General features: G+C 27.7%; 5 protein-coding genes across 8 annotated transcripts in view; 2 read left to right on the forward strand and 3 right to left on the reverse strand.

Annotated features, from left to right (window-relative positions):
• Positions 1-2,362, reverse strand: part of LOC132916972 (another transcription unit protein) — a 2,972-nt gene extending 610 nt beyond the window's left edge. The window contains exons 1-5 of the mRNA XM_060977452.1: positions 2,114-2,362; positions 1,315-2,001; positions 851-1,247; positions 346-508; positions 38-253 (exon numbers count right to left, since the gene is read on the reverse strand). Coding sequence (XP_060833435.1) covers positions 38-253; positions 346-508; positions 851-1,247; positions 1,315-2,001; positions 2,114-2,141 — 1,491 coding nt within the window. The 5' untranslated portion in view covers positions 2,142-2,362. The remainder of the gene's footprint in view (positions 1-37; positions 254-345; positions 509-850; positions 1,248-1,314; positions 2,002-2,113) is intronic.
• A 3,115-nt stretch (positions 2,363-5,477) lies between these two features.
• On the forward strand, positions 5,478-38,936 carry LOC132918147 (uncharacterized). Its single transcript, XM_060979263.1, has 9 exons — positions 5,478-5,952; positions 9,782-9,878; positions 9,969-10,034; positions 16,187-16,313; positions 17,502-17,635; positions 29,075-29,224; positions 31,302-31,513; positions 32,299-32,407; positions 35,837-38,936. The coding sequence occupies exons 1-9, from the start codon at positions 5,884-5,886 to the stop codon at positions 36,736-36,738; spliced, it is 1,866 nt and encodes a 621-aa protein (XP_060835246.1). The 5' UTR covers positions 5,478-5,883; the 3' UTR covers positions 36,739-38,936.
• Positions 38,937-43,954: 5,018 nt separating this feature from the next.
• Positions 43,955-84,529, reverse strand: LOC132924557 (tight junction protein ZO-2). Of its 4 annotated transcripts, none has more exons than XM_060988954.1 (18): positions 84,022-84,529; positions 75,810-75,927; positions 51,770-51,942; positions 51,459-51,643; positions 50,774-51,031; positions 50,389-50,589; positions 49,823-49,933; positions 49,061-49,124; positions 48,693-48,995; positions 48,328-48,622; positions 48,097-48,268; positions 47,788-48,004; positions 47,545-47,719; positions 46,628-46,885; positions 46,215-46,469; positions 45,905-46,140; positions 45,353-45,620; positions 43,955-45,264 (listed from the first exon to the last, which is right to left on the reverse strand). In XM_060988954.1, the coding sequence occupies exons 1-18, from the start codon at positions 84,102-84,104 to the stop codon at positions 44,893-44,895; spliced, it is 3,744 nt and encodes a 1,247-aa protein (XP_060844937.1). In that variant the 5' UTR covers positions 84,105-84,529; the 3' UTR covers positions 43,955-44,892. The 4 variants fall into 4 exon arrangements, with proteins under 4 accessions (XP_060844937.1, XP_060844921.1, XP_060844945.1 ...); XM_060988938.1 differs by lacking the exon at positions 84,022-84,529 and adding an exon at positions 78,864-79,629; XM_060988962.1 differs by lacking the exons at positions 75,810-75,927; positions 84,022-84,529 and adding an exon at positions 75,320-75,567.
• A 5,629-nt stretch (positions 84,530-90,158) lies between these two features.
• LOC132924595 (transcription initiation factor TFIID subunit 8-like) lies at positions 90,159-92,802 on the reverse strand. The gene is made up of 4 exons (XM_060989003.1): positions 92,394-92,802; positions 91,144-91,436; positions 90,923-91,073; positions 90,159-90,609 (listed from the first exon to the last, which is right to left on the reverse strand). The coding sequence occupies exons 1-4, from the start codon at positions 92,512-92,514 to the stop codon at positions 90,326-90,328; spliced, it is 849 nt and encodes a 282-aa protein (XP_060844986.1). The 5' UTR covers positions 92,515-92,802; the 3' UTR covers positions 90,159-90,325.
• A 104-nt stretch (positions 92,803-92,906) lies between these two features.
• LOC132924579 (general vesicular transport factor p115) lies at positions 92,907-113,286 on the forward strand. Its single transcript, XM_060988975.1, has 14 exons — positions 92,907-93,204; positions 93,412-93,640; positions 95,170-95,338; positions 96,582-96,678; positions 97,298-97,499; positions 97,562-97,886; positions 97,966-98,120; positions 98,225-98,427; positions 98,497-98,619; positions 101,595-101,705; positions 101,788-101,968; positions 102,940-103,139; positions 103,263-103,367; positions 112,809-113,286. The coding sequence occupies exons 1-14, from the start codon at positions 93,127-93,129 to the stop codon at positions 112,980-112,982; spliced, it is 2,352 nt and encodes a 783-aa protein (XP_060844958.1). The 5' UTR covers positions 92,907-93,126; the 3' UTR covers positions 112,983-113,286.
• Positions 113,287-142,017: the final 28,731 nt, after the last annotated feature.

Below are 142,017 nucleotides of genomic sequence, written 5' to 3' on the forward strand. Positions count from 1 at the left end.
CATATTTATTTATAAATTTAAATTAAATGATGCTAACTTTAATTTTTTCATATCTATTAGCATCAGGATCAGCTCCAACTTGAGACAATACTTTAATACCAGAAGATTTTTGTGACCTGTCAGCCAAAGATAATGTGATTTTACGATGGGTGAATGATTCTGTTGAGTGAGGTCTGAAAGACAATTTTGTACGAAATACTGCTTGACCTTGTAAACCAGTTCCTTGACGAATGAATAAATGATTATGGTCACCCTATAAATATTATTTCATTATTAATCAATAATAAAACATCATATTCAAGGAGTAACATATTTTAGATTACATAATAAAATTAAAAAAATTACCACTAGAGGCTGTTTGTAAACGTCAAAAATTTCTGAACCCAAATGCAATGACATACTACCATCGGACCATTTAATTACTCTAGTATTGCTTTCTTTTACTACGTTTCCATCATTGTCAAAAACTTCACGCCATCTTATAGTATTCTCTACTTTTAATTTTACTCTAAAAAAAAATGTGTTAAAATATATTTTACAAACAAATTATATTATATTAAAATATTTGATGGTTTCACTATTACACATTGTATCTGAAATTATTGGTGTTTTATATTGTTTAAAAATTGCTGGAATAGTTTTATTACAATAATAATTTATACGCTAAATACTTTTTACTTAGGCATAACCAGTTTATAAATAATTAGTTTTTTTTATGAATTTTTAAAAGAATTCAAATCACAATGTAACTACCATGAATTTAATAAAGCACTAATGTAATAAATAATGCATTAAATTATATTATACAAATAAACAAATAATAGAAGCAAAGATGTTTTTATCTACATACCTAGCTCGACCTTCTTCATCCAAAGTTTCTTCTTCATCAATTTCATCTTCATAGGTTTCTCTATCATATGGTCTAGTTTCAACAGACAAAAAGTTGGGTAATTTTACAAAATGTAAATCACTTCCAAGATCTACAGATATTTTTGGTATCTCAACAGCTATCCGTCTTTCTGGAATTGGTTCTTCCACTTCTTTTTCTTTTTCTTCTGTCTTCTCATTATCATTATTAGCATCATCATCATCATCCCTACCACCACCACTTTTATTGTCATCATTATCACTTTTATCACTTTTATCTTGATCCATGTCATCGTCACTCATTGGTCTAGGTGTTTTGGGTTGATCCTCATCAGAACTAATATCATCAGCTTCGCCAAATAGGTCATTTTTTTTAGGGGCTATATTGGATTACATAAAATACAATAAGTTTAATTTTATTTATTAAATTTATTAATTTAAACTTACATTTTTCAGAAGCTTCTGAGCCACTTTTTTTTGTTGTTTCTTCTTTATCAGATGATTCATTGCCAGATACACTAGAACTATTTCTTATTGGTTGTCGTTTCTTCCTACCAATCACAGAACCATCGCTTTCATCAGAATCACCTTGTTGATTTTTTGTTACTTCTGGAGATGATGAGCGCGATTTTTTAGATGTAACACTCTTTGGACTCGCAGAACTGGATTTTGATTTGTTACTTTTAGATGAAGCTCTACTACGATTGGTAGAACGGCTTGCACGGGATGAATCACTTTTGCCACTTGCCACTGACTGATTAGATGTTACTGAGCCAGCAGGAGTAGCTGAACGGGCCGATACTGCAGATGCAGCTGATGCTGCACTAGAAGCTCTACTACCTGGTGACGGGGAACGAGATCCGGCTGGGGATTTTGAAGGGCTTTTGGATGGAGATGCTGATCGCCCTGAACCAGATGCACTCCTAGAACGAGACCTTGATGCAGGGGAAGCAGGTGATGCCGGAGACACTGGAGAAACTGGCGAAATGGGAGATACAGGAGAAGCTGGTGAACCTGGTGAACCTGGTTCCGATCCCGACGGCGAATTAGCCCGAACTGGAGAAGCAGATCTGGATGATTGGTTACTGCTGTTTGCTGACGACGAACTGGATACAGACTCCGAGTCGCTGGCATCTGGATAATCATAAACAATTAATACACACAAGCGTTTTGATATGGTCCGCAATGAGTTTAATCAATGATTATAAAATATACTAATAATATTATAATTAAAAGTTTGCCTCACCATTGTTACTCTCGTTGAAGTTAACCATTTTGTCCGGTTTCAGGAACTCGAAAAACTAGTTTGTACAAAGTAAAGAGGACCGGCAGCTTCAAACACTCAACTGATCAACGGTTTCTGTTCTGGAACGATAGTCACGTAAAATTAAAACATTTTTTAAAAAAGTTTGAAAGCGAAGTGGTTGACATGAAACACAAGTCCTTAGTACCTAGTCACAACACTCACAACTCACAACACATTATTATCATTATATTAATATTTTGTTTGATGTTTTTGCTTGACGCTTATCGTTATCTGTATCAGGTTATCATTATCACGCGTAACGCTGAACCGATAAAACGCGCATTGTTGTCCGGTGACTGTATTTCTCGAACGGGAGGATATCACAAATGAGTCGGTCGTTTCTTTATACTTATTGTTTTAACTTTTATTATATTGTATTATTGTGTTATGTCTTATGTGCAGCAAAAGCCACAAATGTATAATAAATCAATTATTATTTTTTATTTTATTATCAAGTAGTATGTGCCTCTAGTAAAATACTTTTAAAAAAAGTATAACAAATAATAACACTTAGAATGAAATAGATAATGAATAATTGAAGAGGTACCTACTTATGGAAAATAGTAGGTACCTATTTTGAAATTAAATAAAATGAAAACAAATAGTGAACTAGTTTAAGTATCATAATTCTTGAGTAGGTAGATGTATTATCTTAAATCCAGGGATGGAAAACGTTTTTAATTTTTCCGTTTTAGTTAATGTTTATTGATTTAAAAAAAAATAGTTTTTTATTAACGTATTCAAATCTTTATTTTTCTATATTATTTCCAAATAACGTTTTTTATAATTTCGTTTTTGTTTTTAGTCTAAGATGAATTATATTATCACCTATATTTATATTATAATATATAATATATCGTTATTTTACGCGATTTCATAAAAAATTAATTTTCATACGTTTACAAAATTTTTTCTATATTGACGCTAAAATTTTTTTTTACAGTTATTTGAAAAAAAAGTTATCTCACCTTGTGTAGGGTTTTTTAACCTTAATAAAAATGTTATGAATTTTCAACTTCAAAATTCTCTGTAAATTTTGGCGATTTTGACATATTTCGTTAACACATTTGAACTTTAAATGCTTATATAAACAAAAATTGTGACTACCTAACGATTATTGATTTTTTTTACTATGATAAGTACAACTTATAATAAACCTTGTACCTATTAAATTTAAAAAAATGTTTTGAAAACTACTAAATTTTTACTTTTGACTCTCCAAAGTACAAACTAGATTCAATTTCCTTTTCAAAGAGTGGCCGAAGTTGAATCAATGCACTATTGCTATTCCAAAACGTGATGACAGACAAAAAAAACATATCTTTGTAAAATCAATACATTCAGAATCTAAAATTATGTAAGCTTTATTTTTTTGTTTAGACTTTAGACCTTTGAAGTTTAAACATGAATCTAGTGTTAACTGTTAATATTTACAATAAGTTGGCGTTGACTCGAAATTTAATATAACAGTGTTAGTATAATTATATGAAGTATAATAAGTATAGTTATACAGAAAACAGAATATCCTGTGAGGATTTACCCACTGCGATATCTCCTGAAATAATGGAGATATCATAATAAATTCTGGTTTTTTAATAAGATTCACAAAGCCAAGAACTAAATATTTTACGTTTTATTCGTTTTAATCTAAAATAAAATAGCTATTTTAATGTTTTGGTAAAAAAAAGTTAAAAATATATTTTTTTATTTAATTATTTTCAATAAAATTGAAGATAACCATTTGTAGAGATAATTTTTCTGAAAATATTGGCGTTTAACATTTAAAAAACTGTGAATTTATTATTTAATACGATAGTGGTATTATTTTATCAAACATGTGACCCGTATGCTTGTACGGCCGGCGAACTAATCGGCCGGTTTCTCGAAACTAGAAAAAATATTAAAAATTAGGAGATAAATGAAATTAAGATATTGAAACATCAATATTTTCACCAAAATTAACTATATAAAATGGCTATTTTCAATTGTTTTGAAAATAATTAAATAAAAAATATATTTTTTAACTTTTTTATACCAAAACATTAAAATAGATTAAAACGTAAAATATTTGTAGTTTTTGTCTCTGTGAATCTTTTAAAAAAACCAGAATTATGATATATTCGTTATTTTAGGAGATATCGCAATGGGCAAATCCTCACGGGACACGCTGTATAGTATAACAATCTACCTACGCAATAGTCGCAATATCAGCATTCTGCACGTAGCTCGCAGGACCATTCATATGAAAATAATTTCTGTAGATACCTAGGTATTTATATAATTTGTCAAACAACTATTTATATATTTTATTATATTTTATTTTCTAATATATATAGACTATGACTATAGCTATAAGGTTTTACAATTTGACATATATTGTTGAGATTGCAGTGTTCTTTTTATTTACTATTACTATTGATTAGTCTTTTACTACACACACAATAAAATCCTCACAATAAAAAATACCAGAATATTATTTTCAAGTTTTTAACAAAATATATTTATGCAAACTTTGTTCGTTGTTGTGTCGAGGTGCAGGTGCAGCTGCAGCATACGTCATTTCGTGCACGCTGGTTGATCGAATACATTTTAAGGAGTAAGTATGCAACCTTTTTTACTTTATAATTTTTTTCTTTTCGTTTTAACCATTAACCACATGTATACATATACGTAATAAACTAATAATAATTCATCAATATTTTGACGTCGAAGGTTTGACTGTTTGAAAGACAATATTATATTGAATTATTATATAATAAATGCTTAAATTGTCATATAATAAATTCAAATATCGACAACTGAAGTATTGTATGTTTGTATTATTATGTTAATAATGTTGCATATTGTTACTATCATATTATTTTATTACCTATTTAAAACATTAAAACTTATAAAGGTTAATTTTATTAAAAACTTAATATCAGGTAAATTTGAATCTTACCCCTGAAGTAAAAAAGAGTTGCATAAACGGGCGTAAAACAATAACAAAGACAAAGATTCGTTGTAAATTATTATGATATGATGTGTATCTGGTAATGCATATACATTTGCGATCCGCGGGTTGTTGAGTGTTCGCAGGTGATGATAGAAAAAATGAACCTACTCTCACTCTCCTAATATTTCACAGAAACTTTGATCTTAGAGTGAAATGAGTAAATAGAACGCTATGCTAGCTATATAATATATATATAGTCGGCGCTCGCCGTTCGATTGGTCGAAGGCTGGACGCCTCTCCTGGGATCCGGTCCCGCCCCTCGCCAGGATCAGCGTTTCGCCGAGGACTTGCGTGATTAGGTCGCTTAAAAACGCTGCTCGCCAACGCACGTCAGTATCGCTTACCAGACCACGCGCGTTTTTCGCTGCCGCTGCCGCTGTCGAATTTCGATCCATTTTGTCGTCATAGTTGCAATGTCCCAATAAATGCACATCGTCTATATTATAGCATACTTATTAAATGTGTGACAATAAAAATAATAATCGTATCGAGCAGAATTACGATTAGATTTCTTAACTCTTATCGCCTAGAATCGATATTATTTTGCTCGGAAAATATACCGTAAAACCACGGCACATATGGGAGACTAAGAGCAACTGCTTTCATTTCGATCGTTAATTTATTTGTTATACACTTATATCTACACTAAAGTTATAAACTAAAACATAAATATTTTCGTTTTTGTTTTTACTTTTATTGTGTATTCGAATAAATTATGATCAACAGTCCGCGAGAACAACAGGTGCAGGACGAACCGGTAGATCATCCGAAGATACTATCGTCTGTAAGTACTCAGCACACTACATAATTCAATCGGATAACGTAATGATAATGTTATAATATTGTTGAACCAAGGTTAATGTTTTACAAAAATTATAGAAATATAATGACACGTTTCATATGTGATATGTATAATAAATAGTATCTAATTGATACTATCTGATAATATCTGATTGTTTTTGCACCACATACAAGGATGAGGACTCTATGTTTTTTTTGCAATTTTATGTACCTACTTAATCAAATACAATATTATTAAATACTCGTGATTCACACATTGCGACTATATATAATAATCTGTATGACTATTAAATTATAAAATTATACAAGGGGATACGTTTAAATGTCTATACACTCATTATTTAAGAACATTTTAGCTTTTTTGATATATTAAGTTTTACGTATTTTTATGTAATTTCAAAACAGCGTTGTTGAAAAAAAAAGTTATACTTTTTACAAATCGTTATGGTTATAATTTTTAAGTTTCTAACTTTTTTGAATAACGAAATTCATTTTTATGTATCAAAGTACTCAGAAAAATTGTCTACTTAATCAGTATTATTTATATAGTTTTAATGAATATGGAGATAAGTTAAAAGAAATGTAATTTTTCAAATTGATATATTTGGTATATAATTAAAGTTTAACTTAATTACTTAATAAGCTTTTTTACTCATAATAAATAAAAAAATAATTGTATAAAAATAATAAAACATTATAATGATTAAAATTCACAAAATCGTTAAACAAATTTAGCATTCATGTAATTACATATGTGTATATGCATATTTTTGCAATATATCTATATTTGTATCGTTGCAATTATCATGTTTTTCATTTTTAAAACAAATAATAAAATATATATTATATAATAATATAAAATTATTATATATTTATTATATACATATTGAGTATAATAATGTTAAATTTCAAAATAATAAGTATATATTTCATTATTCATTGTATTTATATAACATTTGTAAACACTTGTAAGCAGTAGCATGAGGAATTTATATCAGATATTATTTAGATATCGTAGGTTAGGTTAATCTTAACGATACCTAATAACCTACATCATATGGCTAAATAATATACTACAATATACATAGTATACTCTAGTATATGGATACCTATAGTACACCTACATTATTATTATTTGCAATTCGTATATGAAATTTAAATCATTATTTGATATAATCTATTTAGAACATTAAATCCTTCAAAAAAAATATGCATTTATTTATATATAGTACACGATTCGATGAAATAAACCATCAAGCAGCTTCATTTCAACAGCATGTACATTTGTGATTTTTTTTTGAATTTTGTTACATACATTATTTTGCGGATAATGTGCGTGATTTTGCGGACAACCAGTTTTTTAGAAAATCAAAAAAAAATTTGCAAAAATTTAAAAAACTACTTACTTAAATGTATATACTTAAAATATTATAATAATATATCCATTAAGTTGTATGTAAATAAGTACCAAAAGTCAGAAAAATTGATACAATTTATAAATTACTTCAAATTGCCAAAATAATAATAATTATAGATAAGTAGGTAATTACGTAAAAAATCAACTGCAGAAATAATTTTGTTGTTTTTTTCAGTCGCGCTTATATAGGTATAAGGGAGCACGAAACATTTAGTTGTGTCACTGCAAGTGGGGTCTTCACTCATCATATATACATTTTTTCCGGGGGAATCTGATGATATATTATGCGTGTATTATACTCAACATTTAATGTGCAACGATCGTATATACTGTATACAGTAATTCGTATAACTATATAAGTCATTTTCATTATCGACGCCTATCTCAGCACCCCTTATATATATTTCGTTATCGTGGTTTATTCTAAACTCGTAAATTGTGTTCGTTATGAAAAAAAAAAACAATATATTGTACTATGTTTATGTAGTTCCTTACTACATTGTCACTTTCCAAAGAGGGCGCAACAGTAAAATCAGTAGCCTCTTGTCTGTGTGACACATAAAGTGATAGACTCCAACTTCCAAGTCCGTTATGGTTGAACGCACGGTAAAAATTAAAGTATCCTATAACCTACTCAAAATTATTAAGAACAATAAGAATAGTTAAATCGTGATTTTTCAAATAATCGATGATACAACAAACAATAATTTTCTAAAATTTATACATTTTTAAACAAATTTTGTATAAATAAGTCATTGATTTAATTTGTCTATGCAAGCATCCATTTTATTGTTTTCAGCCATGTTTTCACTTAATTATCTTAATATTGTACGAGATATATAAAAACTGATTTTCATTATAATATATTATATTATTTTACTTTACACTATAATGTAAGTACCTATTATATAGGTATAGGTATATCGACATATCGTATTCGTATATAATATATATGTTATATTATATTTATATAAGACAAAAACTAAAAACCGATTTTACTATTGCACTCTTCTTAAACGCAAATTTGAACGAGAGTGGTAACGACTGACACATATTATGTATATACTATATACCACAGGGGAGCAAAAATCATCATGGTACAGGATATCTAATTTGACAAAAATGAAAAAAAAATCGATCGAGACGATAAAAACAAAAATAAGAATTTTTAAATAATATTTCAAATGTAATGCAAATCTGAGGGTAGCGGAAATGCACTGTGGAAAGTTTCCCGCCTAACCACCGAATCCGTGTTCCGCGACGTCTGAGTTATTATTAGTCACTATATTATTATTATAAGACGCGCTTTGCGAGACCAAGTAAACCGACGGCGACGCAAAGATGAAGAGGAAGGACAGTTGGGAAAAATAAATGACTTTTCAAAAGCCAAATCGTATAGTGCAAACTGAATTAGAAGATGTTGCCATCACCGTAGTTGGAAGATTTAACTCCAAATACATACAGCAACCATTCGACTACACACACCACATATACAAATACACTCACCGCTAATGCGATTTTGCCACAGCGCGGTTTTCCAGTCATTTACGTTCATTTCCGGACGTCGCGCTGTAGTGTTTCCGGCAGTTACGGGCTGCGTTGCGCGTTTTCAAATCAAATTTAATCATAATTTTTGCAATAAAATGTAAATCTTCAACGTTATATATTGCTTTACCGTAGAAGTTAAAAGTTACAATAACCTATAATAGTTGGCCAAAATAACACCGTTGACACAGAATTCTCAGTATTCTCGTTTGAATTTAGCCAAAGTAAAACAAACCGTTTCATATTTTTTGTGCCGACATTTTTTTCTTAAAATATTTACTTTCCATAATGTATTTACTATCTAGTATTCTAGTATATAATCAAACAAACTACAATAATAGAAACTTGATATTTTGTACAAATATTTTTAAGCTTTTAATTATCCTAACAGAGTTAGATTTTGTTAAATTATATATTATAATGTATTAATATATATAAATTATATACCTATTGGCTATTATGCATGTCATATATTGTGTTTGTTTTATTAATATTATATCATTTTATGAAAATGAACTAATTTAATAATGTGTAACCGTGTAGCTGGGCAGAGCTCATATCATATTATGCTCCCGCACCACTTTAAAGTTTAAATTATATTAATTAATAAATCTTCATAGGACATACGTTTTATACTTTATGTATAGAATATGTCTTGTATCTAAGTAATTAGCAAACATAATATTATATATAAATATATAATTAAGTAGGTTATAATAAGGTAAAAATAAGCTAGAGAAACGGGGAAATATAGACAGATCGCGTTTTATAAATGTGGATTTAATGTGGGCATAATGCTTATTTGTAATTGATACGAATGAAATCATAACATAGACAATTATTTTTTCAGTTTAATAACCGAAATCCGTCGTTCACAGGAGCAATTGAAAACGGTGAAATAGAAATTGACAAGAGAAACGGAGTATATGACGTGCCCCAACAAACTGGTAAGCGAGTGATAATACTATATTATAAGATTTATTATATTATATTTTCGATTAACATGTTTCAAATATGTATAAATGTATATTACACAGAAAACGTATACGTGCATTTGTCGAGTAAACCTATTAGCCAAATGCTAGAAAACTGGAATCAAGAAGGTAAGAATATGGATATCATAAATATTTTACACATATACTTATAACTTATCAGTAGTATGATAAACACACATAACATAATAAAATTAATGACGACTGTAGCAGTGTCTTAATTAGTCCTATATCTCTTAAAACATAATACATAATTAATATGTAAAATTATAATTTGCAAGTACTAAATGACTATAGAAATATACTAGGTATATATATATATTATTCTTTCACGTTTCAATTAGCCATAAAAGCGTAGTGTTCCCTCAATATCATGTATCATTGGTAGCATATATACCTATCGGCTATTATAGTATTATTGTGTTGACACTATATTACTTCGGAAAAGTACATTAACGCATATTATTTACGTGGACAATAAGTATTGATCAAGCGGTATAGATAAACTTTGACACGTGCTTGATAGAATTTGTTTACCTAACACATGGGTAAGAGTTAAGACTGCGACTCTTTTGTAATACACAGTGATAAACACAATATTATATAATAATTATTATAAGATCGTCTTACAGCTAAACGTAAATCGGAAAATATCGTTTGTGTAAAATTTAATTTGACTGTGGACTATAAGTTGTAACCTAAACGGTGGATAGGCTATTTTATTATAATTTGAAATTTATTTTACGTAAACAATAAAAATAAAAACATTTTAGCCAAATTAAAAATATCGATATAATAATGAAGTGTAAATTGTATTAAATCTATTCCTGTTGTACTACTATACTATTGCAGTTCACAACTATTAAAAATATGTGGGTTTAAACTATCTCATTTAGCGAAAGTGACAATACACATCGTACAATACTAAATATAATGAATAAGGCACGGAACTTAATGACCTAAAAATCTTTAAAAAATGCATACAAACATTTTTTTTAAATGACCACAAAAATACTAAAAATGACTGTATAATGATTTAACATTTTTAAAAATTTACATTTTACAAAATGTACGTTTTATACAATTCATCTATCATAAATCGTAATTATTATTAATAATATTAATTACATTTTAACACACGTGTGCACTGGGCTTAAAATATTACTGCTTACAGTTTATTAAATAATCGTACATCGCGACAACAAGCGATAAAGATAATGAACGTCAATAATCCGTGTTTCAATAATATGTAACTTTCAACAAGAAAAATGCAATGTAACAAAAAGTACAAAAATTAATACAATTCTCCAAAAATACTAAAAAGGACCGTAAAGCATAAAATTCACTAAAAATGCTAAGTAACAATTGTACCATTAAATTCTATATACAAATCAAATTTCTGTAAAGACAAGCCTCGAATGTGAGCATTAGAAAAAAAAATGCAAATGCATCAAGTCCCGAGCTCTAATAATGAGTGAAATGTACCTATGTGTATGCTTACTTTGTTTGCGTAGAAGAATTCTGATTTTTTTGAGTCGACTAATATATAGGTCTATACGAGTATAATACATTACATGACACATTGTTACGACGGTTTATTTATATATTATACTCACTATATGTCTATGTATAAGTATAATACACAGTTATACGAAGTCGTTTGTCGACAACCGCGGCGCAGATTGTCTTTGAAATATGTAAGGGACGACTTCGACGACGACACTGTGGTGTCTCGCTGAGAATCTACTAAGTGGAACGGTCTAGCGGGGGGTAAAACGTTTTAAATTTTATTTTGTATTTTTTTTATTATTGTACTTTGAATTTCGATTAAAGGGCACTTTGATCACATCACATGCAAGCATGACGTGTATGTCGATACATAATAATATCTTATGAGAAAACGGAAATAATATAATGCATCTCAAATATATATATATATATATACATATTAAATATAAGGTATATGTATAAAACCTACACAGTACACATATGAAAGTATAAAAGTATATTACGGTTATCTACTAGTAAACAACTATGTCCATTGTCCACTCTCCGTGTTGTACACGAAACAGAAATAATCATATTTTTGAGTTTTGGATAGTCTTTGGTACCTATTAATTATTTGATTGAAGTCAATTCCGACCAATAACCCTTTTTTCAATAGATATGATCATAAAAATGTTTAAAAGTTCTTTTGAAAAAGTACTCTTTAAATATAATAAATATTTGGTTTGACCGGATTTATATTTATACTTGCGTTTATTAATCATTATTGGTAGAGTACTTGTAGCTCTAAAGAGTCACCAATTATGTATTTCAACACTCAAAATATGTATTTTTAAATTAAAAACAAGATTTTTTTGCATTATTATAATGAATTTATTTTATTTAGTTACAACTTACTTTATAACTGCTGAGTATCAACTATCGATCATATTTTTTGCAGTAATCTATCTATAAAGAAAATTAATAAACGAGAATTTAACTAAATTGACAATCGGTTCTAAAAAATCTTATGAAAAAATGTAAAAAATAACATTTAGTAAATAACTATATTATGGTAAAAATTAAATTTAAAACAAACAATTTTGGTTGTATATATTGAAAGAAGTGCTCGAGTGCTACTCGAGAAGCCTACCCAATTCGCCGTATGGGTCAACCCCCCCCCCTTCTGGCTACGCCACTGTTAAAAATAGTACTAAATAAAAAAACAATTAATTAATAAATAATATAAAGCGATATGATACACTGGTACTTGTTAGACTAAGCGTACACAATGAAATAAGTTATTTATTGCAAAAAGATACGATAATAGTCAATGGATAACAATAATCATATTATATGCATTAAAATTAATATAAATAAACAACTATTTCTGACAAACTTTCGTTTCGTATCGGGATAAGTCCGTGCAGTGTTCGAGGTCGATCGGATGTTTGAATGTTTCGATCTTCTAACAAAAACCATTTATAAAATTATTTCATTATAAAAAAATATTTATATAATAGATATTTTAAAGATCCACAAGAAAATTTGACTCGTCATGGCATTATCTTATTGTTAAAAATAACAATAATAATAATTTATAATTTTAGATATATCTATTTGGCAAATTTATTTTTTTGTACAAAAAATATTAATTAAATGTGTAGATTTACGAGGAGCCCATCGGCATAAGCACAGGTGAGGGCCCACAGGGCATTAGTAATATTCTTTTTTCTCTATGAGCTCATCCGCCTCTGTAAGAGTATTTCAGTTATTTCAGTATTTCAGTAGTCCAGTTAATAATTTAGAACCCGAAATAATTATTTAAATAATTTTTTATATTTGTATAACACTTGTTGTTTTTTAATGAGAATTTGAATTTTAAAATATCTGTGTATAACAAAATTATATTTATAATATGGAAATTGATACGAAACTAAAATATATAACCATTTATTATAATATGGATTAATTAATTTAGTATGGTTTTCAGTATTGTCGACAAGAAAAAACTATACAATTTGATAAACATATATAATACATTATATTATTGTATTATGGTCTGCTGAAGTGAATCTTAACCCACGCAAAAGCGTATCAAAAGATCATCTCTTGTGCGAATAATTCTGATATGATAAAATGTATACAGTATACCTATATATAAAATATAATATATATACATTTATAGATATGGACACAGTTGCTTCGTGTATAGTATAGAACTATACACTATAGTCAGTAAATGGTACTTAGTAGTATTAGTATATAGTTGTAGTTGTTGTAATATTAGTTGGGGTTAACGAAGGGGTATATATGACGGCTATTATATATAGACGATCGTCCCTATTGAAAAATCAACCGAATTATACATAGTCACACACCCTCTGTAAATCACGAGGTCAAATTTATGGGTCGGAAAACTTATATACATTAAACATTATGTATACATAATGATATGTGGGCAGCTGTTTAACGAAGAGGGCTTTCAAGCATTGAAATCTCGGTGTAAAAACATACAAAGTTATAAGTTCAATTATTTTTATAGTAAACATTCATTATCTCAAAATATACCTATTAATGTTGTTGATAATAGTTTTTCAACATGATTTGGATTAGTTACAACGCAACATTAAAAAAAACATTATAATATACACATATTAATATACATATTAATATACACTTATAATATACATATAAGTTTTTACTTTTTTTAATGAAAACATTCATAATCTTATATTCCTAATCAAAATATTTTTTCTGAGAACTGCGGTATATATAAATTAAATGTCAAATTTTTAGCTAATTCTTTTATAAGTATCTGAAGTTTAGATATAAGCACTGGAATATATATAATATATGTAATTGTACAAACATTTTGGAGGTAACCCTAAATCTGTAGGGGCGCTCACGAATTTTCTCCCATCTGACCCTCGAATTGCCTCCCGTGATTTTTTTTAAAAAGGTTACTCGAATTGCCTCCCGAAAAAAAAGTAGTCGAAAAAGTAGTGACCCTCTTGTACTGGAATCGCCTACGATGGGTATAATTAATCGATTTAGGTATAACCTTACATATTAAATAAACTGAGAAAATAATACATAAAATAAATATTTTAGTAAATAGACTGTCAGGTGTAATAATAATAAATATAGTCAATACATAAAATAATTTAGACGATGTTAAAAATTGCAGAGTAAAAATTTAAAAAAAAAAGTTATAAATATTTTAGTAAATAGACTGTTTTGTCTTTTTCACTAATAACACTAATAACGTTCATTTTTATAACACTGCGTGTAATTGTTATTTGCGAAACTGACTGTGTTGAACGGTGATGACGGACTAATCTTTAACTGATAATCAGTGATCGACAAGATTGTTGCATTTGACAAATTAATCTGCCTGGGAAATACTGTATGTCTTAAAATATTAATTTTTGAACATTATGGAAATCGATATCATCGATATCATCAAAAGTAAAAGTATACTATGGGAGGCAATTCGAATAGACTGTTTGGGTATACTTGAACTGCCTCTGAAAACACTCGGAGGCAATTCGAGTGAAAAAAGGTTACCTACCTAAATTTGGGAGGCTATTCGAGTGTCGCCATCTGTAATACTTCATTCTTTACAAATAAACTTAAAATATTATCATAACTTATTATTTATACCTACTTATTTAAAATTCGTTTTATTGTACCAAACAATAAACAATAATAATTGTAAAATTAATACTTATAAACATGTAATTGCAATTAGTAAATAACGCGGCATTTCAAGCAGCTATTGGATAAACATTAAATAAACTTTCCAAATTTGTAGCGTAAATCTTAAAGTCCATCACATATAAGTGTAATTAGAATAAAAGTTCAAAACTTCTGATAATCCAACGAATAGGACTTGCTCGCTATAGGTTGATAGAAGAAGAATCACTAATAATCAAAAAATATAGATATTCACATGTTTACATAGATATTAATACGTACGTAGGTAATAAAAAAAAATCCAATGTATTAAATCAAAACGTATCGTAACTTAAATCAGTATTATAATGTCGACCTTGGTCATATAGGTATTAGCAAATACCTATAACCTACTATTGGATAATAAATTGCTATAGTTGCATTTACAAGTAGAAAAAAAATAATTGTCACAACATATAGGGTCAGGGTGTCCCCCCCAAAAATCGCTTTTTTAAGTTAGCTACAAAAACATTTTATTTTTCAAACACATTTTAAAACCAAATTGTATTATAAATTGTATTTATTAAATAATTTATACCTACGAATGTAAACAGTCAATCAATATAGTATTAAAGTATTAAACATATATTATATAATATACATGATATAAAGTGTACATAATTGCTTTATAGTTAATAGTTTATACTATAATAAATGTAGGTCATAATATTTTAATTTTATCTTACCATCAATAAAGAAATCAAAATATTTCCAATCAATACAGTAGTTTAACATTCGATTTATAAGGCTGTTTAAAACAAAAATTGTCACTTATGCTTCTGGGTAGTACGAAAATTACGAGTGATTATTTGCGGTACATTAAATTAGGTCATTTGCAATATATTTGGATTGCCAATAACGTCATTCAAAAGTTCATGTATAAAATATAATATTTCTATACAATTACGTCTAGATTTCAATTAAATCATTTTAAACTTCTGTCGCTTTACTTCTGAAATAGGCTAATTGTCAGATTTAATTTATGTCTTATTATAAAAACTATTTTATGTTTATGTTATATATTAAAACATTTTTTTTAGACCGCGCAGCAGTAGTGTACCAACAAAATTCTATGAAAACTGAATTGAGATCACCCGCAGATTGTTGCGGTAGGTCTACGAGGTATTTCACTGATCATTACTACCCGCACTCGCCAACCAATTTCAGGTAATTCGTGAAAATGTAATATATGAATTTTTTGTAGTTGATTAAAAAGGTAAAGAAAGTATAAATAAATATTATTTACTTACAAAAATGTATTATAATTATACATTTTGATGTTCTCAATTGATATATAAAGTTTAATACGGTCGAAATTGAACTAAAAAGACGATTAAAAGAGAAAAGATTTGCGATTGGTAACTATAATATATATTTATATTATATATACATTTTATATTATAAGTTTTAATATTATATAATGTGCATAACGTAAAACTACGAAGAAATAAATTATATTCGCGGAACGTTTCTTAATAATCGTCGGTCGAGGAATAACTAATTTTTATGTCATCAATATAAACAATATTATACATCTTCATGGTGTAGTATATACATTGTTCGAAATAATTAAGCCCATAAATAGGGTGCCCCTCCCACCACCGTGCGTGTATTTCAATTTTTAATACAAAGGGTTAAACGGTCTCTCGTCGTAAGCTACTTGCAGGACCCTTTCCATTCCCTTAAATTATTAACCTGATAATTATTTACGGGCTTCTCGTCTGTTGGCTTTTCATTCAAAAGATTATTTAAAACCTACACCGTCCCGCGAACCTCTCGGAAGAGTGCAGTAATCCTCTTTCTGCAGTTTCTACTACGGTGTATATTGTATAATATACACCGCACACACTGAGGGCCTGGTGGACCGCACGGACGGTGTGTATATATAGACACTACAGAATAAACACGCCACCGCATTATTACATTATGTGCAACAATAACATTTATGCGTTTTATTAAAATGTATCGTTAAGTATATAAACGTCTCAAATATGAAAATTGTACTGCATAGGTTAGGTTGTTGTTCATAAGACATGTTAATAATTTTAATATTTATATTTTATATATATCAACATTTTCATAAAAATATTTTGCAAAAATTTATATAATAAAATATATAGATTGCTGCTTAAAATTCAAAAATAAATTATTTATATTTAACCAAAAACATAATGCAAGAAAAATAAGGATGAAATAAATAATATTAGAATTGCATATACCTATAATACGTTTCTTAAATTTTCAAGGAGAACAGTTTCAAAAAATTGACTAATTTTTGAAATAATGAGTGTATTTTCTATTTAAAGTATAATATAAAATATAAGTATATTAAAGTTTGATTTGGATGTTTTTTAGAAGTCTGGCCACTAGAAATCTGTACTATGATTATTACGATCCACCTGCAGTAATGACGCACAAGAAAGACCCAGACGCCAAGTCATATTACGGGCAGGACGCCAATGATAACGCGACAAGATACCCAACGCAAGGCAAGTAAACGGCAAAGACCAATATTGAGCATTACTTTGTATTTACAGTATTGACTTATTTAAATAATATTTAGAGACGTTAAGTCTGATACACCGTATGTCCATGTATATTTTATATATAAATCTGTTTGACGAGAATAATAAGCAAAACTGATATGAAAGTTAAAATATATAGGCAATAGAAATTTAATACAAACAAAAAAAATGGAAATAACAAAAAGAAGAAGCTTCCCATATAATCTATTCTTCTGTAATTATTAATTATCAAATATGTAAATCATAATTATTATTAAGTATTTACTTATTTTACCACGTAAAAAATTCGTAAAATAAATCCGTTGACTGCTATTAAACTTTAAAGTATACATAAGTATTGAATAAAAACAAGATATTTATTAAAAATGAATATTATCAACAATATTTATGAGATCATACCTAGTCACTTTGATGATTTTCCATTAAAAATATTTAAAAAGACAATACGTTTCGTTTTCTAGTTATGATTTTCTTTTACATTTTTATTTACTGTGATAACAATATATATAATAAAATAATCTATATATGAATATATATATATATATAATGTATGTATATATTATAAATGCGCGTGCATACTTAATGTATTAGAAACGTGAAAAGGCTAATAAAAATGCTCGTCACGGATTGTCACGTCGATATGCGCGTTATTATAACAATGATGAAAATCTAAAAACTAATTGAATATAAATAAGACACCCGAGGGTGGTACTGGCATAGTGAGGGTAAGAATATGATACATAGACGGTGGCTTCGGTGGTCGTGTCATCAGATGTAAATCTTGAAGAAAAAAAACATTCCGGACACGTATTGCGAGCACGCCGCTATAATATAATATATAATATATACATATATTATTATATACTCTGCCGACTTGCCACCGATATTCAACGAAAACAAGCGTTTCAATTTTCACCTATAATAATTTTTTTCCCCTGCACTCTCACGCTTCTCCGAGAAAAAACAAAATTAAATTTAAAAAAATATTGCGTTGTCAATCTAAAATGTTTAAGCCCTATGTATATATATATATACTGTATAGATCAACGAGCGTTGTCTATAACATAGGGCTACTAATAACAATGCCTTTATTATTTTATCTGTAACTATATTATGCTCGGGAATAATTATAATTTATAGTTGTCACGCATTTGACGAAATGAAAATAAATAAAACAAAAAAAATATTAATATATTAGTATAGAATATAGATATTATAATTATTATAATACGTATATTGTATTTGTACACTATCTTAAATCATAACAGTTAAATTATTATAGGAATTTAGGCGAGTGATATATCATATATTAGGTATATAAATTTGCTTGTACTTAATATATAGTAAGCAGTAAGCATTGATGACTAAAAAGAAAGAGGACTTAGTCCGAATAAAATGTGTTGACTCAATGTACTATGTCCATCACTAGCACTGATTAAGACGTAGACCTTCTTACAACTTTATATTGTCGGGCTGATCGAATTTACAATCGTCCATCACTTCTATGATAAATCTTCTCATATACCTGTTGGATTTCAACAGTCAATTTGACAGCCAAATACTCAAATGTAAATAGTTTAGTAACATTTTATCGTATCGAATTTTAGTGCCTACTTTATATAGAAGCCAGAAGGTACCAAAAGTTATGATAATCTTGTATAGGTAAACCATTAACACACAATTTAAGATTATTTATTCTTATACACATTATTATATGACATACGTAGTTACTTATAAATTTAAAATTTTGAAAGCTCATTACTGAAAATCAACCGTTCATACTTCATTAATAAACGGCACGTAATAACAATACCATTGTAAACATCGTGGGAAGTGTTATATAGAAAAGCATTATACAAGTTAAATTTTTTCCTAAGTTTTGATTTTTAAATGCATATTTATAATTATATTTTAGAGGACGTTGTACCCACATGTGTTGTCTCTATCTTACAAACGTACTCCATAGCAAATTTGCGTTCAGCAGAACACATCTATGTTGTTAGCTTTTACCTATTATTAAACCTAAAGATAAGAAACAAGAATATTATCTAGGACATGTCATATGCTTTTAATGATATTATCATTTTAAAATTAATTATGAATAATTTAAAGTTGTAATATTTTACATAGCTATGCGACTCACTTTAAAATGATAATATCAATGCAAGCATAATATAACAATATAACATGTATGCTATAAATAAATTGACTTTAATATTAAAGCTAACAACATAAAATGTGTTCTGCTGAACATAAATTTGCTATAATATTCGTTAGTAAGACAGAGACAAAACATGTGAGTATGACAACTATAACGTCCTCTTAAAATCTCAGGAATCAAATTTCCGAAAAATTAATTTGATTAAAAAGTTAAAACTTAAAAAACCTAAGTAATACATAATTTTATAAGAGACAAATTTAATTTTTATTCTCATGCTGTAAAATTCAGGAAAAAGTGACTGTATAATACTATATTATCTAATATGATAATATATAGTGCCAGACTTTAATATAACGCCCACAAAATATAATAAATAGATATTATAGTCGCGAGTAAACGTTGTACATTTTATTACTTTATATATGTATAAGAGGACATTTCTCGTCAGACGCCAGGATATTTGGAATATTCGATTCGACTCGAAACATACAATCACACACGACTCATGGTAAGCAAAATGCGGTCAATTGCATAATAATATAATATAATAATAAATAAATGGCGATGACGGCGGCGTTAATAAACGATCCAGTCAAGACAAGTGTACAATGTTCATCGAAGTGATTTATGCGTGTAGACACATTTTGGGGGCTTCGAGGCTAGCAAGGAGCGCGTCTAATGGCTATATATATAAGTATATCGCGTTATATACAAACATACAATATACTGCAGCACTAGCGCATCTAATCGTTTTTCGCGTGCACAAAACTCTCAACAGTCGATTCACATAATGTATATAATATATATATATAATATATATTGCAGGACATCTCGACAATCATGGACCGTGTATAAAATTAGTACATATATTCTTTATTATAAGTTATATATATGTATATATTGTTATATATGTGCTTAGATGTATACTATACAATATACGGGTAAGTACTATATACCTACATAGTTTATAGTATTATTGTAAAATTAATATGTATTTAAAATCAATCAAATGAATAAATATAAAATATGCCGTTAATATGTGTTTCTCGATTGTTGTATACTTCAGTTCATGGGCAAATTGTCATTGAAGTACTTCGATTTGTGAAGTTAATTCGACCGAGAGGGTCAATCCATCTGTGGCGGATATGACATGGATATATCATATTTAAAGATATTGTGAAAAACTTAATAAATAAAAAAATAATAATAATTTATATTTTATCATATAAATATTATAAGGAATACGTCGATGTATTATCAGTTATCACACTGGCCATCGGCATATTATATTTCTACAATAAAAACATGACATTAAAAACATTTTGATTACAGTTGAAAAATTTGATTTACGAGTACTTCTATTATTAAAGGAAATATTTTATCAGGACCATCTTTGACAATAAACGCCCCACAACTAGTCCCTAGTTTCCTACAATTACGTTTGCGTCGTTTGCGATGCACCTATATCCCTTCTTTGACATTAGTTGTTTTGTTAACAGACATCCATATATTTTACCCTGCTATTTGTCTATTTCAAATATCCATTACTTGTAGGAATCATCAATGTATAATATGATTTCCTCAAAGTAACAAAGTATACTTATTAACTATAAAAATCACGTGTTCAGAATGAGTATATAATTTTCAAGAAATTTTCGGAACTTATGATAAGAAATATTTTCACATGTTCACAAGTCAATGTTTTCAAAAAATATAAAAAAAAATTATATAAGTAGTTTCACGATAAAAAAAACGATAATATAAAACAAATTAATATGCATACACACAATAAATAAAAATTAAGAAATATGACCTTTTTCTAAAATTTACTAAATATACTCCTAGAATGGATTTAGCTTAGTCTAAATTTTTAATAAAATGTTCTTTATTTTTAATAAATGTTTTAGACGAATTTATTTATTTAGTTTTATATTATAATATCAAAGAAAACTTTGGTAGATAGAATAATATAATAATTAAAAAGTAAATTATGTGAATTTTTTTATAATAATATGTGTATACCTACTTATATGACTAGACTATGTAAAGTAAATGGATATGTACAGTTCATATCATTGTTATATAATAATACTATACAGCCCTTTCGACTGACGATAGATATACAATATACATGCATATATGTGTGTGAATATGGTCTATTCTCAAGATCTATGTTTTTATTTTTGTTTTTTGTTGTTTTACTTTTAAAATCTATTAAATTGGCAGGTATTATACATCCATTTATATAGGTACCTATGTAATGTGCGTACTGCGTATGTATCACGTACGCACACACTCCCATTCGGATTAACGTTCGGGTTTTAAATAATGTAACGGCAACCTTTTAGCGGACCGCTGAGCGTGCGCCTTTTGAATATACCGAAGGAGGGAGAAAAAAGCCAGTGACGATGCCCGTCGGGAGTTGTAAAAAATATTACAAATCCCATTGTTACTTGTATTGTTGCTAATAGCTGGCAAATGAAATCCGCGTTTAGCCAACCCGGTGCTTACATCCAGTATATAATATATTAAATAATAATGTACCGTCTCTGCTATGAGACGGTATATATGTTGTACAAGACGATTCTTTTAACAGTTAACACTTATTAACGTGAACAATATTTTATTTGAAAAATGTAAAGATACAGCTCAGCTATAAAGCAATTCTAATTTTTAACACATTTATAATAAATATAATTAATCTATAAATTACATATTTGTATGACTGTATAACCTAATAATAAATATATAATATAATTTATTTTAATAATAAAAACCCGTATTTATAGTTTATATACGAATATACGAGTATAAAAGGAATGGTGCACCACACATTATGAGTGAAATTATATATCTCCTTTTGCCACATGCGTCATCCCCGCGTAGGTACTTCTTTTATTATTGAAAACTTTACATATTTAACTAATAAAAAAAATAAATATTCATACTCATAGTAAAAATATCCTCTACGGACTGTATAAATATAGGTACGCGTTCAATTTAAAAATGAAAATTTAACAGCAGAAATCACTAATAAACATTAATATTATATGGGTTAGGTATAGATCTAACCTTATAACTTAAAATCCCTAAAAAGCTTAAATATATTTAATAATATTAAATATCATTTAGATGTAGCATATAAATCAAAAATCTAGTTTTAATATTTGTATTTATTTTAGTTAATGAGTCATCAGTACAAAACAATTAGATATTAGATGTCTAATATATTATAATATGATATGTATGTCGATGGACAAGCGAGGACGTATTGCGTTAATTGTATATTTATGAATTTTTCAGAGCCCACTCGTTTGTAATACATTCTTAGTATTTAAAACAATTTTATTCCAAAATATTTTTAATAATATACTAACATCTTTTAAATGAATATAGATATTATAAAACATTAATACTAAAATACTTTATATTGTTGTAAGTTATAAATGTTATAATATTATCGCTTTTATGAAATTCTATATTACTGAAATTCCAAACTTTAAATATATCATATAGCTATAATGCTATATGCCTATATTGTCCCAAAACTAAGTAATTGTATTATATTTTTGATCCTAGTAATGATAGAGAACAATTCAAAAGAGTTTAAAGTTGAATTTTTTAACTCAATTAAGTTTATATTACTCTACCAAAAATATTAATTTACTAATACATATTGTATTGTATATAAATAGCAAAAATTTAAAATAAATACCTTGTATATAATCAAAAATTAGTTATTTTTATTGAAACATTTTGGCTAATGAAGAAAAGTAAAATTAAGAATTACATTTTAAATTCACTATTTTGTATAATTAATAATCATTTTATTTTATTGTTTATAAATTAATGTATTTTAGATTTGATTGAAAGTAACTCATTATTTATGGAGTTAAAAGTCAAGTAAATAATAATTAAATTCAAAACATTTTGGTTAAAACATATTATGATTTATAAATATTTGCAACTGCCTATAATGGCTAATAAACTAATAATTAATAAATATATTAGTTCATGATATAGAATTCTCGAGTATTATCAAGGTATTTATTATAAAACGATCAGAATCAACTAAGACAAAAATAATTCAGGCGAATCAAAAACGATTAATGGTCTAACTATATAACTATACCTTGAACGAGTACAACAGAGATCTCAGATGCTATTTTAAATCTAATATATAACGGACCATGTAAAACAATACATTTTTAATTAATGGAAGAACAATATAAAAGACGGTATATGTGCGCGTACACAAAAATGAGATTAATGAAAGTTTAAATTTAATATTCATTGAATAATTAAAATAAATGGATGCGTTTATAATTTATTATATTTAAATATGTGCACCACGTAAAATATTTAGAGGATATTTTTTTTTCGTGTTTACCAATTTAGATATTTTTAACTTGTTGCTTCCTGAATAAAAACGGTTAAACGTTTTCATAATATTATCAGTTGCAATATGACATAATACATTTTAATAAGGGCAACGTCGACATGGCCCGTAATAAAATACAGGTAAATCTTAAGTACGATTCACCATAATAAATCCATACCCCACAGTTTTAATTTTTCGTAATTTACTTCATTTGTTGTCTAATTATCTTTATTATCTATGGCTCAATTAATAACGTTAATGTTGCGGGCTTCATATAAATATATATTTTTTAAAAACAAAAATCATTTTTATCGTCTGTTGTAGTTGTGCGTTAGTGTGCTGTTCTTCAACGTCAAATAGCATTAATACAACACAAAAAATAATTAAATAGTGAATATGCGGAGAATTATTCGATGACATTTTTATAATACCATGTTACAGTTTGTCTTATCTGCTGTTTATATTTTATATCAAAATGAGTTGTTATGATTTGCTACTTAAGCTTAATACAAAAGTCTAGTTAAATTAGTACAATTTATATTTTCCGTGTTTTTATTTTTTGTATTTATTCAATTTTTGAATTATAATAAATTATTTTCTTTCTAAACGTAGATACAGATTTTAAATTTAAGATGTACAAAATTAAATGAGCTAATAAAAATGTTTAACTATTTTATATAATAATTAGAAAAAAAATATTTATGACAGATGTGTCTAATTACTTAAATATAATTCTAAAATTGTATAACTTGTAAGTAACCTTATGTATTAAAAAGTATTTTTCAGTGATTAAGTAATATAATTTTATTATTTTTAAATTTTGTGATCTAATAATTTATAAGTTGTCAGTTGGTATAAAGCTTTATAACTTGTCAAGTTCTGTTTCTGTTGTCACAAATTTATAGTTAGCTATAGTATAGGTCATCTAATTTTTAGTGGCACAATGCTCATATAATTCGAATAGTGATTTTAATTGCCAATCACTTCAAAGTTAAAAACCATGAAATAAAAGAATAATCAACTACCAACTAACAGAATACTATAATAGTAAGTTTATAATATTTTATTATTATACATTTCGTATTTTAAATTTGTATCTCAGTTTAAAATTTTTGGTGAAACCCGTTCATATTTTCCATATTTTAATTTTAATTTTATACATATATTTAGGAATACGTAATTTACAATATACATATATACGTACGCAGAGATACAATTATTGTGCTTAAATAATAGGTAAACATATTTTTATACATTTGTAATTCTTGACCGATAAGAGTGACGTTCGATAACGGAAATGTTAATAAAAACACGTAAATGATGTATATGTTTATGTATATATTTAGTCGTACTAGTTTTGGTAATGAATTACTTTACTGATTCTAAATACTAATAGTTACTAAATCGGACTATGTATGAAAAGCTAAATACTCCTTATTATTTTATGAGTAGACAGTAGTGTAGCGTATTTAGTAATTTTCCTAACACTGTGCTGTGGTCAAAGCCAACATGGTGCCCCCCCCCCACACCACTCAACGACGGACTATGATAGGAATTCTATTTATTACAATTTCAAGGAGAACAGGAGAAATGTTGAGGTATCGAATTTTATAATATTTATATAATGTAATGGTAATTGCAAAGGTGAATACAATTTAATTCGATATAACGAACAATTTAATATATTTACTGTGCTTATTATTGTATATTGTCGTTAATTAAGCGATGAAATGATAATTAATTTAAGTGGCGTACGAAATACAAAAAAACAGCCGTAGCCGGTCTGCGCGAATGAATACGGATGAGGAGGAATGAGCGTCGTTCGTGGCCCACTACTGTAACAGTGTGGGAGGTACGCCGACGACGACTGTTCTTGGGGACGACACATCATCGTTTGAAATTGACGTTCAGTGCACTGAGTCGCAGGTATTGTACGCCGTTCGGTTTATGTTTATAGAATATGTATACGACGTTACTAGGTCGGGTGGTAAATAACGAACGAGCCTAAGTTTTGTGTATACCTATCTATAATATTTTATTTCATATGACATTTTTACAGTCGTGAACTTGTAGTAGGTAGTTATCGGATAGAAAAGACAGTAAATAACACAAATAAATTCGTATACAAATTAATTTGTATCAAACATTCAGGCTAGAACCAATAGAACCATATAAAATACGTATAGAGTATAGATAATTATGGGGCATGAATTTTTATGTAACAAAAGAATCAAAATGTGTAACTATTTATGTTATTATTTTTGCATGCAAAAATATTTACCTATACTTTTTGGGTATTAAAAAACATGAAATATTAAATACATTTTTTTATTTGACATTATAGCATTTAAAATAAGTAAAGTAAAGTAAGTACTAAACAGAAAAAAATTAATTAACGACCAAAAATAATAATTTCTATTATAACCACTATAATATACCACTATATTCCAATTATATCAGATTCAAGATTGTATGTAATTTATAAAGCGACATTAAAAATCGTTACTTATGTTTTACCCTATTTATTACGATGGCATTTTTTATTAACACTTATAACAAATTAAACATAAGTATTCGATATTTCTCACAGAGTAGATTGTTGTTCATACGTCTGTCGTTTAAGAATAGGTAAAAATAGGTAAATATAAAAATAAAAAATATTTTACGAAATTTTATTATTATTAGTATATTTTAGTATATATTATTAATTTTATATTAATTAAAAAATCTATTTCTAAAACTCAATAATTAAATTATATTTTTTTTTAAATGTCTATGTAAATAAAATTTAAGACCTTGAAACATAGATTTAACCTATCCTACTGTATAGATGCAACTGAATATAAATAGTTTCATAGTAATATTATTATATACGTATAATTTATAACAATTATAATAAATATATATATACTTGTACCTGTAATAACTATAAATTATACTTAACAGGTATATTCTATGAAGATAAAAACTTTTGTTTCAAATAAAAACCCTCTCTTCTACTATTTTTCTAAAAAAATTATTTAGTAGATAATTTTTCGAAATTAGGCCTTAAATAATAAAAAATTTCAAAAACATATAATATGTTCTTTAATATTTAAAAATTTTAAAAATTAGAATTTGAATAAAATCATTATTAAATGAAAAAATGGGGATGATCATGTTTGGTGAATTACTCTGTATACACATATATTAACTATATAATACATTAATGCCACTAATGAACCAAGCTTCCTTTCCACCCTAATGAATCTTTTGAATTTTGCCCGAGAGATAAACTACTCCTTAGTCCTTATGGAAGAAAAAATTATCATTTTTCTTTTATCTTTTTCTATTTTTAATAAGTTGAGGTGAAAAATTATATTTTACATACATAATAACAGTAATTTATTATCATAACACGACCCAAAGCGGGTGTTATAGACCAAAAGACCTCATGGCCCCTTGTATACGTTATTGTAATTATTTTATATTTTATATGCAAACAATAAATGGTTTGATTCAATTTTAATAATAGTCCTGTCACGAAATGTGTTCGACATAATATTATTATAATATTATACATAAAGGTACAATCATATATATAAATTCACATTTTTTAAATAAGTATAATATAAAGAGTAACAAAAATACTGAAAAATAAAGACGGAAGGATGTATACATTAATCGGATCAAACATTTTGGTCAACTGCTAACTGGTTAATACATATCATATTATAATATGAGAAAAATAGCGGAAAATAAAGCTTTAAAAAAGTAATTGCTTTATACACACGAAATATTTACCAATACTTGTTTGTATAATTAAATAACAAATTATAAAATATAACAACACATATTATGTATAGCTAATGTAAATTATTTTACAGTCTGTAGTTTAGTTGTACGTATTCTGTAGGTGCAGGGATGGCCAACCAGTCGATCGACAACCTTTCACATTTTCTTGAATTTTTGATTAAAATATATTTTTTTGTAAATTTGTATATCTTTGTATATCCCACACGAATATAAAAATTATATTTAGAAAAAAGCAATAAATAAATATGAAAAACGAGATACACAGATATTAAATAAAAGAAGTGTAACATATGCACATGTACATAAAGTATATGTAGTAGTGTATAGTACATATAATATATATTTTGTTTATTGACAACCTTTTTTTTTTTTTGGTCGATCGTGACAACCTAGAATGGATGTCAATCGCAAGTCTATTAAAGTTGACCATCCCTGCTATAGGGTTCACTTAGAATCTATTTAAATTTAGAAATTTGAGCTTTGTCTAAAGACTAAGAGACTAAGTATTAAAACTAAGTCACTATCTCAGACCTCAGTCCCTCTTATTACTTATTAGTTATTTCCATTTAAATTTTGTTAGAAGATTATAGTGTCTGCACACCAACCAATATTCGCATTTTTTCCATAGTATATTATACATATAGATAACAGGTATGTACCACAGTGCGTCATCGTTAGTATAATAAATAATAAATACATTTTCATATTAATTTGTTAATTTTTTTTTTACGGATTATGCTTATAAAAATGGAAAATCTTTACCATATCGTAATCTGCTGCTTTATGAATATAAATATATGCGTAAAGCAAACTCACGAAACATTAAGATTAATCGTGTTTTCATGAATATAATTAAACGAAAAACAACAATTGTTAAGATCATTAATATTAATTAATCGACAAAAATCCAATGATGCGAAAAATAATAATAAAATAAATACGTGCACCATAATATACTCACTACTAATTATCTTATTTTAGTATTATAATAATTATTTGCATACCTTTATTAATAATGATGATGTCATGAAATCGATCATAATTTTCACCGTCTGATGTTCAGCAGGTGGTTCGCCGTTGTTTTTGAGCACGTCTGACGTATTCAACTACCATCACTCGACGCATATGCACATACAACCAGCTCCTCCGCCCCCGCTCTCGCCGCCACCTCCGCCACTACCACCGACGATAACAATTAGCAAAGATCATCAAGACGGTAAGAACTAACAATGTTTACTGATCAGTTGAATATTAAGTCAAATTGTATAAGATAAAAACTAGACCTAACCTAACCTAACAATTATCAAACAAGCAAATGTTTTAACAATCTAACATTTTTTATTTAGATACTACAGTAATTTAAAATACAAGATGTAAAAATTGCTCAATTATTTACTTTTATCAAAACGTTGAAATATTTTATAATTTAAAAGTTCCATTAATGAAATTTTTTAAGTATCACTTTTTGGTATCGATTGTTTCGTCTATGCTAACACATTTTTTTTATTTTCACAATGTAGTCTTTAATTTTTTTTATTAAATGACTTAAATAAGTAAAGTTAAAAATCAATTTAAAATAATTTCCAATAAATTTCGAAATATTGGTGTATTTTTCAAATTGATCTGCAAGTAGGGGGACTTGTAGGAAACTTATAAAATTTTCCAAAAAAAAATTTGATTTAAAAATTCTAAAAACTAATTTACAAATATTTACGATTTTGAAACCAATTTATTAATATTTGAAAAATAATTTCAAAACAAGTAGGTACATAATTTTTAAATAAATTATTTAGGGGCCAACTTTATGCACATCAAATTTATGCCAATACTCGTATATAAACATTGCCACAGGAAAAGTTTGAAAATCGCATTTTTTTACTTTAGCGATGCTAGGGAAATACACAAAAAAGGAAAACGAATTTACAGGGTGGAGTGTGACGAACGAATCTCAGATGTGCCATACAAATTCGTGCTAATAACGTGCTAAATATTGGCATAGGAATAAATTCTGAAATAAACCTATATATTTATGTGTGGTGGAATTAGAGAAACGTTTTTCCTCCTCTCATTCTCCCACACGATATTTTTTGTTTTTCCAAAAATATGTAAATTCATGCTAATTGTATGCTAATTATCCATATAAAAATATTTCTATATTTTGAAAGTAAGGGGCAGGGAAACCGGGAAACGTACATGTAACAATGTTCAACATAGTTCATATGTCATAAAAATTACTCATCTCAGATGAGTCATCTGTAGTATTAACTTTAATGTTATTTTTGGTGTTTAAAATATTTGACATGAGAGTACCTTTACGCAGTAAATCTAAAACAAAAATCCTCTGATGATAATACAATTATTTTTTAAAATGTAAACATTTTCTTTGGAATCAAAAATTTTAGAAACGATACCTGCTATAATTTCTAAAAATGTTTACATATAATATGAAAATAATTTCGTTAAAAAGCAAATAAAAGCATTTATATAACTACTAAAATGCCTAAAATACAAAATTATATTTATATGTTTTTATTAATTAACGATGAGGTATGCAATAAGTTTTTAGGTAAGAGAGCCTTGTATAGTTGTATAGGATTGAAGGGAAAAATATGCATATCATCAACATCCTACCTCTATTTATGACTATTAACTTCTATAATAGTAAATTAAATGAATAACATAAAGCAACAAGTATATAAAAATAACTGTAAGTTATAGTTATCAAGTTTTTTACCAACGAGAATCCATATCACAGACGTAGAGAATTAAAAATTAAAAATTTATATTTAAATGTTTTTTTTGCTATTGCTGAAGATGTGTAATAATTACATACTACAGTGTGGAAAAATTGGTGGGGTTTATGTTTATTTAAAGTTCTTAAATCATTTTCATTAATATTTTGTTACATTTAGCTAATTTTATTATTTTAAGTCCCTGTATATAACGTTTTATATTGATTGCCGGTATCATTCAAATTAGTACAAAAATAAGTTGGTTGATACTTAAATAATTTAATAGTAAAATGAATGTGAATGTATAAATAATTTTAAAATATATTTTTAACCATTTTATATACTTCATTTCAATATTTTAATTAAAAAATAACTTTAAAATGATTAATTTATCGACTAACTGTCAATTTATCTATTGAATTCACTGCGTTCCATACCTAACCCATACATTATACAATATACAAAGCTGAAAGCACTTTAGGGTAGCATAATTAAATAATTGTATTTTAATATTAAAATTATCATTTAATACTGTCGTTATTTGTGCGCTCGTGTATGCAGGCGAAGTTTCAGAATCAAAGACGGTAGCATCTTTGGGCCACGAAGGTAATGGAGCAGGGTACACCGGAATTACCGTTCCGCCACAACCTCAGCGCAGAGGCGCATTGCAACTGTGGCAGTTCCTGGTCACTTTGCTAGACGATCCAAATAATGCATCGTGTATCGTATGGACCGGAAGGGGCATGGAATTTAAACTCGTTGAACCAGAAGAGGTATGTACTATAAAATAATATTATGTATAATTAATACTAAAATTAACAATATTAAACGATTTACACGGTGTATAAGTAAATAATATTATCGATACATATATTGTACCTTCAACACGGCAGAGAGCAAATATTAAAATATCTTGTACTCTCGATTATCCGCGAGTGGACAATTCGCGTTGCGGATTATCCGTTGTCTTCCGCGGAATCATCTACATACTCATATGCATACAAAAAAAATATGTATCTTTACATTGTACATAATTATTGGTTTAATTGGGTTGGAATAGTCAATTACTTGATAACGACATAAAATACAATACGCTTGTTTAATACATATTAATAATTTTTGGTAATTGTTGATACATTTAATTCGTAATTTTAATTTTTTCGGATTATCCGCGAATTCGCTTATTCGTGGATGCCCTGCCACCCTGTTCCGCGGATAATCAAGAGTACACTGTAAATCATTACATTTTTATTGAGTGTAACAATTTAAATATGACAACATCGTAATTGTATAAAAATTGGACATTTTAAAGATACGTTGTAATATTTTGAATACCTAATTTATGCGGACAAAAACAGCATTATTCGTTCGTTTTTAGAAAAAAAATATTCCAGTATATTAGATGTTTGTTTACCTTTGATTGAATCTTAAGTATAGAATCGTTGAAATTCGAAAAATATATTATATTATAAATACGATATTTATACAAACGAATAAAGTCGTATTTTATTCATTTGTATTTTGTTTACATGACTTATTGATTTTTGCACGATCATAGGTAGCCAGACGATGGGGATTACAGAAGAACAGACCTGCAATGAACTACGACAAATTGAGCAGGTCGCTCAGGTATTATTACGAAAAGGGAATCATGCAGAAAGTGGCGGGTGAGCAAATACAAATATAAACATGTTGGCGTGATTTAATTTAAATTAGGAAAACAAAACAATGATATAGACATATAGTATAGCCGTAAAGGCCATATGGTATTGTATTCAATATGTATAATGTTTATACCTATATATTTACGTAGGTATATATATGTACTAAGTACTTACAATTTACGAAGAAATAGTGTCATAGTGATAGAAGTAAAACGCAGTTTCCCTGAATTTTTTTTTACAGTATAGACGTATAGCTGTTATAGCCTTACGAGCAATGTGGAAATTCAGGTATTCTATGCATTTCCCGACCATAATGTAAAAAGCTTAATAGTTTTAGGCAATAGAAATAATAATTTTTCATATTGACTGACATTCTATTGAATAAATTATTATTATCGAGTAATAAAAATAAAGTTTAAAAAATAATAAATATTACAACTAAAATTTATATTTGATTTCTTACTGTAGTATATTACTTATTACTTATTATAATTATGCATAACGATAGGTGATAATGACCTATTGTATTTAAATCACTATCATTTATCAAAGTAAAGAAGATTGTGAATGCACTTTATAATAATTCTCATATTATATCTCTATTCAGACATTCAGTATTTTATGATATTGACATTTCAAAATTTCCAAATTACTCGTATTATGCTAAAAGAAACAATATCATTATTGGCATAAAATTAACTGATAACATACAATAGAAAAATATAATGATAAAACTCGCAAATTTTTACTCTAAATCAGGGAATGAGGATCTGGAACTGGAATCCAATTCTTGAAATCATTCGACTATTTGGCGTATGCGATAAATACGTTTGTCACACGAATTTAAAAAAAAGTTATTCTCGAGAAATGAAAAAAATTGATCGTAAAAGAATCTATAGACACTGTCGACTGGGTTTTGAAGGGTGTTGACAATTTTTGTCGCATAATAATATTATTTTATCAAGGATTATTTTCAGTGGACTTTGCGCTGAGGCCAAAATTTTGATAACGAAATATTTAGAATCTACATTCTACACTACCAATAGGTAATAGTGTAATACTGTATAATTATAATAGATAGGTACACCAGCGTTTCTCAAAGTGTGGGTCGCGGCCCACTGGTGGGTCGTCAGTCAATTTTTAGTGGGTCGTAAACAATTTTTTGAATTATGATGTCAATGCTGTTATTAACCATAACAGAAAACAAGCACATATTTCGCATACACCTCATTATTAAAAGTACATTTATAAAAATAAATTGGTTATAAACCTATAAAATACTAAATATATATTACATATATATACATATTTATATAATACAAATTTTGTTTTTTATAACTACTTTTTGAAAAGTCAAACCATGTGGGTCGCGAAAGATTTTTCAGGGTAAATTTGGGCCGCGGTACTAAAAAGATTGAGAACCACTGAGGTATACCGTACACGAATTTAGTAGTATAAAAATATCTTAGTATAATATAATAACGTCATATTGTGTGTAATGGATTTCGATTTGATAACATATTTCATTAATATAAATGAACAAATAAATTAAATCGATGTTCAATTGGAAATCAATGAAATTGAATAAAGACATATAATAATATGTTCAATGGAATTCATAATTTGTTACTTCGAAATTTCTCCTCGTGTGTTGTCGTACATCGTTGACGGTGATTTCTGTGAACTCAAAGTTGTTACAATCTACATCATCAATAATAATATATTTCATTATATAATCGTCATCTTCTAACTTCCTCAATCACCAAACACTCAGTGATATAAATAATACCTCTATAGATATTTATTTAGCGACAAATAGATAATATATAAGCACTAATGTATATACAATTGTGTATATATATATATGGCTTTTAACCGAGGAGTTTGGTTTCGAAAAGAAATCACTGTCGGAAATTAAAACAACAAATCGATTTATTACAAATAATTATATTTTGCGTAATCTTGATGAAACTTGCAGTGCCTGCGACGATTTTATTACTTTTTATTCCGATTGGGTTTTTGTAAAATAAATAAAATAATTACAACCAAACGTATTACTCAGACACGATCGCAATAATATAAAGTATGAATTATACTACTATAAATCTATTTGAAAAATTAAATGGCATTTAAATGTCCTAATGTTATCACGTATTAGCTCAGACAGCTCAGTAATTACTTATCCAGTCGTCAAATGGGGTTTTTAAAACTTATACTATGCTCGCGAAAAAGGTTGGTTTCAAATGTTTCAATTCAGAGATTCGTGTCACAGGAAAATATTGCACGATGAATTAGAAATACCTATACTGTGCCATCTGTAGGTTACTAAAATAAAAATAATATAAATATTGCAAAACACGGGCGCAAAGCCTAGGAAATCAAATAATATTGTTACATGGTGACCATCTACTCTATCTAGCTATTAGTTATATAACTAATATAACTATGCAACTATAATTATACTGAGTACAATTTTATGAATTACGTACAATAATATAGCGGTTATGTTCTATTACATAAACTGTTATGCCTATAATGGCTATAATATAATATAATTTTAGGGGGAAGTTTAACATTTTTTTTAAACTAAAAACATTAATTTTGATTTCATCATCCAAAACATAATAGCTTTATAAAAAATACTTCGAAATTCGAATACATTGAATGCTCGTTCCACCAATAGTTATTTTTTTCTTAATAAATAATACGGAGCATATAAAACATCGAAGATCTAAACTAAATCTTTATGAAAATGTAATTTCTGTTAAAAATATTTTGAAAGAAGAGTAGGTAGTTATAGACTGGTACCTACTTCAATCTATAGTTAGGGTGCAACCAAGCAGCTTTTCACAGCTGGAGGTATAATATGTAAAACCGTCATGTATTCGTATTCACGGTGCAGTGTCAGACATCGCGGTGTTTAAATGTTTAATCTGCACTAATATAGAATCTCATCGTTTCGTTTTCTCTACAGAAAACAAACGGTTTTCCGATAAATATAACAATTGATGTAGGTACACACTATACACACGTACACGTTCGTAATAATAATAATAATAATAATAAAAATAATATTTTTATACGTGTAAGCGCGCGATCATCGGTCGCCCGCGGCGTGTGTGTACAGTGTACACTGTTCGTCTGTTCGTTTGGACAAACACAATAATACAACATAATAATTATATCTATATATATATATATAGATAAAGATATACATAATATTATATTACCTATATTATGTTACGCGCGGGTCGGCGACGGGAGTGTACGTATAATATGTAATATTATATATTGCAGAGAGGCGGCAAAAAGGCAGCGCGCACGCATTATATATTATTATGTATACGTTCCAGCGTTTGTGCACACACCCGCACGCGGTGTTTGTGTTTGCTCGTGTATAGTGACGGTTGCCTCTCTTTAATTGTTTGCCAGGCGAACGGTACGTTTACAAATTTGTTTGCGACCCCGAGGCGCTCTTCAACATGGCGGCCACGTACGATTATGCTGCAGTATCCGATACGTCTGGTGGGCACGGTGCCGTCGCGGTCTCAACCGCGGGCCATCACCATCATCTGCACCACCACCATCACCACCATCACCACCAGCAGCTGGCCACCAGGTATGCGGCGGCGGCGGCTGCGGCTGCTGCTGCTGCTGCGGCCGCTGCCACCGCGGCGGCCAACATGCACACCTCGGCCGGTGCAACTCCGTCATCGGTGTACGGTGGTCCATCGCCGGCGGTCGGGTCCGACGTCGACGGAAGCCGCTGCTCTTACGGTTGCACTTACGGCGGCGGCGGCGGCAACGACGGCGGTGGTAAGTCCGTCACGGCCGTCACCGCCACGACTGCAACGCCGGCAAACGCGACGACCACTTCGCCAACATCATCGCCGTCGCTGTCGTCGTCCACATCGTCCTCGTCGTCCTCATCGTCCACGTCATCGTTGACCGACGGCGGCGGTGTCAAGTCCGAATCCGGCAGAGACTGTAAGTCGACTGCAGTGGTAGCGGCCAGTAGACGCCATCACCATCACCAACACCAGAGGCCAGAGATGACAATCAACCGTCACCCACACCAACACCACCTTCAACACCATCACCATCACCACCAACTCCACCACCAGCAGCATCAGCAACAGCAACAGCAACAACAGCAACAACAGCAGCAGCAGCAGCAGCAGCAACAACAATTACATCAGCAACAGCATCGACATCACGGAGAAGAATTGACCGTCGACCATCAACATCACCCGGCATTGGTGGTTGACACGGTCACCACCGCCACGGCCAGCGATGGAGTCGGTTACTGGGCGGCTGGCGTTTTCGTCCGATAATACCAACACAAAATTAACTTAATCATCTGTAAGTTTAGTAGACGTGATATTATTTTTTTTAATTTTTTTTTTTGATCTCTAGTGTCTCGGAACTTATTTCACATAATTCAATACGGTGTAATGTTGTGAATCAATTAAGATCGACCAAATATAATATATACGAGTTTTGAGGACAAAGCTCATATTAGGGAAGCAAGAATTAAGGTCTCAGGGCCTATTGATTTTAAGGCTTCATCTCTTTCTACACGTTAAAAATAAATTACACAAAATGAAATAAAATATATTCACATCAAGAAAAATTACTAAAAGATAAATTCATATAAGTTGATATTCGATAATAATATATTACGATAAATTTGTAAACTATATAGTTAAAGTAAGAATTAAATGGGGACCCTGATTATTCAAAATGCCATAATACTTTCCTAATCACTGTTTTTTGATTTTTGTGATTAAGCTATGATTAATATTATATGTAAAATAATCCTTAGCAAAGAAAGAGTTTCTATCTTAATTATAGGTATACCTAAAATAATTTTGCGTCAAAATGTCATAATTTACTTAAATTCCAAAATATTTTAATAATCAAGATAAAATATATTATACTATAATACTACTCATAAATGAAATACTTCAAATTCTAGCTAAAAAAAAAATCAGCTTTAATATAACTTAAAGTAGAGATAATTATTTAAATAATAACTTTTATTTTAAGCTTTTTATAGGTATACTTTCCAATTTCTATTTAATACATGAGTTGAATTTATTATTTACTATAAAAATTAAATAGCAATATCATTTATCACCTATATTGCAGGTCGACTAATATAATTTAAAGGTACAATTGCTTATATAATAATAAACTATATAAGCCTTGACTGAAAAATCTTAACATTTCATACTAAACTTAAATTAAACAACAACATTTAAATTACAATATTTATAAAAATATTAATATTAAAATATAAAATTTTTTAATTAAAACCGTATAGAGTTATAATATAGAGATTAGTATTATACATTTTATATGTTGAAAATTATTGATGTTGATAGAAAAAATAAATGGAAAATATAATATTATAGAAAATGGCATTTTATTCGGAACTTTAGAGTTGTCTAAATAGCTAATAATAGCTGACTGTTCAACACCCGTTTAGGTATATACTCATAGTCAAAATAAATAATAAATAATAGTAATTGTGTTCCCCGTACATTTATAACTTATTATAATTTATTATGTTTGATCTCTTGCTTATCTATATTTCATAAGCAAACGAATAATATTTGTATACTTTTTAATCAGATTTAGTGTATGTTTAAAAATAAAATATAATATACCTAATATATACATATTGGTATTACCTACCTAAACCCTAAACTACACTTTTATATTATATAAATACATAATTATTATATATTATTTGATTTAAATAAACAAATAATTATTATTTTATATTGATAGAATTTGATCATATTTTTATTTCACAATATCTGTGACCTGTGTATTGGTGAATAGTGCATTGAAATATAACATCATGCCATCATATATTAGATACCTAAACCTAATGTCCAATACTAATGTCATTTAACATAAAGTATATAATATATATACTATAAATGTTACAGCAATACAGCCTTACAGGTATAAGTTGAAATCAAACAAACTTTCAGAAATAACCGGACATAACGCGAATTAACCACGATATTTGGGCAAACCTGTAGTAAAATCTATCGTAAGATTTTATTACGATTATAAATGATTACACATGTAGTCAATTTATCGTTGTTGTCATATTTTATCTATTCCTTGTAAGTTGTATTATATGTATATAGATCACCTTAACTAATTGGTATAATACTGCAGGGAGGAGGATAATAACTATATTATTATATTATAATTAATCATATAGATATGTAAGCCCCCAAAAATATATTTTTAAAGTATTTTTATAATTAAATATATTAACTTTTTTAATTCTTAAAATGCATATACACACCTAGTAATATTATATTTTTATTATAATTTATTATTTCCCGATAATATCTGAGATTTGCCCTATTTCAACTTTTGTCCGTAACACATACATTATAGAGTTATATAAAATCTTTTTTATGTGAGTGTGTAACAAATTTGTTAATTATTATAAAATAACTCAACTTAATCTACATTTTAACATTTTTGCTGCACACAATTTGAAAATCCCTAGGTGTTGTATACTTGTATATACTATATAATATTACCTACACATCATTATCAAATGAGTATATTTTATATATATAGGAAATATTATAAGACTTTAAGTAGGTATGAACATGTATGTTTTTTAAGTGCAATAAACTATATATATATATATTATATACATAATAATAATAATACAAATAATGAGCGCGCAAGATTTTAATACATTATACTATATTGTTATTATTGTATAATGCTGTACAATGTCTACTTCCAATTATCTATCATTTTATCTTAAATTTTAATCCTGTAACCCTGTTAAAAAAATATAATAATAATATAATTTTTTTAAGTATGCCTACAGAAAACCTTTTTAAAATGTTTTTATTTATTTGAATTCTCCCGTTTATGCTGTGCATTATTATCAGCGGCGTATGCAGGGTAGGGTTCTAAGGTTTTAACCCTCTCCCAAATTTCTTCCTCCTCCCAACATTTTTTTATGTTAAATAATATGTCTATTGTCTATAGACTATGGTAATTTGAACAAAAAAATATAGCTGAACTATAAACTTATTAAGATAGTGAGCATGGCTAAACTAATGGTAGTTTATGCCTATACTACCGGGGCTTACAAGATAGACGATAGACCTATTAACAATTTTATTTTCGTAGATTGCTATCACAGCAACACCACGCCATATTCATATCATAATACAAATTATTATTCAAATATTTGATTAGATATAACATTTTTATTGATAACAAATTATAGTAACTTTGAATGAACTTAATTTTTATCAATGTCGACTTAACACTTACAAATTACAACTCATGACTTTAAAGTTTAAACTACCAAGTTATAGACTATAGTTATAGTTTGTCATTCAGCTACAATTTACAAATAATATGAGTGTTCTCAATAAGTATTAAGTTTTTTTTTTTTCAAAAAAATGAATATTGTTTAGTTATTTTATTATTTTGCTTATAGTACACATATATTATATATGTCACGGCTAAAATCCGAATTAAGCTAATGTGCACATTATCCGGATAATATGCATATTATCCAATTTTGGATTTTAGCCGTGCATAAAAACTATTAGGAAATAGATTATGTATACATTACCCGGCTTAAGTAACTTTAGCCATCGTGTTATGGCTAATGTAAAATATTATTAATAAATTCATAATATATAATATTTTATTTCAATAAAATTAATTAATCTAAGTTAACAATTAAATATTAAACTACATTTGATGCAATATGAACTTTATTTCTATTTATTAGATAACATTATTTTTATTATTTATTTAAACATGGTAAACTTTAATGACATTTAGAATTGCATAAAATCAGTGAGTGGCGTAATTTCAATTTTTTTTTTAATATTACGCATGGCATATACATAGCAGGCCATTTAAGTGCAAGCCACTATCAACTATACAGGCCAATTAATTTATAATCATGGGCCAAATTACTACAATATTGGATTTTAAATACGCATATGTACCTATACCCTGCATGTGCGGTCCAAACAACGCCACTGCATAAAATGCCAGATGCTTTGCATTTGCATTTATTTGTTTTGCAACTTGATTTATATGCACAACGTTGATAACCCTGATCACCTAACAATAATGATATATTTTTTGCGATTTCTCTTAACAATTTTTTTGTATTTGACACCTCGTCTACTGTAATGAATGGCTAAGGAGTAAGGACAAACATCAAATTGAGACCTAGTGCTGTAATGTTTTTCTATCGTTCCTTCGTTATTACCTAGTTTATAGTATTTATTTGTATTTATTTTTAGTACTACATTTAGTGCCGTTGAAAATATAATTATATAATAATATATTTTTTTGTACATTTTTTTCTATCCAGTTACTTCATTCATCAATCAATGGCTAATGTACAAAATATCCGATTAATATACGAAACTATGATTATAAATGTTAATAGTGTTTACTTTATCCATCTAATATGGATTATGTGCGCATTATCCGGATAATGTTCACTTTAGCCATGTTTCGGACTTTAGCCATAACATATATAATATATATATTATTATAAAATATTTTATATTTTAAGATAATAAGAGAAGATAATACAAAAATAAGAATTTTAAAGAATTATCTATTTATCTTGTGTTATAAAATGTTGGTGATTTTTACTTAGTTTACTATAAGTAGATAACCCTCACGAGTCTCTGAACAATCAATAGTGAAAACCGTAACTGAACTAAAATCCTGCGTACGCTACTGATTATTATTGCATGTAAAATCATGAGATGATCTGATAACTTAATAACTTTTTTTACGATCTCCTTTCTCTGAATCTAGAACTGTTTAGTTTAAAAGGGAATAAAATACTTATCACTACATACCTAACGTATACCTATAACGTATTTTATGTATATAACGGACGAATAACAATATCAATATCCGGTAGACCACGTAGACAGTGTATAAAGTGAGCATCCGTTATATTATTAAATATTAATTAATATGTTCATTTATAACCATGATAGAATAAATACCTAATAATACATAGAGTTCCGTAGGAGGATACAGTTGGATCTAGAATACAGGAGCTCGTTGAAATTAATTTGTAATTTTTAAAATGTTGATAAGTATACTTATTTTATATTAAATAATATTTTTTAAAACTAAAGTATTTGACATTTATGGATACCCAAGCTGTTTCCAATAAAATAATATCTAGACTTGGAAGTTTCAAAATTCCACTTTTAGATTGTAGGGGCAATGCTGCAATAGTGGTGCCAATATGTCCAGAAAAATAAAAAGAATATAATCGCATTTACGCAAAAAAAATGACTTGGCTTTACTGGGCCACTCATTCATTCAATCTTATTAGAATTAATGATTTTTATTTTAAAGTTCTAGTAAACTAGGTGTAGTATTTTAATAGATGAATTAGAGACTTTGCTACATTCACAGTAATAATGAGCAGTAATGATAGATATAAGATCATAAAACATTAAATTTATTTAAAAACATATTTATATTTTTACTTAATAATGACATATTTCTACTTACCAACTCATCAAACAACGCAATCGATATACGATATACCTATAATTAATACTTGAAAAATGTTAATGGGTAGCTACGTAGGTCGTAGAGTGACTTTAGTCATAAATGTTTCTTAAAATTGATCATTTTCTGGTATTTTTAGATTAAGCAGATGGGCCCACTATAGTTTTTTTAATTTATTTTGATTTGATTTTTACGTGCATATAAGCATATTTCTCATGTAGTGCAAAAATAACGCACACGCCTTCAATATTTTCATATTAAAAAAAAAAAATTAAATGAAATAAAACGAAAAATAAATTACAACGTGAATTATTATTCTATAATATGTGGTCATGTACGATGTACAGTAATAATAACTAATACGTTTATATCACAAAATACAAAGTACTGGAGTGCTTTTTATTTTTCGCGCTCTATTTTATTTTCGAGAAACGCGCATAAAACGCGTCTGGTGTGTAAGCGAAACGCGTTTTCGTTTTAAGATCGTTGTACTCAAAACACGCGTTCGAATCATCTAGTGTGCTATCCTTGAGTTATGTAAAATATTAAAACTTTAAAATTGATATATCAATAAAAGCCTATTTAGCCTTTAAAAATAAATAGGTGCTAAATTAATTCTAATATTAAAGCAAACGGCATAAAAATTAAAAATATAAAATTGATTCCGCTGAACGCAAATTGCTATGTTGTACGTACCGTAAATAAACTGGTATAATTATAAAATTTGTCAGGGTAGAAAAGTTCCGCTCTATCGATACCAAATTACACAGCATTATTTGCAAAAATATTATATAAACCATAATATCTTATTAGCTTGTATAGAGGATTAATAATGTTAATAAAGCGTGTTTTTACGGAGGAACCAAGAGAAAATAGTTTACTAAAAATCGATTTCAGTTTTGGCTATAATTGTATATTGAAAATGTTTAATATTTACTGCTATAACTAACAGACTTCTTTTAACGGTTTAGTATTTCAGGCACCTCGGATAATAAATTTTTAATACAAATCTTTTTTTGCGTCATTTTGTCATATCAGTAAATTATCGGCAAAACAATTGTTTTCATCGTTACTTCCGTGAAAATACGCTTATATATTATAAATAATAGAAGTGACTAGGTACTCACTTTACGACTAATGTCTATACTATACCATAGACCGAACCACCAACGGAAAATATTATAGTTAACTCCTCTACTGCTCACTAATTCAGTGGGTTTATTGTAATTTGTAGTTGCAATACGTACATTTCTCTGGGAAAATGTGAAAAACGTTTTATCAATTTATAGAGCAAGGTAATGCCGTACGAATTTGGAATCGGGTTATGTAGATTCATGTTAATTAGGTAGGTAAGTACTAAATATTGGAATAGGAAAGAATTCTGATAAAGGTAAATATAATTATGTTTAGAGGAGAAATGTTTCTCCTCCATGGTAATATCTCGAATTTAAGTAAAATCTAAAACCATACAAAGTACGAAAATGGCCGTTTAAACGCATAAAAATTAATTGTATAAAAAAAATTGTAATATTTTCAATGTTTTTGGGCCAAAGAAATGTATTCAATTATAATAAAGTAAGAATGGCTCTTACTTTTATGATGTATCATAATCAGTTGTGAACCTGGAAGTATTATCCAGCATTATACAATGTTAACAATGTTTAACTAATAGTATCTATTAACTTGTAAGTTATACTGTAAAGTGAGTAATATTACATTTTCAAAGGTCCATACTGACAAACTGATCAACTCAATATCTCAGTATACTACAGTCAGTGTAACTTTAATAATGATAATACTTTAAATTTTAAGTATAAATTAAATAGTTTACTTAAAAAAGGAAAATAACAATACATTTTTGTAAAAAAACTATTGTTTTTATGGAAATAATGAGAAAAAAGGTAAAGGTAAAACATTAATTAATTTGTTTCTATTGCCACATTTTTTTTTAAATACCAATAAAAATTACTGAAAAAATATTAATCAGAAAAAATATTTAATTATTCTAATAACATAATTACATAAGTATATATATATATTTATTAATAGTTGAAGCATAGTTTAACATAGTAATAATAAAAAAAATCTTATATAGATAAATACTTAAGTTAAATAGAAACTATTAAAAGTATTCATACATCAAATAATAATATTTTAATAACATTGTTTAAAGCGTACTTGTAATTTAAAACTTAAAGAATAAAAAATATAAGATAAAACCATAATGGTATAAAATCACAAAAATATTAAATATATTTTTAATCTCCCATTTTTTTGGAGAAATAAAATAGTGTATAAGTATTTTATGTACCTAACTATTTTATACATTAGAAAGGCAAGAAATACAAATAAGGCACAAACATTTGAACATTTTTATAACTTTTAACAAAAAATAAATGTATAGAAATATATTTTTAAAATTTAATCTTATGGTTGAATATTATTAACTTAGCCATGTAAATTGGCAGACAATTTTTAATTTGTTCAACCGAATGGCACTGTTTGTACATTCAGTGCATGCTTAAATTTTCAGACTTTTTTTAATATTAAATTCACATTTTATGTGTAAAATATGTAAATTACTTCAATTTTTGTTCATTTAATTACTCTTAATGGACAACACAAATTATGATTTATAATTGTAATAATAATAACAAACAACTTAATTTACTTATCAGTAAAATATGATTAAATAAAAAATAATGTACATAAGACTTAACAAAATAAAATAAAATAAAAATAAATTACTGTCAATCAGTCCATCAATTGAAAAAACAAATTTATGAACATCTTATAAATATAAAATATTTATATAATAAAATAAAATTTTCGATGAGATAAAATGTAGGTAAGCGTTTATGCTCAATTTGAACCCGGTCAATTTACCTTTAAAACCTGACCGGATACTGTCGTTGTCACCGAAGCGCATCTACATTGTAGTGTCCACCACCATTTGGCATTCTGTGATCACCGCCATTGGACATTCTATGATCACCATTTGACATTCTGTAGTCGCCTCCATTTGACATTCTATGATCACCAGCTACTGATGGTTTCTTATATAACTCAAATGCGCTACCTCGTTGGTCACGATGTTGTGTTAAATCTAATGTATTTGGATCTCTATGGTGTTTGTAGTATATATGGCTACGATCCATCTGTTGAGAAGGCTGTTGTCCATTACCACCTCGTCGATCATAACCCCTATCCAAGCTACTACCATGACCTGAATCAGCAGTATTTACGTCAGTTGATTCCGATGAATACTTGCTAGGTGATGATGGCATCTAAATATATTGTTTTAAATTTAAAGTATTAAAAATTGTCAAAATAAAATGATTCATTAAAGACAAAACTATTATCAAAAATACTCACCCCATTAGACATATGTGATGAATATGTACTATCTGCCATGCTAAATGATTTTGAGTGCTGGAAACCAGCAGGAGGGGGTTGATAATATTGCTGTTGATGTTGCTGTTGCTGTTGTTGTTGTTGTTGTTGCTGTACTGGTGGTCTGTAGTTCTTAGGTTTTGGAGGTGGTACAGGTTTATAGGATTGTTGTTGTGGAGGTGATTTTGGCAATGGCAGAGGTTTACTAGTAGCATACTCAATCATACCTCCAGAAGTACCACCTGGAGGTCTACAAACAAACAAAGTGCTAAGTAAGTAAACAACACTACTTATGATAAAAATAACTAAAAATTAATATTTAAAAAGCCACAATAAACTACTAGGAAAAATGTATTATATCAAAGCTACACAATATATCTTTCACAAGAAAAAGATATATCATTTATTGGATCAATAATATTCAAGCTTCTATAAAACTGTAGCGTTTTTAATTTTGAAATTTCCCTATAAAATCAGAAATAAAATTTGAAGATATTTTCTAAAAATTAAAAAAAAAATATTGAATTTACTAACCTGTATTTTGGATAATCTGATATTTTCGTGTCAACTGGTTGTTGAGTTGATCTAGTAAATCTATAAGGATCATGATGTCTACCTAACGTGTTATTACTGCCTGATTTAAGATCATCCTGTGAGTTTGAACACAAAGTTGTTGTAAGGTTAGCACTACCATTGCTGCCCCCATTCATGCGTACACCATAACTATCATATGACGATACACTGTCATAGCTATTGTGCATATCATACAACTGAAAAATAAATATAAATTTTTTTTATAATAAATCAATTTATAATATCTTTATAGGATTTTATTATAACATACTTGTTTACTAGTGCTCGTGTGAGTCCTCTGATGATGAGGAGTTGCATTTATATAATTGGGTATATCTTCTATACCATTTGGACTAAATAATCTGTCTGTGGCTGACCTTTGACCATTAGTACGATTTCCATGCATTGGTTTTGTGTTTCTATCAACACGAGGCGGTAGATCTGGAGGACCATTACCGTTTACCATTAATGTTGTGTGAGTAGGTGGACCAGCCATACGTAATGTTTGAGGAGGCTCATAACTTGCCTATTAAAATGAATTCACTTATATTAGGTTAATATAATAAATATTTTATTTTTTTACTAAATGTAGAGAATAATAATCTGGTTATCTTCAAATAAAAAGGAAATTAGTTTTCTATTTTAGTACATTTTTTTTATTATAACTTAATTAATAGTTCATACTTGTTTAAACACTGATGGTGAATATGGCGGAGGTGGATTATAGTTAGGAATGGCTGAATCATCCTGAGTTGTAATGCTTGGATCACTTGAACTTTTCACTAGCCTTGAACCAATTGCAGACGGACTAGCTGCTGCAGTAGAAGTTGGGGATGCTAATGTTGTGTTACTAGTCTCCATATCACTTTCGGGAGATGATGCATATGACAAACGTAAGGAGGTCATCGGGAATAACAAATCATCAGACAGATTTTCTTCAGGCTGAACACATAATACATGCGACATACACAAAACAACATGTTAGTAACTCACAATACATAAATTAGGTTATTTACAAACACAAATTAAATAACGTTAATAAAGGACACATTACTATGACATAAAGTTATCTAATTAAATGATCAAATATCTAAAACTGGATATGAATTTAAATAGAAAATAAGAATAGAAACATTTTTGTAATAATGGATCAAAAGTAACAAAAATTCTTTTCGTAATTATATTAGACATTAGTTATTAACAACTAAATATAAAGTAAATAATATATTATAAAATAAAAGTTAATGATTACCTAGTATGATAATATCTATTAAAAAATAGTTTTTGTTATGTAAGATCAAATAATAGATAATTAAATTACAAATAAACTGTTAATCATGCAATATATTATATTTTAAACAGCAAAAGTACATACAAGTAGTTAATTAGAATTTCATATGTAACCAAAAAAATCATTTGGTTTTCTAGCATAATCAGTATCACTAGATATAACATAAGGATCACAAAATGGATATGACATAGGAAGCAAATAAAGATCCGATAGGAAGTCTACAGTCTATAAATAATAATATATTTATAGTTTTAGAATACTATTTTTTTTTTAAATATTTGTATCATTTAATATTTTATAATAATAATACCTTAGTCTCGCTGACCCAAGTAGGAGAACTCTGGTGCTTATCGATTAGTTCTCGAAGTTTGCGATACCAAGCATCTCCACCATTTAGAGTAAGTGATGAAGTAAATACATGCGACCACACTTTTTCTAATTTTTGACATTGTTCTAATAACTTTTTACTGCTCTTGTGTGCAGTTCTATAAAATATAACTAATTATTAGTATAAATGTACATACAAAATAAATAAATATTAAATACTCATTACTTTGGTAATCCAGCACGTAGTTCCTTGATCACTTGTTTGTTATCAGCTCGCAACATTATGACTATAGGATAAAATTGAGCATAGTTTAAACGGTCTACAGCATTTGGAGTGACATCTAACAAGGCATGTTTCCCCCGGTCCATGATATCACGAATAGCACTTAACCGTATTATACCACTGATTTTCTTGCTACCGTCAGTAGTGTTGTTTTCAAGTTCTAATAAACCAAATCAATTTATTATTATTGAAAATTATGTCAAAATATAGATATTTTATAGAACGTTAATAATAAAAAATAATAATACTTACGAGGAGATAAGAATTTGTCAGGAAAGTCTTTGGTAAGTTTTTCTCGAGCAATATCCGATATCGGTCCAAACAAAACAACTGGTCGCACAAATCCAGTATGACTCAACACCACTTTTTCGTAGGCTGGAAACTTGCTTATACTATCCCCAAACACCACATCATCCCAATTTTCCTATAATAAAAAGTCAATAAATACATTTCCTCATAGAATAATGTATATAATATTGTTACCTTGCTCAATGATTTTGATCTGCGGTGATTGTGTTTTCGGCGTCTAAAGAAACCCCCTTTACTTTCTGAAGCATTCATTTCTTTCTTAGTAGCATTAAACTGTGCTGTAGCTAGTTCTTCCGCTCTAGCCTTATTTGGTATTATACCTTTTTGGACTTCTTGATTGTTTCTCCCAATACGGAATACTTGCCAGGAACCAACTACACCATTATGCAATGTGTCCATTACATGGAACACATCACCTTTACAGAAGCTCATTTCACCTTTGTTCGGTTGTTCATAGTCAAAATGAGTCCTATGAAGTTTTACACATGCATATTAAAAAACACTGTTGAATCATATATTTTAACCTGGTTATTAATTACTTGATATGAAATGAATCGCCTCGTTGATTGTTCATAATTTGTTCATATTGATCGCGCCTGTGTTGAACAATAAGATGTATTTGATCTTGGAGGCTCAACAAAAATAGCACAGCTTCTTCACGAGTCACGCCTTTCATATCCATATCGTTTACTTTTAATATCTTATCACCTGGTTGCAGACCTTGGGTGAATGCAGGACTTCCTGGTTGTACAGCAGTGACAAATATACCGACTTCGTTGCCACCCGTCAAACGAATGCCAACTGACCCTTCTTTTTGGAATGTAATAAACCGAGGATCAGGCCTATTGATAAAATTCAAAATTTATTTAATTGTTTATCATAAATGATTTTATAATTAATAACTAACTTTAAATGTTTTGATTTTTGAGGTAACGTATCTTCATAAAACTGTCTAGTTGTGCTGTAATAATCTGTAAAAAAATAATAAAAATAGTATTTAAAGGAGTATTTTTTTAGTTGTAATCAGACATATTCAAGAATTTTACACCTTAGTTCTATTTTTTTGATCTCCCTCCCTTAAATACCGTTATCAATTTTTAAAGACAAATAATTCATTTTTTTTATATATATTATTGGTAAACAGTAAAGGAAGTTTAAGGCACAAAATTAAAAACAAATAATACTATACATAATGTACACGTAGTACTACTGTATTAATTATATTTTATATTTATTTTTTTTATAACTTAAACGTATTTATAAGTTATATTAGTATTAAAATCATTTAACTATTAATACTTTAATTTTTTAGAGCATTTAAGTGACTAAATTTGTTTATAAAATCATCATATTCCAATACTTTGATGGATGTACGGTACTAATAGTAGATTGCAGATTTGTATACATTTGCATATATTTTCTGGTTTAATCATATCACTTTAGGTAATTTTTTTTTATTATGAAATACAAAAATCTAAGCCACATTTTGAAGAAAACGGATATTTAAATAAAAATATGTGTAAATCAAAATTATTATTTGATTGCATTTTATAATTTACATTTGTACATAGCAGTGAATTAGCCTTACTGTCAAAAATAAATAAAAGAAGGAACATTATTTTCTAATGATTGTTTTGTTTTTATGTGTATGAACATGTAAAATTTGTACCTTCGGGTCTTGGTGGTGGCGGTCGCGGAGGTTCCGAATGATCTTCAGCACCACTTCTACTACGACCATGGTTGTATGTAGGTCCCAGATCACCGTTATGTAAATTGTTGGCTATAAAAGAAAACACTGTATTTATATTATATTATGGGTAACATTATGTAATCCTCCAATTACCATGTAGGATCAATCTTAAATAAGCAATAGTGTAAATTTTTCTTTACAAGCATTAACGTGGATACTGAATAATATATTATAATCTATAAATCGTATAACTACTTTTAAAACTTATTCGTTAAAATAATAAAGTAACTTGAAAGTCTATGTATGAAAAACATTGTTTACAATAAAACACGCTCAATAATTTTTAAAATTTTAAATATTTTTAGTATTAATAGTCGATTAAATTAAATACGAGATTTAATATTTATGCATTTCGAATTTCGAATTTATTGTTAAAGGTTATATAAAGGTTGAGGCGAGAAAATGTGTTCTGCACTATGATAAAAAATTAAGCTAATTTATGCAGCAACACGCTATACAATATGCATGTAGAATATTTTTAATACCAGACGTGTTGTTGTCCATAGCAGATGTGGGTCTGTCCAATTGACTCAGAGAAACTGAATCCAATAGCGGGTTACGGGACCGTCCACGTGGCGCCAAATTACTTTTGGCTTCTTCCAACATACTCCTACTAGGTGGCTGTACATACAAGTTTTGTGATGGATACGCTGAACCGTTAATACCGTCCATGTAGTTGTTGTTTTCTATAATATTCAATAAACGAAATAAAACAATAATAATGTTAATAACGAATGTTTTGATTTTTTTTTTTCAAATCGAGTCAAAATAATAGGCACTTTCTCATCTAACTAATTGGCATCCTTTAGACAATATTTTTTATTATTTTTATATTATAAAAAGTTATTGTGCCAACTCGTCTTAATATACCTTTCGTATGCAGAGATGTCGGTTCGGACGAACCGGAATATTGTAAGACATGTCCGTTGGCACTCCCTTCCCGTCGCACGGTCAAACTCAGTTTGTCTTTGGTCGATTCGATCAGTCTCCTAGCTTCTTTGAGCGTCATGCCATCCACCACCGAATGATTGTTGATCTTTAACAACACGTCACCTTCCTGAACGCTGTTATCACCACCTTTTGTCCCTTCTTTGATGAATATCCTGCTGCCCAAAACGATTCCGAAATCTAAACGCAATAAAATATTTAATATTATGAGTATATTATGTATATACATATTATATAATATGTAATATGTATCCACTATCAGGCGCAGATCTAGAAATTAAATAAAGGGAAGGCTAAATGAAAAAAATTACTTCATGCACATTCTAATGATTCGCTTTCAAGATAATATACGAGTTCACAGCGTATGAATTCGAAATAATTGAAATCCCCCGTTTGTTTTGTATATAGTTGTATATAAACTTATATAATTTAAAACAAAAACGTATTAAACAATAATAACCTATTTATAATAGGTTCGTTCCTTTTATAATTTAATTAAGAAAACGTCAATTTGACTTGTATACTAATGTTATAAGTTATAACTCTCCAATCTATTTACTGCAGCCTAATATTTATATATAATTCGTCTAAACATCCAAATAATTACCGTCTTTTTTCCTGGTTTTATTCAGATGAATGCGCAGCGTGTGTGGCGTGTTTGAGGGCAAAACTAGACGACGTCTCAGCGATAATGTTACGTTCTCGCCACATTCCCTCAGCACTGCAACAGCCGTACCGTATTCGACATTGTCTAGTGACACACCATTGGCGGTCATTATCCTGTCGTTAACCCTGTAAGTGTAAAATAAAAATCAGCGTCTATCAAATGCAGGGACATATCCATATAATATCATAGAAGAGGATTGATCCACGTTAAAAGCCATAATGATAGTTCTGGTAATAATTTAAAACACTCACATCAGTTTTCCTTCGGCGGGACCGGACTTCAATACATCGGATACTGCTATTGAAGGATCACCATTGGCAAAATGAGGATTATCTCGGCCACCGCTGACTGCAATTCCAAACCCGTAACCGGGCACACGGTTCAGAGTGACTTGATGAAACTCCCAGACGATACGATCTCCATTCTGCAGCAAAAAAAAAAAACAACATTTAATACTAATTATTCGACTTTAAAATACGAGTATATTATGTGGTATATGATACTCGTTAAAGAATATAAACAAATAACAATTATTATATAAGAAACATAAGTATGTAACAATAATATATATGATGGTGTTGAAGTGAGCGGACTTTAGAGGAAGAGTAGTGGAGAATTGCTTCTGAACACTCAAAAAACGTCCGTTGTTTTTGAGTTATAAATATTTACATTTTAAAAATGTATAAAATATAATTATAATAACGAGTGAAAAATATAATATACAAATAACAATAGCTATTATTTATTTTGTGAAGCGTGAAATACCTACAGCAAAGAGCACATGAGTTTTAACTCAATCTTGCATGGCGTGACTATAAATTAAAAATTCAATGCTAATAATTCTACTATGATGTATACTTCATATAGTTTGTACAAATAGTATATAATACATATATAAATATATTAAACAGAAGCAAACGTTAACTTTCCGATAACTAATTATGTTTAGCGAATTAAAAAAATAATAATAAAAACCTAACAATAATATTCAATTAAAAATTATATCGTTTGAACTGTAATGTTCGTATAAAAAGTTGTGTGTGCGTGTACTCACATATTAACACAAGCAGATCCACTACTCACAAGTAGGTTGCTCTCCCTAAACATCCTTGTTTGATTAAATATCCAACAGGGACAAATAATACATTCTCAATTGGTATACAATATACATGTATTTATACTAGGTATGTGACCTATTTAAAAAAAAGATATTTTGCTCTAAATTTTCAATCGTTATTATAAGTAACTACCTTCTATACCTATCTATAGAAAAGCGTATAGAATAAAAATAATCTAGTTTATACGTAACATTTTTACACATATAAGAAAAAAAAATTACTTTCCTATATATTATATATACTTATAGTCATTATAATGCTAAATCATTGAAAAATATATATAATTACAATTCAAAAATGTCAATCGTCTACCTGGGGCAATAAGTATAGACAGCAATAAACTAATAACATAACCTGGATTTCTACCGTATAGTTATAAATATAGAAATATATAATTATCAGAACAAATTTAAAATCTTTATTTTATCAGTGCACATAAAACTTACCTAGTGAACACTAACAAATAAAATGACTAAATGCTAAATTACAAGAGTTCAGTTAAAACTTAAAACGATAAAACTACATGATATGAAATCAACCAGTGTAAGAAAACGTCATGCCTGCATAATGTTATCTTCGTCTTACCAACGTAAAACAAAGCACATTTCGCGTTCAGTGGAATCAATTTTAAGCTATTAACTTTAACATTATCAAACTTAAGGGTAAGAAATAAGAATATTATGCCTATATAATATTAGGCATCACGTAGGCTTTTATTATTTATTTTATTTTTATTTTTAAGTGAGATGAATATTTTAAAGTTTTAATATTTTATACAATAATATTCTTGACATTTACACTAAATTCACGCGTACTTATACAAGGACATTCAATTTTCTTGCGACGAAAGTAGTGGCCATTAAATGACAAGCTCTTTGGATTTTAATTTTTAATTAATTTTGTTACACATATAATTTTAAAAAATTTATGTAGTACATAATAATAAAGTGTACTTCCACATCGTTGGCATTGTTCCCGGAAACAAATTCATAAAATATTTATAAATATACAATACACGAAATAAATATATGTACGGAGTATAAGCAACGTCAAGTTTTAACTATCTGCAGGTGTGAACAAATAGCTTGCTAGCCGAATCCATACATTCGTTTATTTGTAGATAGAACCCGTTGATAATAATTATTAATTAAATAATACATCACTAGACTGTGCGTAGTGATGGTAGGGGTGTGATAGAGTCGACGATGTCACTGATCTGACTATTTATAGATCTGAATTTTAATAGGAGAAAGAGTACGCCTCTGCCACTGATAATCAATAATATAAAACTATCAATATGTATTTGATTATTTCGTCGGTACCTGCGTTGATGTCAAGACTTGACTGATTTGTATGACAATAATAATTTTTCGGGATTTCTAACTACCCGCTACCTTATCTTATCTGGAAATCATTACTAAGTTTGACGTCCTATCCGTCGTAATAGTGATATATTCTGTGGTAATTTTATATAAAATATGGTTTATCGCACTTACCGCAGGTAACAAATACAACTTACATATTATTACTTATTTAATATAGGTATTAACATCACTAAATCAAAACCTAAAGTGCAAAATGTAAAGTTTTTTTCAACAAGCGTATTTTCAAATTTCTATATATATATATTTAAAAATAATTCTATTTATGACGGCAATTATTTTAATAACTTTGAATTAACGTTTTTTACCTTGTCGTTTTTTTACTGATTATAGGGTGATTAAATTAGTGAAATAACAGTTCCAAATTTAAAATAGAATATATTAACTCTTGTCTCTTCATCATATCTCAATATTTTATACTTTAATATCAAAAAGTGTACGCATCACTATTGAAATAATATTAAATAATATAAAATTTGAATAAAATTGAATTTTGATGTAAATTACAAACGTAGTTCAAAAACGTTAGTATAAATTTGTTTTAAAATATGATTTTTGTTAAGTCTGGTGAAAATTGAATATAACCATTACAATATGCTATTTGTGTCACTGATATCGATTTTTGTAAGGTACACGACAATCTTGTCTCAGATATCATATTATATTTATATAATATATACTGATTTAATAATTTTATTGCTTGCAAGCGCCTCCAAATGTGTAGAAATAAAATAAAATTTAAATAATAATATTAATAATAAAATACCAGACGTGAGTGTTTTTACACATCATAGTCCCATTTATATAGACATGTTTCAAGTAAACAGGGGCGGCGCGGCAGTCACTATAATATCATGTTAATATATTATAAAAATATATATTATAATATGGCGTAGAATAATATATTAAATGGATCGAGAATGGAAAAAAATAAGAATAGTTGCTACCGGACTAAGTTATAAAGCCGCAATGATAATAATTAAATGTATACATATATATGAGATTGATAATGATTTATAAACCTACTAAATTTCTGGTGTATATATATATATATGATAATGCATGTATGACGTTGGCATACATTGGGGTTGGGTAGAATAAAAACGCATTTTTCGCTGATGGTGGACGTGTGTGTGTGTAATAAAAATTATTATTGTTATTAGTTTGTACGTCCATGGACCATGACGATTAATCATAAGATATAATAATTGACTACGTACACCGGTATGCAAACCCGAAGAAACTGTTTAAAAACGTTAAAATATTATAAGGATAGGATTATTTAGTGTAATAAAAAATCGGTTGCGGCGGTCTTTTAATAACCGGAACACGCGATGATCTGGTTTTGTTAATATTATTATTATTTCTAAATACATATTACCACAAATAACACACTTCGTTATTGTCGGGGATCACATATGCAAAACGACGGTTTAATTAATAAGGTAATGATTTATATTTTCTACTGCTCGTACACATACTATTTTTTTAATAATATCTTCGTGATTGCATATAAAATTGAATACATTTTATATGACATATTATTAGTATACACTATACACATACTGTGAATGCCAGATATCTCGATTTTTATTTTGACGACATCAGCGATTACGTAGGCGTATTTATTCAAACAAGGTTTTGTAGTTTTATATTCAATAAAAAAATTTAATTAGTAGTGATAAAAATAATAATCGTAATCACTTAATATCATATTAATATATTATGTATATTATTATATTTAATCACACGAAGACAACGCATCACGCATATTCGATTAGGTTGTTGAACCAATAATATTACAAGCAGGCAGCGTGCGTAACAGAAATCAATTCGTAAAAAGTACGTTTTAAACAAATTCGAATCATCTGTACTGAATGTACATAGACACGTATTATATTATAGTTTTCGGTGTAAATTATTATATCGATAAACTGGTTTCTTGAGATGGAATTCTCATTTCTTGATAATAGTAATGATCGGAGTGTTAAATAAAATGTTATATCAGTATATGAATATTTTATGATTTTATATTTTGACCTTTGGCTTGGTCATGATACACAAAACGAAAATAATCACAGTTTTTGACACAATAATTGACATGGCACTGCTCTGTATTCAATAATTTATTAAAATAACACGTAGTCAAAACCAACGTTTCAATGAAGAAAACGTTAAAATTATTGAAACTATTAAATCGATAATACTACGAAGCAAAACAACGGTCGACAATTTTTTAACAGTTTTTAAATGTTTATGTACAACAACACAACACATAAACAAGTCGCAAGGAATTTACAATAATAAACTAAAATGGATAATAATAATAATAAAAATTGAATATACGTACATATAAGACTTGTTTTAATATTATGTGTGTGGCAAGTTTTGCGGTCAAATAACGAAAAGCACTTGGACGAATGGGAGAAAAATACTATACAAACAACAACACGCGTGTAAAGAAAATAATATAAATAATTATTACGTGATAAACAAATTAATTTAAAATAATTTCGAACGTCTTTACTTTCTAAGCAACCTGTCGAAAACTGGTTGTACGTATTATATTTGTATATTGAGCCATTGAGGCAATAATTTAGTTCTGAGCGAAAATCCAGAATCCGGTCTTAATAATAATATTATATTATAAATTCATAAATTATAATATACTAGATTCTTCTCCGTTCAGTTTTCTTATCTTATTTAGCATTTAATTCAGTTAAGGTTTTAGAAAACAGTTGATATATAATATTATTACATCATTGTCACATATAGTGACACAAACTCACACGTGCGATATAAAACGACGATAAGTAATAAATAATAATACAATAATTGTAATAGTTGCACATTAGTATTGTTTGTTATGACTTTACGAGTGTTACGACGAATATGTCTAGATTATCCGCAATTTAACCGTGTATAATACGTGCTGAAAATTAAAATTCGCGGGATAATAAAACTTGTTCGTAATACCAATCTCAATATATATTATATAGGTACAAGAGAAGTAGATTGAGAGGTATTGTAGGCACGAATACTGAATAATCTGACAACGACTTTTTTTTAGAGAAACCATTGTACAGCTAAATCAAAAATTCATACAGAAAATAGCCTGAATGAAAGTTATTCATTATATCCTGTTTATAAACAGGAATACTATTTTTTCAAAACTTGAGAATGGAGCAAACAAAATATGGAAGACCAAAAATTTAAGGACAAAACTGAAAAACTATACTCTGTCGAGAACGCGCCAATTCCACGCATCTCTTAACGACACTCTACTGTCAAAATCAGTTCCATTATCATGCGGGGATGTACAGAAGAATCAATTCCCGACATGTTCTTTCGCTGTACAGAGATTATAGGTAGATACTTATTTTTATTTACAAGTATGAGTAATAACACAAATTACACAGATATAGACGATAAACTAGATTGCTAACTCGTGATAACACTTGAAGTTAAAATCTACTATTTTTGTGGGAATTATGGATCACCCGCATGTGTTGTCCAAGTGTTGTCTCGGTCAGCTAATTGTGGTGTCTTGGGTGGCAGTCGCGAAAGTAACCTTTGTCTCATATAACAGGAAGGCTGGTACCGAATTGGTTCCCGAGCTCCAACCCCACATCCCGAATTGGTTCCCGTTTGAAAAAGGTATTTTATTAAGTTAAGCCGAATTGGTTCCCGTTTAATTACGCACATTTTCCTTCTCAATTTTACAAGCTTAGGACTGTCAACTTAAAAGTAGGCTTGGTTAAAAATGTGCGTTAATGTGTGTTATAAAAAAAAAGATAGAATATATACAATTTTAAATCGTTGATTTGGAAGTCAACTATAGTCTTATTAATATAATCAGTCATACAATTTTCCAAGTACTTGTTGTTTTTGTTGTTGTTTGCTAGTTAGTTTTCTAGTATTATTACTTCGAAATTTTATGTAATTTAATGTTTGAATGCTATTTAAAGTTTCCATAAAATAAAATATATTAGGATGGGCACTTGTAAATTCTTTATTCAGCTTTGAATGGAACGATTCGCAACAATTTGTAGTAAATTAAAAATTACCTGTACGCAAACGGGAACCAATTCGGCTCAACTTAATAAAATACCTTTTTCAAACGGGAACCAATTTGGTTACTCCCAACAGGAAAGTACCAAATATTTTTATACTGAAAGCATATTTTGCTATGCCTTAATCATAACTTATGACTTATGAGTTATGACTAATGCGACATACGATAATATAGTAATAAATTAAGATATATACTAAAAACAAGAAATAAACGGTGCAGCAAACTGTTTTTTGTAATCGTATATTGTATTATAAACATTTTTTTATTACTAATTCGACTAATTGAAAATAAGCGGTAATTTTTTTGTATGAGCATTTTTATAGATATATTATATTGTACTTTACATTAAAACTATCCTATTCGATTGATATCCATTCACTTTGCCAGGCCCACCCACTTTTCATCTATATCAAATACATCATACAATAATATTAATATTACAAGTTGTACAGTAGTCGTCTCATATACCTATCGACAAACTTCGATCGTAGGTGTTTATAATTTATGTAATATTCATTATAGAGATGAATATTGTTATGAGTTGTGTTTCACGGCCACTGAGATATATGGCACTATTATAATATAAACATGTATATTGTATACATATTACACATATTCACAATGAAATCTATTTGTATATATCTAATACCTATCGGACCAACGGCCACGAATTGATTTCGATAATTCCCACGAGGGGTAAGGGAATACACTAGTGTTTAGTATGTATAGTGTATACGTATTAATATATCCTTACGACAAGCGTTACCACGGCTGACCGTGACTGCTGCAATGTGATAAATATTATAATCGAACGCATACTATATAATAATTATATTATATTATATTATTTTACACCCCACGGTGAGAAGAAAAAAAATCGTACTTAACAAAATCGACGGTTCTATGTATTTGTAAAACATAGATTTTATAATATAATAAAAATAATTTATAAAATGTATTGTATAATTCTATATAATATACAATGTAGTAAGTTACGCGTAAGAACGAATCCGATGAACCCATTATACATATTATTATTATGTAGTCGGACGAGTCTAAACAAAAACGTGAGCCGACGAACAGTATTCGAAAGATAAAAAATAAATTTTCAGAATTTTTAACTGTTCTACCAACCGCCATTGCAGTTGTCGCCGTCTTACAGTGTGCGGTAAGGTTATACACTGTTAAACATCCAATATAAATAATGATACGATATATAATATAATATGTATATTGTAATGAAAAAATACCGTAAACTGCCGTTTCGTGCGGACGCGGGACGACAGCACCTATACATATGAGTATATGACAAATAATATATAATAATAATATAAAGTATATACCAATACATTATGATACATACTATATAGACATATTACGATATCCTTGCGGTCATTAGCATATTAAGATGACAGCGGCTGCGGATCATATATTTTTCGTAAAATACGTATAGAATTTTAAATTATTATTATTTAAACGAGAACAAATACGAAAAAAAAAACAAATAATACATAAAATTGTGTAAGTACACGGCGTCGTGTGTAATACATATGTATATTACTTTATAATAAATACTGTACATTATTATTATTATTATTATTACGACATATACGTCACGTTAGTATCATTATAATGTACCACATAGTTAACATTTCGACGGGTATTGTTGTGCTAGGAGACTAGTTTCAGTATACAGAGGAGGGAGAGTATCGAATTCATGACAACGGGTGATGGACCAACGTTATTCGGGCTCATTGTTTGAATAATTGACTACCAATATCTTTGTGCTGTGAGAAGGTATTATTATTATTATTATTGAATACATTTAACACAGAATACGTGTTTAAACAAATAACTATGATTTATGGGTTACGGGAGGATAAATAATAATATTATGATGTTGAAAACTTAATAAATACTATTATGTTCATTGTGGAGTCGTGATTGTTTTACAATAAATCGTCTTCACTACTTTAGGAACGATTTATTTCCCTCTGGCGAAAATACATAGTAACAACGAGAGACATTTTTTACCATTTTAGGTTAGGTTTTGTCTACGTATAATTTATGAGCGTTGTACTTTAGTACCATTAAACCTTTGAATTGTTTTAATTTTTTTTTATTTGAAATCAAATTGATTACTGGGACTCACTGAGAATATTCGTGTGAAGGCCCAGAAGTTATCTTTGTACATAGAAAATATTTTAAACTAAAATTTACACTTTGAGTTAAAAGTCAATAATTAAATTACACTAGTATTAGTATAAGAAATATTTAACATATATAATATATATACTTATTATATTTTTTTGTAATTACATTTTAATAATCAAATTTTATTATAAAAAATTCAACAATTATTTTCAGTGAGAGAAATATGATTTGTTCAAAAAGTAGTAGAGCTTTAATGTACCCATATTATTATTATATTATGAATGAAAATATGAACTTGATCATTGTTCTTTGTAAACATCGTGTGTTTATACGTACATGAGGTTTTTGTTTTTAAGCGTATAATACACATGACTTGGTTATGGTCGTTTCAGTTAAAGAACATTTTAATAGTGTACTCGATATTATTATAATTATAAAATATAATAATAATATAATGATATAGGCGCAGTCTTGAAATAATTTTGTTTAAGCATAGCATTATATACCATGTGTGTGTCGCGTATGTATTATTATTTAAGTAAATAATAAGATTATGATTAAATGCGTTTATTGTTGACGGGGCGAAAACAATAACTGTATTGTGTAAAATTGTAGTCGAACTGATGTACCGAATATACTCATTATATAATACTATAATAGTATGCGTCATATTATAGCCTCAATCCTTAAAAATAACAATAATAAAATTGTATACGGTCGTGGGGATATATTTTTTTTTATGAAAACTGATGAATCCAATAGCCGGGAAATATGAAAAGTAGGTATATTATATATATATATTGTATAGACCAACAGGTTTAGATTTCAAGAGAAAGCCGGAGAGAGTGGGCTACTATAAATATATATAAATTATATTATATACTAATCAGTCATTTTAATTATGAAAATATATACACGTGTGTATTGATTTGAGCTGTCGGGTTTTAATGCTTCATCGAGTTCATCGTAATAACCATCATAATCACCGTCTCGTCATCGTTCTCTGGGGAGCGCTATGTGTGTTTCATCAGAAGAATACAATATACAATATATATATATATATATATATATATAAATCAATCATACTGCTTCAGTGGCGGTGCAAGTGGTAAATCAGTGACAAACTGACCAACACCTATATTATATATGTGGCTAAATACTACTGCAGCCGGTGCTTTCTACACGTGTATTGTATACTATATACAACTCTGTATAATTTATATCTATATATAATATATTGTATATATATATATGAAGTATACGTGTGTGTGATACGTACGTTTTTAATAATTAAATGAAAGTAGTAAGCGTGTGCGTCCTTGGGAACTGGTTTCCGACCGGCAAAACAGGGAGTCCTACTGTATTTGTACATATATAGAATATATATTATATAGTAGTATTATAATATATATACTGCGGAGCTCGCGCGAGCACTCGAGATGAGATAACCACAAAGAATGTGGTTTTTTTTGTGCACATACACAACAATTTATTTTCCTGCCTAATCGTAAAAATTGATAGAGTTAATGCAAAATACCACCCCCCTCCTTATAACACTTACCATTTTTTCGGCGAACGCTTACTTGTAAATTATATTACTTGGCATAAATAATAATAATACGTGCATCGCGAATAATACTATGTGTATATAAAGTTATGTTATGTACATTATACATAATACATGCAATTGCAGGGGTCAGCAATCGTTGACGCCTTCACATTTAAAAATCAGAGGGGATTACATTGAGAATTGTGTGTACAGAATTCCCACCAAGTTTTTAAAAATGCAGATTCAAATGACACATGATAACTGTAAAAATATCATCAATTGATATCAGTAGTGAAATGGGGAAAGCAATCAAGAAATACAGAATTAAAAACTGATTTTTTTTTATGTCAAATACATATTAAACCTATATAACGAATAAGTATGTAAAAATTCCAATCTATTATGTAAAAGTCACAGTTAAACAATATTGTATCGATCTATATTGCACATATATAAATATTATATGCACTACAATACATATAATAGGGTGTAGTCAACATAATATTATAATACGAAAAACAGGGTCACCGAAGCGCCCCGAGGACAAAATGAAAGCGACATTGCTTGCTGAAATTAGCTAGTGGCAATATAATAATATTATTAGATATATATATATGGTATAAATTATTTGTGCAGCATGTTATATAGGTACCTTGATGCATTTAGACACGAGGCACCTATGAGAGTATGAGTTTTTTAACGAAAGGGTACGAGGTTGAGGACGAATGGATCGTGTAGTGACGGATATAAACATATCATTTATATAAAGGCTTCAACATGAAAGTACGTCGGATACGTGTTTTAATGATAAAAATATTTTTTTAGATCAAAAATAAATATAAAATATAAAGGAATTGCACGTCAAAAGTTCTGCGGTGGTCAAGTGCGGTAACGTAACATTATAGTAATAGGATATTTAATATTTTAATATAACTAATAATGAACGAGGTTCTATACAAAGTAATTCACCAAGCATACTTGTCATTTTTTTCTTTTAATAATGAATTTATTCAAATTCTTACTTTTTGTTATACCATTTTGTGATAATACTAACTTTTTTTATAAGAATCATCATTTTTCATATAAATTGTTAATAAGATAACTTTTTTAAACTTTGTATACTATAGAATCATATGGATTTGGAAGTTATATGGGGATTACATTTTAATTTGTAATAATTTCCAGATACTATGGATTCAAACGATTTAAAATCCAAATGGTTCAAACCTCTCCTCATTGCCTCAGCTATTGGTTTTATCGAATTAAAAAGAAGTTTACTTCTGCAAGACTCCTGAAGTTTAATTTATGATTTAAAAACTATAATAAATAATCACTTTAATAAAATATAATACTTTTTTTTTTTTTAATAACCACCTCCATGAAAAAATCCTGCGTGCAGACTTACATATTATAGTATATTTAATATAATCATTGGTATATATTTACATAGTAAACTTATAAAAATTAATACTATTATATTAACATCTCTATATTTTAAAAATAATAAATAATCATATTATTCTGTATTTCTTTGCAGTAGAGCTAAACGATATTATGAGCTATTGAATACTTATTCAATATGGTTGCTTATATGTGTTAGTATTTATTTACTAACCGACGATGGATAAACGTTAAAGTACGAAATTTCAAGTCCCAAGTATTTATTTATTATAGTACAGTTTATTCATGTATTAATTGGTGAATTCACAATTAGTGTGGACTTATTTTCTCAGTAAATACTACATACTAACGTCACTAAACAAATTTCCATTATAAAAATATGGGACCAATATGAAAAAAAATATGTGATTACTATATTTTTATATATAATAATATTACAATTATTTTAATCAGGACCGTTTTGAATAACATAATATTTAATTAACGCACATAATAATAATTTCAATCGGAAATTATGGGTCATAGTTTCAAAGCAACCACCGTAAAAAAAAAGATATTTTATTTAAAAAAAAAATCATAGTATTAGTGCTGTGTGTACTACTACATTGCCACATAGGTATATTGTGAGTATAAATATATATAAACTATGAGTCTCATTAAATTGATGAAAAAATTACTGTTAGACCTGTGACAACTCGCCGAGTTTACTTTTTGCTTAAGTCATTCGTGATTATTATAAGAACGTACCAAAAAATACAAAACAACTAATGACTATTATAATACATTCCTTCCGTTCGACCTAGTAACCAAATAAGACTAGTAAATCTCGTGTAAAAATATACATTACATATTATATTGTTGTCCCATTACGGTATAGATGGTATACATATTAATAATATACCATCGTGTCCGCAATACGTTTAACCTACTTAAAAAGCGGAAGGTATAATCGTGATCGTATGATGACGGTACACGATATTATATTTGTCACGGCGCGTACTCACAATCTTTGGAAAAAATCACCACACGTCCACACGTGTTTTAGATAAATGAAACACAAAAACAAATTTGACCGTTTGTTTCATGAATTACTTCGGTAATGAAAAAAATATATAAACGAGATAAGATCGACTATAAGACACGTTTTTTTATACACTTTTAGGCTCATAATAACAGCCACTGGACATTGCGTCACGTTAAAATACAATATAAATGTTAAATGGGACGTAAATAATTTAAGCATTATTTAATATCGTATGTAAGTCAGTACTTTAGAAAACTAATAGACATCGTATTATAGATGTTTACTAACTACAGCACTCTCTAAAAGACAAAACATGTTCGTTGTTATCTAAAAACAAGACTTTATAGGGTCAGTTTATTGGTTATAAATACTGCTGTATGTAACTGAAATTAAACAATAATTTTATATGTATACATAAACTATCAAATAAGTTATAAACCATTCTATTCGAAGATGGGTTTTGAGTAGGGGTGATGATTAGTTGAATAAAAATTAACAAGATTTTGTGCATAAATGCATTTAAATAAACTTATACATAAAGGTTTTTTCTGATTTTAAAGATATTCTCAATAACACTAAGAATTTCTACTCATGTTCACTAATCTACACAAAGATTCGGTAGGAAGCTTTTTAAGTTATTTTACTGTAAAAAATGTATATTTAAATATAATAAAACCAATAGCTTGATTCGCTCAGAATATAAAAGAAACAGTTGGTAACACCGATGGTAAAATGTTTTAAAACATTACACCTACTACATGATTTTTAAGTAATCTTTTTCAAAATATTTTAATTTAAACCGTTAAATACCAATATACACACAAGACGCAGCAGTAAGCATATTTTGAATTTTAAACATATGTATGCACAATTCACATTGTATGCTTTCTATACATTTATTTCAATTGAATATGGACTTATTAATAACTTATTGATACATGGCATCTTCAAATATAATTATTACAAACAATTCTTCGCGTGTAGGATCTTTTCTATACACAATGTAAATGCAAATATTATATAATCAAACGGCTCGACAACGACTAAAACCGAAACTCATCAGAGTAACGATCGATATTAATGAATCACCACCGAGTATAAAATTGCATAGCCATTTCGAATTTTCCAACAAAAAGACAATGGAAGAAGAGAATCACAATATTATCACATTAATTAAAAAAAATATATTAGAACTACTCGTTGTAAATTAAAAAAAAAAGAGAAAAATAGAAATGTGAATCCAAAGAACGACAGTCAAGAACAAATACCGTTTGTTTGCGGGGAAACGTAACTGGTATAAAACTACAAAGTATAAAGTATTAACATTGTTTAAAAATCGGTTAAAAAATAGCAATGTATGTATCCTGTATATTATAACTTGCTTCGTCGACCAATGCGGCGTGGAATTGGATAGTTCGCATGCTCTGCAACAGGTTGTGCACACGTAAAAACAAAACTGGTCTATTATCCCCCGTCGTCACTCGACGACTAGTCGCTTCTTTCACTGAACACCGGACGACCACAATGTCGAATACCTATTGTACATTTTATATATACATAATTATGTATGGACGACATATTTTGTGACATGTCTACGATACTATTCGTAAATAGTTATACATATAGTAGATTCTAAACATAACGATTAACGGCTATCGCCAAGTGGTTTAATATATTTATAATAGTATAATACTGTTTAAAATAACAATATAATACATAATATAATATCCTAAATCACAAATAGCGAATATAATATATCACCGATTATGGATGAGGAAAAAACTGTGAGATCTGAATGATCACACATAGAGGACTAACGACTGTGTTTAAATTGTTACTATAGATGTATACGTTATTGTTGTTATACGGACCACTAATCACGATAACGGCGAAGGCAAGCACACTATTATTACAATATAACATTGACGAAAAGGCGAGGCGGTCTTGGGCGCAGGTAAAAAAAAAAAAAAAAAAACAGACCAAATCTTTTTTTGTCAGAGAACAACAATCTCAACAACCAACCGATCGACCTATCTGTATCTATATGGAACATTTTCTTCGTTTTATTTATATTCAGAAGCAACGAAAACGTATTTTACTTAACCGACAAAATTAACAAACATAACGCATAAATTTGTACTGAATAGCAGGTAGGTATGTATATGTGATTTGGAAAGCATCACGTGGTAAATTTGTTCGATTTTAATCTGCAAATCGCAATAATTTGTCATCGCGGTTACATATTATATAATTGAATAAATTATTTATCACTGTTCATTATTTTATTTTAATCAACAATAACAATGCACAAATTATCTAATATAGCAATTTACATAGGTAGTTAAAAACTATTCGTAATCGAATCATGGAAACTATACAATATAATATGGATTATACTCCAGAGTCTATAGGGAACAAAGCTGTCTGCCACAGGCGTAAATTAATTTAGGCTCATGAAATACTCGGATTGTTTACTATATAGCACAACTGCACAAGTATATTGTTCCAAGTAATTTCGAGGAGGGCACACTAGAAGGCCATTATGTGCCTGAACGCATATCTATGTACTTATTTTACAAAAATGGATAATATTTCAATGTTGACGATTTTCAAAAGTACGCTGCTGTGCGTATAAATATTTACAGTTTACACTGACAGTGACGATATCGTCTATTTCGATTATACATCGTAAGTATTTACCCATATGGTTAAGTATATTGCGAGTAAACGTCATTATATTATTACATATTAGATATATTATATACAATATTCGTGACGTTGATTTGGTGCCAAAGAAATCGTGTACCTATTGGTTAGGTATCGTGTATTCGTCGACCAACACAGGCATACTGAGTGTATTACGCATACGATTAGGATGAATTCCAAGAAATTTGTCCTTACCACGCGTGAAATATCGCGTATATTATCCTCGAAAACGATCGATTATATAAATCACGCGCGTTCACCCTTAAAACATTTATTATAGGTAAGTTATAACGCGACCCCAAACGATAGGATCAATATATACATACACATAAAGGTATAATTCGTCCGAGAGCATTAATACACACAGATTCAAGTGCCCCACGGTGAATGAAGAATAATATAACAACACACAATGATATACGATGAAGTCTTCTTTATGTATAGTATAAACCTGTTCGTATGTATTTTTTTGACGGGGTGTAATTAATTTACTACCCTCGGGCCTCGGGCCTATCGACGGCTAACACCAGGTGTATAATATACGTGTTATCCAAACGTATATATTATTATTACAATGTGCTCGGATGGGGTGTTACTAGGATTCGGTCGGATTTAAGATATCACCTTAACTATTAGGTCGTATATCGTACATAACATCCAAAAGCATCTGTACATATAATATTATAATAAATATGAGTAGTATATTATCGCCAACATTACTTCATTCGGCATTTGGGTTCTATTACGAAAGAAATGTAAATTCGGAAATGTACGTAAATCACAGTTACGTATGTCATCCCGTTCTCCTACGCTCAATTATATCTATTAAAATATGGCACGTAACAATAATTTACAGCAGTTATATTATGAGACGATGCAATCATTATTTCATTGTAACAAGTAAAACCTTAATACGTAAACATAAATTTATTATTATTATTGATTAACGAAAAAATTTAAGAAGTTAGATAATAATACTAATAAATTTAGATACAAAAATTCAAAACCTATGATGACATACATAAAAAAAACGGTATGATAAATTATAAAATTAATATTGATTATTCAATACGAAATATTGGTAAATAAATATAACGTAAGCGATCCAAATAACTATCATAACAGTTTATAAAGATATTTAGAAGAAAGCTTCGATAAAATCCAACAATAGTTAAAAAGATGTTTTATAATATAGGATCAAGTTCACTTTTATGAACCACAGAAATTTTGTGCTATAATCAATTATTAAATATATATTCTATAATTTAGGAGCTGAATTCATTATCATTATGATTACACCACACAGTCAAAATACAACATCGAACAAAAATGTGTGTACGTATAGACTTATAAGCTTCAAGACACTGCACATACTTTTTAAAACAGACTAGCCCGGACTCAAGCATCCCAGCCATTGCACATATAGGTACATATATGTACATAACTGTACTTCTCGGAAACACGTGTAAGGGAGACGACAATTATTACGGCGAAGACAACTCTGGGCGAGGTATATACCTGATCAGTGTGGTTGGCGGGGGGCGGAAGCGGTTGTTGTTGATGCTGTTGCTGTTGTTGGTGTTGTTGGTGTTGATGCTGCTGCTGCTGGTGTTGCTGTTGTTGATGTTGTTGTTGTTGTTGTTGTTGTTGTTGTTGTTGTTGTTGCTGCTGCTGCTGCTGAGGCAACGGCAACGGCGGCGATACGCGTTCTCCGTATTCCCTGTGGTCCATATCCACGCTACAAGACGTCTCCGACCCGTTATAGCATCCTCGGGGGTCGAGGAATACACCGGACGCGCACAAACGCTCAATTTTGGATACAAAAACGAAACGGTTTTATGTTTAAAAATATGATACAGGTATGAAAACGACGGTTACGGTCGCGCACGACCAAACGACTAGACGGACGCACTCGTCGTACAGATAGAGGTGTATACGCCGAAGGAGACAGAGATGTGATCAGATATAAAAAAAAGAACAAACGATAGCAACGAAACGTAAACGCAAAAACACGCCGGCGGCGTACTCGTCGGTTTTTTTTAAATTTCCTAAACACACGATGGTAGTGACGGCGACAGCCGACGTCCGATCCGGTGGCTGAACGGTTACGGAATGCGGCGCGCACAGCAACAGGTACGCGCACACACGCACACGTTCACGGCGGGAACACACACACACACGACAGTGGTTACGACTTACGAGGAGGCTAAGACGGCGGTGACTGCGTTTAAGTACGGACAGTACTGCGCGTGCGTAAGACGGTATCACGCACGTTAGTAAACGCGTACCACACAATAATGAATAATGATATTATAAATTAAATTGTATTACCGTATTGTACGAAATCCGCTTTCGGCTACATTACAATGAATTATTATGTACGAAATATTATAATATTCGAGTAAGAAACAAAATATGCACACTGCAATGGAAGTTCGAGTTTTGCTTATGGTGTGTGCGTTTGTGAGCTAGTGTGGTGTTTCGGGGAAAACCTCCAACATTTCGGTCAAAAACGTGCAAATTGGATTATTATTTTAAAATTTTCGGAAGCGGACCAAATGGTTCTGAAATTGGAAATTTCAATGGATAATTTTCTGGGAAAAAATACATTTTTATACATATTATTTTGAAGTATTGCGGTAGTGATGAAAAAAAAAGCGGGCAGGTAAGTATACGTGCGTATCGTCAGATTTCCAACGGGGAAGGAAGACGGCGGCGCGACGGGGGAGACGTGTACCGACCGTTGGGCGGGGGATGCGGCCGGAGTCAGTGACTGCGTGCCGCCGATACCCCCCACTACTGGGTTTGACGGGTGCGCGCGCGCTCTCGCCGGACAACGCGCGTACCACAGGGTCCGGTTCCGCCGTGAAGGTTGTCTGCGTGAACATTCAAGGTCTTTCGCTGTAGCTCGCTCCGCCCCACGCTGTCCGGGGAGCGAGGAATGCGGTGCCGCGGCACCACTTCCCGACCGCGATGACGACGCGTGCACGGCGACGATGTTATATTATTATAGGTACCTGCACGGTGCACTTGCTTGCCTACTACTACGACGAATGACGACGGTCCATTAAGCGCTCGGCCCGAACAGACATTAACGACGATCACGAAATAATAACAATAATAATGTGAGCACCCGTCCGCCTCGACCCATCGACGGGGTATTACGTCAGTTTTCTATACAATATTATTACACAGACTCCGGTCCTCTGGCTATCGTTGTTATTGTTCTTCTTTTTTATAATTTTTCTTCCGAATAGCGGTAGTATACTCATCGTAACATCTTCGTTCGTCCCCCCTCCCCATAGCCATAAACGAAAAACTTTCGGAAAACCATACAGACAAAAAAAAATACAACGAACTAGTCGTTTGTTCCTCGATGAGTATTATGATATATACCTAAAAAATGTATATACACGTTCACGGACCACAGTGATTAGGTTAGAAAAATGATAAGAGATTACAACCTATATAATATAGGGATAATAGTAATAGTGTGTGTAAGCAGAACTATCCACTTAGTTTTATATTAAAATATATCTAAAATCTAAATATTAAACTAATCGGACAATTGGTTTTATCTAATCAAGAGTGTATGATATAAGAATAAGAAACAAAAGACTAACTCACGAGAGATGCTGGGTTTTCGGTTTTGATTGGAAACAGTTATTATGTAACTGACCACAGGGTTTATATAAGTAATAATATGTATCTATTACTCTTCGAATGCGCATTCAGACACAATTTATACCAAGGAAAATTACATACCCTGCCATAATAGTCAGCAACGAGACGCGTATGTAAGACGTCTTAGTCCGGATCAGTGTAAAGCTACAAATGACATGTCGTAACGTACATTTTTAACTATACAGATGACTTCTAAGTTCTAATGAATTCGATTATATATTAAAATATACTTATGTATGTATATTGATTCACATGACAGATGAACGACATTGGTTTTACACCCCTCATTGTAAGGTTACGATGTTGGTAAATCATTTTTTTACAGGTAAAAGAGTCACACGTGGACCCCAGGTGATCATGGTTGTAAATTATACCTGGCGTTGAATTTTACTAAATATTTTAACGGGTTTTGAAGTCCATTTTGGAATGGTATAAATCTAACTTGGCTACTGCAAATACGAGCAGTCATGTAATACGAAATTCATGAATGTAGGTTGTTTACGGGTATATACTACGAGTAAGGTACTACGTATAAAAACCTATAAACAAATTACCACCCTCAGGCTTATATTATATATATCGGACCGCCAACATTATTCGATGTAACATTATAATTTTTTTGTTTGTAATGTATATATTGCATGATATGAGTATTGATTTCACCCGTTATAGACACGAAGTTCTTCGACTGGAAAAATCAACTTGATTATGCCATTATTTACGGGTGTTGGATAAAAGAAACGTACACGCTGGATCATATTATACGAAGTCGTTACGATACCAGAGTGGTAACTATAGTGTACACCGGGAACCGGGATTCGTAAACGTTTATGACGAAAAAAATTGCAAAAGTATTATGTTATTTTGCAATTTATATTCCTATTTAAGACATGCATTATTTTTTTCACCTATTCATTACACGAACAAGTCGTCACAGTTATCATGTATTAATTTTATTATAATTATTATACCTACAAGTTGAATTAAAGTATAAAAGACTTAAACATAAATTACTAGAGTTATTTATTATCGGAAATATAAATGTGCATTGTGCAGAATAATTTATTTATTTTTTAAGCAGAATAAAAATAAAAATTACGTAAATTCTATTTTAAATACCAACAAAAACATTGCAAGTAAGTGCTAGCAGCATTGGCAATGGATTATACATTTTAAACCACTTTTATAGCAGTATATATAAACCGGTTACTCGCCACTTTTTACATATACAAAATAAAAATAACAACTTCAACGTTAAACTGTTGGTCTGATGATTCTATATATTTAAATTTTTAACGATAGTTTGAACGACAAATTAAAAATTTATGATTTATAAGTGATAACAGAACATATTACATTGTTTATATTGTTTTAATGAATTTCTGAAAAAATATTAACAACAACCAAGTCTATTGTCTAACATTATGGAACAATCAATACATTTATTTTAAACATTTTCAAATCTATAATCATTAACTAGATAAATTAACCCACGTATTATTAGAAAGTTAATACATTATAATTATTCCAAAATTATTTGTAAGTTTAATAAATAAGTATCCACTACAATTTTTTTTTTTTAGTGACACTAGTATCAAGCGTGTGTGTGTGGGTTGTGAAGGTGAATAATTTGATATGACCAATATTTTTGGTTCAGAATTATTCCTGATTCTATTCATGCAATATGTTATTATAGGAATACTATACTGTGATTGGTAATAATATAATATAATATTATTTTTGATTCTTTGTCGTAAATAAGTAGTGAGATAAATCAGTGGCAGCGCCAAGATTTTTTTTGGTAAGGCCAATGGGAAGCCAGCAATTATAAGGTAAGGCCTCAAAAATATTAAAAATGAGTATATTATTATGTCTAAGGTTAAGCCAGTGGTAGGGCTAGGCATTTTCAAATGGGGGCCATGGCCCTACTTTGCACGCCACTGAGATAAATAGTATATATTATGTATTCATCATAAATTATTTTTATACAACTAAAATAAACGCCTGGAAACATGCGATATACATCGCATTAGTGTACATAGTATTGCGTACACATAAAACAATCGGGCGGGTGTAAGTGTTTTAGATTCTGAACGGAGTGAAGAATGTATTGATTTTACAATGTATTTTTTTATTTTTTTTTTGTCTGTCATCACGGTTTGGAGTAGAAATATTGCTATGATTTTTGTCTTTAGCCCTTCTTTGAAAAGGAAAATTCATCTAGTTGGTATTTGGGGGGGGGGGAGGGGGAGTCAAAAGTAAATTTCCAGTAGTTTTTAAAAGCGTCAGGAAAAACGAGAATTTTTACGCATAACCACTTTTCCACAAAATCGATTTTTTGATTTTACTGTAACTTAAAAACAAATCATTGTAAATGTTTGAAATTTTCACAAAATGGTTATTTTAGTGTTATCTATTTACGATTAAATTTTCAAAATATTTAGAACTTTTTTAAATTATTTATAGGTTATTGAAATTTTTTCATGAAATGCTGATAAAAAAATTTGGCTTTCAAAAAATCTTTAAAATGTAATACAAGGTTTATTATAAGTTGTACATATCGCAGTAAAAAAAAATCACAATTTTTGTTTATAAGCATTTAAAGTTCAAAGGTTTACGAAACATATCAAAATCGCGAAAATTTGCAAGGATTTTTGAAGTTAAAAATTCGTGAAATTTTAATGATTTATACGTTATACCTAAGGTTAAAAAACCCAACACAAGGTTCGCTATAACTTTTTCTTCAAATAACTGTAAAAAAATTCTAGCGTCAATGTAGAAAAAATGTTATGAGCGTATGAAATTAAATTTTTAAAATAACGATAATTACAATTTAAATCTAACTAATAATATAATATATCCTAAAAATTATCCTAGACTGACAAATCATCTTCGTTCAGAAGCGTTTTTCGTATACAATGATACCCGTCATTGTATTCAAATTTAACACATTCATTATAGTGATCTACTCTCCATCTCTACTATACAGCAGAGCGATACCCACTTGCCCACCCTTTTTTACTTTTGTTGTATAAAAGAAACAATAAAAAAAATGAAGTATTTTTTATAATTATTACCTTAATAGTTAATACATAATACCACTCTAATTTTAGGCATTAACTTTAAAAATCTAAGATCCACCGTGAATGTTACATTGAAATTAAGTACAACAATTAGCTTTGTTTCTCTTTTTTATAAAAGTTGATTTAATTTAAACTAATATTATAACACGCGTGACTTAAATTCGAATATAAAAGTTTATTTTGTATAATATACAATATACGTTGAACTATTTACATAACATTTTATACACAACTTTGTAGTTACTACGCCGCTATACTAATATTTAATGTATGTATACAATATACATCCTAAATCCTAATAATAGATTAATGAATATCAATATAAAAGTCGTTATATTTATTCAAGTTTCTGGATCATTGAATATTTATTATATATAATAATAATTCTTTATTAACGGAATAAATTCCAATTACAAATATTCTATGAAATACAGTAATTGTTGAGTATAATGAAAATTAAAATATGTATAATATATTAAATAAAAATATATATAACAATATAACTATAATTTATCAACAAATGGTAATAAAAAGAAGAATAGAAATAAAAAAAAATAAAAAAAGAATTACAATTTCATTTAAACTAATAATAAATCAGTTGTCTAATATCAAGTTTATTCAATAATTATATAGCATAGGTCCAGCAGGTATTGTTAAATAATAAAAGTGGTGCAAATTATCAAAATTCTTCAATATTTTTTAAAAGTATAGTTTAACTTATTAGGAGAAAGTCAAGAAAAATGTATTAAGCAAGTATACACGAACATACAGACTTAATGAAAATAATTAAATAAAAAATTATTGTTTTTTTTTTAACTTTTTTACCAAAACATTACATTAAAATATAAAATACTTGTATAATCCTTGTCCATGTAAGTCTTTTTAGAAAAACATTTTTATGATAACACAATTATTTCAGGAGATGTCGCAAATACTACGAGATATTCTGTATAGCTTTAATTGCATAAAAATTGTTTAAGGAGAGCTTGCTAAGATTTGGGAGACATTCATTATTAAATTGAAACTATTGTTGACCATTTATAAAATATAAATTAATATATTAGTATATTTTAGTATACAAATAATATTTTAATTTAATTATATTCTAAGTGTTTTGAAACTAAATCACTAATTTTATTTGTATGTGTTAATCCTCAAGATATAACATAATTATTTCATATATTGTTGATGCAGCATCTATGGCAAACTTAATTTGTTTATCTTTAATAACTTTGACAGATTTGAGTATTTAATTTATAGATAATGACATGTTAATACACATTTTCGTATTTAGAATTAACCAATTGTGAAAATGGGAAACTTTTATGTTGTTAAATGGGTAATTCATGTTAGCATTTCTAGAATATTAAAAAACGACTATTGGCTTAGAATACTAAACGCAATAGCAGATATTTCATAACATTTTATTAAAAAAACATAAAATATTAAATCGTTTTAAAAAGTTAATGATAATGTTTTCGAAAAATAAATAAACGTCAGTCGTATAAAACATTTGTTAAAACTTTAAAAGTGTAAAAGAAAAAATAATTAAGGTGCTTAGTATTATACATCATTACATGATACACATTTACACAGCAATGTATATCAAATAAAACAAAACTGACCTTTTTGCGCCTATGTCTTCTACTAGACGATGATACAGAGTCCCTTCTACTTCGTTTTCGACTAGATGAACACACAGATGGGGGCGGAACAGAATTAAAAGGTTGACTTGTGCTTGGCCAAATGAGTTTTTTAAACAACCCCATTGCGAATTTGTATTTAACTATATTCACTGACAATAACCATTTCGACAATTATTATTATAAGACTCAAGGAATACTCAACAATGTCTCATACGTATACAGAACTTAATGCGAATTGCAGCACTAGTCTGGTCAGACTGAATTCACGAAGCCCCATGAAAATGATATGCACTAACTAATAACATGTCATTTTATTCCCTCGGGTACAATGACATAACTGAGAGGCGTATTCGCTATATAACAGACAGCCATCAATCCAATTAGGTTAATGTTACATTATACACGCAAAATGTCAAAACAGCCATGCGATAACGTAATTTACATGTATGTGGGCTAGCAGAGTACTTACTATTTCCTCCACAGGCTCTTCGAACATTTCTGACCCTTCCTCGTGTTCTCCGTCGGGCCGTTGCTGGCATTCCGTGAACGATGGAGGCGGTGTCGACGACCGGCTTGAACTTTTACTCCTATTAAAAATAATATAAAAGTATTAAAAATATTAGAAAATTATATTATATTCAATCATGATAAAAAATAAAATATTTCGTTTAAGAAATAATACAACAGCAATACTTATTATAAAGAAATTATGAATTAACGAGGCTAGAAAAAAAAAAAATTATTATTGTATAAATAAGAAGGTAGTTAAAATATAAACCTATACTAATAATAACATACTATACTATACATAATATATTTTTGATTAAATATTTATTTATTTCACTGTTAAACCAGTGTTTCTCAACATTTATTATTTTATACGCCCGACGACCATTCATTTTAGAATAAATTGATGAGATTTCTTTTTTGGTTATAACTTACAGATACTGGAAACGTAGAATCGTAAAAATAAATAAATATGTATACACATTTTTTTTTTATTAAATTAAATACTAGTATTGTCTTTCTGTTCAGTGGTAGCTTTTTTAGTGTTAAATGATTTAAGTTTTATCTCTGTTTAAATAAAATTAAACTAAAAACATTCAAATTAATATAACAGCCACCACATAGTATATAAAATATATTCTTTGATATTATAATACTTGTATTTGTTTTACTGTGTTTAATTTCTAGTTTATACCTAAATAATAAAAATTACGAATGTTACAAATGTAATTGTTTTTATTTTTTTACGCATATTTTGTTTGAGCGGAAAAAAATAATATTAAATATAACATAATAATATTAATAATAAATAAAAATTATAGAATTTATTAGTATTATATATTTATACATAATAAGTACGCATCTGTTACGGATTACAAAATGCATACAATTTATTAGTCTAGTCACAGTGACGTGTTCACTGGCTCACTGTTCAATCTCCAGTGATTTTTTTATACTACTTACTACATTCTTTTAACCATACACTGGTTGTTAATTATTTTTTTTGTTTAAATTCGTTGCTCACATAAAATAATGTGGGAAAATGTTGTGTAATTAATTATTTAAATAAAAATTTTTGAAAATTAAATTTGTTTACATTTAAAATGAAATGCATAATGTGTATAATATAATTACGATATGTCTATGTATACATCGTTATATAGCGATAGTTATCGTTATAGATATTTTTTATCTGAATTAATAACTCTTCTGGTTTAAAAAATAAAACGTATATAATATATATAGTCTTTACCGAGTACTGATAAAAGTTTCACTGATTTAAAAAAGCTGAATATGGAAATAACCGTGATAAAACAAAATCATGTATAAAGCTATAAATTTATATAAAATAACTACTTGTTAAAAGCTAATAAAAAATGTATATATAATATAATATTATGTAGGTATACGTTTAAATATATTCGCACAGTCTAATAATTATATATTATAATATAATACATTATACTCGAATACGTGATAACAGGGGGTCCTCCAATAATTATATATATTATGACTTAATGAGAGTATATTAAATAATAGAAAGAAGTAATGCCTAATATTAAATGTAAAACAACACGTACCCACATAATATGTTTCCAAAGCTATACGAGAATGTGATTTTATAGTATTTTGTATATGTGTTAATAACAAATACAATTTAAACAAATTGTACTTGTATTTAATACATTGGTAACAAAATATGACATGACGTCGTAATTTACTACACAGTACACAATCATAAAAAATTACTTATTCTTAAATCACATATTATTATTGTGCTTATGTACAGATTCCTTGATCAAATAATTATATCGGCTTTTAATTTATAACATTATTTTAGTATTTTGTACCCTACTTAATTTATTTTAAGTTTTACATATAGGTAACGTCGTAATCGCGTAAAATGTTATCATCAAATAAATATGACAGCTAGATTACCTCATTTACTGAACAAAGCCCATTAATGTTTGCTAAATAAATATGTAATGAGTACACAACGAAAATAAAAATAAGATGATATCAACAGAGTCGTTCCGTAGTGGGGGGGGTGCAAGGGCCTGTGCCCAGGGCTCAAATTTTAAAGTGCGACAAAAAGTTAGGTTAGTTAATGGAGGGGAGCGAATATTTTTAATTTTGCTCCCGGCGCCAAATTATTACAGCACGGCTCTGGGTATCAACTAGTTAAAATGTCTACAAATTTTTCTTTTGGAATAATATCACATACATCTATATTATATAGTAGGTACTCATTTCTTGTTTCTTAAACTATTGAAGTATAGTAAATTGTTCAATTTTTTAAGACGTGATAGGTTAAACGAAAATTGACTGTGAATATAAAGACATGTAAAATGTATTATTCTTAAAATATATTGAAATAATTAAGTGGAAGACCAAGTTTATACTTAAAAAGCTCATTGTATATATGCGTTATATATAATGTATATTTTGTATAAAATAAATCACACTTAAAGTTGATGAAACTTCTACCTCATCGTTTGAATTTATAGGTATATCTAAATAGGTTCATAAACTGTAGATCGTCTGATAACTGCAGTATTTTTATAGAGAAAAAATGACCATAAAATTCTAACGAATCGACTACAGTAAGTAGGTATAATATATAGAAATAAAATAGGAATAGAAATAAAAAAAATAATAAAACATTAATAAGGTATAGACGTATAGCCGTATAGGTATCCATTTAAAAGAAGAAACGAATAATAAACGATCATGACCATTAGGACTGCATGTCATGTACATATATTATACAAGACGACGTAGGCTGTATCTGAGCTTTGGCGTTTACGATTATTATACACCACCGACGAAGAAACCTTACGTCCCCACCTGCAATGGTGATAACACTTCGTATTATACGAGTGTATAAAATACACGCCACCGGTGACCAGCCCTGCAGTATTGTATTGCACCGTATATACATACGTATAGTATAGTGCGCAAGACTGATGCAAGAGGGCTAGGTGTGGACTTTCGTCTTATATAATTATACGCTTACTTCGGGTAATCCAGCAAGTGGCACGCGCACATTTTACGATAGATCAACAATGCCGTCGCACAGTCCGGGGCCGCCAACAATTGCCTGGGAACAACAGAGGCTGTCGTGTCCACGACACTGGAACACCGTTGTGGTCTCCTCGTCCTGCCGCGAACCGGGACAGATCCGTGTCGGCAGTCAACAGTACTAAATTGCCACGAAAACGACGGTGACACGGATCGCCTCTTGACGCGATTGTAGGCGAACGACATAGCGAATGTAATAACGCGATCGATACGATAATGAAATATTAAGACTATAACCGTTATTGGATCATATGCTGATTATTCAACTCAGTTCATTACGGGTTTCTGATCATTTCTTTCCGCCGACGAACTTTAATTGGTTGACCGTTGACCAACCATCTGAGCCGAATGCACCACGCGTGTGAACAAATTTTCGATCGTTTTAATATTATTACATTAATATGAAGTATGTTATATGCAAGCGGAAACGATGACGACGTCAATTCAAAAACAATAATAATATTACGTAATCGAGGGGGGCACAATTTATAGATCGCGACGCGGTTTTGGGACCACGCGTACTGTTGCACGAGGAGTTGTAGTAATAGCAAATGAAAGCCGACGACCGACGTAGGCAGTAGTACTATGGTTGGTGTTATAGTAATGCAAGCAGTCGACTCGATATAATACATGTATACATTATTAAAACGCGACACTGCTGAGTAAATATTTACGCCGTTGGAGTAGTTTAAATTTTTTTAAGAGTGTTTTATCTATTATGCGCAAACCGAAGAATAATCTTAAAAAATAAGTTTTATAGAGTCAAATATGAAATAATAACATAATAATAAAAATGATGCGTATTATAACGATATGATAGAATAATATAGCACTCAACTATGCGACACTGCGACCCGCAGTTTTGCGTGTAAACCGAATGAACGGAGACGCGCGACTGTCAAATGTATAGCGTTTATTAATAGTCGTTCCAGCGAGAGCGTCTCCAGGATTTTGGCCGGGTTGCCAAACGGACACGAACAAACCAAATGAAAAGAACAATGGATCTTTTGTGGACGTAAAAAAACACACATTGACATACGATTAAAGTGTATAGTAAATATGTAGTATATATTTATTTAATTTGTACTGTACGAGATGGCGACAAATCTGTTTGACTTCGACCCTTGACCGAAATCAAATTCAAATATCAAATAACATTCTGAACCGTTTGGAATGTAGATTACTACCTAAATCACTTTCAGCGACAAACAGAATATAAACGTAATAATTCTTAACTGTCAAATCAACATAAATTATAATATGCTACAAAATCTAACAGGCAAAAAAATATATTATATCTATTATAATATATTTTAATATTATAACTATTAAATAGATATTTACATTAGAGAATTCTTATTATAATCTTAATTGGTAATTTATAATACTAAAATAATGACAATGATACATTATTAAAATGAAAAAAAAGTTGTAAATATACTTAAATTTAATTAATTTACGATAAAAAAATACTATAATAAAGAAATTGTGGATGTTGATAGACGCAAATAGTATTTGAAATTAGGAGAGGGGAGACCAGGTAAGACTAATACTGAACTCTTACGAGGCTTTTTTGGTACCATAAAACCCTGAAAAATGTTTTCGCTACCCTCAAATGAGTATTAAAATTACAAATTATACATTAAATCATTCACATCCATTTTATTTAATCCCCCATGTATTTATACCTTTGTGAATGGTAGTAGAAAATTGGAAAATTTTATTTTAAATGATATCAGACAATAAGTATAATAATATGAATAGAAGTTGATTTTTTCATCACTTTCACAAATTTGTTAAGATAAAAATGTATGATATATAAGTTCTTGTTTCAAACATCAAACACCTAATCAAATTCATTACCAAATGATTGAACATGTAGAATAGAATAAAAAATGATTTTCCTTCAAAATTACACAATTTATTAAAATAAAAATAGTTTTGTTAAATTTAATAATAAAAGTAATACAAAATATAATTAGATAAGTTAGGAAAATTCCTATGGTAAGAAGCATTAAGATATCAAATAATATTTTATAACCAAATGCTACACCACTATACAACTACCATAAGTAAATATAAAATTATCTTTGGCCTTTCATTTTATAACCAAACTTTAAACTGTTTACATTGAGAAAACCTTACATATAACATTTTTTTTAACAGTTTTTATAAATTACCAATACTGGTTAAATCATTAAAACAAACAATATATAAATACTAATAATTTAAATATTGAAAAAAGTAAATGTATGTCACAAAATTAATCATTCCTTACTAAATTGTTGAATTTACCTAACTGAGTAATTTGATTTTAAAATGATAAATGGGTAAATCAGTTTTGATATAATGTGAAGATAGAGACAAGATATTTTGTGCTGACATTCTCTTTAATATTTTGTCATTATGGAAAAAAAATAAATCATAACAAGAACTCATAATTTTATATTTATAAATATTTGAACAAACTGAAATTTATTAAAAAAAATAATTCTGTTTTTATTGTTGGTTTTTTCTTATGTATAGTTCATATTTTTGTTTGAGCTGACTTAGATTCATTATAATATATTACAATGGTATATAAACAATGTGATACCACTATATCCGCTGGATACTGATAATTTTTATTTGGTTACAAATATTTGTAAGGTAAGACAATAAACAAGATATATAAATTGAGAAACACTTGTTTTTTTATAAATCATAGATTCATAGACACTATTATTAGTTGCTTATTATAACTGAAATATAGTATTTATTACTTGTAAATGGGTTCCATGTGAAGTTATACTAATGTGATAAACAAAAATGGCAGTAGTGTGTGAATATGTTCAAATTTGCTTTTGCCTTTGATTCCATTAAAACATAACACAAATACCTAATATTTAAAATTGTACTTTCTTCTAGATTAAACCGATTAACCATTTTAAGCATTGATCAATAGTATTTTTCATAAAGTAAAAATAACCATCTCATCCACCATTTATACCACACTGCTTAGAGCAATGATTACCAACTGTAGTGTAATTCTCCAGGTATGTTGTGTACTTGTTGTAATTTTGTGTGTTAGATATATTTCAGAATATAATTTTACAGTATTTTGGGGATTTTGGTTATTAGTAATTTACGTTTATTGTAATTATCCAGATAAATTTTACAATGCATCTTTAATAAAAATGTAAAAGTGTATTTATTTTTATATATGTGTGTTGTAAAAATCCATAAAAGGACCAAATTTGCTGTCGAGTAAAAAAATATTAGAAATCTCTGGCATAGACTCTAGAGAAACAAATACACATATGGTAACAATTTTTAAATGATTCTGGCTTCAACACTCACCATACTCATAGGCGGACATTTAGTTGAATTTTTAGAGGGCTATAACAATCCAATGTAAATTGACCTCGCACCCCTTCACTTTACATTGTATTATTATAGACCCCCTAAAAATTAAATTAAATGTCCGCCTATGACCATATTATTTATATAATTATTACATAACCATGTACAGTATGTACATCCTACATCATCATGACTAAATCAAATAACAGTAGGTATCTTGTTAATATCACAATGAAAAACACTCCACTATACAAGAATTAATTTATACAAGTTTAAAATTAAGTAAATTATAAATTGGTATATACCTACATTGAACACAATGAATTGGTAATTTTATTTAATTTATTAAGTCTACAGGAAAAAATTGTAACCATAAAAAATATAATGGATTTATTTAATTAGTAAAATAATCTAAAATCTATGATGAACTATAATTATACTTTAGTATAATAGGTATTTACCTACATTGAACATAATGAATTAATAATTTAGTTTAATTTATTGAGTTTCAGGAAAAAATTATTACTATAAAAAATTTAATGAGTTTATTTAATTAGTAAAATAATCTAAAATCTTTAATGAACTATAATTATACTCTATTTAGATTAAGAATGTAATACTGTGCAAAAATCAGCTTATATTTTTGTTGGTCAGACAATGTTTATCGAACAAATTACTATCAATACCTGAATATCTTCTTAGTTTGAATAGAATAGGTATATTGTAGGTAAAAACGTAATTTGAAATTTTGTTATGAAGTTATGAATATGAATAAAAAGAAATATTTTAATCTATTGATTTTTAAATTCTTCAAAATTTTTCACAAATACCTAGATTATTAAATAGTTATAATTTCAATGATAAATTATACAAGGTTATAATTAAATCAATGCATGTAAAAATAATACTTATATAAAGGTAATCATAAATGCCCATTTAAGTATAATTGATATAATATATTATAAATTTATATTTATCTCTACAATTATAATTAAAATCTATAAGATAACATCCTTGTTATTGACATGCATAATGAATAGTGATATACAAATAATTGTTATCAACGAGAAAACAATAAAACAATATATCATTCATATTGATATTATTCTTTATTCTTTGTCCATTTAGGTCAATTAATGCCAATATAAATTAGAGGCCATCACGTCATTTTAAACTACTGACAAATGATATTTACTATGTTAGTTGTCAATATTATTCTTATTAGGTTCATGGTAAACATATATTTGTTTTTATTTTATATAAGGTTTTTTGATTTTAGTATTATTATTATTATTATTATTATTTATTATATCACGAATCCATTGGTTTGCAATTTAATAATTTATCTACATTTATATATAAATATAAATAGAACAATTATAGGGATAGACATTTTTTTATTAAAGCAACTAAATTTAATCTAAATAATTACATTATGTTTAAAAAAAATATAAATAAAAAAGGTAGTCAATTTAACTTGGTAAAAATAAGTTAGTTGAATGAAAAGAAATATAAAAAAGAATGTTTATAGGAGATTCATTAATAGAAAACGACTATGATTTTACAACAAATGACAAATTATTAAATAAACATAAAATAAATCTAGAAACGTACTAATTTACTAACCCAGATTTTACTGACTATTTTACCTATTTTATTTTTATAAACATCACTCTAAATTATCAATTCCTGTATTAATATTATACACTACATAAAAAACCAAAATAATATTATAATTTAATATAACTCACTTGTTGTCCGAGATCTTCTTTCCACCTACGCTTTCTTCTTGGTCGTCCGAATCAATGTAATGCATTTCTTCGTTCTTAACCATAATTACTACTTATATATGTTTCCGTTCGCGTAAAATATGATATTTTTATTTATATAACCCGTATGGCCCACACAACGAAACGGAATGATTACTAAGACTACCGTTCAATAATCTTGAACGAACGACGATGATAGTCCATGTTTCATTATGTCCTACTTACGTGTTTCGGTAAAACGATAAACGACACTACGAAAATGAAATGAACGCAACACGGTTTTAACAACAAACTCGTCAGTCAAAATAAATGCCCCTATCATATCACGCAAATTAAAACGAAATGTTTCTAAACTCGAATAAACGATGCGAACAATAACAATATTGATACCTACGCCACCCACAATATATAATAATTAATAATATTATGATTTGTTATTATATTAAAACGAAACCACTATTCGGATACGGCCGTACATGTAAACAAAACAAGATCACACTATCTCGTATTCTCGTGTCTCATAATATTATCTCAGAACATTCACGTTTTAATGCTCTTAACAGGGGTCAAAGAGATCGCAGTAGATTTGATAACCTTACAGCGGTATCTTAAATAATGTTACCACTGAATAAATTTCCATTCTGTGATGTTACCGCATCACAGATATGTATAATAAACTAGATTGCTAACTGCTGCATCCTATCAATGTGTTTAGTTGAAGCAGACAGCAGCCATTTAATTCGAGGCCTATGGGCTTTATCACGGCCTTAGATTTGTTTGATAAGGAAGCCGATAAAAAAAATAAATAATTAAATTATAAAACAAATTTTTATTGCACGTTATTTTTCTTATTTAAACAAATTTTGTATCTAAATATCAATAACAATTTTTAACATAGTTTATTCAGATAGGTTAACAATTTTTACATGTTATAAAATAAAATGGTTTTACTGAGTTTCTGTCGTTTACTAGCAGTTTTCATAATCGAGGATGTTATTATTTTACTGTAAGAATATAATCTCACGTTAAGATAGGTTCTGGTTACTTTGTTTATAATATCGATTTTGTGAGGTCTTGCCAATAAATCTGTTGAATTCCAGCAAGCATCACATTTTGGAAATAGCGTGGTGTCTGTCGCCAGTGAGTTTTGGACATTTATCATAATTTTTAAATCCATATTTTTAATAAACATTTGTTTTTTATCCACCATAATGGTTTTAAATAATGTTTCTGTCAATTTAACAATTTTGTATACCCCATAAGAAGCATACTTCAAACCGCCTCTGTTTTTCATAATTGTAAAATATTTTGGTGTGGTATTATTTTGATAAACGTGATCATTTTCAATGTATGGATCTGTAATAGCTTCAATACAACCATCACATTTCAAAGTTGGGATTAGTTTTTTAACAATATATCCACTTATGTAATATAATATATTTTCAATAGTGATGCTATTAAAATCTAATTTATTGTACTGTTCTGCTAACAATGAAATATCAAATTCATTTTCTAAATTTTGTTCTGGTGCTTTATATTTCCATTTGATTGAAAAAAGAGAATCTTCATGAGGTGACATCAGTGTACAGTTTCCTGAGCTAAGTCTTATTGAAGTGTGCAATAAAGTACTTTTTAGAGCATGTTTGAATTGCAAACAGGTAGGATTATTATTATGACCCAATCGACCTCTCATAAATCCAAAAAAAATTTCTATTGCATCTTGGCTTAATTTGTATGTCAGAATAAATTTAAAATGTTGATTTATTAACAAATCCTTTGCTATAGCTATAGTAGATTTTATGGATGCAGCAAAACCTAATATGAATGTTTTTCTTTTACTTTTCCACAGATCTTGCCCAGTAGCTGTCTTCAGTGAATACAAATAGTCAATATTATTTTTCATTTTTGTTTCTAAGTATTGAATATTTTGTTTATTAATTGGTTGTTTAAAGCCTTTTGCATATGGGTTTCTGGAATTCAAGAAATCAAAAATCTCATCTACAACCCTGATGAATCTTATTGTTGCATCACAATTTTCAAAATCTTTTGAGGTCTTGGATAGAAATTGTAGAGAGTCTGCGACGGAACTGCTAAGTGTTTGAACTGCTAACTTTACCTTCATACTATTGCTTTTCCAATTTATATGTGAAGAGTTTATCTTGTTTGCCAATTTAAAGCCCATGTCGTTTTGCAGTTCAAATAATTTATGAATATATCTCCATTCAATAAGACTGTTGTTTGAATCTTTAAATACTCCTAGTGTTCCCAAAGCATTCCTAGCTAATTTAACATTATGGCATGCATCAGGTGTGAAATAAACATTAGCTTTAGTTGAAGTTATCGAAAAATCAGACTTGATAAAATCAAAAGGTTGGTCTAGATCACATCCTAGAGTTTTAAAAGTTGAAGAATTAGCATATGCTCCATCACAGGTGACTGCCACAACATTAATCCCAAATTTATCACATTGGGTAATAGCAATCCTAATTAATTGAGCTTGTACATTTGATTTAATTTTATCTACAAACCAATACCCAATTGGCCATTTCCATTTTTGTTTTAAGCTAGACAACATAAAAACTAAAACCTCCGTTGACTCTTTTTCACAGTCTTCAACTGTCAAACTATTACCATAGTCACAATAACCAACAAACCTTAAAAAATTTATAATAAGTTATAATATATTCAACTATGAATAATATTTTCTAATAATACATACATATGACTAACTTTATCCCACTGAACTGATTTTTTAATACTCATGGAGTCTAATATCAAACAACAAAATTTGTCTTCTTTGGGAAATTTACCTATTTCTAATAGGACATCTTGTAAAATACCAGTTTCAGCATTTATATTTGATACCCAATTTCGTATAGCACTTGGATTAGGCAAAGAAATTGAAGTCCTTTAAATTACAATTTATTTTTCAAAATTACAATTTCTGTAACTCAAATATATAATTGTTTCAGTTATTGAGGATATATACCTACCTAACATAGTTATATGCTTTTGGAGAATAAAAATAAAGTGTAGTTGCAAACTTTTTTACTTCTTCGCTGTATTGCCTTGCAGTAGGAGCCACATTACCATTATTTATAATATCTTTTAAAAAAACCTCAGTAAAATTTTTTTCAATTATATTAGTAGTTTCTCTATCAGTACAGGATCCAATAGTAGACATCAATTGCTGATAAGAATAATTTTTATTAATAAAAATTACAATATAGTTTATTAATATATAAATATACAGTTAAGTTTCACTCATCCGGTAATCAGTCATCACTAATCACTAGAGGCATTTCACATATTATAATAACTTATTAAGTGTGTACTAAGACTAAGCCAATCTTTCTCAGTTAGCATTTACGTAAATACCTCAAGTGAATTTATTTTTGTGTTCTGCCTTCTAACCGTTTGTTGTAAAAGTTTAATTCGCTTTTTGAGGTTGGCTTTTTTTGGTGTATCAAACAATTTTTTTTTAAATTTTCTTTTAAGTGTTGGTGTATATGTAGGGGTATGAGGTGACTGGCTGGAATCTGCAACAAATTTAATACATGACAAAGCATTATTGTATATAAATTAAAATTGTTAACATATTTAACTTACTAGGTCCAATAAAAGTCAGATCGACAACTTCATAATTACACCCAGCATTTTCAACACCAGAATCAATAGGTAAATTAGGAGAAGTAGTTATTATATTAATTATATTTGATGAAGAAGAAACTGTAGATAAAAATGTAATTTACTTAATATAGGTAAGTAGTAGTAATAGGTAAGTAGTACAAATACAACATTGAATGTAAAGAAGAATTTAATTTTACCTGAAGAACTATAATTGTGATCAAATTTGTTGCTGCTTAAACATTTTATTGCTTTTTTGGAACAATCGAAATTGGATGGTATAGCTGTATTTTTTAATATAAGTTTTTCGGGGGCTTCAACAAATTCACTTTTATTAAAATGGAGACTGCATAAGCGTGAAAATTTTGTTGGAATGAAGTTATCTCTTTGGATAGAGTGCACCCATTTTTGTCTCCTTAACTCATCGATTGGAAATCTATAATTAAAAACAAAATATCAAACACATTATTAAAAGTGTATTTCAGTAGAGCTAATTATTTTTGATAACTTTTTTGTAAAGTATTTAGTTACCTAAATAATTTTGTAGTTGAACCAACAACCCCGTCCTTGCTACTGCATCCATCAGCACAGCACTTATATGGCATAATTGGAAAAATAGCATAAAAATATTAAGTCTCAAAACAATATACCTATTGCAAAAAACAGAACACAACAATACTGTCAACAGTGTCAACTACTCAGTTTTGAGTTTTCACAGTAGTACAGTACACAAGTCAACAGACAACAACAACAATTGATAAGGCAAAATCTACATCGGCCTCGATTAAAATGGCGGATAATAACTTCGCATATTATCATCAGTTAGCAATCTAGTTTATTATACATATCTGTGTACCGCATAGAGTAATATTACCAATATTACTCTATGGTTATTACTCTATTCTGTTACCGCCATCAATTTTATCACAAAACCATTTGTCAATATAATGACTATTGACTATAAAAATAATGAGGACGAACTAATCAACATATTATTATAATATTAATAGTAAAATTAATTACCTATTTACCACCTTCAATAGCAATGAAAAATATACTTAAACTTAATGAAATAAGCTGATACAAATGATATATTATCATTGAATATAAATTCAATTCAATTTTACAATGACTTATTCTACTCATACTAATATACTATATATTATACACCTGAATGGTATCCACTTTTTACTTACTTCAAAGAGAATAATAGATAAATAGACCCCACTAAACATGTTTATGTAAGATCCTATGAATTTCTAATTTGAAATAAAAATGCACGTTGATATGTTGTGCAAAAAGTACAATAATTAAAAAATAAATTGTTTTTAATTAACAAGTCGGTACAATTAAATAATTACAATACATTTATCTCACACAAACTTTTTAACTATTTTTAAAAAGGTATAGTATACATGTATTTTGATTTAAAAATACAATCGCATGCATAGTTTCAAGTTTTTATTTGGATAGTACAACTGTACAAGCCTATTTAATACCTATAAATTATAATGTACATCAATTGATGTAACTAAGTATAGGTATAGCAGCACTATAATACTCTCCCCTACACTAATTAAGTGGTTCTGTAATAGCTGTTTTTATAAATTCTTTAAGATGTAAAAATATACAAAGATTCTTCCTACCATCCCACCCTCAAAAAAAAAAACAACAATCAGGATGTTTATTTTTAATAAATTCATAATATTATATCTCATTTTTGTGCAGTTGTGTGCTGAACAATTTTCAGACCTGTGGCAAACTACCATTTGAGTACCCATGCATCCACAACTTATTCTACATTTTTCTACTTAATATAGTATAAATATTACTACCTATTAAAAACTTTTTTTTACACTAAACTTATTACCTATCCACTATTCCTCCACCCAACCATTTTGTCTGAAAGCAATTGTTTCAAAAAGTTTCAACTCTGACACGCCACTGCTTTTGTATATTCATAGCATGTACATTATAAACTTTAAATATTATTTTCAGTTCGTTCAGTACAAATAATAACCATTATTGTATATTTATAAATAAAATATAAATGTTACAATGTAGCATTTAAATTTCAAGTTTCAACTAACATTTTTCTTGGATTTGACAAATCTATACGGCTTTTTAGTAAGGCCTTTACTTATTAATTATTACCTACTAAACTTAGACCTATTTTACAGAATGGAAAAAAGATCCATACATAAAAGGTAACAGTCCTCTCTTAATTAAAAATGATGACAAAAACTAGTTTGTGCCAGTTCTGGCACTACATGTACAAAAGAGTGGAATATTACCCATGTAATTTATAAAAATACATAATAATTAATTTAAAAAATAAATAATTACTTTATATCTTACAATTTTAAATTATGAAATTACTTTGGGGAAAAAGTAACTTGTTATGTAAATTACTTTAAAGTAACTAAATTTTAATTCTTAACTCATATACCAGCCTCGTCATTTGATATAAAATAGAATAAAAATGTACAAGATTATAATCGTAAGACAAAATATTTTACTTAAAAAACAGTGATATGTAACAGAATGTACAATGATCTGGACACAGACTATATAGTCTGTGATCTGGAGTTGATCACATATTTGATTTAGTATCAAAATTATTTCCTAATGTATTTACAATATTATTAACAGAATAATTTTAAGGAGCAGCTGGATACTTAACAGGTCTCAAGAAAGGGTTGTCAATGGGCTCTTCTGGTTTTGATTCAGTTTCATCACCGTTGTTTACTTCTTCTTCTTCTTCGTTTTCATTTTCTTGTTCTTCATTTTCATCAAAATCTTCTTTGATCTGAATTTCTTTTTTGAACTTAATTTTTTTACTAGGTGCTGGTATTTCAGTTTCATCAGGATCTTCATCAAATACTTGATCTTGAGGCAATAATGCTGAAAAGTATGCAGGTTGTTGTGGCTTGTTGGCTATCACTATAACAAAATATTTATTGTTGAAAGCTCAGGAATTTGTTTTTTTTTTTTTTAGGATTGCTACTAGAGTAATTTGATTTTGGGAAAAAAATAAATTCTGGTGATTGATTAATGTACAATATTATGAAAATAAAATCATTATATTATTTATTATTCAATCAAAAGAGCGCAATAATAAAAAAAATATTAAAAATAAATACCATAATAACATGGTATAGTAAGTACTTCAGGTAATATGGCTTATTGAAGGGATTTATATTAAAAATTTTATTATAAAAATATAACAATATAATATAATATTATTGATACTTACATGCAAAGCAATCATTTTCTTGATTCAAAAATAAACTCTCCGTAGGGCCAGTTTTTATTAAAAACTTAATCAATGATTTTTCAAGTTCATGTTTTTGAATTGCAGATTTTTCACGGATTGCTTCATATTCAGTAACTGGTTGTTTGTGTGTCTGTAAAGAAATAATGTATTACAAAAATGAATATGAGTGTTGTATATTGATACAGAATTAGTGTTCTTACTGGTGTTCTTATGTATGCATGGGGATCTGGAAAAGCCGGCATATAACTTGGCATGTATGATGGATGTGGCAGTCTAGTCCCTGCTTGTAGGTTACTTGTTTGGCGAGGCTGTACAGATGGTATAGGGCTAGGGAGAACAGCTCGATTTGACCTTTTTGCATAAGCTAATAGGCTAGACGCATTTTTGAACATACCCATGTCAATTAAGCCCATCATAACATCGGCCCCGAGAGGCTCAAGACGCCCAGCTATTTCTGCATAACGACGACTACTATTTCCCATCTGAGATAAGACTAAAATTGAATAAAAATATTTAAATATATTACATAAATTATAAATGACACTTTTTAAATTTAGTTTTTATAAAAATGGCCATTGAAAATGTACAAGATTTTCATTTGGATCAGTAGCATCAAAACTTTTATTTTTTTTATTTCATACATAAATTTAATTCAATTCATGTGTGGCTAACCATTGTTTACATATACATTATTCTATCTCATGGAAAATACATGCTGTTTCATACATCCATAATATATAAATATTGTTAATTGAAATTGTTTAACATTTTATAACTTCTGTTATGTATAAAAAAAAAACTTAAATTCATTTTTTTTAATAATAACCATATTTTTCAAGAAAAAACTTAATCTATTAAAAATTAATCTTAAAAATGGTAACTAAAATAATATATTTTCAAAATTACTTTAATTATTTACTTAAGTATACTGCTTAGGTATATTAACTCAAAATTAAAAAAAGAAAATTTGTATTTTTAGATAAAAGATAATGAATGATTATGTACATGCATATTAATGTACTATACATAAATTCAAGTGATGTTTAGAAGCAATACTTATCACAGTAACAGTTAATTTGAAATTAATAACAGGCCATTATGAGTTAATCACTTCACAATTTAATTTATCAGATTTTATGATTGTTTGAGTCATAAAATTTCAACCACTAAATACGATAATATAATATAAATACTGTGTACCTAACTACACATTAAAAAATTCAACACTTCTTAATCAAAACCAAATACAGTAATGGATTTATAGGTCATGAATTTATTAGTCAGTATATTCTGACACAATTTCAATAAAAATGAATAGATTTGTTTTATGGTGGATATGTCACGACTTTCAGATACATTTTACAAAAGAAATCTTTAATATTTTTACCCACTTGGTAGGTATCTATTATTTCAATCATAAATATAACAAGTAACTTTAAAATTTACTAACTACTATAAAGCATTTCGACAAGAGTCTCCAATGCGCCTGGTTCTGCAGCTTGAAATCCGATTTCCATTAAAATTCCTGCCACAGTGGTCTTTAAAAACTTCCTCTCCATAGTCTTATCCATTATTGCACTGGTTCGACAGACGCAATCGATTGCGGACGTTCAAGAATTCCGTAATATATTTTAATAATCCCGTTCGCGGTTACGTTTGAAAATAATGAAAATCCAAAATTCAAGTATTATTGTTTTTGTTAATTATTATCATCACAATACATTATTATTCAGGACCATAGATAATAAAAATACTGTTTTCTATAACTGTCACCGTTTCTCAAGATAACATTATCATTATTTCAATTTGATAATATAAATTAATTTCATTACTGCTTTGCGAGCGGAACATTCGTAGCGGATTGAGTTAAGTTGAGTTGACATTTTCGTTAGCACGTGGCCGTGATAAGAATTAAGAATCTATTATCTACGCCGTCGTGTCCGTCGTCGATATCTGTGTAAATGAAAACAAACTATAATATTAATTTATTACTTATAAATTATTATTATCATAATTATAATATTATTTATGTTTTAATTGTTTTATATATTTTTTCGATTATTAATTTACTACTGCCTTCCATCGACATCCGTTTGTCCGTTAAATATCGAGTGGAAAAATGTTTTTGTACTGTTTTTTTTTCTTTTTTAATTTAACTAACGCCTAAGAGATTACCTATAACGATGGAATATTTTAAAAGTGGCTTAAAAACTGTGCTCGGTACACCCGACGTTGAAGACCAACCGTCCGGTGCTGATATTGTATGCTGTTTATAGACTATTATATTTCAATTAATACATACATACATACACACACACACACACACACACACATACATACATATTACTCGTATATTCTATGCAATTTAAATATTATGTTAATAATGTATATAATATTTGTGTGTGTGATGTGTTTTTATTTGTTTGCTGTTATTTGCTTTAACTGGCTTCATTTTGCCTTGTCCTTAGGTCGAACGTTTGGTGGATCGAGTTCAACATTCTACGTTGCTAGCAGATAGACGTGATGCATGTAGGGCACTTAAAGCTCTATCACGGAAATACCGCATCGAAGTGGGTGCAAAAGGAATGGATGCCTTGTGTCAAGTGTTGCAGCAAGACCGCGCCGACGCTGAAATAGCTAGTTATGCTTTAGACACATTAAGACTTATTATGCATAATGAGATTTATGAAGAAGAAGGTAAAACATCAAATTTATGTATTAATAGAATGCCACACCCACATGTTATGTTGTTTCTGTTTTAAAATTGTACGACGTACAACATACCAAATTTATACTCAGCAGTTAGTGAATTAACTTATTATCAAACTTAAGAGTAAGAATAATATTATTTATTTATATTTTCACATGGGTATTTACGATAAGTATTAATTTATCATAAAAGCCCTTGTAAGATTACAGATATTTTCTTACCTCTAAGTTTGATAATAGGTCAATTTCCTCCATTATTAAAAGTTAATACATGCAATTGTAACTGTTGAACAGAAATTTACTATGTTGTGTGTTAGTAAGACGAAGACAACACATATGGGTGTAGTGTCCACATAAGTATTCAGCTTGTTATATCATTTAAGTGTTATTATGATTATTTTGACATATTTCGGTTTTGATCGCTTGTAGCTCTTGGTAGCTCATTATTTTCCTGCTTGAACCAAAAATGTTGGTATCCATAAACAGTTATCTAATTAATTCAAAAATGGTGATTGAAATCATATTTATTATTAATACATAAATATAATTATTGGTAGGTTACCTATTCAGCAGATTTATTATTTAAGTAAATATAATCTATATAATTGGAATCATTAGATAAAACACGTATTGTAGTGTATTTGTGTCTTAGATACATCATAATATTTATTTTATGTTATGATATTTAATTCTTTTATTTCTTTATGATTTTATCTTTATTATTTTAATTTTAGAAATTTTTAGTTTTCCTATTTTATTATTTTTATTTTTACTACAATAATGTCTAATGAGTTTGTTTATTGAAAATTGTCAAATTGGATAATATGCCAGTGAATTATAACCTTAATTAAATTAAAATAATTTGATAATTATTACCAAATTATTGATGGATTTTAGGATTTATATTGTTTGATTACAGTTAAAGCTACTGTAAAGTTTAATAATTTGATTCAATTATATTTTCTATTAATTTATTATTATTATAAAAAAATTAATTTACAACTAAACACTCATAATTGGACCATATTTTGAGTGACCCATCTATGAGATTTTCTTGGTAATTTTCCGGCCCAATGTGTACATAATCACTGAGTGGGTCACTATAATGAATTTGTTAAATACAACTTGACAATAAATTATTTCATAAAAAATATATATATTTTGTTAAAATTTAAACTTCAAACATTTATAAAAAAATGTTATTGTTTTTCGATTTTTTGAATTTCTGTGCTACTAATTTATAAGAAAATTTAAATTACATTTTTGTTATCCATATTAACAACTAAACCATATTCAGAGTAAGATTGAATCTTGTTCTGCTTAAATATGTGATGTATCAAAAAAAGGAAAGTAAAACTAATCAAATAAAATACCTAATACTTTAGGTAATAACATTTTATTATGTTTTCTTATTATCTTATAAAGTTATAAATAAAAAAAATTCTATTTTTTTTCCTAATTATGTAAATTATGTTAATAATAATAAACAAAGAAAATCATTTTTTTTTTTGTTTTAGAAATTCCTGATGTAACTGCAAAAGATTCACATAAATTGGGTGAACGTTTCACAGAAATATTCATAAAAAAAAAAGAAAATGTAGGTTTGGTCTTGGATTATCTAGAAGAATTTGACTTTCATGTGCGTTGGCCAGCTCTTCAGTTACTCTTATTATTGTTAACAAATAAGTGAGTTAATATAAAAACAAAAGAAATGTGGTGGTTACACATACATTGAATTTTAAATAAATATATTATAATTATAATTATTACAAGTGACAATATTTATATATTTTTAAATTATTTATGTATGTGTATATTGTAAATAAATTTTTTTTAAATTGTATTTAGTTAAAAATTAAAAATATGTTATATAAATTTTACTTTTATTAAATAGTTCTTTTTGGTAGAGAAGGAGTGAGAGTCAAGCAATTATTAAATTTAATAACCCCTAAATATTAATGATTTAATCAGAGACTATTCAAATCTATTCTTTTAAAATAAATTAATTAAATTTTACTAAACTTTGATTTATATTTAATTATATTTAGATGAATAAATTTAAATTTTTACTTTTTGTGATGTTTATCTGTATTTGTAAAAAAAAAATATTTATCAAATATTCTGAAGTTGGAATCTTTAAAACATTATCATGTTAATGCAATTATTTAAAATATATAACTAAAAATCTGTTTATAGAACAAGTTATTCCTATCTAAAAAAAATGTAATGAACAATATTAATTTGACTAGGTACTTAGTATTTTTATTCCAAGAACTATGTGGAATTACCTGTATATTACTATTTATTTTGATTTGCTTAATAAAATTATCTGATAAAAAAAAGAAAATGTTCTTTTATAGTTTGAAGTATTTATAAGTTCATTTTTATAAAACATATTGTTAAAGTTTTATTTTCTTAATACAATTTAATATTTAATAACATCAATTTTTTGATTTTATTATCTGAAATAGGATACTTTTTATAAAAATATTTATGCATAAACATAAAATATTGAAATAATATATTTTTTAGTGATAAGCATTTATAATAATTAATAACTAATTTGATGACTGGGTTAAATCTTTACAAGAATTGTTTGTTACCAGCTATTAAAACTATTAATGCTTATTAATAATAATTAAAAAAAAAACAAATTTGTTTTAATACATATACATTTTTAAAAACTGATCCCACTTCTGAAAACTATGTCAGTTTTATTAAAAAAAATCTTATAAGACATATAAATTAATTAAACTAACAAAAAAAATCCTTTGTTAAAAAAAATACCAATTTTATATTTTTCTTAATGTACACACATTTTAATAATAACTGTTATATCTCAAAAAAAAAACTGTTTAAACTTTTTGAATTATTATATTTTATTATATCATTCTATTAAATTTGTAAAATTAAATCTTGTTAATAATAGGGCTAAGGATGTGCAAGAAATGATTTTGGTTAGCCCAATGGGAGTTTCCAAACTAATTGACATGTTGAGTGACAGCCGGGAAGTAATCCGAAATAATGTGAGTTCTATTATGTCTACTATATTTATTTTTCATTATAGACCCCTTATTGTTAACAAATAAATAAATAAGTGTTTGGCTAGGTTTTATTTTGCGAAATTAAATTATGACAAGCTATTTAAACGGTTTAAAACTGGCAATAAACTTTTTATTTGTATAAATTATAAAATAAATAATAATCACTTTTGTTTACTAAAAAAAATAAAAGTATATTACTACTATTATAAATTAACAGCCTGCTAAAAAAATAAATGTGAAGTTAATAGTAGTTCTTTATAAACACAATTTAATGATAATTTACTTTTTTTATCCTTACTTGTTTTTAACATTATTAATGTTTAAGTAAATACAAAAGCTATTTCAATATTACAAGGTTCAAGGGTATATATAACTATAATCACATAAATAGCCTATTCAGGTATACTACTTTTATGGTTCAAATGTGTATCATTATATATTTTTAAGTGTCTTTAAGTATGATTTTTTAATAAACAATTAATACTTATGATATTAAAATAATGTTTATAGATATTAAAATAATTATTAATAATTGTATATTTTCAAATTGTTATTATAAGTAATTAATACATATTTTATTACCTATAAAAATTTGTTTTAGTCTGTTCTTTTGCTAACATTATTGACAAAAAGCAACGCAAATATTCAAAAGATATTAGCTTTTGAAAATGCTTTTGATCGATTATTTGATGTTATACAAGAAGAAGGCAATGCAGATGGAGGAATTGTTGTTCAAGATTGTCTGAATTTAATGTTAACTTTATTAAGAAACAACATTTCAACGCAAAATTTCTTCAAAGAAGGTATGTTCTTCATTTACAATTAAAATATTACTTATTAGTAATTTATAATCGTATTTGTTTAGGTAATTTCATTTCGCGAATATTGCCCCTTTTGCAATTACCTGCTGTTGACGAATGGCCTATCCAGAGAATAAATAATGTGCATTCAGTTCTTCAAATTATACGTACACTAGTATCGCCAACCAACCCAGCTCAAGCTACTTCTTCATGCCAACAAGCCATGTACACATCTGGAATTTTAAAAGCAATATGTGACTTGTTGATTGCCAATGGTGTGCCCCGTAATCCATTAACTGAAGCCATATATACTGTAGCAGAACTTATACGAGGACACAATGATAATCAATCATTTCTTGAATCAGTAAAGTCCTATGAAAGTCCTCCAAAGTATATTCATATAACTGTGCTAATTAATAAATTTCTGATGAATACAGAAATAAATTCATTATTATGTATTTACTTTTAGGGATATTCTGTTATTACTGTTATGTACAATGTTAAGTGACAAGCAGCCATTTGATATGCGTTGTGCGGTGTTATACGTTTTCCAGTGTTTTTTATACAGAAATGATTTTGGAAAAATGAAAATTGTACAAAAACTATTACCATTGGAAAAAGAAGGTATTATAACAATGTTTAATATTTTTCTAGTTGCTACTGTTTTGATTATTTTGTGCTTACTATATTCTCTCTATCTATTTTCTTTATTTGTATGTATTATACAGTAACTGAAACTTGCATCAGCAATCTTCTTTGTCGAGGTTTGTTTAACAAGGAACCGCTGAACAGCTGGTTTTCAGCTGTGGTGCTTTCACATGCTCTTATTGATAATCCAGAGGGTAAGGAAAAGCTGCTGAATGTCAAGTTGTCATCCAGTGATAATGATCCACCTACATTATTGCAACAGATAGTTAGTTCTATCCAAACAGTATGTATTTTCTATGACTGTAACAGTTACAATATTTTCAAAAGAATACTCAATTGATATTTTTTTTAGAATGATAAAGCACAGTTTAAAATTGGCTATTTAATGTTTTTATCTACTTGGTTTGCTCATTGTTCATTGGCTGTTGAAAGTTTCTTGAAAATTAACACCGGCATACCATATTTTATAACTCAGGTTTGTATTTATTATTTTTTTCTATATTTGCTACAATAAATTGTATTTTTCCTTTAACTCTCTTGTATAGGTATAATAATTATATTTTAGATTCTTGGCAAAAAAATGAATTCATAGGTTTTACAATGATAATAGTTTTTTACTCTTATTTATTTTTTTGTGTTTCATTGTATTTTAGAATAGTAAAAATCCTTAAATTTTCAACATTAGAGTAGTTTCTAATATAAAATAGGATATGTTGGTACTTTGGAATTTTAAAAATATTATAAAACTTAAAAATACAATACGAAATTTAAATTGGTATATAAAAGTTCAATGTAAAACTATATTAATTTTTTCATATTGTTCAAAGTTCAAATATTAATAAAATTTAAAATTTGATGTTCTAAAACATAATGACCATCTCCTTTCTATAATTTTTGTTATAATTCAATTCAAAGAATATGCATAGGGCAATGAAATTTTTAAAATAGTTTACAACTCATTTTAGCTATTTAGATATTGATTTAAACTTTAAAGATAATAAAATTATGTTAAATATTAATATTTATCAAAGAAATTATTTAATATTATAATGAATGCGATGTTATTAGAAAAAATTAGTTTGGGGGCTTCGAATTGTTTTTTAATTTAGATGTCTTCACACCCATCGAATAGTATTTTCGTCTAGCAAAAAAAAATATCATTTTAATTTGTATTCAGTGTAAAATATGATGTAAATATTAAAAATTATGATGAAACACGGTATTACCCATTTTGTACAATTATATTTTTAATATATCTATATTCTTTCGTGCTGTATACACAAATCAAAGAAATGTTGCCTGTTCCTACAGACCATATCCCTAAAACACATAATACATTTCTGAAAGTTAAATTTTTTAGTTTAAACTCTTAGATTTACCTATCTGTTTCATATATTTAATAATAAAAGGGAACATTTTTGTAAGCAGATTTTATGCGTTTATAAATTTGAAACACATTTTTTACGGTGATAATAACAAACATAAATTTGGGGTTTCAACTTCATGTATAGAACCCCGAATTTTTCCATTCGATTCCAAATTGGTTTCATTTTTTACAACAAATTTGCAACGTTGATAAAAAAATTTGCAACACATTTTTATGGCTCAGTTCTAAAATGATAAAAATTTAAGTCGGGTTTATAGTTCATACTACGTATGAAATGTCGTGAAATGTTGCCATTCTCTGATTGGTCCAACAATGCAGTATGATGTAGTTATACGACTATTTTGACGGTTTCAATAAAGATTACCACGAGTTAACCTCGTATAACGCAGAGTAAAATTTATCCAACTTTTCAACGTGTGGTTACTGATTTTAATAATGATAATAAATTATGACATATTATTAAATTCAAATAAAGATTAGACCAAGTTTTGATAGCAAGTGAAGACTAAATTCATTCGTGGTACATAGTGGTAGTTCATGATAGGATACACAAATATGTGGTTAGATCATATTACTAATTTTTTGGTTGATACCATATATGTGGGTGTAAACTTTTACCGGGCATATAGTTGATAAATGATATCTGGTTGTAACTTGTAACCAGATATGTGGTTGATACCGTATATGTGGTTAGAACCTTTTACCTGTTTTTTAACTTTTGTGGTTGATAAGTTGGAACTAGGTATGTGGTTGTAAACCGGGTAAATGGTTGATACCTTATATGCGGTTATAGCCTATTACTAGTTCTATTTTGGTACCAGGTACGTGGGTGTAAATATTTACCGGGTTTATAGTCTATACCCCATATCTGGTTGTAACTTCTAACTTCTAACCAGGTTTGTGGATGATACCATGTATATGGTTGTCACTAGTTATAAGGTATGCAGTTGGTACCGGTATTGTAACCAGATATGTGGTTAGAACCTATTACTAGTTTTTGGTTGATACCAGGTATGTGGGTGTAAAATTTTACCGGGTATATAGTTGATAACTGATATCTGGTTGTAACTTGTAACTGGGTTTGTGGTTGATACCATGTATGTGGTTGATATCTAATATGTGGTTGTAACCAGGTATATTGTTGATACCTTATATGTAGTTAAAACATATTACTAGTTTTTGTTACACAAAGTTTGCTCATCTCTGTGCGACCTCACTTCTCAGTCATTGTTGAACCGATTTTAGTGGGAGCACTATATATTTGAGAATGCTTAGAATCGATTGATTTAGGTCGGGCTGTGAAATATTGTCTTTTTCTATATTCATATTTAAAAACTTTCTAATACAGTTAAGAATGAAAATAAGTTTAAAAAAAATATAAATAAAAGTCTCATTTCTTAAAACTTTGATAAATTTGATGCATATAACGAATTTTGTATTTTCAATGCATTGTTTTAGAACATTCTGCAAAAATACTATTTGCATTTAAATCCATACCCTTATTTATCAATATTCATTATGGAATCGAAAAAATAGCGCCTAAATGTATTTATAATATACTCGTATTATATAATATTAAATTTACAATATGAACGCGTATGTCCTAGTAAGGTGGAGGCAATTAGTTTTTGTGGTCGAAAATATGAGAGGGCTAATATAGGGAGTAGGGACAGTCGTGGGAATAACACTAAAAAAATACAACCTTTAACAGACATTTTTTTAAATAAAATACACCTATTTATAATTGAATTTTAATAATTTTTAAGTACAAATTAATTTTAAGTATACATGAATACATATAATATTAAAATATACCAACAAAATTTAAATTTTACACTAATTTAATCGTAATACATAATTATATTATTGACGAACAATGATTTCTATTAAACTTAATTTATTTCATTGAATATTTTAATATTTAAAAAAATATTATATGTTTTAGATTAGCGGTTCCTAACCTTTTTAGTTTACACATTTTTGTTTTAATTATAATACTATATGTATGCAGTATGCTATTAATTTTGTGCACTGCATATCACTTATATCTTACGTATATACAGACAAATCGTTTAGAGAATGAAGAGATCGAAGAAATCGTCAGTGGCCTGAGCACATTCATTATGGGCATATGTCTAGCGTTCAATCCTGATACAGTGGACAATTTTAAAAAAGTAAATCAACAATTTTCTTATACTTTAACGTATTACAATTTTTTGAGACTGACGCCGTTTTGTACTTTTGTTTAATTTCTAGGATAGTCTCAGACATTTGATTACTAAACGAATAGGATTCGAAACATTCGTGGACAAATTAAACGACGTGTCTCGAAACGAATCGTACACCAGAGCCAGCAAACACCCGCAGCCGACGGCTCAAGACTCTAATAGTCTATTATTGGATTACGAGTTCTGCAAGTTGTTTAAAATGCTTGAAGGTGCGTACCTACATAGGTACTATAAATTATAATAGTAAAATATGTATAACACCTATACATGGCCAAAATATGATACTATATTTAATGATTTTGATTATTTACGGTTTAAAATATATTGTAAACGATGTTCGTGATCCTATTATGATAATAGTAGTAGATATATTATTAAATTCTGTGACCATTAATAAATAACTAGTAGCTAACCTAATCAAAGTACTATATAATTTATATAGTCGAAATATGTGAATATACAGACTGATTCACCAAGCAAGCTCTAGAGCTGTGGACAGGCTGTGGAATTGTTGAAGTTCATATAATATAATAAATAAAACATTTAGATTGAAATTGAATCTAATTTGTACTTTGAGGGGTATTGACTAATACATTGACTTAGTTAATAATAATATAATATAATAAATGTTATGTTTTTGTCAAAATTTAAATCAGCTTACCATAATAATAATATTAAAATAAATAACTTTGATAGCAGTATCAAAAAACATATCATACATTTCTGAAATATACTTAACGATATAGGCTGACAGACCATCTCCATTCAAGCTGTTTTTCGTATATAATAGTATATCATTGGATTCAAATATAAATATAACACATATATTGCAGTTATTCGCTATACTTATAGACTATGTTTTAAAATTGTCGAGGTTTTTTTATCTCTTAAGAAATGTTCTGTGGTTATATGAAATTATTTTTTTCAAATTCCAAAAATCAGTTTTTGAATAACTGTATTGTTAAAGAAAAGTAGGGAATGCGCACGCTTGATGAATCACACTGTATATTGTGTATCTTTAATCGGTCTTAGAATACAGTTGCTATTCGTTAATATTGCGGTTTACGAATTAACTACGCGGAGAGTTTAGGCCCTGTCTTCGACGAAGACTCTTCGTCATATAGTATATCGGCCATCAAATCTGTGTAATGTTATCCCACAAACTCGTGTCTATGCGCAGGAATGATCATGAGAGCGCTAAATACACTTCCCGGACAGGATGATAGTGAAAAATTGGTGACCAATCAAAAACTAATCGAAGAGCTCAATACCACCGTGGATAGTCTGAAAAATGAACTGTCTGAGAAGACTAACCGGATCGAGGAATTATGCAGGCTAGCTAACGATTTCCGAGACGACACGGATCGTATAAAAACCGAAGTGTGTATGACTTGAAATCAATTTTTATTTTTTTAAACTCAATTTAACCACAAATAAAAATATATCATGGCATGATGCTGAATCTTTAACGTTATTTGTTAATCTCTTTCTGTTGTGTTTCAGTTGTTTAAACTCCAGGAAAATCATATGTTGCTCATACAAGCGTATCAGCTGAAAGAAAACGAATTGGAATCGTACAGGCGTCTACTAGAAATGCATGGGATTTGGGTAAGTTGATAAATATGTATTACAAATAATTATATACCTCGTAATGTTTACGGCTGTTTTGAAAAATAAATTTTAAGAAAAATCGTATATCTTTACAAAACGAAATTGGAGTCTCTATTTCTTACTTTTAATTTCTATTTAATTAGTTAAGTAATTATTTAGTAAAAACTCACAAAACCCCGCCCCTTTAATTGAGTGTAAATCGAGTCTTTGCAATAGTTGAATCAATCGCGTACAATAATATATACTACGTACGTATACTCTATACAAGGCGATTCATCAAGCATGCTTACCCCCATTTTTTTCATTTAATAATAAATTTATTCAAATTCTGCTTTTTAGAACGTAGTGTAAAACCCATTAACTATCTTAAAACTCATAGCATAGTACTATTTATAAATTTCTTGGAACTGTTTATTTAAAATTGAAATAATGTACAATATTGTTCAATAATAGTTAAAATTAAATAATTGTTATTTTTACTGCTCTAAAAAATAATTTCTTCTTCTAAAGTTTTATATAGACAAAGTTTTGCTCACAGTTTTAAATTATTTTATTTTGTGCCTTGGTGTCTGTATATATTCTATAATAATAATCATAATAATACAAAAAATGTAATTAAGATAAGTACGTGTAAGATAACCAAAAAAAGTGTATTTTCTAGTTTACGCTATCTAAAATTAAAACTATATTTTTTCATCATTACACGTATACAATGTATACTATACATTATTGTTGTAGGTATTTTTAACTGTAAAATAAGCACCATAAGGAATTAGTTGATAGTTCTTTTTGTCACAAATGTATGTTTCGACATACATTTTGATTATAAGAGTGATTGAAGTGAAAAATTAAAAAGAATATTTTTGTTTTTTGACTCACAGAACCTTTAAATAACGTTAAATAGTTAATATATATCGGTAAATATCAAAATAATTATTTGTTTATTATAGATTCAAAGCAGAGCGATTAATGTATTGATTTTACAAAGATATGTGTTTTTTTGTGTTTGTATACACGATAACTAGTCGAAAAAAGCTTCGATTTTCAACTTTGAGGGTGGTTTTAGATAGAAATTTAGATCTACTTTATACTTTAGATAGTTACCTTAAAATCTTCACGTATATTATTAATTATAGAAATATGTAGATTAATTTAAAAAAATTACCTAATACCTACTTATATTTATAACATGAACTTATTTACACTGTTTTATGGTATGGTGATATTGACTCAAAAGTTAATAACAACAATATATTATTTCAGTTACTTAAAAAAAACATATCATATCATGAAACATACTTAGTGATACACTGATACAGACTGACCGTTTCCGTTTAGAATCGTTTTTCGTATATATTGATATTTAATTCAAATTTAACACACAAATAATACTGATTTATCAGTTTGAACTTTCGGTAAAATATGCCAGCATGCATAGCCAAATAAGGCTGTCACAAATCGTAAATATTGACATGACATATAGAAAATGTATAGACCACATAATTTAATATATTATATTATTATATTTATATATAGGAATTAAATAAATATATATATAATTATTTTTGTCCCAAGTATTGATCGAAGTTTGCATGGGTATAGTAAGTACTAGCTTTTTGTTATTGCAATTTTTTTTATATAAGAATTTTTATTTAAAATAAAAGAAGTGATATAACAGAGTGTCCTCATTTATCATGAAATTTGTGGTGCATTATATTTGTCTATAAGTTTATTAGTTATTGATAGAAAAATAAAGTAAAAATTATTCATTTAATACTCAATATATATTATGTTTACGTTAACATTTTTAGGAAAGTATTCTACTTCAAATTTTTGAACTAAAAATTTAGAAAATCATTTAGAAATCAAGTTTATATTGGTAACAAATACAAGTTTAAGAAATATAAATTATTTAAAATGTTAGAACTGTATGTGACTATCATACATTTTCCGAAATCAAAACTGTGAAAAAGTTAATATATTTTGAAAGAACGACGGTTTGCTGTTTAAAAAAAAAATAGCCCTATAGTATTTAAAGAATTGTTTTAGTGGTCCCTTATTATTATACAAATGCATATAAAAATTATAATCCACTTGTTTGGCGTTTAGGACGATTACTGATTAATTTGTATTGTTTTACCTACTTTTATATAGTTTTGAATAAGCATTATTTTATATACCAACGAAACAGTTTATAATTTTGTGGGACGATTGCAGAAAAACGTCCGACGCAGACGCGGTCATATTATTGATGTATACTGCGTGGTAAAAAAAAGTGGTTTGAGTATTACACCATTTTTAAATTTTGAATATCACAATGTGAGATCGTGCATTTTCTCTATAATTAAACATGTTATAAATAAAAGGAAATTCTCATATTATGAAATTTACCCACAGTAAATACTGAAGAAGATATTCACGCCTTCTAGTACATAGAATATTATGTTATTTTTTTCTTGATATTATTCTATTTTTTTTTCATTTTATTTATACTACGTGTCTACGTTAAATATTACACTTTTGTCGTTGTTTCATATTTGATTTTCCGACTCATTAATCCTTATAGTTGAACAGAAAGTTATTCAAAATTGTATAAGTCGAATGATATTCCAATGTATTTCAAACAAATATAAATGTCGATAAATTTATGATTTTTACAATTTATAATTTACACAATTATTTGTAGCAAAATTAAATTATTATTTAAAACATCAATTATTAAAGTATCTTTTGAATATTCATTTTTTTATTAAAAGATTTAATTTATAATTAATTATATATATTTATAGCGATGTTGACGATATGTTAACGATGGCTGCTGGTGCTTAATTATAAGTAACGAGTTATAAAAAAAATTGTAAACTCTGAAAAAATAAGAACTGTTAAAACGATATATAATGTAATTAATGGCAACTATAATTGAATAATGTTTATGATTTTTAAATTAAATAAAAACTTTAAGATAAACCCGTAGAGTTTGGATTCGTGAATAATTTATTTTATAATAATCATATTAGTCTCTCGGGACGTTTATTAAACCAGTCAAAAAAATGAACAAATATTGAAACTCCAAAATATGCGAATTAAAAATGGAAGTTTCGAATATTAATATTTATATTTATACACTCACAGAAAATGAGATCAAAGTAGATTACAATTTATACAAGGCATCCTCCAATTCTTTTCCGCCGGATATTTTCTCACCGAGTATGTTAAGATTTTACGTGAAAAGTTTTTAATTAAATTTTATCAGATTTATTTATGTGGTTAAACCATTTTTAGGCAAAAACTGTCGTCATATTATTAAGATATAAATATATATTCATAAATTAGCATCTTGCAACATAAATATAATATATATGCTGGGCGCGTTATTGTTCACTTCGCAAAAAGAAACAATATTTGTTTTATCGCGTAATAATAATAATGACGTTTTTTGACAAAATTGATGCTTAAACTATAAACTACCTATGAAATTTGTTCAATCATTTGGACTTCCAAGTAACTAAACAGTCTGTACCTATACTACGAATTTTGTACAATTTCGTAATTTGTTTAACAAACTTTTGACAAACGTCTTAATACGTAAAAAACGAGCTTGTATACCTATATGGTTATATGCGGTGATCGAATTTTCAACTGTAAGAAATGGGTTTATCTGCTATCTAAATGTAAGATAAGTAACATATTTTTTTTTATTTTAAATAGGAGGCTAGCATGTTGTACCCGATTGAACCCCTGTGTAATATCGAGGAAAGCTGCACTACAGTATTTGTTCTCTTTATCTCTGTAAGATAAGGGAGTATCGAGAGGTGTGCCAGGTTTAGAAATGACTATTACGATTAAAAACTTCCGTTATAACGGAAAATAATCTAATCGAATTCATACGGAATATGTATATATCTAATCGAATAATTGTGTTAAAAATATAAGTGAGGAGTATTAAGTTTTTTTGGAAGGTGTTTGCTTACCTTCTTTGTATGTTATAATATGACTATATGAGATCGAATCCAGGAGACTTCTGGAAATGCAGAGGTGCAATGTTGAACTATGGAGAATTTTGGGTTGTATATGCTGTCATGAGTTTAAAGGTTATATAGAAAAAGTATATATATAACAAGATTTTGCATAGTGTGAACTCTGTATAGTTCAGGAATCAATTTCGTTACATAAAAACATTAAGATTATTTAACTATACACAATTTTGTGAAGGAAACGTGTTTCTGTTTGGTAAAACAGACAATAACACAATTATGGATACGACTTATATATAATATTATTTAAATATTACGAATCGCTTATCAACCATATTCGCATTATCGACCGATTGTAATATTACTTTTAATTCAACGGTGACTGTATAGTGTATACATAATATGCAGTGTTATGTTTTTATTTTGTATAAGGTTGTAATTATGTATATACATTTTAGTTAAAATCGCTATTTATTAATAAATTATTTTAAATTCAATCTTAAAACGTTAACATTAGGGTTAACTAATTTTCGTTAAAAACTTTTATGTACCAATTGTGTTGCAAAGGTTCTTTTTTTTTATACATACTATATAAACTAACTCGTCTATAGACTTTACAGAAACGATTTTTCTAAAAGATTTATAATATACAAATAATTTATAAACTTGAAAAAAAATTTGGCTTATTGTATTATACCTTAAAGCATTCGGTTATATCTAATGGTTTTACGAGGGGAGAATTTTAACAATTAATCCTGGGCCCCTTCTACTTATAGGAATAACACCATCATCCGTAAATATTAAAGTTTTCGTGTCTATGTTTTTATAATAATATTATATTATATGCACATATATACTATATTATACACAGCTGTCAGCTATATAATATATAATATATATGTTATATGTATGATTTAAAAGTAAGTTATAACGTTTCATACAAACGTAGTGTATTTGGAGCTCTCAACTTGTACCCTTAGGTTGGTACATACACCTAAAATGTATACATACTTAAATGCCTACAATCCAATTGTTGTAGATATATATTTATTATTTAGTATATTATTTATATACTGTTGTTGCCAAATAAACACCCCCGCGATATCTTAATATGACAATACTCAGCACGGCAGTACACCTATTATAATTATTTACTCGACCGTGAATTATACAATCACATGTATATATATGTTTACGTGTGTTAATATGCTTATCAGTTATCACTGTATTACTGTATACAGTCTGTTGTGTAAATATAAGGTATTGTGCCACAGAAACGTACGTAATTCGGTAAGGTTATGTCTATGTGCAAATGAAACCGAGAACATTATTTGAATCTGGGCAAGTTATTCGCTGATCTATGAATCTACTCTTGTATTTACTCCATTTGGTTTCACAATATAAAATGGATGTTATGTTAAATGTTGTTATTGTTATTAAATGTTAGCTCAAAAATTCACTATTTTAGTGCCACTATATAGCTTTTATCATTTGTTGAGTAATATATTTAGTCACATACTTATATACTTATGTATATACTTCATATATACTTATATTCCTAACAAACTAACTCGTTTTTATGTAAAAATATTAACTTTATCTAATTATGTATGAATAACGATCTTGTTATATAGTGGGATCTTATAATAAGTAGAAATTAATATTATATATTGACTATAAAAAAAATATTGTAATTTTAACAGTTTTTTGATATTATCGTGAATTTCTGGGTGTGCTAACAAGTAAAAGTGTTACCTTAAAGAAAAAAAAGCCAAATCTCAAATAATAATAATAATAATATAGACTATATGGTGTATAATACATATGGGAATTTACCGAGTGTGATCCGAACTTGTCTATAACTTAAAATTGTTCAATGTGTCTCTGAATATAATATATATAGTTTCCAAAGGATACACTTTCAAACTGAAATTGTAGAACACTCCCCACACTTAGGTATCATAATATACCTATATAATTATTAAATTAGTCATGCCGAAAAAAGAACTGCATATAGTTTCACTTATTATCAAGCACTAATGTGAAGTATTTTTGATATATAATAATCTTTTTCATTTACCTTACCTTATTGATTACATATATTTTCGTCTTTTCAAACCTTTTAATTGTATTACATACGCGTGTAGTAAGATTAGTTGGTTATAATTTATTGTATTCATGATTTTTAGAATACATTGACATCTACATCAATTAACAAGTTAAATTTGATATTTAAATATAAATTAAAAAAAGAGGAAAGTAGGTAACCTGTACAGTACCTGTTGTACAGTAGGTGTCGAATGTATCTTGCACTTCGTCATTAATTATAAGCCTCTGTATAATGTGTGCATTAAATTTAAATTAAGTAATAAATCATTACATACGAAAAACAATTCTAAGTAAAGATGATTTATCAGACTATATTACTAAGTAGATTGTATGACATTATGATATAATATTTTTATTGGTATTTATTTATTTTATTTTACTATTAGTTTTAGTTATAAGAGTTTTACAGTAGAATTAATTAATTTTTGCTGAAAATATTGTATTTTAAAATATTACTGTGTGTATATTCCCAAATATTTTTTTCTACTATAAAAAGTGTCCTTAGAAACGAAAATTTTGCAAATTCAATATATTCTTGCTCCGCTCAGAATCTAAATATATTTGCTGAAAATCGTATAATTTCAATGTAGAATATCCAAAGCCCGAAGGTATAAATCAATAGCTTAAAGACATATCATTGATTACATTTTGGCAAAACTACCGCTTATATTAGATACACACCATTTTTTTGTTTTATTTTTATCTTCATATTTACACGCGCGCACATTCACAACCTGTACATAGCGTATCTAAAGTTTAAGCATATAACATATTAATTATATAATAATATATACTGGATGCTAGATATATTGTCGTATTTTCCTTTAGCAGCTTTGGCTTATAAAAAAACATGAAAGCCCAATGGCCCACTCTGTATAATATAATGTCAATTACGGGTGTTTTTTTTTTATCGATTAAATTAAATTCAATCGGCTTTTCGTTTATTATTATTGTTATTTTTATTAGTTTCTTGAATAGTGCAGGCTTGCGCTCTATAGCTGTATATAATAGTTAACTAAGTACTAAAGGTCAATTATTGTGATATTACTTTTTTGTCAATTTTTGTTTTTCTTTAAAGTATACTATAATTGTTATGCCGAGTTCACATAGTAAAATAGTAAAGAAAAACTCAATTTTTCGATCTTAAACAAAACATTTAAATTGGTTTTAAAAAAACATTGTTTTGTTTTAATTTTGTCGCCTTTGTGTGATCCCAGCTTTATGTTTCTCTGAATTGAATAAAATATTATAGGTTATTATATATATTCAAAACAACAAATCATATTCTTAAATTTTAAAATTGTTTTTCTTAAAAATCAAGCATACCTATTTAAATTAATTCAATTTTATATTATATTTAATAATGATAATACGTTTATATGTATGGTTATATATGTATTAATAAGCACACTATTTTTGCGTATTTATATTATTTTATAAACTCCTGCTGAGATTGCAGTACAATGATCATTTTTAAATTAAAATCCATCTAATTTATTAGTATAGTCTACAACCACATGTCCACATTATAAATTAATATAATATGTATTTAACTAAAAAAGTTATTTTGATATACAAATTCCTAATATCAGTGTCGTATTTACGGGGGTCCAAGGGTACTGGACCTCTAAAAAAAAAAAAACTAAAAATTTTTACATATTTGCAAACCCTGATTTATGTAGACACGCGCGGACGATGCAGTTTTTTCCCGTGAACAAAATATTTATATAAAATATAGCTTAAAATTAGCCAACGGACGCGGTCGAACACTCAAAAACCCGCCACCGCGCGTAACTAAACTTTTCCTTGTATTGTATGTATTACCAATTAGTATTCTTTAAGGACCATGTTTACCTACGTAATATTTATTTTCTGTCCAGAGATTAGCGAGTGATATGGACGACTGTTGTCATAATGTCATATTTCTACAATTTTAACATTTCATTATTTTTATGTATTAACACGAAGTTAACAACATATTAAACTGCTATCGAAATAATATTAATTGTCAACGTGTACTGAGAATAAATTATTAATATTCAACTACGAGCTAAGAGGCTTATTTTAATATTCGTATAACCTATATTATATATACTAAACTTTTAAATACAACATCATATTTTTGTATTAGAAAATAGAGAATTAGACAACAATCTCCCTCGTCAAAAATATTTTAGAATAGCATACAATATACATTCCTAATTGCTCGATTTGTATCTTGATATATTATGCTTTATAAGTATTATAAGTACTATTTACTCAACATAGTTTAAGTACGTTTCATACCTGCACACATATACAAGAATATTACCATGTACATAATTTATAAACAAATTCGAAATTATATAGTCAGCCAAATACTATTATTATTGGTACCAGTGGTACCACGCTATAATATTTTAATGATTTAATGTAATAATAAAAAAACACAATGTATATTCCGGTTGCTTATATTTATTATAAATTTGTTTGTTCAGTTTAATACTATTATAATTTATTTATTTAACTCTGTAATATTATTATTTAATATGTTAGAAATAATCGTAAATACGAGTTCATGCATTAATCGTTGTCCATTCACTAGCGACGTTGCGATCAATTTTAATTGAGAAGGGCAATTTCTTCAGTTTTATTGTAGGTTAAATTAATTTTGATATAGGTACCTAATTGTACATTTCATATTTATGTAAAACACTCTCGACTCGAGAAACTTATAACGTTTGTGTAAACCATTTATAAAGTAAACAAATTTAATATAATTACATAACTTATGACTCAAACTCAATATATCACCCAGTACGTACCTATAGATATATTCATTATTTTTCATCTTTTGTGTTAAAAAAATATTACATAATACATCAATAAATTAAAATTTTTTAAGATAGAATAATGTTTGTTTTATATAGAGCTATCACACAACAATCAATTCAAATTAAATTCATTTCGACGTATGCAATATGTCATGCTCAAAACCATGATGTAATTACAGTAATAATATTCGCTTAATGTTGTCATTCTCAAATAAATCAATAACAGATGTTTCAGTAAAATTCGTGGGAAACATGAATATGGTTTTTTTGTTTTTTTATAAATAACCGCGTATAAATTATATAAGTATAATCTCGAACAGTTTTTATCGATTACATTTGAATGGATTAATATATTCGATGTCCAATGCGTTAGCGGTCGGAATCAATTAACTCTACTGTAATACTGATATAAGATTGTAACAATACATATTATTTGCTGAACATAGTTCGTAGTCGTTGACATTTTCGAATTTGTTGATGTTTGATCCTGTCAGACTTTAAAACTTACTATTTTTTTTATTTTTTTGTTTTATGTTCATTAGCAAAACGAAAATCCTATCGTCAATCAGCAACAGGAACCAATGGTCAACGCAACGCCGATCACAGGAGGACTACCGCCATTGCAACAACAGCAGCAGCAGCAACCGCACGAAGACGGTACAATGGCGCACCAAAGGACGCTCGAGGAGTCGTTTAGGAACGACTTAAATGTCTAAAAAGTCAACAGATGCCATTTAAACTTGCCACTGTACTTTACACAAATGTTCCCAGCCCGTTAACGAGTATTATACCAATAAACCATGTATTTGTATTAACGTATTATACTTGTAACGTTGTCGACTACCAAGATCTGTACACGTGACCTTATGTTCGACAAAAAATCTAAAACTTATATGATAAACATCAAACACCACTAATGCAGATTATTTATATGAACGTTTTGCATAGTTTTTTAATAATAAAAAAAAAAACGTTGTATTAATTTTTACCTCTGTATCAATATATTAAATAATCTATTAATATTGTTGTTTTTTTGTTACAACAGAATATGAAGAAGAGGAGGTTACCGTTAAACAAAAATGTCCGTTACAATTCGTAGGTTTTTTCTATGTATATTGTTATTATTAAACATTTCCGTCCACGGTCGTCAATTGTTATAATATTATACGCTCGCGCTCGCGGACCGTCAATTGAACTTAATTACGCGACCTCTGCGCCGCCGCCGTCCCTACTGACTGTGCTCAAATAACACTTGCGCGAATTGAACTCGGCCAAACAACTGAAATTGGTTTTAGTGTATATTATTATACATATTATATTATTCGCAACCGCTGCCCTCCGCCGCTGCCTCATTATGCGAAACGGCTGACATCCGCGTTATCCTGCACATATACCCGCCGCTGTGATTGAATGGATGAGAGAAGCGAAAGAGGCAAAAGCGCCACTCCGCTAAAACGACTAGATGAACCTCTTCAAAAATATCGCTTACACCTCGATATTTTTTTTATTTTTCGTGAAGCAGCGGTAATTTTTGAATGCATCTGTTACGGAACGAATGAATGAATCGTGATGGTAGACACGACACGCAAAATATAATAATATTATGTGATATTATTATATTTGATAAAATATTGACAGCGTGCACCTACGCCGCAATAATAAACATCGTATTTTTCTTAAATAAAAAAGTATTTAACAAGTAATAGATGGATACTTACTGCAAATCAGATGTAATGTTCAGTTAAATTTAATTTCAGGCAATTTCATTTATAATTTTAAAAATTGCTAATTTAATTGTTATTTATTAAAAACTTTTACAATTAACTTTTTAAAATACGTGTAATGTATGCAATAAGTAATAACATATATAAATTACAAATAAGCTCAGCATTATTTATATGATAATTCATTAAATGTAGGAAAAAGAATTACCCCAAAAGAAGAGGTACATGAAAAAAAAACAATACTGATGAACTTGAAAAAGGGAAGAAGAACGATCAAAAATAATATAACAGACATAACTTTACTATACCTAGTTATTAAAATTTTTTAAGTGAAAGTTATTAGCGTTTCTACGAGGAAAATTTAAAGGAGTGAATTGAAACTTGAGAGTTAATTGTAATTGTTATGGTACTCAGTGCATCACGAAGAAGACAGTGGCATATACATAGGGAGGTCAAAACTCGAGATCCTTCCACTAAACTCAGTTAGCAGGGCGGAAGGGAAAATAAATATGTGCGCTGCAGTAGCGGGTTAGCAGGGCGAGATAATCACGAAAGCCCTTAAACATTTTTTGAGATTTTATAAAGAACTGAACGAAAGACACCTGTGTAATATTAAGTACTTTGGGTGGACAGGTAAAATTTTATGAAATCTGAAACAACCAATTTTAACTTGACCTAAACCATTAATAAACTTTATTTTACCATTTAGCGTTTGGCAATTTGATTATACGCGTACGCAGAATAACCAAAAGACTCAATTTTCTAGTGTTGCGTGGGTCCTTATGGAGAATAGATTTGCTATACCTGTTGGTCTATCAGTGTAGCCTGTACAAAGATAATAATACTATACAACATTGATACAATAACTATCGTACATAATTTTATCGTATAATAATATTAACAGTCTAAAATAAATAAATTGTATAATAGTAAGAAATTCATTTTTCTGGCTTCACTGATAAACCGAACATTTTACCGATTTTCGAGTTCTCATTAAGTGAGCCATCTGGATATTCTGTGATGCGTATTCGTTTGCTTTTACTATTTACTTTGCTAATGATTAACAAATTGCAGATACATATTTATCAACCAAAAAAATAAAAATATTAAAACCATTTTACTCAAGTTAAATTTGGAGACATTATTATGTAAACGATCAAAACTTTAAAATTAATTAAAACTTGTGTTGTCAACACAAGAACGTTTTTAAAATACGATTACACTCTACACATGAGTTCCTATATCCAGTAACACACCCCAAAAAATCCAGCATAAATAGCCACACTAACTACTAGCAAGTGAGTATAAAACATTTTTTCGTATAGTTACCCGAAATGCTATAACCGTGTTTAGAACTTGTAGAATATTTAACTATAAAAACTTACAGCCTACAGGATATAATTGTAATTTGTAAAGCTTTTATAATGGTAAATGACGTGGAAAAAAGCGCGATGATAGTACTAGTTTTAAATTCATATACATCTAAACTTAACTTCATGAGCATAAAAATATTAGCAGTGTTCTATTGGTAACACTTTATAACAATCTAATAATGGCTAATTATATCTTTAGGAGGGATAAACCATAGAACAATGATAAACTTACTAAAAGTAAAAAATCACAAATTAAAAATAGGTACTCATATCTCATTTAGAAATTAAAATCTGACTTAATGATCACGATAATTTAAGCTATAATAACACAAAATTTATTGTTGCAAATTCAAATTTGACGCATGTTTTACGTTCGTTAAGAGAGAAACAACAAATATATGGATATAGCGTCCTCTTAAAACCTTGCAACCATAACGATCTATTATTAGCTTTGTTTGAGCTCAAGTTTAACTGCAAATTACTCTTATACAGATATTGTTGAAGCCTTGACGGATATGTAAACCAATGAACCGATAGTATTCTGTTAAAAACTGAAAGAAACATTCTCAATGAGTCATCTTTTATATCACTATGGTAACTGATAAATAAGTGTCTATACGAAACAGTGTCAACGTATTTAATGTTCTTTAAATACTCTTTAATTTGTATAGGTAGAAAATTAAAGGAAAGAATCATTTTCTAAATCAAATATGGCTTCTGCACACATTTACCTAACCTAACTATACGTAAACATAATTAACCTGATTTATCTAACCAGTGCTGTACGCATATTAAAATTGTATAAAAACTTACAGTCAAAAATATAAAATTTACACATGTAGACCGAAAAAAATTTGGATTTCATATTTAACTCTTCTTTAAGTGGGATGCCATTTATAGGTACTACATTTAAATCTCAACCGGTCTTTATATAAGTAGTGATAATAATTAATAAATTAAACTACTAATAATATTCTCTCAAAGCTCATACTCGTAAACTGTGGCAAAATAAACGATTCGATTGAGTGAAGACGAAAATCCAAATTCAACAGTTCCTATCATATTATATAGAATAAAAAGCATTTATTCGATAGTATATAATATAGCCTATAGGTACCTCTATTATACGTACACTACATATGGGAGAAAACCAGAAAGAACCAATTGTCATTCCCTGTGAATATTAAATGTTTAAACCACGGTATATTATAATATACCGTGGTTTAAACTAAAATTATTTTGTTCCTCATTTTTATCGATATTAAATTATTTTTAACTTGCAATAAGTTAACTAAATAAATAAAAACATTGAAATTTTTACTTACACGCTACCGAGCACCATTATAGTATCGAAATATAATGCCTACAAATTACAATTAGGTAAATGTACGGCATGATGGCGTGATTTTAAAGCATACAATTTTCATTATCTTTATTGTTGACTAAAACTGTTGTTTTGTTATTAAAAAATATATAATTTATGTTATTATGCAATTTTTAATACACCATCATTTATCAAGACACTATACAACGTCGAACGTTCAGTATATATAATATATATATTTATATATAAATTTGATTTAACCTTGAAAGTTAAAATTGACATACATACCTATATAATATATATATAATAATAATAATATAGTATATGAAAAAATGTGTTGAAATGTACTTCAAGTAAATATATGTAGTACTCTTCAGTATTTTATCATTATTTATAGGTTATTAGATAGTTATACTCATACTGTACCTAATCACTGATCATATTGTTTAGATTTATTACAATGAATAATGATAATACTATAATTATGTGGTAGGTACCCACGGGCCACGAACACAATTTATTCGTATATTATTATTTTTTATTTTGTTACTTCTTATTAATTTATGTATAAGCGAGTAGCAACGGTTTATTGTAATTAGCGCATAATTAAAAGTTTATATAAAATCAATAGGTCCGAGGTTGAATGAAATTTTAAAAAATTTCGAAATTAACACCCGTGTGCACAGTCATTTAAGTGTCACCTAAACACAGTCCCTTAAAATTGTGTTGCACATTCATACTTATGGGATAGTTTTCCCTTTATATTTAAGTATTGGATTAACTGCCCATAGTGGACCCGTAACATTTGATATCAGTCATTCTGCAGATAGAAATAAATTTTTATTTTTTCTGTTGTATCGTTTTAAAAATTGTTTTCTTTAATTAAACTTTATTGTTTTAATTACAAACGAGAAAACATGAACCATAATTTATAAATAAATGCATAATAAAAAAAAATGTATATATATATAAATTTTTTTAACATAAATATGTTTTTACGTTGGATACAAGATTTTTTTCTCCAACAATGAGGCCAAATTTCGTAAGGTTTTCGTTATCATGATTCATGGTTAGGTACTTATTAACCTATTCGTATAGATTTTCATTGTAGGTACCTACAGGAAAAAATATCGAATAGCGTGCTACTGGTTTTCTTTGATAATTAGATGTTTTCTGTATAATTTATTTGATTTGTATAGTTGTATACATTTTTTATTTTAATTTTATTTTCTGTAAATTAAATAGGTAACTATATATAAAAAAATAATTTAAAAAGTATGAACAAAGTTATTTCATTTATCAGATCTTCCTGTTACATCTATACCTATATAAATTTATACAAATCATAAAAATGTAATTTGTAAAATAGGAAATGTTTTCCTAAATATGCCACTGCTCTATTGATAAAAATAACGAATTAACTTTATACAGTGTTCATTATAAAATTATTTCATTATAAATTAATGAATTTATATGAAGGAATACCTACCTAGATTAAAAAGTAGATAAACTAAAATACACTCAAAATAATTTAGGTTCTTGAAAGAAATAGTAAGAGACAAATTTAATGACAATGACAAACATTAGGCGGAACAATCGTAGTTTACCGATCCCGTCGCTATTTCAGATTTTAACAGGTTGGCACGAAAAAGCCCGGCCCGAAAAAACCCGGGCTGCTTTTCTGGATAAAATAGAAATTCACTTATTTTTTTTTAACTTTTGTTATTTTTCAGAAAAATTTACATTATAGATATAATGTAAATACTGTAAATACTTCACGAATAAACCAAACAAAAATTAACAATTAACTATGTTAATCAAAAATATTTCTGATTTCCCACTGGGTTTTGGGGATTTTTGGGGCTTTATTTGAAAATAAATCGTGTACTGTAAGAGGCAATAAAAAGTTTCTTTTCTAAAATCGAAGATGACAATATGTCAACATAATAAATACTGAATGTAACCATTTTAATTTTTTATGCTTTTAACTAAAAGTGCTACATTAGTTTATCATAAATAAAAAATGTTATTTTTTATAAATAAATAAAAATATTTCCGTGATGTTTTTTTTCTAACAACGGTAATCTTGACTTTTAAAAATGTAAATTGTCTAATAAACTCACAAATTGTTCAATAAACCGTTTCTTTTCGGCTCCAAAATGCATAAAAATTGTTTGATGCCCACAACTAAGATTATAAATTCGCTATCTCATCTATTAAACATAGATTATAGAAAACTAAATTCCTAAAACATCGTAAATACCATAGACCGATTAACTTAAAGCTATTAAAGTTAATAGGTCTATGGTAAATACAACATATAAACACGGATGTTTTTATACCTTTAAGTTTAAGTTTAAGTCCACATATTAAAGCTTGACAAAAAATTAGTTTTTCTGCGAACATACATTTTAAGACTTGTTCGAATAGGTACTATACCTACCTACGTTTAAAATGTTTATTTTTATTTTTTATTATCCCAATCATAACAATTTAACTTACTTAATAATATTATTAATATGTTTACAGTATAAAAGTGTAAAACTTAGTTACTTTAACGAATACTACTCCCATTTTAGCCATATTTTTATTTGGAACTTATGCATATTATTTTACGTTAATTTATTTTTTTACGTTATGTGCATATTGTACTAAAATATGTCGGAATCGGTCATATAGAACACGGCACTGACCACTGGGCACAATCGGCTTTAAATTTAAAAAAACGTATTTAATCAATCGAAAAAAATAATACTATTATAAATATCTATAATGGACTCCTAGTAGTGTTTCTACTACTATATTTTAAGTTTTAACTCATCACAATTCAGTTTTAAATACACACTACTTTATTTAATTAACTTAACTCGACATAGACATTTTTATTTATACATTAAAATTAAAATTATAGGTATACACTTTTTTTATTTACGTTGGAAGTCGATTGACGCGTTTATAAACCGTGGTTTATACGAAATTAAAAAAATATTCATTTTATGTTTTTTTTCGATTCAAAAACACACTAGGTCCTCGATTATTAAATATTAATTACTCTGTTAGTCGCATAACTCGCATTAATGTTTAAGAAGAATTTAAGTATTTTGAATGAAACATATCAATATAATTATATAAATAGTTTTTATGTATTATATACTTCTACTTTTATATTAATTAACATCTTAAATTTTATTTTAATACAAATTTAAATTATAATTCTTCAATATAAATTGACATCTCTTTCAATGTTGAGAATACCCACATTTGGAATTAGTCTCGCTTTAATAGCAATTGATTCAAAAACATTTTTATATCGTTGTTAAATTTTAATATGTTATGCAATATATGAATTGCTAAAATATTAGGAACAATTAACAAGAAATTAATTTATTAAAAAGTCTTTATAAGTACAAAAATATTTTAATCTGGACATGTATTTACATTTATAATGTATTATTAATATTATTAATAATCAGCTGTTTAATATTCGGCTCCGAGGTCACGACCATGAATCATTCTTATAATATAGATATGTATTAAAATATTGTGTTCCAGGTTCTTATACTTAATATAAATTACAATAACATTATAATGTTTAAAATCACCTATACTATATAGTATACGACAGTAGTATTATTTACACGCTGTACGTAAATACGCTATGATATTGTACACAAGACATTATGTAACAAAAATATATATGTCAATGTGCTTACTTCCAGAACTGATCCAGTAAACACAATGTAAACAAAATTGTGCAGCCAAAACTTTGTTGGGGAACCAAATTGACACTGGCTACGGTGGCTAGTGTGATGTCCACTCTGCGGGTAGCCGGTCAGGTTGAGTCACTATTTAACAACACAACACGCGGTTTATTATTATCCGTTGATACAGTTTATTGTCGTAATCCAAACAAAAATACAGAAAGAAAAAAAATAACATATAATAACATGTAGTGGTAGTTACTCTAGCGACAGACCTGGAGCGGTCAGCCTGCAGGCGTCCTCGGAAAGCTTTTCTGAGTCCGTATCCTGTTGTGGCCGCTCCTAGCTGGTGGACGGAGCCGCTCCTACCGAGTCCTGTAACAGGTGATGCGTCGACATCCTAGCAATTTGAGCGGCTGTTCAGTGTCCATGGTGTGTTTGATTCTCCCGACACCAATCCAAGTTCCATGATAAGGTCCGCCACCCGTTGCCACTTTATCCGGGTGATCCTTACCGCTCGTTGTACCTGTAAATGACGGTTAGTATAGAACATTTTTTTACTTATACGAGTGCGGATTTTAGACAGGATACATGTATTTTCCGTGGTAGTTGATGGTCAGCGAGGAAGTCTCCTTTTCCGACCTGCCTCACTAGTTTTACCAGTTCCTACCATTTTGGCGCAAACCCAGCATAAACATTTTTATGTGCCTTAGATAGGTGGTGTGCTTTGTAGTAGACTACGGCGCCTTTCTAGAACTTAACCGGTGTTCCGGTATTCTAGCTCGGTTTTACCTCTACCTTTTCCCCCAATATACGTGTTTCCCGCACTATACTCTCTTTCTGTGCTTTTTCGATGTAAACTGGTTCAGATTTTGACAACACCCAGTCTTTTGTCATCTTCCAGTTTCCTTTTTTTTTTTTTTTTAAAAAAGGGCCTTATTAAACCTTTTTATAAAATCTTGTTTACAGCGTTCTACCGGGTTGGCCTTCGGATGATGAATCGGAGTTGTACAACCCTCTGCTTCCCAGCGTTTTAATGCGTGTTGCATTTCGTTTAACACAGACTGAGAGCCGTTATCACTGAGGCACACTCAGGGATAACCGGAACATGAAAAGAACCCACGTTCTAACGTGTCAATTATTATTTTAGATGTAGCTGTTCCTAGAGGGTAAGCCTCGGTTCACCTACTAAAACAGTCAGTTGCTACCAGTATGTACGATTTTCCCTTTTACCGGCCTTACCGAAACGTAGGTTTGGATATACCAGATATCAGAATACTTATTACGTAATCCTAACTTGGGAATCCTAGCTCACCGGAAAACACACTCCTGGTTAAATATCTTATAATACTAATATAATATAAGCAATTAATCCTGGATATGTGTCAACGTGGAAAAAAAACTCTTACCTTTACGTAGACTGGGTTGATCTTCAGCGTGGAGCCAATCAGCCAAATTAAATAATTTAAATAATTTTGTTTAATAGATACTTCTTGTAGATACGATATGATACAAAGATACTTCTTTTCAAATATCTCGTGCACGGCAACAATGCAGAGTAAAAATTTAATGATTAAATAATACATGACGTTTGGTATATGGAAAATGCTTGTGAAGTGAAAACTAGAATAACTTGAAATTAACTATTAAATAAACAATAATTTATACATTATTATTTATTAATACATTTAAACATAGATACCTACCAAAATATATCATAGAGATTAATTTTCTAGGCCTTAAGAGGACGTTATACCCGCATGTGTTGTCTCTGTCTTACTAATGTAGATCATAGCAAATTTATGTTCAGCAAAATACATTTTGTGATGTTAGCTTTAATATTAGAATAAATTTACCTATTATAAAATTTAAAGGTAAGAATATTATCTAGAAAATGTCATATGCTTTTATTGATATTATCATTTTAAAGTGAGTTGTGAGATTTTAAAGTTGTAATAGTCCGTGATACCAACAAATAAATTATAAACCCATTTCATGCAACTCACACATTTTATCCACCCATTGATTTTGAATAAACTTCATAACAACGGGATTGGTAAATTGGATCCCAAATGACCTTATCTTGGTAAGTTGGGTGCTGGAAAAAATTGGTAGTAGGTAAGTTGAGTCCTGGAAAAAAAATGTTAGTACGTATAAATATCATGTTTTATATAAAAACTTAAATGATAAACATTTAACAATATTAATAGTATATGATTATTTTGTCATTTGTTTCCCTACCGAGCGTAATTTTCTATTTTTTTATTATACTTTGTAGTTTAATATGTGTCTCAGGCTGTACTTGTAATAGTTTGTCCACAAAACAGAATTATTCAAAAGTAAATTGTATTAATACAAAATATTAAAGTTAAAAGTTTTTAATATTTTAGACTTATTAGTTGCGTCTCAATGTTTTATAGCTGGAACCCAACTACCTTTTTATACCCGGCACTCAACTTACGAGTACCTACCGCTTTCAAAATAAAAACAAATTATCACGGACCCATTTTACCTAGCCCCCATTACAATATAAGAATTATCATCATCCTCATTTTTAGTGCTTTCTGAGATTGAATTATTTCTAATAGGTTTTCTAGTTGTTTTTATTATTTTTGCTTTCTTTTCTGGTGTTTGGTTCCATGATAAAGATCTTTTAAATTAAATGTGTGGTGTTTTATTGATGATAAATAAAGTCATAAGTTCATTTTTATAAGGTGACTCAGTAAACTCTGAACTAGTAAAAGGTTGTATTTAAATATATTAACAAAAAATGTAGAAAATTATTTAAGAATTTTAAAATGAATAATAAGTAAAAACCCATTACATTTATATTTGTGATTGGTAAACAGTTAGCCAATTTTATTACAGTCATGTCATAAGTAATTATCAGTTACATAATTGTAGAATAAATGCTTCGTCTTGCTAGTCTTATAGATAATGTTTCTATTATTCTAAAACAACTTTTAAGTATTGGTCATATTTTGATTTTACTTGCCATAAATTACTTCAAATAATATTAAGTCTAATGTATTTGAACTTACATTTACTTTTGCTTTTATACATTTTTCTAAAACATTATTGGTTGATAGAATTCATATACAGCCATAGACATATGTCTATGTATACAGCAGTGCATAATAATTGTAAAAATTAATCATAAATAAGATCTTCTTTATAAATTATTGTATATTTTAGTTAGAACAGTCAATTTTAATGGGCATTTTCTTCTTATTTAGTGGAGTATTTTAATCTTATAATTTTGATATATTTGAACAATTTTTTGACAAATATCTATGAAAAATGATAACGTGTAATTTGGTCTACCGTGAATAATATATTGACCACCGATTTAAGGTTAAATTTTTTAAATCTTGATGATAAATGTTGATGGTAAGTTCACAATTACCTACTATTACCTCGATGCTCAATGACTCAGATATAATGCATAGAAAATAATAATTTTACCAATATTTATGATAAATAGCCATATAAGTATTAAAGTATATTAATATTATATACTATATTATATTTAAGGGAAATCAATATTTATTAATTTTTAATTTTTCCATACACTTAAATATACCTACCACCTATATTCTTGAATAAAAATGAAATATTTAAAAAAAATAACAGCAGGACAGCATTATAAAATAAACTGTATATACATATAATATACAATATAATAATTCATTAATAACACCCGAATTCGACAATAAATTTATATTATGTCATTTGAATATGATGTTAGAATTTTCGATGCATCGAAATGAAACCAAAGTTCTATATTTTACTCCGCTATTAACTAAACTATTCTATTTAAATGTGTAGTACAAAAAAATACGCATAGATATACACACAAAAGGATTATCTTCAGACCGCGGATTTGTCTAAAATACGATTGAACACGATTTTCTCTCTAAAAACACGTATACAGGTCTATACCTTTATACATATTATACATATATTTGTGTATATATTTATATCCTGTTGAAAAATACATTTATAGGTAATGATTGGTCACGTATAAGTGTATATTAACATGTCTTGTCGTATTTATAGGTAGCTAATAGTATTACAACTATATTATATGCATAATATTAAAAATTGAAAATCGTAAATGTTTATATTGTACACCAGCCGACCGTGGCGTCAACTTCTTTATTTGTATAATCATTAATCTTATATTGCTAATGAAATATTATAGTATGACATTGTTTTTAAATTCAAAAGGTATAGAACATAGGATTATAGTAAAAATTTAAAAACCTATTAGAAATCCAGAAGTTGTGTCGAAACTAAAACTCAATGACATCACAAAACATATATTATATATAAATATATATATATATTATACTAGCTGTATTATCTGAATCCTGCATCTGTAAAAAAATGAAACATTTTAAATTTTAAAATACGACGCTCGGTGTAAGTTCGCTTTGAGTTTACTAACTTCATGCACTTTACGGGCAAGTCAGTAGCTGTGAACTTTGGCCTTGTAACCAAATACGATCGAGATGGGCAATCCGTCTGCGTACAAATGTTAATAGATTTCATATTCATAAATGTTTTTGAATATTCTTAAAATTTTAAACGTTATTATACTATAATACTGAACAATAAAACTGCCAATAATATATTAATATGATATATAAAAACTTTTTTATAAAAACATATTTTTAATATTGTGGAACGGAATGATGATTATATTATAGTAATTTGAAAAGTATTATGTTACTATCATGAGTATACCATACAACTTTGTTTGAAACGTCAAAAATGTTCATATTGCATTGGTTAGTCTTTGTTTTCCTATAGCATATTAAATTATTTATGAATATATTCTAAAAATTGTTTAACTTCATATTAAACAGATTTAAAGTAATAATACAGATCTTTTTTATTTTTAAATTAATTTATGATTGCTAGGGTTTCCACTATAATATTTAATAAAACCAAACCAATTATTACTTTGCATGAAAATTGTTTGTAATCCTAATCACTATTGGTTTGAAACACTGATGACAAAAATTATTAACATGTCCATTGTCCAAGGATAATAAAATAAACTATTTATGAAAATACCACCTCTAAAAAAAGTATATACTGGGTGGATCGATCGTCACACTTCAGGGCCATGCTCGCGTGCCCTAATACACAAACTCAATTTTTAATAACACAAATCAAAAAATAAATTTGTATTTTATTTGTTATTAATTTTAGATAAAATTTGTTTAAAAATATTGTGTTTCTAAATTAAATATTTCACGAGTAATGATGAAAGAATTGAATAAAACCCTTAACAATTAAAATTAGTTATAGTTCTATTAACAGTTTATTATAATAATTACTAATAGTTAACTGAAATCAAAATCTTAAAAATAATAAATATAATTATTTTTGTAGATATTAGTCCAAATTCTTACAAAATTGGATGTTTAAACGAAAATAACAATGTTAGTTATTTTATTATTGTTAAAAATGTTATTCCTTAGATTTCTACGTATATATAATTATACTTTATTATACACAATTAAATTTTCAATAAACCTAGATTTTAGATTATTTTTTTAAACTATTGCCTATTTATACCACTAATCCGTCCTGCGCGGTAAGTCAATATTGACTCAAAAGTTAATGACGATAAATTTAATACTATTATATCATAATGAATAATACAATAAATTCAATCAACGGTATAACTAATAAGTAATAATAGTAAAATAAATTACCATATTAGGAATATGAATATATCATAAAATTTAATAAATTATCGTAATACCGGCTGACCACTGGCGGATGGACTATCTGCTCAGAATTTATTTTCACATTAAATTATTTATCATTGAATTCAAATTGAATTTATCCATTTACTCAATGAATAAATACACTCGAACTTGACACCTACTATATAATAAATCGTTACCTGTATTTGCCCGCTTTTTTATTTTGTTTTTGAAATTTCTTTTGAATGAATACCAGAATACATTAAAAAATATTTTGTATTAGTGGCAATAGCCTCCCCCCTGGCCAACTAAGTTAAGATACATCGTTAACATTAATGATTTTTAGTTCTTTTTTTTCATAACTTATTACAGAACCCAATTGTTTACATTTTTTTTTTTGTACTAATTGTGTTATTTATTTGGGAATTTTTTTGTACTTAAAATATAAAAGATGAATAAAAATGTTTACATTAGGTACATATACAATTAAAAAAACAACATATTATATTATTATCTAAATAATTTTAAATAAATTGTTCATTGATAATATAAAATTATGATTTATTAGTTATTAGTTATTACATTAGATAGAGTTCGTATAGTCCTCAATAAAAGAATTATTTACGAACACACTTAACACAATGAACGGTCTTGGTAGAGTTTTAAATATTGTAAATAAAACCTTAGATTTCCTATATATAATAACGAATGTCATATTGAATAGTCAAGTCAATTTTAAAATTTGACACATCTTATTTAGCAATTTAACAATATTAATCAGTCACATTTGTTTTCTCAGTCACACCTAAAAGATTTTGAAAAATAAATGTTTTTATTTAATTTTAAATACTATTAAAATGTATAGGTGACACAATTTTAATATTGTTTAATAGCATAAAATATGGTTCAAGGTAAGTATCTGCAATCTGCTACGATAAGTCGATAACCCAATGATTTTCTTAAAAATTTAAAGCTGGCATAATCGTTTTCGTCTTTAATAGTAAAAAAGTAGTAGGTACGCTAAAGCTAATTTATACGTATAGTAATTAGATAAGTATAAAAAGTATAAATTTAGTATATAATTATAAAATATATAATATAAATTTACAAATTCTCATTTGTTCGATTTTTGTTATCGCACCATTCGCACTATCAAACGTACTTGTTTACTTATAGATAACTATTAGTTAATACTCGTCATAGGTTTAGGCATTAACCAGAAAGGCAGAAAGTACCCGTAAATCATAAAGGCTACAAATATTAAAAATAAATTGAGTAAATAATAATGTAATGAATTATTATTTATTAGTTTCAGTTCTAAATTAATCTAATAATATATATTATATATAGTCATGTATAATATATAATTCTTCTTGTCTCTTGGGTTAACTATTATATTTATTTGTATAAAAACTGATTTGTAAAAATGAATACATTTTTACCTACTATTAGTATTCAAATATGTTATAGATAATAAACAGATCAATAAATGTATTGATTTTACAAAACGTTTTTTTTTTGTAGATTAGTACAAGTAGTTAGTAGTTAGTACAAGTTGTCAATAAATTGCTTGGATTTTCAAAAATGGGTTTATTTTTGGTTTTTGGATATAAAATTGGATTTAATTTGTAATTTAAAAAAGTTAAATTTAAAAATTCCTATGATTTATTTTTATAATCGCGAAAAACAAAAAAAATTAAGGAAAACCAGAAATTTTTACACAAAATAATTGTTGACACAATTGATTTTATTTCTTTGTGTAACTCAAAAATGAATTTCCGTAGATACTTGATATCGTCACCAAAAGTTAATATTATATTTTATTACCTGTTACGAAAAAAATTTTAAAATATTTTAAGGCAACTATTTGTTATCGAATTTTAAGTTTAAATTTCGACGAAATCACTTATTTAAACGATAAATAACAATGTTAATTATTTTATTATAGTTTAAAAATATTAACATAAATATATAAAACTTTTAAGTATATTATATTTTTATAAATAATTTGTATTATTCACAGTAACATTTTATATTTCTCTTAATATATTAGTAGATATCAGTTATTAACTATTTTTACTGTTATACGTTATTTACAGAAACATGTTGTTACATTTTTTACTATGTAAGTCGGTTTAATATTATGGTATAAATATTATATTATTTTATAATAATATAATATACTAATAAGTAATAATATAATAAATGTAATATTTTCGGAAAATATTTTTCTGTCAACTTACTGTAATACTAAAAGTAAAATAAATGACTTTAATAGCTAAATCTAAAAATATATCATGAAATACACAATACACTAAGTGATACAGACCATCTATGCTCAGAATCGTCTTTCGTGTACAATGATATTATACCAATACCATTCATAACAGAGCCTACCTTTTTAATTAATGAATATACCTATACATTTGAACATATTATCTTATCAAATTATAAGTAGAAGAATTATTATATCATTTTATTTATAATACTAATTTAATGTTAGCTGTTTTATGTCAAAAAAATGCCAAAGTGACAAAATCATGTGAACATTTTTATTTTATTAATAAAAAATAACACATATTTTTGATTTCATAGTCGAAATACTTTTAAAATATTGACGCATACATACTGTATACACAATTTTTCATAAAAATATTTTTACTATCTAAAATACTACCTATTAGTTTTCGAATTAAAAACCCCCGTCCGTCGTTCAATGGAACGTTTTCATTCGAATCGTCCACGGTGTCAGTTCATGGCAATTGTGCGGGCATACCTTATGACTTTATGAGTTATAACACACGCGTCATCATCTCGTGACTTAAAATATTATTATTATTATTATTTATAATAATAATACAATATTGGCACGCATCCGCGTACGTGGTCGATCGCACGCAAGCATCGTACGCGTATTATACGTATTTGTTGGGTTATTATGACTTTTGTACATTTTTTTTGTCTTCGTCAATCCGCCCCACCACTGTGGTAGCTATCGTGCGTATTCATAACACTAATTATGCACAGGTACACATCATTATGGTCTATTATTGTTGTAATATTAGCATGCGTATCACATTGAACCATGGGCTAAATTAAATAAATTCGTTTACCAATGTGTCAAATGGTATCTACGAGTACTATACATATGGGTCACATAATACCCTCGTACCTGCTATATATTTTAAAATCTATTTATAACACTTTGACCTGTGGAATTCATGTATGATATTTGTTTTGTACGTTAAAATAAATATTGTGTTTTGCACAAACATATTATAATATTGTTATTATTACTATTAGTGAATACATTACCTTCAATTTTAAACAAACCTCCGAATAATATTATAGTACGTTTACTATACAGCATCATCACGAAAGTCGTAAAATATTTACGTCAGTTATTATATTTATTAGTTATTAATTTAATATTAAGTTTTAATAATTAAAATGTAAACAAAAGTCAAAAGTTTGTTCGGTATAACCGCGAGCTTAATACTATAATATTAGGAACTACCGACAGTTCTAATTGCCTAATATTATATAATATAGGTGAAGTAAATAGTAATCGACAAACTTATACCGTAAACGCGCTACTCAGGTACAATAACCACGCCACCACGGTAATAAGGAAACGAATGTCCTTCAAAAAATTATATTACACAAATTTTAATTAATGCAATAATGTACAATAGCTGTAAGAAAACTTTAAATTAACGTCGAGTAAATCTTGTAAGTTTCGTTTTTTGAAACCTAATCTAATCCGTCGAATTTATACCTAGGCCCGTACTCAGCTTTGACGGGCACCGGGCAAACTAAATTTTCCGGTCAGTAAAAGAAAAAGGTCACCTATTTAGATTTGGGAGACGACTCGTGAGCAGTGTTCATCGATATTTATGAGTGTCAATTGTTCAAATACAATTATTTATATTATGATAATATGGCAAATGGCAATATTGCTGTAATGAAATCTTAGAGAAACATAATTACTAATTACAAATGTTATTCAAATGGTATATTGTAATAAAGAATAATAAGTATAAATTATTTCAAATACTATATCGGGAGTAGTAAAAACTACTAAAGTTACAAATTGGAAATATAAAAAAATATTTTTAAAAATAAGTGATGTAATTTATGCTCTATAGTAATTACCTAATAGGTGTTATCGTCGTTATCGTCGTTATCTATATAATACAGTATTATAGTATATTATATTACAATATTAGACTACAATAATAATTATTATTATCGACCAGTATTGGTATATTTAACGTTTAAAGAATTATTGTTTATTATTGTAAAAAGTAATAACCTAACCTAGGGTAATTTATTTCAACATTTTAAAACCGTTATTGTTTGTTGTATATGATAAATTATTAAATGAATTTACTATTTTGTGGTAAACGAGGAAACTCAATTTTCAAAGTGTAAATTTAGGAATATTTTGGTTTACAGGACATCGAAAAGTTTGGGAAAATAATTGTTTACTTGAAAATTTTGGTAAAAATCTATTATATTAACATTTTAAAGTTCAATTAATACATTTTTATAATTTATATTATACTATAATATTATTAAATTAATTAGTTGTAATACAAATCTATAGATATGGCTAGGAAACGAATTTAAATTATCTAAAAAACAAGAAAAATGCCTTAAAAAATACGATTTTATCCACTTATATAACTTCTTTTTTTTTTTTAATTATACTTTTAAAATTATTTTTAACATTGAAAAAATTTGTTTAATTATATAAATTTTTATTCTTAAGTATTAATTATTCATTTCATTTTCATCATCTTCAAATTCTCCTATCTTCTTTTTACTCTGAAATTTATTTCCAAAAAAATGAATATACAATTTAGATACATACATTCGTTATACTTTTACCTAGTATTTCATAATATCGCTGTATAATCAGGTGTTGCTTAATTTTTATCAAATTTTATCGATTCCTTTATGAAAATGACTTAAAAATATAAAAAATGCACTAAAAATGTAAAAAATGCAAAATAAAAAAACGTGATTAGTAACTTCAACTTTATAACGTTTGAATTTTACGAAATGTAAATCTTTCTTTGTATATACTTGAACATATATTTATATTATTATTATTAATAAGATAACGCGACTTATCTCTATACATTTAAACAGCTATGAACACGGCTAACACGACGGCTAACTGTACTATATTTTTTGAAAACAGATTATTGTTATTAATGCTGGAGTGTATGTTAAAATCTATATTACAAGAGGACTTAGTTGGACAAACACATCATAACCATATGGGCATCTATGTAAAAAAAATACATGTTTGTTTATAATATTTACGTAGATTTCAAGTAAAATAATAAGTATGTTTTTTTAGAATATCGAAACAACTCTTTTACATAAATATATATTATATTTATAATATAGGTTGAGAAGAACCCAGAGAAGTGTGTATCTATATGGTGCACATATTTATTTTATTTTCTATACTTCTATAGGCTCGTCTAAACAAATAACACTAATTACATGGTTTTCGATTTGCCATTACCTATATCTATATGTTATTTTTAGGTAAAAAAAATTGACCTCGTTGCAGCAATAACCGTTACAAAAATAAACTTCCTTACATTTGCCCGTACACTTCTAAATATTGTGTACTTACTTACGTAGTGTAGCTACCTACTACATATATAATATATTTGTTAACATACTATTTAACTTCTCGAACGTGCATATGCCACATGCCCATATTGCAGCTTTTTGCTTATTATGTAACTGAAACAGCGGACGTGTATCGTATATGGAGCCATGGAGGGGTACACAAAGGCATATAATGTATCGTGCAGGCATCCCATGATATTTTACTTTTTCAAATTCATAACAAAACATACCATGAGTAATGTCTTGACTTTATACAATGATGTATTTCGTTTTTTTCCTGAATTCATCGAACTCAACGAAACAACATTAATTATTGTTAGGTTAGGTTGATATTTTTACTATAATATGACGATTTTTTATATAAATTTCTCATTATTCGTGTAAAATATAGTATTGGCCGGTATATTTTTATATATTAAGTTATATATTTTATAACATACCTTTAAATTTGAATATTGTAATAGACAAATTTGTCAATGTGAATTTATTTTTTTGCTCGGATATGTAATATTAAATTATTTTTGTAGTTATTTATAATTTTAATTTATATTAGTTTGACAAAAATTGTGTGTAACCCGAAAAAAACTGAGGGACACAATTCGTGTAATTCGAAAAAAATTAAAGGACACAATAATTCGTGTAACCTGAAAAATACCCTGGAGGGACATAATTCAGTATTAGGACTAAACTCGTTTACAGCCTTTTGTACATAGATGATTGGTGGAGGTTACTATCTTATACAATCTTACTGACTCTTAATATATTATTATAATGTTATAGAAAAATTTATTTTATATTAATTTTTGATCAGATGATACACATTGATATAGTTAGGTATAGATCATGCAAAATATATACCAACCGTAATAATTACTCTTTCACCTTCAGTCACATTATATATGTCTTCCTGTCCTTAAATAACGTAAAGAAGAAAGAGTAAAATTGTGGTTGCATCATTTTTTTTTTGCTTTTACAAATTTTCCATTTTATAACCTTTTTTATTTGTATTTCTTAAAAGTTTATCTTTTTTTCACGCCATAAAACCCCCTAAATTACGGTAAACAACTGTAAGAATTCCTTACAAATTAAGCCAAGTGAAAAATATTAGTTTAGGAAATAGGAACGTACACGCGAAGGCAATTTTATTATTCAATTTTTACGAGAAAAAAACAAACAAAGATTACGGCATATCCGGCTATTATATATCAGTTTGCACTGCTTTTTTATACATAATATTTATATTGTAATAATATAATATGCTATTCAGGAATCTCGTCACGAGAATGATTTCCTATAAAATGTACAATACTTGTTTTCTTCCGTTTGGAGCCAAATTTAAACATAGGTACAACGCTTATTATTTGTTCTTATTCTATTATTTAGTGATATATTTAGGTAATAAATAGAAATTATACATAATATAATATATATATATATATGTATAAGTATAATTTATATTCAAGACTATGCTAATTTTATTTCTTAAATATTAGTTAAGTTAATAAAATATAAATACAACATTTTCCATGTATGTATACTTGTATTACACATATTATATACGCATAACATATGTAGTATTTTGTATTTATATTATATTATATTATTTTGTTACTATATTTATTCTAAAAATTTCATTTCAGATATTATAAGTAAAGGTATTTATAATTTATTTGGTATCATTAATTTTCGATCAGTAATGAATGTTGATCAGATTGGAAAATTAAACTTTGTTTTAGTTTAATATATATTGATTAATGATTAAACAACTGTATCCATAAAAATATATCTAATTACATATTATGTTAAAATTGTTTTAACTTTTTTGTAGTAAAAATATGATAGGCTTTGTATAATTTATTATAAAGCGAACATTACACAGTAAAATAAATATATTAATGTAGGTATTTTTAACATTTTGTAAAAAATAAATAGTCAACTATATTATATATATATATAATATATATAAATACACTCAAAAAATTTGTTTGGGCTCCAAACAGTCCAAACAATTCTACAAGTATATATTTTAATAACTTAATTATATACATTGTATAGGTACCTATACCTATCACCTATGCCATATTACTTACTATTATGCAAATAACAAAATCTTACTTGATTTTTTTATGTTAAATGATAATATATTATATTTATAACTAAAAGTCTGAATGTAACTATATCATTAAAAAGTCAGAAAATATTTTAGTTTTATTTTTAAGTAAAATCAAATTATTTTTCTTAGTTATACCCGGTAAATTTCATTAGATTAAAATATCTTTTACAACATTAAATGCAAATTAATATTAACGTTATAATAATTGTATTTTAATAATTATATTTATATTTTAATTGAATTGAATTGTGTTGAATTAAAAGTAAAATGTGTAAAAAGTAAACTGAAAATGCTTTTTTGTTTTAAAATAATATATACATACGTGAAGTTAGCAGAACTTGAGACGTCTGGTTTTTGACAGCCGACGGGTAACAATAGAGTTTTAAGATTTTTAATTAAAATTATGAAATGGCGTATATGAACGAGGTATAGAGTTGGGTTGTTGGGTAAAATTGTGACATAATATATTTAAAATATAAAATATAAAATGTATTTGGAATAAAAGATAATTAAGTACAAAATATACGAAACATCGTAATAATATGAAAGAGATACCTAGATGTATGTATTATTCTAAACAATATTTAATTATATAAGATACAAAACTTTTAGTCTTAAGTTACCAATGATAATATTGCCTATATAATTTAAAATAATATGTAAAAAATAAATAAGATAATGTTATAATATTCCCATTTAATATTAAAATATAGAAAATAAAATCCTAATTGGTTAGGTTAGGTAATAAATTGATAACTAAGTTAAAGAAAAAAGAAAAAACAATAAAACGTAAAATCACAATTTAACTTTTCTTATTGAGTAAAGTAATCAACATTTCATGTTGTCATATCGTAAAAAAAATTATGGGAATTGTACTCCCTTCCCCATTGCCCTGTCAATTATGTATACGCCACTGATTACGATAGATAATTAGATAAATTAGTTATAATACGAACACTTATGTAACCTTTTAAATCGTTAGTTCAAAACTTCATAATTTGATTTTCTGGCACTGTGGACAACAATATAATACAGATCGCATTTGCATGGATTATGCAACATGTAGGTATAACGTTTATTTTGTAATTAAGAGGATGTCGCACCCACACGTACGACATAGTAAATTTTCGTTCACTAGTTTCAATAGTGTGCTTTTAGTTTTGATATTAGAGTGAATTGACCTATTATCAAACTTTTAGGTAAGAACATTATCTGTGTTTTCTCGTCGGTTTTTTACGATATTTTAATTTTTAGGTGATTTATGAGTATTAAAAATATTAAATACTTGAAAGAGCATGTCGCTATAAGGTTATACCTTCAGGTGCATTGTATATGCACCGTATAAGTGTGCATAAACACTGTTTTATTTTCACCTTCATAAACACAAATTGTATGATTTAATTCAAATTAAATTTAAAAAAATAATAATTAAATTAAATAATTAAAGAATGGTTAAAAATAATTATATTATTTACTATTTACCTATAGCGTTTATTAAATAATCACAAATATAATCAATGCTTATACCGACTAATAAGTATCTTCACATTTATGTATATATATATAAGATATTGTAAATTGTAAATTTGTAACTATATTAAAAACAATACAATTTTATAATTTTTAACAGTCTTACACTTCTACACTATTGGTAAATCAATAAATAGATTCGTAAATATTTTTATAAATTATTATGATTAATAATTAATTAAAATTATACAATGAACATTAATTCTATAAAAAAATACAAATATATACTTAAGGCTCGAGTATTAAATGTATTTCGTAATTTTCAACAGTTTCAGATTTATTTTATACACAATATAATATATATATAGTAAATTAAATTATGGTTTTACTAAAATAATCGATATTAAGTTCATTAAAACTTCTAAATCTCTGAAATTTAAAAAAACACCACACGAACTCCAGTATTCTTAACTTAACTTGAACATATAAATGATTTAAAAATATTCATCTTACAATTATTATGTTTCATGCTATTTTATGCATTTTCAGCAACGCAGAGCACTATTTATATACATGGGGCTAAACCGCTAAACATTACTAAATTAAACATCTTAGTTTTAGGTTAGAGTTTTGAATAAATTAACGTGGCATTATTAATGTTTTTTTTTTATTAACAATAATACATAATTTAAAAAACCAAAATTTTTCTAATTTGTAGATTGTAAATATATACCTATTAATAATTAATAAAATATATAATATAATAATATATAAATCTATTCTGAGTATTATATAGAATATTTTTGGAAATCGTTAGAATTTACCGAATACCTACCGTATTATTAACAGCAAAATTGTTACAAATAGTCATATAATTATACTACGACGGGCCAGTCATCAGAATCGTTTTTGGTATGGAATCTATCATTTAATTCATTAAAAACGTGGTAACCTTCTCATTTCTCAATGACTAATGACTATAAATACACTTGAAAGTTCTAAACCAACTAAACAGAGCAAAATTTTTTATCGTTTATTTTTTTTTTATGAATATCCTTCTGGTTCAAATATGGGCCGAATTTGTAACTCTGTGATAAAAAATATTGAATAGTTAATTTTATACCAATTGTTGAAATATAAATAACAGAACCAAATTGAATTATTTTACATTGTTATTGTTTATTCGTCATTAGCGTCATTTTATATTATCCCATTTTTTTTTTATCTCAAACATCCCGTACTGAGTGTATTTTTGTGTGTATAGGTGTACGTACTCGTTATAACCATTATTACACGATTTAAAGTTTCTATTGTTTCGCTTTAAATATACCACATACAGTAAATGCACGCAGACGCTTGAAAATTAAAAATGAGATTATGACATAAAATTCATGTATCCGTATTCCGTATAATGTATATATGTATACCTACATGGCTAATACATAATATTATACTTATATCCTTCACACATACTAAAAACTGATTATGTGCCGTAACAAATGGTATATTTTTTTACCATTAATTAAAAATAGGTAGGTAGTCGCATGAATTATCATAATATGTAAACATCAAACACGTTTTTATTATTTTTGTGATTTTAATTTTATTATTTTATTTAATTTTATTCATATAGGTTTTGTTTTACAAAATTCAAGCAAGTTATCTCAAAGTTAACTCACCACATTAAAATCTTGCGTTTAGAAACTACATTTTATTGTTACATTAAAGTATTATAATAAATAATAATTTATCTTAAATGGCTTGAAAACGAGTAATAGAATTGTTTTTATAGTATTATTATAATGAAATGTAATTAAGTTGTTCCATTCGTCAAAAAAAGAAACTAATTGACAATAAAACCGCTGGTCTTATGATCTATTAAAATAATTGCTTTATTATATATACACTAAAACTAAAATACCAAAAAACTCGTACATTCTGATGCAGAACGCGATAAATTTTTGAGTATAATAAATTTGAAATGCGATTCTTTCGAAACACAATTTTGGTAGATCCCCGCCCTTACATATTATGTGAAACAAACGACCTCAATTGCACGATACGTTTTGAGACCCTTAGATTAGAATTTATGTCCAATTATACGGGTATTTAAAAAAATAAAAATAAATAAAAACGTTATAACGACGCTACTGTAAACCGTAATAACTATTTTATTATACCAGACTCTATATAACAATATTATTCAAAAGTCTCGAAACGCTGTTCAAATTAATTATAACCTAACCGGAGAGAATTAAGAACGATGTATAAAAACGTTACAGCGTAAAATCTGAAACGGTCGAGTATGCAAATCACAAGAAAAATAATTAAAGTTTTTTTGTATTTTTATTATCTATATTTTATTATTAATTGTGTTCTACGTCGATTTAACAAATAATAAATAAATAGATATATTTAATATTTTTAGCATCAACAAAGTAGTAATTAGCTGAAGGTACTTGATGATTAATATTATTTTATGTTTAATGGACAAAACTGTACGAATGTTATTGAATTGTCTATAATGTGAAATAAACAGTTCCGAACTTTATACGTAAAATAATACATAAACATATGGTTAACACTTTACTTTGTAAAATGTAATTAGAAAATAATTCATCTATATTTTTATGAATGTTAGGCATTTAAAAAAAATTTTCCAATAAGCGTCCATGGAATCTATTTTGGACCTAAAATCGTACAACTATTTAATATTTAGCTACATTACCTATATGGCTATATTATTATGAATTAGCATTTATAGTATTAAGATAATTGTAATTATTATTTACAGAATAGTACTAAACTAATAAAGTACCAGGTCCATACTATTTAGCAAAAATAAATCATGTTAAATAAAACATTTTGCAGGCTACACTATTACAGTGCTACCAATTTTATAATTTTTAGCTATACACTTTTGATGAGAAACCATAATTACACAGTTACACTTATTATACCTTTGTATTATGATTATTGTTATATTATCAACATACCTTTCTACTATCTAAAATTAGTTTCAAATCAAGTAAGCTTTTTCAAAAGTTTCATAAGATATTGATGTATAAGTAAATTAAGCCTAGGATTTAAATACTATTGAAAATTGATACGAATCATTCAACATAGTAATATTATATATATACTCATTGTTTTTTCTTATTTTTTATTAGGTATCTACTTTTACAAATAAAATATACAATGCATAAATATAACCGATAAACAAGATATTTATCATCTGACAATATGGATAAAATAATTTATGCATTCTAAATGCAATTACATTTATAACCGTGCTATAATAAATCCTTTATCAAACTCCTCGAACTGCCACTCAGCCACTGATTAGTGATCAGTGATCAATGATAATATGTGTGACTTACAAACGAAGTTAATTTTACCCAAATTTGCTTGTGCTTTTAAATCTTTATTCGTCGGTAATTTTGTTCACAGAAGATTTTGTTTTCCTGTGGTAAATATTTCTCGCCTGAGAAAGACGTTGTAGTTTTCATTATTTTAGAATACACTAGCTAACTATTTCGTAACGGGCTCACGGTTTTATCAATAATAAATTCATAAAATTAAAAACTGCATAGACGCAGAGTTACAAATAATACTACCGTACGGAAGTGGCTTGCACTTAACTATAGATTATTATTTATTGGTTTCAATAAAAATAAGTAATACTACCATATTCCTGTTAATTATATACAAATACAATAGTTTAATATAATTATAAGAATATATCGATATTATTATTTGTTTGATAACAAATATATGTTAATTTATTTATTATTTAAAAATAATTTTTATATTGTTATATAGTTAATATATTATATACCTAGTTAAAATTATTATTTTAAAAATCAACTGTTGAACAAAAATAAAATTTTATAATAAAAATAACGAGAAAAAAACAATTGTTTTATGCCCGAGTAAAATCTTACAGTTATAAAATAATGAGACGTCAGGCAAAAATATTATTATACACTAACAATGGTTCGATTAAAGAATATTTAATGATGATAACAAGTTTTAATATTGTGAATTATCATTTTAAAATATTTCATTTACTCTTTTTTTAAAATAAAAATATAAAATATGTTTCATTTTCCTTTGTAACATTATTATATATTAATAAAGTTATTATTATAATTTATTAGCTGTATATAGGATACCAATTTAAATAAAAATGCTTAAAAACCTCAAAGTCATAATAATATTCAATGTTATAATCGATATATTATTAATGAAACGCGGTGATATACATAAATATTAAATTATAATGACCCCGAGATATAATCCATAATCCATAATATGTCTAAAATTTATTAACAAAAAACCTATTCGTTTTTAAGTGGTTCAAATCCATAAATAATCACAATATAATAATCAGAAAAATAACAAAATGTTTTTTTTTGTACATTTAAGTCGAGGTCTTAATAATAAACCTAAGCAACTATATAAGCCATTCTAAAACATAAAAAGTTCAAATATATTTTTCCGTTTTAAAATATCAATGCTAATTAAAATAAATTGTTCCCGCATACTATATTCCTTATTCCAAAATCATAATTGATTATAATAGAGCGTTCAAATAATACTTAATTTTATATTCTACTAAGATTGCTTAAACTTATGAAATTCTGAGACTAAAGCCTACAGGAAACCGATAGTACATTAGTACAAGTATATGACTGACATTTATTACCAATGGGCAATGGCTTAGAGAGTTAGAGCAACTTGATTGAAATATATTATCACGTAAATTAATTAATGATAAATTAAAGTAATGATTACTATTTAACATAAATTATATGATTTATTTTTTTTAAAAGAAGGTTATTCCACCGCATTACAATTGGTTTTATAATATATTATAAAATCAACAATATTACTAATAGACAAAAAACTATCAATTGCAATATATTATATAAAATATAGTAAAATATTCTTAGAACTAGGCTGACAGGCTCAAAATCGTCTTTCATCATACATTATGATCTATTATTGAATTTAAATTTAACACATTTATTACTGTGACTAGCGTGACTTACTCAATGACGAAGTACACTTGACTCTTACTAAACAGCAGTGCGACTTTTAATTATATTATTTATTATTATCCTATTTAGTATTTACCAGTATATCTAAATAAAAATCGTTTATTTAAAAACATTTTACCTGGTACAGTGATACGTTAATGTTTTAATTGGATAAAATAAAATATTAGTTTCGGTTCTTCAAACTACATGAATAAAGTTGTAATTTGTGTACTTACACCCAATTCATGGAAAAAAAATAACAATTTCAATAAACTGCACAGATGTGACATATTATATTATTACAGTGTAGGTACCTTTAAATAGTTTAATCTTAACAATAATTGTGCTCAAAAATACAATACATTTTTGAATTTTTATTCTCATAAGATATTTCATTCACCATTAAATATTAATTATTAATAATATAAATAATAATAATAAATAAATATTAATTAGGTTAATCAAGGGTTTTAAATACATATACATATACCTATATATATTACACTAGCTTTAGGTAGATTAAAATTTATCTTTAACCATAATTCACTTATGATTTTTTTTAATATTTCGTACACGTATATATATATATATATATATATTATAGGTTCTTACTAAACTCTGTGATTATTGATTATGTCGACCTTTTTACTTCTAATGAATATGGTTAAAAAATCTGCTTTAATAGGATTAACGGATGATAACCAAAAAATAAATACTATAATATTATAACAAATGTAAAGAATATAAGGACAAAGTTGTCGCAGCAATAATAATATCACCATCTCAATATATATACTGCAGCTGATTGATTCAGGAAACGTCTCTCAAGAAATAATTGTTTTAAATAAATTGGTGAAGCTCGATCATTCCATTATAATTCCAAAATTCGTATTCTAATATTTAACTTTGATTGAAATACGGATTTGGGTATTTAAATATCCAGATAATTCAGATATTTAGAATACGCAATAGAAATAAATTGTCATTACTTTTTACATGGTATATATATGAATACTGAATAGGCACCTGTAGGTACATCCTTTGTACATTAAGATATATACAAAATACAAATATACTGTAGATGATAATATAAGACTAGTTTTACGTTATAACCAAATTGGTTTTTATATTAAAACTTAAAATAAAGTGAGTGAAATAAAAAGTTCCATAATATTTGGTTCGTATTATACGATGTAATATCATAAAAATCGTTCTTCGTTATTTGTAAAGAAAAAAAAAATTGTTGTGACGAAGTCGTATATAATAATGGAAATAGTTGGTTTTTGGTGTAAATAATTTTTAAAATATTTAAATAACCTAAGTGATTTGAAGCCAATTAAGGAATTATTCATTCTAAAAGTCAATAAAAACATAATTCACACCAAAATGCACAAAATTGTAATAAATTAAGTAACTGCAGTACCTATATTACGTACAAAAACGTGAAGGATGCCACCATTACAATAAAATATATTTTTCAATCCTGCAGGTACTAGCATTTCATACTTATAAATTAAATAGTGTAGTGTGACATTGTGTACAAAATAAATAATGTATTAATAAGGTATGCAATAATTATAATATTATACAAAATACATTTGTATTTTTAAGTGTTTTTCTGCAGGA

Source organism: Rhopalosiphum padi, chromosome 1 (assembly GCF_020882245.1).
Source record: "Rhopalosiphum padi isolate XX-2018 chromosome 1, ASM2088224v1, whole genome shotgun sequence".
NCBI lineage: Eukaryota > Metazoa > Arthropoda > Insecta > Hemiptera > Aphididae > Rhopalosiphum > Rhopalosiphum padi.

Excerpts from the sequence above, each read along its gene's own strand:
- LOC132918147 (XM_060979263.1), top strand. The coding sequence starts at position 5,884 with ATGATCAACAGTCCGCGAGAACAACAGGTGCAGGACGAACCGGTAGAT. Across the intron at positions 16,314-17,501 it reads CACTCGCCAACCAATTTCAG|AAGTCTGGCCACTAGAAATC; the intron begins GTAATTCGTGAA and ends GATGTTTTTTAG. Across the intron at positions 17,636-29,074 it reads GACAAGATACCCAACGCAAG|GTGGTTCGCCGTTGTTTTTG; the intron begins GCAAGTAAACGG and ends GATGTTCAGCAG.
- LOC132924557 (XM_060988938.1), bottom strand. The coding sequence starts at position 79,114 with ATGTCGTTCGCCTACAATCGCGTCAAGAGGCGATCCGTGTCACCGTCG. Across the intron at positions 50,590-50,773 it reads GACATCTCTGCATACGAAAG|AAAACAACAACTACATGGAC; the intron begins GTATATTAAGAC and ends TGAATATTATAG. Across the intron at positions 48,623-48,692 it reads GGCGATTCATTTCATATCAA|GACTCATTTTGACTATGAAC; the intron begins GTAATTAATAAC and ends AAAACTTCATAG.
- LOC132924595 (XM_060989003.1), bottom strand. The coding sequence starts at position 92,514 with ATGGATAAGACTATGGAGAGGAAGTTTTTAAAGACCACTGTGGCAGGA. Across the intron at positions 91,074-91,143 it reads ATGCATACATAAGAACACCA|ACACACAAACAACCAGTTAC; the intron begins GTAAGAACACTA and ends ATTTCTTTACAG. Across the intron at positions 90,610-90,922 it reads AGAAAATGATTGCTTTGCAT|TGATAGCCAACAAGCCACAA; the intron begins GTAAGTATCAAT and ends ATTTTGTTATAG.
- LOC132924579 (XM_060988975.1), top strand. The coding sequence starts at position 93,127 with ATGGAATATTTTAAAAGTGGCTTAAAAACTGTGCTCGGTACACCCGAC. Across the intron at positions 97,500-97,561 it reads GCAAAATTTCTTCAAAGAAG|GTAATTTCATTTCGCGAATA; the intron begins GTATGTTCTTCA and ends GTATTTGTTTAG. Across the intron at positions 97,887-97,965 it reads TCCTATGAAAGTCCTCCAAA|GGATATTCTGTTATTACTGT; the intron begins GTATATTCATAT and ends ATTTACTTTTAG.